The 141295-nt window shown below is 49.2% G+C and overlaps 3 protein-coding genes and 1 long non-coding RNA gene across 12 annotated transcripts; 2 read left to right on the plus strand and 2 right to left on the minus strand.

The window, feature by feature from the left end:
* The first annotated feature begins 8536 nt into the window (after positions 1-8536).
* RBM22 (RNA binding motif protein 22) lies at positions 8537-20022 on the plus strand. 3 transcript variants are annotated; one of them, XR_006553292.2, is made up of 12 exons: positions 8537-8692; positions 9122-9175; positions 10113-10142; positions 10896-11028; positions 12093-12193; positions 12298-12470; positions 13626-13826; positions 14795-14959; positions 15779-15867; positions 16073-16204; positions 17618-19592; positions 19693-20022. XR_006553292.2 is itself a non-coding variant. In XM_006042019.4 (11 exons), the coding sequence occupies exons 1-11, from the start codon at positions 8639-8641 to the stop codon at positions 17746-17748; spliced, it is 1263 nt and encodes a 420-aa protein (XP_006042081.1). In that variant the 5' UTR covers positions 8537-8638; the 3' UTR covers positions 17749-20022. The 3 variants fall into 3 exon arrangements, 1 of the variants encoding a protein (XP_006042081.1); XR_326131.4 differs by having other exon boundaries at positions 17618-17800; XM_006042019.4 differs by having other exon boundaries at positions 17618-20022.
* A 5287-nt stretch (positions 20023-25309) lies between these two features.
* Positions 25310-43191, minus strand: MYOZ3 (myozenin 3). Of its 3 annotated transcripts, none has more exons than XM_025292403.3 (7): positions 42061-43191; positions 40325-40403; positions 33226-33380; positions 32043-32096; positions 31815-31950; positions 31216-31378; positions 25310-28025 (listed from the first exon to the last, which is right to left on the minus strand). In XM_025292403.3, exons 2-7 carry the CDS (start codon positions 40383-40385, stop codon positions 27857-27859), a joined length of 738 nt encoding a protein of 245 aa, XP_025148188.2. In that variant the 5' UTR covers positions 40386-40403; positions 42061-43191; the 3' UTR covers positions 25310-27856. The 3 variants fall into 3 exon arrangements, with proteins under 3 accessions (XP_025148188.2, XP_006042085.2, XP_006042084.2); XM_006042023.4 differs by having other exon boundaries at positions 40325-40386; positions 41732-43190; XM_006042022.4 differs by having other exon boundaries at positions 40325-40386; positions 42061-43185.
* On the plus strand, positions 26578-46876 carry LOC123335036. Of its 2 annotated transcripts, XR_006553294.1 has the most exons (6): positions 26578-26715; positions 37871-38052; positions 41183-41238; positions 41422-41565; positions 43221-43325; positions 43484-43745. It is a non-coding gene; the product is annotated as an uncharacterized LOC123335036 (long non-coding RNA). The 2 variants fall into 2 exon arrangements; XR_006553293.1 differs by lacking the exons at positions 43221-43325; positions 43484-43745 and adding an exon at positions 46740-46876.
* Positions 43895-101047, minus strand: SYNPO (synaptopodin). Of its 4 annotated transcripts, XM_025292401.2 has the most exons (4): positions 100911-101047; positions 81979-82639; positions 51889-54236; positions 43895-46618 (listed from the first exon to the last, which is right to left on the minus strand). In XM_025292401.2, exons 2-4 carry the CDS (start codon positions 82373-82375, stop codon positions 45986-45988), a joined length of 3378 nt encoding a protein of 1125 aa, XP_025148186.2. In that variant the 5' UTR covers positions 82376-82639; positions 100911-101047; the 3' UTR covers positions 43895-45985. The 4 variants fall into 4 exon arrangements, with proteins under 4 accessions (XP_025148186.2, XP_025148187.2, XP_006042088.2 ...); XM_025292402.2 differs by lacking the exons at positions 81979-82639; positions 100911-101047 and adding an exon at positions 61166-61187; XM_006042026.3 differs by lacking the exons at positions 81979-82639; positions 100911-101047 and adding an exon at positions 60025-60196.
* Between the last annotated feature and the right edge of the window lie 40248 nt (positions 101048-141295).

Below are 141295 nucleotides of genomic sequence, written 5' to 3' on the forward strand. Positions count from 1 at the left end.
TTGATCTAACACCCCTCTTCAACCACCACTCCATTTTTCTATTCCCTTTTCAGCAAAGCTGCCAGGTTTACCTTCTAATTTCTCCTCCCATTTTCATCTGAACCCATTCCACTTAGGCTGCCACCACCACCACATCACCAAAGCAGTCCTTGTGAAGGTCCCCAGCAGTCCACACCGTTAAAGACAATGGTCAGTTGTCAGTTCTTAACCTCTTTAGGGCGTGGGTAGCATCTACCAGCGGATGCCTCCCTGCTTGAAAGAATTAGTTCTCTTGGTTTCTGGAACACAGCTCTCCCGGTTTTCCTTGTGCCCTTCTGGCAGCGTTGCTTCTGTGCCCTTTGCTAGTTGTGGCCCATCTTCCTAACCTTGGAGCATACGCCAGGTCTTATTTCTATACTCACTGTGAGTGACCTCACCCATTTTCCAAGCCATTCCCAGTTTATGTACCAGCCCTGGTCTGTGAAAGTCCAGAACCACAGTCTGGATGTTCTGTTGCCGCATCTGCCTCTCCAGCACATTCATCCCTAACTAGATGTCTTCCAGTAGGTGGCTCAGTAGTAAAGAATCTGCCTGCAAGGCAGGAGACACCGATTCAATCCCTGGATGGGGAAGATCCCCTGGAGGAGGAAATAGCAACCCACACCAGTATTCTTGCCAGGAAAATCCCATGGACAGAGGAGACTGGCAAGCTGCCGTCCATGGGGTCACAAAGAGTCGGACATGACTGAAGCGAATGAGCAGGTGGCAGTTGTATACCTTCAGTTGCTCACAACATCACACATCACCAGTGACTCCTCTTACATGCCACATCTGGTAAGTCAGCAAGAACCCCTCTCAGTTCTGTCTTCAAACTGTGACCACTCCACAGCCTCTCCAGTGTTACTCTTCTGGGCTAAGTCAGAGTCATCCACATAGACCCCTAGATGATTAATCCGGTAAGGTCTAAATTGATCTTGAAGCCATCCTGGTCCCTGCCCCACTCTTTAGTCAGTTCTCAGCATAGCAGCCAGAATCATTTTGCTGCTTAAAATCCTTAGGCTTCTTAGCTTGCTCAAGAGCAAAACAAAGTCCTTACAATAACTTAGGAGGACCTATAGGAACTGAACCCCACTGCCTCCCACTGCTTCCCTGAATTCATCAAGTACATCCCTGTGTTCACTGCATCCCAGCCACAGGGGTCTCCTGTTCCTGAGTCACCCCAGGAGGCACCCTCTCAGGGTCTTTGCACTGGCTGTTGCCTCTGCCTGGAGAACTCTTCTCCTAGACTTCTGTACGACCCAAACCCCCACCAGTCAGATCTATGTTTAATTGCTTCCTCCTTAGGCTTTCTATGACCTCTCTAGGTAATCATGTAAACTGCCCTCTGCTAATAGACACATATCCACCTTCTTTGCTGCTTTTTTCCCCAGTAGCATTAATCACCATCCAGCACTATATACTACTTTATTGATTCATTGTACTAGAACATAAGCTCCATAGTGTTTCTTTTTTTTAGCTGATAGATCTGCAGAGCATAGAGCTGCTGCTGCTGCTTCGCTTCAGTCGTGTCCGACTCTCTGTGACCCCATACATGGCAGCCCGCCAGGCTCCCCCGTCCCTGGGATTCTCCAGGCAAGAACACTGGAGTGGGTTGCCATTTCCTTCTCCAGTGCACGAAAGTGAAAAGTGAAAGTGAAGTCACTCAGTCGTGTCCAACTCTTAGCGACCCCATGGACTGCAGCCTACCAGGCTTCTCCATCCGTGGGATTGTCCAGGCAAGAGTACTGGAGTGGGGTGCCATTGCCTTCTCCGAGAGCATAGAGCAATGCCTGGCAAGTAGCAGGCAACTAGTATTTGTTAAATAATACCATCTGCCTTTTTCTTGCTTATATAGCTGTTGACCTTTTATCTTTAAAATATATATATAATATGTATCTTTTATAGATATATAATATGTATCATACATATATGCTTTTTTTGGTCATAAGCCAAATATCTTACTTGCTTTGACCTCTCTTGTGTTGGTGTCACCTCTGCCTAGGATACTTTTTCCTCTCTGTGCCTTCTCCAGAGTTAATTTCCTGCTCTCACCTCTCTCTCCATCCCATTTAGATGTGGTCTTAATCTTTAGTACCTAACCTTTCCAGGGCATTTGCTGCTTCCTAATACTGGGTTTTGTATGTGTATCACTCCTTTGCTGTATTGCAACATCCCTACAGAGCCAAATCCAGGCCCTTTTGTAATGTTTCTTCTACTGGATTGACCAAAAAGTTTGTTAGGGTTTTCCCATAAATTGTTAAGGAAAAACTCAAACGAACTTTTGAACCAACACAGTATATTCCAGTCAAAGGGTAGACTGGAGTAAATTAAAAAACTCAAGAGCTGAATCACTTGCTCAATTGCAATATAGTTGATACTTGAGTAGTGCACAGTGCACGGGTTAAGAACACTGACACTGGGGTAAAAACCTGTGTGTAAGTTTATAGTTGGGCTCTGTATCCATGGATTAAACCAAGTTGCAGATTGTGTAGTACTGTTTATTGGACAGGGGGCAGAGAGTGTGTATGAGTGGACCCATGCAGTTCAAACCTGTGTTGTTCAAGGGTCAACCTTTATTCCCATTTTCTAGTGGTCAGGGACATCTATAGTGAAATTTATTTTACAGTATTTATAAACTGCCTACACAAGACAGTGAAGCAAAAGTAACATTAAATAACATGGACTCAGTCAAAAAGTTGTTTCATTTTCATGCCCTGCTCCCCTCCCCACCCATTTTTCTGTTACATCAAAGGTAAAGTATCTGTTATTTTATGTAACACACACACACACATATATATATATTATTGTATTTATTCATGGCTGTGCTGAATCTTGATTGGTGCTCCAGGGCTTTCTCTAGTTGTGGAGAGTGGGGGCTACTCTTTGTTGAGGTCCCTAGAGCACACAGATTTCAGGAGTTGTGGCACACAGCTCCACAGCATGTGGAATCTTCCCGGACGAGGGACGGAACCCATGTTCTCTACATTGGCTTGCAGGTTCTTATCCACTGCACCCCCTGGGAAGTCCTATGTAACACTTTAAAAAAAAAAAAAAATAAAAAATAAACGGGCTTCTGGCTCAGCCTTTGGCAGACAACAGTAGCTTACTGAAAAGTACTGTTTCATTTTCATTGTATCTGTTCTTAAGGCTACATCTACACATGTGATACGATTTAACATTACCGAAGTGATTTCAAAAGTGTTCCTCTTAAAATATATTAAGTAAAAGGAGACTCAGAAGTTCCACTTATGCCTGTGATGTAGAGATCTGGAAAGGGTATCACCCTGACTCAAACAGAAAACTGGATAGATGACAAAATCATACATTTTATTGGGTCTGTCAGATGGCCGATGTGGCACGGCAGTCAACTAGCCTTAATTTCAAGGATGGACAAACCCCTCCAAGGAGACAGGACGTAGACTTGCTCACCTGTAGCAGAGCATGGGAGAAGTGTTGACCACCATATACGCAGATAAGAGAAAATCGACTAAAATATTAAAGAATTGCTAAAGACCAAACTGAAGCTAAGATGATAGTATAAAACCCCTGGGAGCCTGAGATATAGAGGGACCGTGGATGCATGGACCAGCTCTTTCCAAAAACTCCACCCCATGTTCATGAGAAAGACTTGGGAGGAGTAGGGGTGCTGGACCTCTGTAGAGCCTCCCTGGGTTTGGAGACGTGCAAAGGAAGGAGGCCTAGGAAAGTCGTGAAACCTTGCTTCTCCCTGCCTAGGTCCTTACCTCAATAAGAGCAAAAAGGCCTAAGCCACTGGGGAGAAGGGGGAGCAGAAAACCCTGTCTACATAGGGCACAGGTAAAGACTCATTGCTGCTGGGCCAAGGTAAGAAAAAAACCTCTGCTCTTGGAAGGGACAGGATTCAATCCTGAGCCCCAGGATTTTATACCAATACCATTAAAGGCCTGCAAATGCAAGAGGGGCAGGAAACTCCCCCTTCAAGACCAACCACAGATACAAGTCAGGGTTTGGCTGCCACAGAAAGGAGGGACAAGAATGCTGAGAAGAGACTCATTCCCAAGTCTGGGCACAAAGGACTTACTAAAGACTGAGGCTGAATTAGAACAAAGAACCCTGACTTCTCTCTGACTACCAACCCTGCAAGCAGTTGCTGGGGGCATGGGCAAAGGGCATAGGGACCTGTCGTTATGGTGCAGGTGTGCACAACAGCTGAAAGCTAAGGATGAAGTATGAACACTTGAGAAAAATTCTACAGTCCCAACCAAAAGACAAAATAACATTCACTTCAGTTCAGTTGCTCAGTCATGTCCGACTCTTTGCGACCCCATGAATCGCAGCACAGCCAGGCCTCCCTGTCCATCACCAACTCCCGGAGTTCACTCAGACTCACATCCATCGAGTCAGTGATGCCATCCAGCCATCTCATCCTCTGTCGTCCCCTTCTCCTCCTGCCCCCAATCCCTCCCAGCATCAGAGTCTTTTCCAATGAGTCAACTCTTCGCATGAGGTGGCCAAAGTACTGCAGTTTCAGCTTCAGCATCATTGCTTCCAAAGAAATCCCAGGGCTGATCTCCTTCAGAATGGACTGGTTGGATGTCCTTGCAGTCCAAGGGACTCTCAAGAGTCTTCTCCAACACCACAGTTCAAAAGCATCAATTCTTCAGCGCTCAGCGTTCTTCACAGTCCAACTCTCACATCCATACATGACCACAGGAAAAACCATAGCCTTGACTAGACAGGACCTTTGTTGGCAAAGTAATGTCTCTGCTTTTCAATATGCTATCTAGGTTGGTCATAACTTTCCTTCCAAGGAGTAAGCATCTTTTAATTTCATGGCTGCAGTCACCATCTGCCTGGATTTTGGAGCCCCAAAAAATAAAGTCTGACACTGTTTCCACTGTTTCTCCATCTATTTCCCATGAAGTGATGGGATCGGATGCTATGATCTTCGTTTTCTGAATGTTGAGCTTTAAGCCAATTTTTTCACTCTCCTCTTTCACTTTCATCAAGAGGCTTTTGAGTTCCTCTTCACTTTCTGCCATAAGGGGGTGTCATCTGCATATCTGAGGTTATTGATATTTCTCCCAGCAATCTTGATTCCAGCTTGTGCTTCTTCCAGACCAGCGTTTCTCATGATGTACTCTGCATATAAGTTAAATAAGCAAGGGTGACAATATACAGCCTTGATGTACTCCTTTCCTATTTGGAACCAGTCTGTTGTTCCATGTCCAGTTCTAACTGTTGCTTCCTGACCTGCATACAAATTTCTCAGGAGGCAGGTCAGGTGGTCTGGTATTCCCATCTCTTTCAGAATTTTCCACAGTTTATTGTGATCCACACAGTCAAAGGCTTTGGCATAGTCAGTAAAGCAGAAATAGATGGTTTTCTGGAACTCTCTTGCTTTTTCCATGATCCAGCGGATGTTGGCAATTTGATCTCTGGTTCCTCTGCCCCTCAACCAGCTTGAACATGAGGAAGTTCACAGTTCACATATTGCTGAAGCCTGGCTTGGAGAATTTTGAGCATTACTTTACTAGCATGTGAGATGAGTGCAATTGTGCGGTAGTTTGAGCATTCTTTGGCATTGCCTTTCTTTGGAATTGGAATGAAAACTTACCTTTTCCAGTCCTGTGGCCACTGCTGAGTTTTCCAAATTTGCTGGCATATTGAGTGCAGCACTTTCACAGCATCATCTTTCAGGATTTGAAATAGCTCAACTGGAATTCCATCACCTCCACTAGTTTTGTCCGTAGTGATGCTTTCTAAGGCCCACTTGACTTCACATTCCAGGATGTCTGGCTCTAGGTCAGTGATCACATCATCGTGATTATCTGGGTCATGAAGATCTTTTTTGTACAGTTCTTTTGTGTATTCTTGCCACCTCTTCTTAATATCTTCAAAATCTGTGGTACACTAAAGGCAAGCATAGCAACAACAAAGTGCAAACCTAGCCCAGTTCCTGCCTAGATTGACCAAACCCCATACAAATGGCCTGACAGAATAAGAGACTTGATTATTTCCAGACATTAATACTATTGACTTCAGTCTCTACTGATATATAAGTAACAACTGGCATTCAATAAAAATTTTGAAATACACAAGCAATAAAAATCCAACCCATTTGTGATAGACAATAAAACTATATTCACATATGATCTAGATACTGGAACTGTTGGTCAGGGACTTAATTCTGATTAACATGTTGAAGATCTAGTTGAAAATTGGGATAATATACATGAGCAGATTTCAGCAAACAGAAACTATAAGAAAGGGACAAACTGAAATGAAAAGCACAAGATCAGAGATGAGGAATATCTTCTCTGGGCTCATCAGAACACCTTATCATACCTGAGGAAATAATCAGGAAACTCAGAAACAGGTCAACAGAAATTATCCACACTGAAACTCCCAAAAAGAAAACAGTACTCAAGGTCTATGAAGAATAATAATATATAATAGTTGTTCAGTTGTTCCTGACTCTTTGTGAGCCCATGGACTGTAGCCCGCCAGGCTCCTCTGTTCATGAAATTATCTGGCAAGAATACTGGAGACGGTTATCATTCCCTTCTCCAGGGGATCTCTCCAATCTAGGGATTGAAGCTGGGTATCCTGCATTACAGGCAGATTCTTTACTGTCTGTGCTACCAGGGAAGCTCTCAAGGTCTGTGGGATGATATCATATAGTCTAATATGTCATTGGAGTCCCAGACAGAGAAGAAACTGAGCAGAATATTTAAATAACTGTTAAGAATTTTCAAAATACAATGAAGGAAAACAAATCACAAATGTGTTAAGCTCAGATAAACCCAAGCACTTTCCTATACAGGAAAAAATAGACCATATGATCAAGCAATCCCAATCCACATGCAAAATGAAAACTTATGTCTATACAACAACCTGTATGTGAATGTTTATAATCCCTTTATTTGTTTTCACTGAAATCTGGATAACTCAAGTGTTCATTAATTGGCAAATGTGTGTGTATTTTAACCCCAAATACATCCATACAGTGAAATTCTCAGCAATAAAAAGGTACAAATTACTGGTATATGTAACAATATGGATGAATTTCAAATACAGTATGCCAAGTTCAGTTCAGTTGCTCAGTCATGTACGACTCTTTGCCACCCCATGAACCACAGCACGCCAGGCCTCCCTGTCCAGCACCAACTCCCAGAGCTCACTCAGACTCACGTCCATTCAGTCAGTGATGCCATCCAACCATCTTGTCCTCTGCTGTCCCCTTCTCCTGCCCTCAATCTTTCCCAGCATCAGGGTCTTTTCAAATGAGTCAGCTCTTTGAATCAAGTTACCAAAGTACTGGAGTTTCAGCTTCAACATCAGTCCTTCCAGTGAACACCCAGGACTGATCTCCTTCAGAATGGACTGGTTGGATCTCCTTGCAGTCCAAGGGACTCTCAAGAGTCTTCTCCAACACCACAGTTCAAAAGCATCCATTCTTCTGCACTCAGCTTTCTTTATAGTCCAACTCTACATCCATACATGACTACTGGAAAAACCACAGCCTTGACTAGAGGGACCTTTGTTGACAAAGTAATGTCTCTGCTTTTTAATATGCTGTCTAGGTTGGTCATAAATTTCCTTCCAAGTTTAAAGTTGCTCAGTCGTGTCCAACTCTTTGTGACTCCATGGACTGTAGCCCACCAAGCTCCTCGGTCCATGGAATTTTCCAGGCAAGAGTACTGGAATGGGTTGCCATTTCCTTCTCCAGGGGATCTTCCTGACCCAGGGATGGAACCCGAGTCTCCCGCATTGCGAGGCAGATGCTTTACTGTCTGAGCCACAGAGAAGCCCTTCCAAGGAGTAAGTGTCTTTTAATTTCATGGCTGCAATCACCATCTGCAAGAGAAGTCAAACCCCAAAGGATAGTTGATCCAAAAATGATTTAACAATACATGTGTTGATCCATAAGGCTTTTCATTTAAGAAGTTGGAAAGAAGTACTATTGTCTCTGGATTTGTGGCTTCACCAGTTTTTAGCTACACGACCAGAAGCAAGTTAATCTCTCTAAACCTCGGTTTCCTTCTATAAACGAGGTACAGTCACACTTGCCTAGAGGGCAGTGATTGCCAGAAAAGTACAGGACATCCTCCTAAATTTCACTTTCAGAAAAACGAGTCATTATTTAGTGTAAGCATGTTTGGAACAAATTTATACTAAAATAACTTCCGTTGTTTGTCTGAAATTCAAATTTTACTAGACGTTATGCGTTTTTGCTAAATCTGGCCACCCTAAGGCGGGCTTACTGTGGGAATTAGATAGTCACCGCAAGACGTTCCCCCCATTTTTTTAGCATAATAAGCGCTCATTGGTGTCGACGCTGTTTTGATTCCAGGCCCTCGTTCATTATAGTTCCTTTATTCTTTCACTCAGTTTTTAAATAAACTAGTTGAACTTGTGACTCTTCACTCCTGGCTGTCACCACTGGAAGGAAGTAACTGGAGGCCAATTGTTAAGAAATTCCAAGCAAGCGATGCCATTACACAAGGTGTCGCCCTCAAGGGCGCGCAAGACGCGTAAATAAGACGTCGACGTGCCGAGAGGCAGCCGCGGGGCCTGACGGGATTGTGGCGGTCCTCTCCCAACTCGGAAGCTGCGGCTGCCTCCAGACGCTCTGAAGATGGCGACCTCTCTAGGTTCCAACACCTACAACAGGCAGAATTGGGAGGATGCGGTGAGTGAGCCTGCCGGAGGAGGACAGAAAGAGGCAGCGAAGTCAGGGCTCCAGCGGGCGGGCAGGGACGTGGCTGCGGTGCGGCCGAGGGAATTCCAAGAAGAAGCCAGCACCGCGGCCTAACTCGGCTACGGCTGAAGGCTGGAGGGAGGCCCTCCTGAGGGCTTGGATGGAGGGGGTTTAGCCAGGGTCTGGGACCAGCTCCCTTTCTGTGCCTACTCCCTCCACTCTTTTCGAGCGGGTCTTTACTCCCGCCGCCTCCCGGAAGTGCATACAGCGCCTCCTCCCGCGACCCGGCCCGTGCTGGACCACGGGTTCCCCCTGTTCCCCAGCCTCGCTCCTCGCCCCCTCCCCCCCGCCGCACGACAGTGGCTGAGACGGCAAGGCCTTTGGAGCTTGGCGTTCAACCAGCTTTCCCATTTTCACCAGGACTTCCCTATTCTGTGCCAGACGTGTCTTGGAGAAAACCCATATATCCGAATGGTGAGTGAGTGAGTGTAAAACGGGACCTACTGTATATGTTCTGTCAATGTTGTGGTACTCGCACACTGTCGGTCATGTAGTTCTCTTAGCCACGAAGAAGTAATGATGCTTCTTTACTAACCCTAAGCGTAGAAGAATTTGCAAAGGACTGTCATGCTCTCTCACTTTGGAACTCGGCGACGGTCTGTGATCTAGGAGTCATAATAATAGTTAATATCCATTGAACATTTACCTAGGAGTCAGATCTGTTAACCAGAGGCAAAGAAAGTTTATGTCTTTTCAATACAGCAAGTAAGGTGTGGAACTGGGATTTAAGTTCAGATAGTCTGACTCCAGGGACCTCAGCAAATTAGAAGGAGAGCCAGGACTGAACTCAAGTGCCTTTTAGCTTCCACACCTTATAATGTGTTTAGTGTAAGGTACTTTCTCTCCTTATAAATAAGAGTAAACTTAGCAGCAGTTTATATTTAATAATTAGGGCTGTGTTGTGATCAATCTCGGAGGTATTGATTCACTATATACAGAGTACCATCACAGGATGAGTCTAGAGTAGTTACCTCTGACTAAACTTTGAAAAATGGACTGGCCCTGGCTGCATCCTCTGTGCTTTAGGGACTGTGGAAACCATTAGGAAATTGTTCTTGGAAGAAAACTTGGGAGCCAGAGGTGAATCTAAGAATTGTGGTTGTGGAAAGGTACATACTTACTCCATGTTAGATCCATAAAATTCTTAAGAGGTCATAGTTTGTATGTGATTAGATTATATCCCAGCCCCTTCCTTGCCCTCCTCCCCAAAAAGGGTAGGATCCCATTTCTCTCTCCCACCCCTTAAGATGCCAGGGATTTCCAGATACTTTTCTTGGAAACTGTGTAGAGAAGGAGCAGGCATCAGCTTTTTCCCCCCATGTCTGTAACTCCTCTATTTTTTCTATTTCAGACCAAAGAAAAGTATGGGAAGGAATGCAAAGTAAGTGTGTTAAAGAGTAATGATTTAGTTTTATTTTCCTTTTTTCTTCGACTCCGTGAGGTTTGAAGTCCTTGATAAAAGTGAGTGTGACACATGCATTCATGTATCATTTATGTACTCTTTGGCTGTTAACTATTTAGGGTAGGGGTAAGAAAATGAGCCATTTAACACAAGGATTCTTAACTTGATGTCTGTGGTTGGTCTTTGAACCCCCTGGGATTGCATATACCAAATGTTCTGTGATTATCAGTTCAGTTCAGTTCAGTCGCTCAGTCGTGTCCGACTCTTTGCGACCCCATGAATTGCAGCACGCCAGGCCTCCCTGTCCATCACCAACTCCCAAAGTTCACCCAGACTCGCGTCCATCAAGTCAGTGATGCCATCCAGCCATCTCATCCTCTGTGATTATGCCTATGAACATTTTTAAGCTGAGGGGGAAGGTCATAGATATAAGATTCTTAAAGAAGTATAGGACACTCCCTACTTACCCCATAAAAGATTAAGAATTACATTGTTAATGCTGGTGACTTCTAGAATGGGAGGACTTTGATTTTTGAGTTTTTAAACTACTGAAGAAGAGTGTTGTAAAGGATTGAAACATCAGATCCTGTTTAGACTAGATGATTGCTAAGATCTCCTCTAAACCCTAGATTTGGGGATCCTTTCTTTGAATCTCCTGATGTTACTAAATCTCCTGGATTAATTGTCCAGATCAGGACCGTTAACACTCTGTGGCTTTATCTTGTGTTCCAGATCTGTGCCAGGCCATTCACAGTGTTTCGCTGGTGCCCTGGGGTCCGCATGCGTTTCAAGAAGACTGAAGTGTGCCAGACCTGCAGTAAATTGAAGAATGTCTGTCAGACCTGCCTCTTAGACCTAGAATATGGTATGTTTGACTTGCCCCATGGTTCTGAAAGTGTGCAGCTGCTCTAAACAACAGAGTGGTCTTCCTGTCTCCCTCTTCTCACCCTGTCTCTCGTTCTGATCCACTTTGAAATTTCTGTTGTGCTCTGCTTTTCCCAAGAAGAAAAGAACCATACTAGGTTATTCTAGAGTTGTGAACAACAATAGTGATTTTAAGAAAGGTTGGTAATTAATCAACACAACTATGCTAAATACTATTTATACAGAAGGGAGGTTTAAGGCCTTCTGTATACCTTTATAGCCAAGGTAAGTTAGAGGCATTGTTGCTATGACAGGTAATTTCTTTGCCTTAGACTCCTGTCTAGAGCCAGAACATTTCTTCCACAATCCCTACCAAAGTTCAGGCTAATTGTGCTTTGGGTTTTTGTATCAACTATGTTGTTAGGACTGATACACTGTATTGCTACTGTTTCAGAGTAACTTCTTTTGGCAGTGACTTTTTTACTGCAGGTGACTTTTTGTTTTTCAGAAAAACATCCTTTCAGCAAGTTTCTACTATACAATAAAATGAAAAAGGAAAATCTGGGTTTATTTATGTTAAGTTCAGAAAGTTAACTCTGCTAATCAGAGTCCTGGTCACATACTGTTTAATATTATTTGTATGTTTGTTAAGGGAGTGTTCTAGTTCTGCAGTACAGTGATCCTTACATGATTATGACTATTCAGAGGATCTGCAGGACAGGGCTAAAAATAATACACTTTTTACATTTGTTTTAAATCATGATATAGTAAAAGCTAGATGCGTTATTAATTGCAGGTCAGATCTGACTACAGTAAGAGCTTGTTCATCTAAAATATTTAAACATTCATTTCATGAAAACTTAGGAATTTGGATAATTTCTTAGAATGCTCTGTAGTAGTATTAGCTTGACAGTGCTACAGAATCTGAATTAAAATAAAGCTTCTATTACCAAATAAAGTGGAGAAAGGAAGAATGATGTTATATTATATTATTCTGTCTACGTACTCAGTTTGGATATGGTTTAAAATGTATCTTGAGTTTTTTCTTCCTTTCCTTTGTTCTAGGTTTGCCCATCCAGGTTCGTGATGCAGGATTGTCTTTTAAGGATGACATGCCAAAGTCCGACGTCAACAAAGAGTACTACACACAGAATATGGAGAGAGAGGTGTGCTGCCACTTGCCTGATATAGTTTTATATTTGATGAAAGAATCCTAGGGGATTGACATAGTCTGTGTAATTTACCTTTGGAATGTGTCATTCCTCTGTAGATTTCCAACTCTGATGGAACGCGGCCAGTTGGCATGTTGGGGAAAGCCACATCCACCAGTGACATGCTGCTCAAACTGGCCCGGACCACACCCTACTACAAAAGGAATCGACCGCACATTTGCTCCTTCTGGGTGAAAGGAGAATGTAAGAGAGGAGAGGAGTGTCCATACAGGCAAGAGCTGAAGTGCTTTTTCAGTGTTTGCTTTCAGATGGCTAGTTACCTATGAAGGGGGAAGTGCTAGACTAAATTATTTATGCTTCAAAATGTTAAAGTTTATTCAGCTAGTGTCATGTATCTTATATCTTAGGAGCAGAGATTGAATTGTTGTTTTTATGTATAATGGAACCTTTACCTATAAGCAAGCCTTGGGAGACTAAATTGCTCTGTCGTAAAATATCAGTGTTGACCTCAGGTTCCTACCTACGATGTCAATCTTGGCTCTCATGGTACAACTGGCTTAAATCTCAGTGTATAGTTGAAATCAGATTAAAGCCAGACTTCTAAAATGTGAGTATGTTTGAGTCAAGACTGCCAGGCATCTGGATTAGGAGGTTTTACCTTGGAGTTGGTAAACCCCACCCATGAGAAAAAATTAGCTCTCCCTATTTCTGGGGTTGGGTCCATAGATTAATCAAGCTCTTGAGTGCAATGCAAGACCTCAGATACATTAAGAACCGTTGCCCTAGAGAGGGGTAACCATGTTGTGGTTACCTTTGGTTTTGAAGTGAATTGTGCGAGAAGCATTTCTTTCACATTTATTTATTTGTTGCTTGCTCTGGGTCTTTGTTGCTGTGTGTGAACTTGTCTCTACTTGGAGTGAGTGGAGGCTGCTCTTTGCTATGGTGCACAGGCTTCTCATTGTGGTGGCTTCTCTTGCTGCAGAGCACAGGCGCTAGGTATTTGGGCCGCAGTAGCTGTGACACACAGGCTCATTAATTGTGGCTCAAGGGCCCTAGAGCGTGCGAGCTCCATAGTTGTGGTGCACCAGCTTAGCTGCTGCACGGCATGTGCAGTCTGAACCTGTGTCCCCTACATTGGCAGGCAGACTCCCATCCACTGTACCACCAGAGAAGCCCAAAAAGCATTTGTTGATAAGGAAATTTCCACCCTATGGCCATTTAAGTGACTTTTAGGAGGCTAGCATGTCCTTGTGTGATACAGTAAGTTCCTTGATATTAGCTCTGTTTTAATAATTATGTTTTGGTATGGCCATGGTATCTGGTTCAAAAAACATTTCAGGGGTCTTTATATAGCTGCTGTTGTTTGATACCTGTAAAATTTTTTCCTTTGTTTCACCTTTATGCATTGTTCTTTCTTGAACCATAGACATGAAAAACCAACAGATCCAGATGACCCCCTTGCTGATCAGAACATTAAAGACCGATATTATGGAATCAATGACCCTGTGGCAGATAAACTCTTGAAGCGGGCTTCAACAATGCCACGTCTAGACCCACCAGAGGACAAGACTATCACCACACTGTATGTTGGTGGTCTGGGCGATACTATTACTGAGACCGATCTAAGGTTTGTGAGTATAATTTTATGAGTTATCTTTACTTTCACCTGCCCTGGAATAATATTTTTTGGCAAAAACTTGAGAAAACATGATAATTCTGTACCGAGTACATTTTTTTTAGTTGCTCTATAGTATCGTACTGACTGGAATTTTTATAAAGTTCTTTATGATGACAGATAATAGTCTTCGACAGTGCTTATTCCATGCTTGCTTAGGATAATAATTACATGAGATTCTATTTGACCTAATAACCATTAGAATTTCTAAAGATGGCACATAACCAGGAATGATTAATTACATAGAAGAAAGAGAGATTTGCAGTTATAAAAAAATAGATGGTTTAACTTGTTGGTTTTTTTTTTAAAGAGGTTGGTATTTGGTAATTTTGTGTTATTCTTGTATTTTGCTTGGCTAGATAAGACATCTGGGCAGATAATGGTGGAAATTACTTCTTGCAAAGAGCATGGAGAAGAAACCTTTCCAGGTGTAGAACCTGTCCTTGTTAGCCTATCTACATTAAACTAAGTGAGCTAGACAGTTCCCCAGGGATGGCAGACTTTCTTCCACCGCCTCTTTCTCTTCTTTTTTGCAACCTTAAAACATTTTTTATTTAAACATTCTTGGCTCATCAGCCCTGGGCACAATACTTTGCTAACCTCTTATCTAGGATTTAACATCCTTAGGGAACCTACTGGAGCCCCCTTTCTTCCATAGGAAAGGCCCTGAGATGTTTGATAGCCTTTACTCATTTTTTTTCTTTCCCTTCCTCAGTACACAGTGCCCACAGTAGGGGCAACCACAGTAGGCTTAGGGGAGACCACCTACAGGTAATTAGGCAGATCACCGTGAGGCCACTTGCCTCGTGGTGAATCAGTGAAAGAGTATTAACTCTTTTTTCTTTTTTATTAAATCCACATTCTGACTCCTGGGAATGTCTGTTGTCAGCTCTCGTTTTTCTCTACCTGTGTCTCTTCAGGAATCACTTCTATCAGTTTGGAGAGATCCGGACCATCACTGTTGTGCAAAGACAGCAGTGTGCTTTCATCCAGTTTGCTACAAGGCAGGCTGCAGAAGTGGCTGCCGAGAAGTCCTTTAATAAGTTGATTGTCAATGGCCGCAGGCTCAACGTGAAATGGGGAAGGTGAGCATGAGACTGTATTAAAATATCATTGGGACTTCCCTGGCCGGCCAGTGGTTAAGACTCAGTGCTTCCACTGCAGGTGGTGTGGGTTCAATCCCTGGTCAGGGAATTAAGATCCCATATGCTGCATGGCACACCAAAAAAGAAAAAGCATTATTGAGATTTTCAAGAAACCTTTTCATTATCTGGGGGCTAGTAAGCTTTTGGTGAACAGCCTTAAATCAGTAGGACATTTAAAAAAAACTTTTCATTATGTCTGATGCTCGTTCCTGTGGCTATCAGGAAGATGCTACTTTGGAAATTTATTCAGGGTTTTCGTGTAGTAATCTGATGCTTTGAAGGTTCATGTGTTTTGTGACCAGATATTATAGGTCAAGGATAATCCTAGGGCATGCAAGTTTACACATGAATTAAATAGACCTGGATTCTGTCCTTAAAGGCCAATTGTTTAGTGAAGAAGAACAGCTAATTTAAGCCTGTAAGTGTTTACTGCATAAGAGAGAGACAGGTAAAATGCCCTGAACGTTCAAAAGTGGAACAAGTTTCTGGCTTGGAGCCAGTGTTCAGCCCCTGAACACTGGGCTCAACACAGTGTTGCTGCCTCCTGCATCCCCTAAAGCGATTCTAGCAAAATTTGAAACCAAGTATTTCTGTCTTCAAAACCTTTGCTCCTGTCCACTATGGCATTTATGAGGAAAAAGTGAGTGCTGAAGAGGAGGCAGGAGTGAAGGAGCTCTGCTGGACTAGGAAACGTGAGAAACAGAGGTGTGAGAGAAGGTGGAACCAAGTGCTGATAGCCTGAATGTTTGTGTCTCCCAGGTCCCAGGCAGCCAGAGGGAAAGAAAAGGAGAAGGACGGAACCACAGACTCTGGAATCAAGCTCGAGCCCGTTCCAGGGCTCCCAGGAGGTGAGTGCAGATTCTGCCTACCCAGCAGCTTGCTAACTTCAGATACTCCTACTGCCCAGACCTTCCTCGAATGTTAGAGGAGACCAGTCTCTGGCTCCCAGCAGCTGCGTTCTCCCAGCAGGACCCCTCAGGATTTCAGGGTAGTGGAAACACTCCACAGAAACACAGCGGTCTCTGCTCTAACTAGCTCTCTTCTCTTCTCTAGCTCTTCCTCCTCCTCCTGCCGCAGAAGAAGAAGCCTCTGCCAACTACTTCAACCTACCCCCTAGTGGTCCTCCGGCCGTGGTGAACATTGCCCTGCCACCCCCACCTGGTATTGCCCCGCCTCCACCCCCAGGTAACTTCTTAGGAAGTAGGGAAATGGGTTAGACTTAGGAAAATCCTCCTGAAGTCTGTCCAGACCCTGTACCGTCATGTCTAACATATCTAAGCCTTTGGGTCTGCTCCATAGATGTCTGCAAGTAAATCTGATTGTTGTCATTCTGGGTATTTTCATTTTTTACTGGCTTGCTAAGAAGGAAGTCACCAGTTTTCTAAAGATCTAAGTATATGTATCATCAGAATGGGAGTTACTGTGATTACAACGACCTGTCACCAGTTTAGGACTTCCCAGGTAGCACTAGTGGTAAAGAACCTGCCTGCCAATCCAAGAGACATAAAGAGGATCCCTGGGTTGGGAAGATCCTTGGAGGAGGAAATGGCAACCCACTCCAGTATTGTTGCCTGGGAAATCCCATGGACAGAAGAGGCTGGCAGGTTACAGTCCATAGTATAACAAAGAGTTGGACAAACTTAAGTTTAAACTTAAGTTGTAAAGCAACTTAACATCATCAGTTTGTTCTCTGTTCTATATCTTAACTGATGCCCTAGAGCATCATTGCTTAAAGGGTAGGCTGTAGGTGTCATCTGCTTGCAGCAAGATAAGGAGTTTGCACCAGAATGTAAATTCATTAAGGAAGTCTTTTTTTTCCTTAATCTTTTTATTTATTTATTTGGCTGCACCAGGTCTTAGTTGCCACATGCAGAACTGTAGGTTTCTGTTGCAGTATGAGGGATCTTTACTTGTGGCTTGCACGATCTTTAGTTGTGGCATGGAACTCTTAGTTGTGGCATGCAGGATCTAGTTCCCTGACCAGAGATGGAACCTGGGCCCCCTGCATTGGAAGTGTGGAGTCTTAGCCACTAAACCACCAGGGAAGCTCCTAAGGAAGTCGTGTTAACAAAAAAATTGTTAGATGAACTAAACTGTGCTTAATTGTGTAATGAAGTTACAATTTGACTCTAGCTCTTTATCTTGTTCGTGACAAGTAATAAACAGTTCAGGGATCAGCACTTTGTACAGCACTGTCAGTGCCAGCGTGAACTGTGTAAGTAAATCACAAGTAACTGGTTCGCCTGGGCAGAGTTCCCACACTTGCTGGAGTAAGTCCTGGTTTCTGAACAACCTTCATTCTAGTATAAAGCATTGAGATTAACGATGACAGGGTCTTACCTGATTTCTCCCTCACCTCCCAAATTCGGATCAAATCCTATCTGGTAGGATTGGCATGTTTGAGAGATAGCAAAGGCTCAGGTGACATACTAGCAATACTTTGAGACCTATGGAGTTGTTTTTAGCCGTCCTGAGGGGAAAGGTTTCTAAAACCAAAGAAGTCAATGTGTAGCTGGTTTGGACCTTAGAAAGATTCATGGTTTGAAAGTTTATCAAGAGAATTGCAAACCTAACAGATGTGTTCTCTCCCATCTGTAGGTTTTGGGCCACACATGTTCCACCCCATGGGACCACCCCCTCCTTTCATGAGGGCTCCAGGACCAATCCATTATCCTTCTCAGGACCCTCAGAGGATGGGAGCACATGCCGGGAAGCACAGCAGCCCCTAGCACTCATCACCGCTCTGGGGCTCTACAGAAGAGAGGGCGCTTAAAAATCCTAGTAAATGAATCCTGGAATAAATATATTTTTCCTTCCTTTGTAGTTTCCATGGTAGTGGAATGTATTCAGATGTGGGCAGTTGGAGAACAACAGCCATGATTTCCTCTGTGTGTTCTCAAAGGATTGATGGACCTGAAATAAGCTGCCATTAACACATCTGGTTACTGCTATAACATTACTAATAAAACTTAATGCCTCTTCCCCTCATCTGTATGGGGAACAAGTAACTGGGTGAATTGGAATGTCCAATGGAGTTGCCATCCCAACCATATGTTCATTTTGTATCTTCTTTTGGCGGGTGGGGGGTGGGAAATGACCTGCAGTAAGAAAAACAAGCAAACGATTTTTGACCATTTTTATGTCCATTGGACATTTTCCTTTTTATCATCTAAAAAAAGATTACTAGTACTAATCATTGTAGTGGCAAGAGTGTGATTTAATGCTTCTATAGTCACACTCTTGAAAGACAAATAGAAACAGCACCCAGCACAACCCAGATCTTATCTCTCCTTTCCTGATTTATTACTAAAGGAATCTGGCTGATAGTTTTACTTCTTCACACTACCAAAAAAGACAAAAATTACTTTTTATTCCTATCAATCAGATGGAGACACAGATTTCATGGAGCTGTGTATCATTGAAGAAACCTGGTATTTGAGATCAAATTATTTTAAAGAACTTCCTGTAAAACACTTTAACAAACTGTGAAAGGAAAAGAATTAAGAGTGTGTTTAAATGGAAGACTTGTGGCCTACGGCTGGAATGTTGATTTTCAGCATTCACCTTTGTGTGACTTCAGCGTCTCATTTTAATTCCCTGCTCTGGGCAGGGGATTCTGTTTGGTCTTAGAATATTTGGAAATAATTGAACTGTAGATGGCAAAAAAAAAAAAAAAGAAAAATTGATGTTGTGTTGTATTTTTGTTTTGAAAAATTAAAACGGGTCAATTTTCCAAATGTTGTCATAGGTTTATTTCTGTTTTCTTTATCCTTGGTAGCTGAAGTTGAGGTCAGTGGGAGTTAGAAACAAGTTATATATAAAGATATGTTTTTGCTTTAGATATGTTTTTGTTTTGATTCTGATCTTTATCTAGTCTAAAAGATCCAGGCCCTTTTAGTACTTATGTCAAAGGTTACTTTTGGGGTTGAAATGAGATAATACACAGAAGGCACTCAACACAGAGCCTGCCATGTGGTTATGGATATATGGTAGCTTTAAAATGTCATCTTAGTATTATATAAGTCGTTTTAAAAGGAATCAAGAAAAATTGATACAAGCCCATTTTTCTAGAAGCCAATTCCCATGTCGCTTTTATCTCAAAAGTACCTACTTATAGAATGAATATACCTCTTTTTACTGTTTTAGCTCAAGAATTTTTGTTTTCCTCTAGAGAACTTTATCTTGCCTCTTTTTTTTTAAGATTTAAAATTAATCTAGAAGCACTTAGACAATTTAGTTCTAGTAGTATCAGATGTGAAGCAATGTAGGGATACTTCCAAATATTCTGACACCCTTCGGGTAGGGTTTTTTGTGATGGTGGAGGGAGGGTTACTTTTGAGCATGTAAGAGATTTTTAGCCAGTCTGGTAATGTAAGCAGTGTTTTTTATCTCCGAATTCAACTATATCTGTGTATGTATGTATGTATATATATATATATATATATCTATATATATATGTAATCTTGACTATCCAATTGTGTATTCCTGCCTTTTTAAGAACATTCTAAATGTTTGTTTACTAGCTGGCTGTGGATAAGTGTTTTTTAAAAAGTATAAGCGAACAAAGTATAAAGTAAGTACTTGATTAGCCTTAAGTAAATCAGAATTATGAGCAATTAGATTTTGGCAAAAACTCAAAGGTGCTTACCAAACTCTATTTCTTTTTCCTCTAGAGAACATAGCCAGGGGTTCACTTGGCGAAAAGTAAACTTTGCCATTCCCAGACCTCGGCTGTAGAAACATCTCACCCACTCAGAGCTATGAACTCTTTCCCATCTGCTGGCTGAATGCACAGGAGGATGATCTCTGGAAGATGGCAGTCACACAATGGAAGGAGGCTGGGTTCCTCTATCACTGCTAAAAGGAGAGCATTCTGATAGGAATTTTTGTTAGAGTAAGCCATTGAGTCCTGAGGATCTATCTGTAACAACAGCTAGTGTTACTCTCATAAAAGATGTCAGATCTGATCACAAAAAATAAAGAAGAAACTCATTTTTTATTTACACTGAGTAATGGAGATTTTTACTTTTTAAAAAATTGAAGCATAGTTGATTTACATGTGTTAATTTCTAATGTACAGCAAAGTGACTCAGTTACACACATGTATACTACCCCACTTCAGTACTCTTGCCTGGAAAATCCCATGGACGGAGGAGCCTGGTAGGCTATATAGTCCATGGGGGGTCACTAAGAGTCGGACACGACTGAGCGACTTCACTTTCACTTTTCACTTTGATGCATTGGAGAAGGAAATGGCAACCCACTCCAGTGTTCTTTTCCCACGGACGGGGGAGCCTGGTGGGCTGCCGTCTAGGGGGTCACACAGAGTCGGACATGACTGAAGTGACTTAGCAGCAGCAGCATACATACTTTTTAATATTCTTTTCCATTATAGTTTATCCCAGGATGCTGACTATATTTCCCTGTGCTATACAGTAGGACCTTGTTGTTTATCCAGTCTGTATGTGATAGTTTACGTCTACCAATCCCAAACTCCCAGTCTATCCCTCTCCCTCCATTTGGTAACTACAAGTCTGTTCTTTATGTCTGTGAGTCTGTTTCGTAGACAGGTTGATTTGTGCCATATTTTAGATTCCACATATAAGTGATATCATGTGATGTTTGTCTTTCTGACTTACTTCACTTGGTATAATAACCTCTAGTGGCATTCATGTTGCTACAAATGGCATTGTTCCATTCTGTTTTGTGGGTGAGTAGTAGTCCATTGTATATATGTACCACATCTTTATCCGTTTATCTGTTGATAGACATTTAGGTTGTTTGCATGTCTTGGCTGCTATTAACATTGGTGCACATGTGTATTTTTGAATTACAGTTTTGTTCAGATATGTGCCCAGGAGTGGGATTGCTGGATCATATGGTAATTGTAGTTTTCTGAGGAACCTCCATACTGTTTCCAATAGTGGCTGCACCAACGTACATGCGCACTGGCAGTATAAGAGAGTTCCCTTTTCTCCACACCCTCCCCAGCATTTGCTATTTGCAGACTTTTTAGTGATGGTCGTGCTGACAGATGTGAGGTGGTACCCCATGGCAGTTTTGATGTGCACTTCTCCAATAATTAGTGATACTGAGCACCTTTTTATGTGCCTGTCAGCCTTCTGTATGTCCTCTTTGGAGAAAGGTCTATTTAGGTCTTCTAACCGTTTTTTCAATTGGATTTGTTTGTTGTCGAGTTGTGTGGGCTCCATATTGTTTTGGAAATTGAGCCCTTATCAGCCCCATCATTTGCAAATATTTTCCCCCATTCTGTTGTCTTTGTTTGTTTTTATAGTTTCCTTTGCTATGCAAAAGCTTGTAAGTTTGATTTGGTCCCATTTGCTTATTTCTATTTCTCTTACCTTGGGAGACTGACATTGGTACGATTTATGTCAGAATGTTTTGCCAATGATCTCATCTAGAAATTTTATGGTGTCTTTTCTTATATTTAAGTTATTAAGCCATTTTGAGTTTATTTTTGTGCTTTGTGTGAGAATGTATTCTAACTTCATTGATTTACATTCAACTGTCCAATTTTCCCAGCACCACTTGTTGAAGAGCCTTTTCCCCATTTTATACCTTGCCTCCTTTGTTGAAGGTCAATTGTTCGTAGGTGTATGGGTTTATTTCTGGTTTCTCTATTCTGTCCTGTTGATCTGTGTGTCTGTTTTTGTACCAATACCACAGTTTCGGTTACTGTAGCTTTGTAGTGTAGTGTCTGAATTCTGGGAGGGTTATACCTCCTGCTTTGTTCTTTTTCCTCAGGATTTGCCTAGACAATTCTGAGTCTTTTATGTTTCCATATAAATTTTAGGATTATTTGTTCTAGTTCTGTGAAAAATGTCATGGGTAATTTGATACAGATCACATTACTGTAGATTGTTTTGGGTAGTATGGCCATTTCACCAATATTCTTCTAATCCAAGAGCATGGGATGTCTTTCTGTTTATTTGAATCTTCTTTAATGTATTTTATTAATATTTTATTTGTTGTTGTTGTTCAGTCACTAAGTCATATCCCACTTTTGTGACCCCACAGACTGCAGCATGCAAGGCTCCCCTGTCCTTCACTATCTCACAGAATTTGCCCAAATTCATGTCCACTGAGTCAGTGATCCTGTCTAACCATCTCATCCTCTGCAGCCCCCTTTTCCTTTTGCCTTCAGTCTTTCTCAGCGTCAGGGTCTTTTCCACTGAGTTGGCTCTTTGCATCATGTGGTCAAATTATTGGAGCTTTGGCATCAGTCCTTCCAATAAATATTCAGGGTTGATTTCCTTAGGATTGACTGGTTTGATATCCTTGCAGACCACAGGACTCTCAAGAGTCTTCTTCCAATTCAAAAGCAGGTCCTCAGCATATAACTCTTCAGCCTCCTTGGTCAGATTTATTCCTAAATATTTTATTTGGCGTGATTTTAAAAGGTATTCTTTTTATATTCTCTTTCTGCTCTTTCATTGTTAGTGTAAAGAAATGCAACTGATTTCTGTATGTTAATCTTGTATCCTGCCACCTTGCTACAGCCATGTCACCTGAACGCATCAGATCTCATCTGATCTTGGAAGCTAAGCAGGGTAAGACCTGGTTAGTACTTGGGTGAGAGTAATGATGATTTAAACAGATTCTGGAGCCAGATTACCTGAGATCAAATCCTCACTTCAGCACTCCCAGCTCGCACACTACCTAACCTCTGTCTAGTTGTCATAGTGCCTTACCTCCTAACCATTCTCACTGCCTGTAGTGTTTTGAGCTCCTCCCCTCTTGGAGAAGGCTCAGAAGGTATAGCCTCAGGACAGCTGGATAAAGGCAGTAATGGCCCATGGGGCAAAGAGTGAATGTTGGAAAGCCGAATCAAAGGTCCATGGGGACCTGAAGAAAATAGAGGTGAAATCAGAGGAGTCTAGGGTGACCCTTCTTCCCTCACCACTAACCCGTCAAGTGTCTGGTTTAGTCAACTGGGTGGAAAGATGTCTTCTCCCGAATAGAGAATGCAGTGGCAATTTCTCAGTCTTTCCTTGTTTTTCATGATTTTGATAGATTCAAAGAGGACTAACTGGTCAGGTATTTTGTAGAATTTCTCTCAGTTTGTATTTGTTTAGACTGGGCTTATGAACTTGGGGGAAATATCACAAGGTGGGGGTGCCCTTCTCATCCGTTTACATCAGGAAGTTAAATTGATGATGTTAACCTTGATCACTTGGTTAAAGTAGTGTCTTTGTAAAGTTACTATTTTTCCTTCCTATGCCCTTTGGAAGCAAGTCAGTAAGTCCAGTCTGTAATGAGTAGGAGGGGAAATAAGTTCCACCTCCTGGAAGGGGTGGTACCCACATGTATTATTTGTAAGTCTTTTGTAGGGAAGGAAGATCTGTCCTTTCCCCTCGTGTATTTGTTTATTCAGTCACTTAATTATATCCCTGAATTCACGAATATTTACTTTATTCTTTCAGTTATAATCTATGGGTTGTCTTCACTCTCTTGACTGTTTTTTGATGCACAAAATTTTTATTTTGTGTATTCACTTTTTAAAATGTTTCATAGGTAGTTGAAAATAATTAGTATTGTCTAATTTGATGGGGCAGAATTCTACACTTTCATTTTATTGTTCAAAATTTTTATATCCATATCCATTATTTGTCTGCTAAGCAGTCAACAATTGTAAGAAATGTGTTAAACCTTCCACTGTGATTATGTGTTTTGTGTATTATATAACGGTATTTATCACAATAATCCTTTTTTTTTTTTTTGCCAGAAGTCTCTTTTGTCTGATGTTAATATGGCTAGAGCACATTTCTTAGGGATAATATTTAACTGGCTTATCCTTTTCCATTTATTTTATTTTTGTGTCATATTTTCAGGAGTGCTGCTTTGTGAACAGCATAGAGCTAGAATTACTTTTTGTCCAATTTGTGAGTTTCTGTCTTTAAACTGGTGAGTCTTATCTATGTGTATTTATTGTGATAATTGATACATTTAAATGTATTTATACCACTTTATGTGCCTTTGCTTTTTTTTTTTAACTCTTCCTGCTCTCTATTGAATTGATTTCTCTGCTCATCATTGCTCCTTACATTCTATGCTTTCTGTATGGATCTTGCCCCAAAAATGTTCTTTTATAGTTACCTTGGAGATTAATGAAAAGTCTCTTCCTATTTATTTCTCTGAAAGTTAACTTTTTTTTTTTTATTTGCTGTGGCACACAGCTTGCAGGATCTTAGTTTCCCACCAGGGATCGAACCCTTACCCCACGCAGTGGAAGCACAGAGTCCTAACCACTGAACCACCAGGGAAGTCTCTGCTCTCACTTCTTGAAGATGTTTTTCCATTATTGCTGTCGACCTTTTTTGTCTGGAGCCTCCAAAGTATCTTTGTGACTTTGGGGTTCTGTGAGTGTTCACTGCCATGGTTCCTAAGTGTGGCTTTAGTTTATCCTTCTCATGACGGGGTGAAGCTTATGTGAGTTTATGTCTCTGATCAAATCCAGAGAATCCCAAGTCATTCAAAACTCCTTCTGGAACTCTTGTTAGTAATGCTGGACAATCTACCCATTAACTTTTTAATTTATTTTATCATTTATTTATTTTGGCCACACTCCACAGTTGTAGGGTCTTAGTCCCCTGACCAGGGAGGGAACCTGGACCCTTAGCAGTGACAGCGCTGAGTCCTAACACTGGACCACCAGGGAATTCCTGTGTCCACTAACTTGTTTAAAAGGAGGGATTGTTTTGGTAAAATGTAACTCATGTACCAAAAAAGTGCATAAACAACAGATGCACAGCTAAATTAAATGTTTTAAGTGGATATCTGTATAACAATCACATATATCTGGAAATAGAAACTGTCCAGCTTTCCCCAGAAGGGACATTATGTCCCTTCACGATCACAAACCTTTCTTTCCTCCAAAGTCCTGATTTCATATTAAACCCCTCCCTGCGTCAGTAAACATGTTTTGTGCGCCTGCCTGTCTTTGCTCAGTTTTGCTGCTAAGACGCCTCAGTGTCGTGTCACCGTAGTTCATTCATGGCCACTGCTGCCATGTCTGCTGTCCGTTGTCCCAGTGTTTGGGTTACTCTCAGCCCCTTTCATTTCTATATCACTGTACGATTTCATTCATGTAAAGAACAAAAGCAGGCAAAAGTACAGAATTTATGGGAAGGGCATACTAGGCTCCCAAATTACATGAAAGGTTAATGGCCTGCTTTTTCAGGATCCAAATTTTACTTGTTGAATAAAGAAGCAAAATACAGAACAACAAATACTGTATGATCCCATTAAAAGAAAGACATGTCTCTGTACTTATGCATCTATATACATGTACATCTTTATTCAATTAAGTCTAGAATTCTAGGGGGACCAAACAATTAGCAGTGGTTACCTCTGGTGTATGTATGGGAATGGGGCAGAATGCAGGAAGGAGGGAAGGGCTCCGTTTGTGTATGGGAGGAGCTCTGTGGACCGATACCTTCACATTTTACTACTTCATTTATTTATTTACTTTTACAATAAGCATTCCTTTTTTTTTTTTTAAACACCTCAGAAAAAACAAGGAATGAGGATTTACTCTGGGGTGCAGCAAGCTTCTTTTCCATACCCGCTGGCTAACATTACCCTCAGAGCACAGCAGAACCAACCCAAGACAGTCCATATCCTCTCTTCCTTGTTTCAGACACTTTAACGGTTGGCTTTCAGTTCATAGAAACACAGCCTTAAATGGCAGCCCCCACATTCAAGACAGCACATCAATTGCAAGTAAATCTAAATCAGCTGTTGGCCCCTTAAGACTGGGTGGGGCATAGAGAAACTCCTCCAGAGCAAAAGGAAGATGCAGCCATTTTCTATTTCTGGAAACCAGCTAGATTTCCAGCGTGCACACCTGGGAATCAGCTAGATTTGTGGCCTTCTCCTCTCCCCAGGAGAGGGAGTCAGGGAGGAGGCAGAGGGAGGCAGCGGGGAAAGGAGTAAATCATGTCCAAAGGGAGCCCTATGGTCATCGGAGGCTCTCCTTCAGGTTTCAGCCTAACTGACCCCCAGTGACATTTCCATGAGCCTACTTCTCAAGGTGCATTCACTGCAGGAACATCGTATCCAGCCAAGAGCAGTAGTTGCCTAAAATCTGACTGCTTATTACCTGTGTGTCCATCACTATGCTCACAAAACCCTATGCAGGGTCTTGTACTCTTGTCCTCATCTTACAAGTGGAGAAACAGAGGCCCACAGGTGAGAAATGACTTGCTCGAGTTCCCACAGCTAGCAGTGGCACTAGAACCCACCCCATCCAGTCTGACCCCCAGCCTGCACTCTTAAGCTCTAAAAGCATGACACCAGGATTAGGTGATTCCAGACTGAACGGGCACTGACTTGGCCACCCAGTGGAGTGATATTCACTGGAATTGGACAGATCCCCACTTTGGCTTTGTCCCCAGACAAGTCACTTCCCCTTCTTAGGTCTGGATAGCCACATCTGTAAGGCAAGACCACGCCTTTGTCTCGAGGTTGTACTGAAAATTAGAAATGGGGGATCCAGAACACCTGCTACCAGCACGAGCACCGAGGCACCCAATAAAAATCAACCGCCATCAGCACCACCACCCACACCTGCAGGGAGGCGCTTCCTTCCCCGTCTTTCCAAGGAGCCTGCGCAGAGGCCGAACTACGCCTGGTGGGCACTACAACGAGATCTAGCCCGGGGTCTGCTCCAAATGGTGAGTGGAAGCGGGTGGAGGGGAGTCGTCCTTGTAAGCACCCCACTCTGCACCTGCCCCGGAGGGTGCCGAGGGGTGCTCCTTCCTTTGACCCCATGGCTGTCTCCCTAGTCCAGGCCTCGTTCCTTGAAGGGTTCCCGGCATGGGCCTTGCTCCTCTCCAGTCTGTGCCCCACACAGCAACCAGCGAGACCCCTCACTCCCCAGCTTAATAACTTCCCCATCTCCTTAGTGCAGCCCACCCCACTCCGCCCCGCTGAGGACTCACCGCCTTCTCTGACACTGCCGTCCCCCTTCTTCACACCGGTACCCGTGACAATTCTGCACCCTTGCACTCACCACCCACTTGCCAGAAATGCCTTCATCTCCACAATCTCCCTGTCACACCCCCTCCCTTCAGTCCTCCAAGGCCCTACTCAAATCCTCTGGGACACCTTCCAGAGTCCCCACCCCACACCCAGGGTTAGAGACCCCCCCTCTGCTTCACATGGTTCCTCAGTTGTCAGTGTGCTTTAGGGAGCATTAAGGTGATTTACCACTTTACAAATCTGTCTTCGCTACTGTCTTTTCCTCCCTCTTTCTAGGCTAGGGCCTGGGCTTACTCTCCACCTTCTCCCTATGGCTGGCACAGCAGCTAACACACAGTTGGTGCTTAGTAAATGTTAGCAGCGTGAATAGATAAAGACCATCTGTGTCTCAGTAAAAGGAAAAACTAATTATCAGAGTGCTTCACAGGTAAATAGGCAGCTAGTGGGCTCCCTGTCACTGGGGGAGACTACGCTAGAGTACAGGAACAGGAGAGAGTGGAGGCAGGATGTGAAGTCACTGGAGGCTTCGATTCCTAAAGACACAAACCAGGGACCAGTTTTCTTAGAATCAGCTCGGAGTGCGAGTTACTAATAGAGATCCTCTGCTCAGGGGATTCTGATGCTGCAGGTTTGGGCAGGTCAGAAACCTGTAGGAAAATACCCCCAGGTGATTTTGAAGCATGCCACATTGGGAACTGCTGAACTTTGTGACTTTGAGGCCATTTGCAGTAAGGTTTTGTGTGCGATGGCCCTTTGTAAACTGAAGTGCTGGCCACAAATCTTGGCTCCAGGTGTTATTCGAACTCTGAGATGAGGGAAGTGAAGGTGCTGGAGCTACAGCTCCTCAGACTCCGGGAGGTTGCGGACCCAGCCCTGGGCCACTCTGTTGAAGCTGGGCCTGAGGCGAAGGAGTTCCAAGCCACTGGTGAGCTCCGGAACGAAGGGAGTGCCTGCCCTCGGAAGGGTTTCTCCCACCAGGGGTCCTCCAAAGGGCACCGGGGTCCTGGGGAGAGAAGAGCGGCAGGAGAGGCAGGTTGGGTGGGAGTGGGGTGGCAGAACAGACATGGAGGTGACCGCGTGTGGCCCCCTCCCCGCCTCTCTGGGCCTCCGTTTCTCTGTTACTCAGCAAAAGATTTTGTACTATCTTTAACAGGTTTCTCCAGCTTTGCCCAGTCCCAAATCTGCCCCTAGTCAGGATGGCTCGTTGTTTGTAAATATTAATAAGAATGATGTTTTCAGAGTGAAAATTGGCCTGTCCTAGCAAAACTCTCAGCTCCCCTTAAATAAAGTCCAGAAGGGGGAAGAATTGGAATCTGGTTTTTCCTTCCTCTTGACATCTCCCCTTACAAAAATATATCACAAACTGGAGAGAGAAAGGAGAGTTAGAAAGAACATTCAGATTCAGAGAATACAGATTACAACCAAGACATGCCATTTCTCACCCACAATACTGACAAGAATAAGTGATTTGGTAACTGGCCAAAGTTAGTGAATGGTGGAGAGATTCTCACTCATATACTGCTGGCTGGAGGCTAAACTGGTGCTGCTACCTTGCAGGGCAATTTGGCAGGATCCTTTAAACCTGAGAATGTGCAAATTCTGTCAACCAGCAACTCTACCTGTAAGCATATGGCTTAGGAAGTGCATGCACATATGCACAAGGGAGCAGATATGAGCAGTGATTAGTGACAAACCAGAGACAAGCCACATGCCCACTGGCAGAACAATGGATAAGATCAATATATTCATGGCAGAGTACTATGTAACAGCTTAAAAGGAATGAACAGAGCTATAGATACTAAGAGATTTCAAAAGCATAATGTTGAGTGAAAAAAGCAAGTTATAGGATGAGATTCAGAATATCAAAAGACACACATACACATGCAAACCAAACAATGCTACATGCCCATAGGTATGTAGCTGCTTGTAGATGCTCTGAGAACACACTCCAACCTGACAACAGTGCTCCTTTTGGGAAGAGACCCGGGATTGGAGGATGGGGAACAAAGGGCCCTACTTTCATTTGTAGTTGCCTAGGGTTGTATGTGAGAACGCAATGGCACCCCACTCCAGTACTCTTGCCTGGAAAATCCCATGGACGGAGGAGGGCTGGTGGGCTGCAGTCCATGGGGCTGCTAAGAGTCGGACACGACCGAGTGACTTCACTTTCACGTTTCACTTTCGTGCACTGGAGAAGGAAATGGAAACCCACTCCAGTGTTGATGGGAGAATCCCAGGGTCGGCGGAGCCTGGTGGGCTGCCGTTTATGGGATCGCACAGAGTGAGTCGGACATGACTGAAGCGACTTAGCAGCAGCAGCAGGGTTGTGTTTTTTTTCCTAAGATAATATAAATACATGATTTTCAAACTATTTTTTACTTTTAAGAGAACAAAGAGCATTGCTCATGTAGTGTTTTCCCTGCAGCTTGGGACCGTTCCTGAGCCAGGAGCCAGGTTCCAGCCAGGACAGTGTTTCTGCCTGGACCACCCCAGCGGTGGTGGCAACAGCCGGGCCCCACAGGAGCAGGCCAGGCAGCTTCCAAGCTGCGCAGAGTTCACAGTCGGGCCGTGGATGCTGAGCACAGCTTGACTGCCAACACTGCTGTCCTTCCCTCTCTACCTCAGTTGCCTCTTCTGCGCCAGGAAGGGTCTGGCCTTGAGGCTCCTTAAGAACCCCCCTTCTTTTGGTGGGAACATGCCTCAGCCCGTCATAGCGTGAGATCGGTGGGGCCACAGCCTGCCCTGGCCAGCCTGGAAGCTGCCTGCTAGCACTGATGTCTGCTGAGGGTTTTAAATAGCTAGACAGGCAGGGCTGGAGGGCCCCGGGAGAAGAAGCAGCCCAGTCCTTCCTGGCAGGAAATCCCCAATCCTCTGCCAATGGCTTGTGATTCACACGATGCCTGTTGGACCCTGTTCTTCCCATCATGGTCCTCCCATGCTCTCAGCTGTTTGAGGGCAGTCACATCCCTCCAGAGCACTCTCTTCTCAAGGCCCATCACCCCGGCTCCTTCAACCCTTCCTTAGGGGACCTGGTCTCAAGGCCAAGCCAGGCAGATAGTCTCCACATGTGGTCTGAGCAGGTGCCAGAAGAGCTGGGCTGTGGCCTCCTCTCTGTGGACCCTCCACTTTCTCACTTAGTGCAGCCCAAGCCAGCAGAGAATTTCTCATAAATAGCAGCACAGTAAGGAAGCCAACTGCATTTGAAATGCATCCCCCAGCCCCACGCCTTCCTCCAGTGCCAGGCTCCCGTCCTGCCTGCTGCGACTTGTTTTCAGGCCCCTAGAGTGGAACATTAAATTTATCCCTTTCAAGTTCTCCCCTGAAAATAATAACCTGTAAATAGTAATAATAGAAGCTACCATTTTTTGAGAGATTCTCACTTGCCAGAAACTTTACCCATGGCCTCTCATGCAACCCTCACAACCATTTTATGAAGTAGATATTAATACTATAAGAGTCTCCTTTTATAAGTGGGAATTGGAGACCCAGAGAGGTTAAGCCATTCGCCCAAGGTCACACAGCCGGGGGTAGAGATTGCATTAAGCCCTTGATGAAGCCCCACGCTCTAAACACTATGAGCCACTTACTGTTGTTCTCACCTCTGGTGTCCAATATTTCACTGCCACTTCCCACAGTGGCGCAACCTCAAGGTCACTTTCTAGGCCTCTTCCAGACCACTGATGAAAGGGAAAGGCTGAAGTGGCCTAGGACTGGTGAGATCTGGGGCCCCCACCCAGGGAAGGACTCTCACGTCCACATCCATCAAGGAGGTGGCACACAGCAGTGATGAAGAACAAGAAACTGGACTCTGGAGTCCGACAAACCCGATGTGGATCCCAGCCCTGCCATTGCTTTCTTGCCATGTGACTTTGGGCAGATTGTTGATAATCCTCTTCTCCAGCAGAATGGGAAAAATTGTAGCACCTGCCCCACCCTGTTGTGAAGCAGGATCCAACAAGATGTGTGCCACACACACCCATTCATCCCCTGTGCATTTACTGAGCACCTGCTAAGTGCTAAGGCGCAAGAGTTCTATTGTGTTTTAGCAGGAACACAATAAATGCATACAAGGCGTTGGGGTAGAGCCTGGCATGTAGAAAGTGCTCAGGAAACGCAGCTGCTGCTGTGGTTGTGACTGGCTCCAGTGCGTCCTCCTCCCAGGTCTCTCCCCGAGCAGCCCCGCCTTGTCTTACTTGTTGAAATTTCGATACTCCGCCAGACTGGGGGTGTGACTTCTGCCCTCGCCCAGGTAGTCCCGGTAGCTGATGAACTCCTGCCACGGGCAGCGGTAGCCCTTGGGGATGGCTGTGTGGTTGAACTTCTCAGGTGGGATGCCCTTCAGTGGCTCAGCATAACCTAGGGGTGGAGTATGGCATGTGGGAGGCAGGCGAGTGGGCTGCCTGGGTTTCCTTCTCCTTTGGTCCCCACACCCAACCCATGGACACTGGGGATGGGAAGGAAGGACCTAGGAAAGGGAAGTCAAGGGAGGGAGTGGAATGTGATGCCAAACCCGCTGTAGCAAAGAGGACCCTTTCCCATCCCTGGAAATGGGGAGGATGGAGCAGGGGAAGTGCAAGTTGGGGCAGACACTCTAGTCTTGGCTCATCTCTGGCACGCTCTGTGGCCTGACACAGCTGTACCTCTCTGGGCTTGTGCTGTATCTGCAGAGAGGGGTGTGTGTGTGTAAGGAGATGGACTAGATACTCTCTGGGTGCTCTTCCTGCCCCATCAGGGAACACACCCATGTTATGATCCTCCAGTCCTGGTCCTGGGACGTGGGGAGGCCACTTACCTGGTGCCAGGGCGCTGGGGTTGTAGGTGCTCACTGGCCGGGAGGCCATGGACTCAGCATCCCCAGAGCCCCCTTGAGAGGCGGGATAGATGTGGAGCTCAGAGCGGTAGTTCTGCCCCTCATGGCTGTTGGCAACCTGGGCACGGGAGTGAAAGCTCAGAGAATCTGAGCTGCCTGGCCCCTTCCCCCGGGCTTTCCCTCCTTGGGGGAATCTCTGTCCACACTCACCATCCCAGGTTCTGCTGTTCCAGTCACCTTCTCCTTTGCACTTCCTGCCACGACCTGTGGGGTTGGGAGGTGGGTGGCAAGTAAACCACAGGTAGGCTTACCAGGGTTCTGCCTCCACTGAAAAAGGCAGGGGGTGGGGAGGGGCATAATCCTAGAGCCCACCTCCCAGGGATGTTGGGGGAATGAGTTCATAATGTAGAGCGCTAGACCCTGGAACAGAGAAGTGCTCTTATATATGTTAGCGGCTATTGTTGTATTGCCCCTGGACTTCCGTTAACCTCCCTGAGCCTCAGTTTCCTTCTCTGTAGAGAGGGCATGATGATGATACTATCACTCTCTGATCATTAAACGAGACGACACGTGCTCACGGCTTAGCTAGCACTGTCATAAGCACATAGCAAAGGTAGATGTTTTGTCATTTTTGTTATTCTGCCACATGGTGCCCCCTCCTGTTTTATCCAGAAATTGAGTGGAGCAGGATAGCAGGCCCTGAGTTCATCAGAAGTACTTGAGACTGCCTGCCACCTCTCTGAAGTCCAAGGGCAGGTCATTCTTGTTTCCTTTCTTTGCTGTTGTTTAGTCACTAAGTCATGTCTTAACTCTCTTGCGAGCCATGGACTGTAGCCCGCCAGGTTCCTCTGTCCATGCGATTTCTCAGGCAAGAATACTGGAGTGGGTTGCCATTTCCCTCTCCAAGGGATCTTCCTGACCCAGAGATCGAACTGTCACCTACATGGGCAGGTGGGCTCTTTACCACTGAGCCACCAGGGAAGCCCCATTCTTTAGATGACTTTACCTTCTTCCAGAGGGAAGAAGAGAGAGGTGTTCTGTATTTTCCATCTTAGATCAAGCTCAGGTCTAATCTAAATCCTGCTTGCTGCACATTCAGCCCAGAGCACCTGACTGTCCTTCGACACTTTTCACAGGAGCCAGGGTCCCTTCACTCCATGGCTCACCCTGTCCAACCCACTTTATGTTTCGTGTCTGGGGAGACATGCCTGAAGAGCTAACTCTTCTAAGATCACAGAGCCGGGCAGGCGTCAGTCTGATGGTGACGCCACAGTCATCCCCTAGTTGGACTTGAAGGGCCCCTGTAGGGGCCAGATGTTCTCACTTGGCTCGTTGTTTGGCTCTAGGCTAATGACTGGCCCTCAGTCTCCCTGTGAGTGCAGTGGGAGCTTACAGCACGAGGGCTGGCTGCAAACTCAAAGGTGAATTTCTGCACGCGGCGCTGTCTCTTCTGGAAGAGGAGGGACCCTCTGTTGTTACGCAGCGATAGCTCCTCCATCATCAAGTCCTGGGGCACGCTCAGTTTCTTGCCCAGGTCCAGCAAAGGAACTGCAGGAGAGGACAGAGAGAGCTCTTACCACCAAACCTTCAGGATACTCCGGCTGCTAACTCTAAGGGGACCTCTTCACAGCACCGTCCGTTATGTACAAGTATGTCAGTTTCTCCCTATGCTTGCTGACACTGGGTGTCATTCTGTGGATTCTTTGCCTAGCCAATGGGCTGAGATGACTCCTCTGAGTGTGATTTGCCTGTGTTTGATGAAAGTGAAAGTGGAGAGTGAAAAATTTGGCTTAAAGCTCAACATTTAGAAAACGAAGATCATGGCATCCAGTCCCATCACTTCATGGGAAATAGATGGGGAAACAGTGGAAACAGTGTCAGACTTTATTTTTTTGGGCTCCAAAATCACTGCAGATGGTGACTGCAGCCATGAAATTAAAAGACGCTTACTCCTTGGAAGGAAAGTTATGACCAACCTAGATAGCATATTCCAAAGCAGAGACATTACTTTGCCAACAAAGGTCCATCTAGTCAAGGCTGTGGTTTTTCCTGTGGTCATGTATGGATGTGAGAGTTGGACTGTGAAGAAGGCTGAGTGCCGAAGAATTGATGCTTTTGAACTGTGGTGTTGGAGAAGACTCTTGAGAGTCCCTTGGATTGCAAGGACATCCAACCAGTCCATTCTGAAGGAGATCAGCCCTGGGATTTCTTTGGAAGGAATGATGCTAAAGCTGAAACTCCAGTACTTTGGCCACCTCATGTGAAAAGCTGACTCATTGGAAAAGACTCTGATGCTGGGAGGGATTGGGGGCAGGAGGAGAAGGGGACGACAGAGGATGAGATGGCTGGATGGCATCACTGACTCGATGGACGTGAGTCTGAGTGAACTCCGGGAGTTGGTGATGGACAGGGAGGCCTGGCGTGCTGCGATTCGTGGGGTCGCAAAGAGTCACGACTGAGCGACTGAACTGAACTGATGCTGAAATCAAGCATCATTTCAGATATTCTTTTGTCAGGTGTATTTAGTCCCTGAATCTCCTGTGCAGCTCTGTGCCCATAATGGTGGAAGTGATGAGAAATTATCAGATTCTAGATATCTTCTGAAGGAAGGCCCTTGGGGTGGGATGTGAGAGAGAGACAGAGGAGTGGAGGTGATGGCAAAGTTTCTGGCCTGAGCCGCTGGGAGGATGCAGCGGCCACTCTCAAGCATTCAGGTCTAGACATGTCTTCTTTTCATTTTAAAATAGCCTTTTATCAGGATGTGCTGTGTGTGCATGCTACGTTGCTCAGTAGTGTCCAACTCTTTGCGACTGTATGGACTGTAGCCTGCTAGGCTCCTCTGTCCATGGGATTCTCCAGGCCAGAATACTGGAGTGGGGAGCCTTTCCCTTCTCCAGGGGATCTTCCCAACCCAGGGATTGAACCCAGATCTCCCACATTGCGGGCGAATTCTTTACCAACTGAACCACAAGGGAAGCCCCCCTGTCTTCTTAATTGACCATATATTTATGTGATTTTTTTAACCAAAATGAAATCATAACATAGCTTCTTTGGAACTTGCTTTTATTCAAAGCTCTCTTCCTTTTCAAGTGAATGAATTTTTGTTTTATATCAATGTAATGCCTAACACATATTCAAACTCCCCTAATGGTCTCCAAAACTGAGAATAAGGTTTGAAGAGTCTTGTAGGCATCCCAGTGGAGATGCTGAGGAGGGAGCTGGATATATGAGTCTAATGTTTGTGGGAGAAAACTGACTTGGATGTAAAAAGTGGGACATTGGGAGTATACAAATGGTATTTGCTATCGTTGTTTTTCAGTGAAGAGTTTTCTGTTGATTTCTCTCCTCATGGTTAGGACCAGTCATTACAGCCATGTAGAAGGATTTCGGGGCTGATGACTGTCAGTAATTTGGGGGACTATCCATATCCTTTGTGCTTCCCCACCAGCAAAATGCACATTTCACACTGGCCCAACAAAGGGAGACTTGTTGGGAAGAGAGGAGTGTCGGAGGTGATGAGGACGCTGGTAGGAGCGGGATGCGTGTGGACAGTGCAGGCAGTGTCATCTCTAAAACCAGATCCACGTGGGTTCATGTTCCAGCTCTCTAAATGACATTCTGAGCCTGGAGGCTGGCTGAGATCACCAAGGTTATGAGGATGCATAAGAGCTCTACAGACTGCGCCCCGGGGCCTCCAACATCTACAGACTGAGCCTCAGGGCCTCCAACATTTAGATCGAGGAGATGAAAACAGTCTGAGCCTGGGGAGAAGCAGGAGGAAATCTAAAGACTGTGGTGTCCTAGGACCAAAGGCTGAAAGCGTTTCAGGGACAATGAACTGATCAACAGAGTCAAATGTTGCTGACATGTCGAGTCAGAGGAGGGCTGAAAATTGACCATTATATTTAGTAACACGGGGTTATTATTGGTAATCTCCACAAAAGCAGTCCCTGTGGTGTACTTGGGTGTGAAAGCCTTATTGGAAAAGGTTCAAGAGAAAAGGGACTGAGGAACAGTTTAACCATACCACGAGGAAGCAATGAGCCAAATCTAGGATGTGGGACTTGTACAGAGCATCTGGCCCAGTTTCTTCAAAGGAGTGAATGACATGGAAAAAAAAGGAGGGGGTAACGGTGATTTAGATTAAGGGAGATTTAAGAGACATAGCTACCAAATAAAAACAAGGGCCCTTGAAGGTGCTGTGCTAAGTGAAATAAGTCAGATAAAGACAACCATATGATTTCACTCACATGCAGAATATAAAAACAAACATAAACAAAAGCCAACATGAATGATCAAACCAAACATCAACAAACATGCAGATACAGAGAACAGAGTAGTGGTTACTAGAAGGGAATGGGGCCAAGAGGGAGGGCGAGATGAGTAAAGGGGTCAACTGTGGTGAAAGGTAGAAACCATACTTTTGGTGGTGAGCATGCTATAGTGTATGGGCTTCCCTGGTGGCTTAGATGGTAAAGAATCTACCTGTAATAAAGGAGACCAGAGTTTGATTCATGGGTTGGGGTGATCCCTTGGAGATGGGAATGGCTATCAACTTCAGTATTCTTGCCTGGAGAATTCTGTGGACAGAGGAGTCTGGTGGGCTACAGCCCACAGGGTCTCAAATAGTTGGACAGGACTAACACTTTCACTTTTCATGCTCTAATGTGTACAGAAGTAGAAATATAATGTTGTACACATGAAACTAGATAATGTTAGAATCCAAAGTGGCTCTTATTTAGATATCCGTGAACAAACAAGAAAACTGGGGAAAGTTGACTACAGGACTGGTTATTAGATAGTATTAAATCAGTGTTGCTCATTTTGGTCAGTGTGTTAATACCTTTACATGTAAGGAAATGTGCTTTTTATTACTTTTGATGCATAGTGAAGTGTTTGGGGCGGGGTGGTGGAATGACATGTTTCTTGGGATTTGTTCTGGACTCCAGAAATAAAAGGGGGACCTCGGGGGTCTGAACTCTCTACTTTGGTTTGTGTGTATGTATAAGTTGGTTAAATAAAATGTTGAAAAGAGAGAGAGGAGGGAAGTAAAGACAGCAGCTTTGAGGAGCTGTGCTCTGAAGGACCACGGCTGGATGCAGCTATGGAAACAAGAGGGGTTTGTTTGCTTGCTTGTTTTTAAAGAGGAGAATTACTGAAGGAATGTCCTAGAGCTGGGGAGAGAGCAGGGAGGGTGTCTGGCGCCCAGCTAGAAGCGTTGGCTTCGGACAGGTGCACGGAGAGTTCATCTCTCACGCTAGGAAAACCGAGAACAGGGACACAGAGGCAAACAAGCGGACAGATGTGGAGGCGGGAGCCTGCAGAAGTCTCCTTTGGCTCCTTTTCTCAGTGAAATAAGAAGCAAGGTCACTAGCTGAGAATGGAAGTGGGGGAGGAGGTACTTTAGGTTTGAGAAGAGCGGTTGCTGAAATTGTCCCAGAGAACAGTAGAGAGAGTGACTGGGGGAGGAAGACGGACGTGGTCAGCAGTCAGCTCTGAGGGCCGTGCAAGTGCGGCGCTTCATCCCACTCAGCGGAACCCTAAATGGCCTTTGAAAAAAGAGGCTGATGGTTTTTTCATTCTTTCAGCAAATGTAGAGAAAGAAACTTCTACACATTAGAATCAGAAAGAAATCCACTATAGATTAAGAGGGGGGAAAAAAAGCAAATTTCTGAAGAATTTGTATTCTAAGATCCCACTCATATGTTTAAAAAAATAAGTATATGCTTATGCATGTATTGAATCTGCAAGGAGACATGCCAAATATGAGCAGTGACTATTTATGGGATATACAAAGGAGGAGGGCTGGAAATTGTTTGCACTGTTTTTGTTTTTTTTCAAACGAGACAATGCACTCTGTCTTAAACAGATGAAAGACCTAAATATGTAATACCTAAATACATACCTAAATATGTAATAAAAGTCCCCTGGCATATATTCTCAACTGCTGTTCAGATGAACTGAGCTCAATATTTAAAGACAAAAAAAAAAAAAAGCTATAGATGAAACCTATTTTGACTAAGCAATTCTAATTCTAGGCATTCATCCTTGGGGAGAAAAGTTGAATAAATACACCCAAGGATATACGTACGAGGATGTTTGCTGCAGTGAGGTGTCAGATTATGAAAACGGGGAATCAGTCTTACAAGGGATGCCGCCTGGACACCCTTTATCAGTGACTAACAGCTCACAACGGCCACCTCTGCAGAGAACTGCCCCGGTGAGAAGAAGCTGCAACAGCCCCCCTGCTAAAGCTGAGATGATTTCTTTCTTTTCTTTTTTTTTTTTAGCTGAGATGATTTCTATAGGGCAGTTAATTTATGCTCTGGAACCCACTTCCTTCCTTAGCTATTTCCTCTGCCCAGTTCTGCTTTTGTCACTTCCCGTCTCCTAGGAGTGCAATCTCAACAAGTCACTTGTTCAGGAATCCTCAGGCTCTACCCCTAACCTTAGTCAAGCCTTCATGGCCTCCTTGTCAGGGGAGGGTGTATAAATATATATAATATCTTATATGCTGGGGGAGAGGAGGGGTGAGATAAATTATACTAAGATGGGAAGTCTGTGGTATGCTGCTAAGTGAAAAAAATTTAAGATGTGGTATGTAGCTGAGTGAAAAAAATTTAAGATGTGGTGTGCTGCAAAGTGAAAAAAAATTTAAGATGACGAACACAGTGTATAGTATTCAGCCCACGTGTATATGTGCTTATATAAATGTTTATATATGAACAGAAGAAGGATTTACACAAATCTGTTAACAATGGTTATCTCCAGATGGTTTCATTATGAGGAACTTCCGCTTTCAAAGTCATTCATATCTGTTTTGTCTGAATATTTTATAAAATGAAATGTTTTATTTATGTAACCATGTGGTAAAGGAGCAGTTTTGGAGACAAAGAGATCTGGGGTCAAATCTGTTCTGCATCTACTGAGGATGTGATTTCCTGGCTTTCCTGAGTCTCTGTTTTCTCATCTAAAAAATGGGCATAATTGTATCTAATTTACAGAGTTGTTGTGAGGGTTATATATATAACAAAAAGTTCAAATGCTCTTAGCACCATATCTGAGACACAGTAAGCGCACAAGAACAGTGTTTTTTTTATTATTTTACAATGGCTGTCTTTTGGTGATGAGCTCATGCAATTTTTTTTCCCTTTCTACTTTTCTTTAGTTTAAAAATTGTCTTTAATTAATACTCTAGCAATAATCAACAACAACAACAACAAAAAACTTATTTCCAGTCTGGCATAAATGATGTGCGTCAACATTGGGGGGTCTGTAACTAATTAGACAAGAAAAGAAAATGCTTTGCCTGGTTCTTCTATTTAGAGCCTCGATATCTCACAAAGCTTACATATTTCAGCATGAAAATCATGGAATGAAAAAAAATGAAACCATCAAAAGGAGGCAAGAACACACAAAATGGATTAAAAGTATGCCTCACAGATAAAGCTGTACACATGATGAAACAGTTCTTAGAACACCTCACCTAAGGAGGCAAAACTGCAGCAAAGTCCTTAGGCAGGGATTTATCAGAGCTTGGTTCACTGCTCTCCTGCATGGGAACCATCCGGGTACTTGTCTAAGTGGCTAATGCTTGGCCTCCTCCCTAGGTCCCCTGGATCAGAACTCCTGGGTAGGGATATTGGGATGAGCCTCCTGACAGCCTTACCCACTTCCGTGCCCCTCTGCTTTGCCACCAGGTTTCTCTATAGTCCTTCTTTTAGATAAATAACCTGCTCCCATCTGTACCTCCCATACCCGGCCCCAGGTCGGTGGGCACTGAGCTGGGCAACCTGGATTCTGATCGGCCCCCTGAGTCCCTCAGTAACTGTGCGCTCCCTCAGTAATCTGTACTTTTAAGCAACAGCGCCATGTCACTATGATTCACAGAAAAGTGTGAGACTTCTGACTTAGCTGAATTTATTTTTAAAATACATAAAATGCTCTGAAGTAGGCCAAATAAAGACTCCAAAATTTTGCCAAGAGTTCTGGAAGAGGTCTTATAAAATTGATAAATATGTATTTTAGATGATTTATCCATTGGCTGAATCAGCTTTTACGTGAAATGGTTTGACTCAGATTGGGCAGCCTGCTCTTGCCCCGCTGCCCCACTCTCCCCTGACCCCTTGTCTCGTGCTGTGGCTGCTCAGTGAGACCCCCAGTTAAAGCACAAGCAATTATGTGGGAAGCTTGGGCCATTGGTAGGGTTCGATCTGGGACCCTCAGAGCTCAATCTTGGGCTGAGGCAATGACTCAGGTGGGGCCAGGGCCTAGTCTATGGCACTCAACCTCAGCTCTCGTGTGCCCCGAAATCAGGGCCAGGCCCCTCCCAATGCTTCGGGAAACTTCCCAGCCCAGGCGGCAGATTCCACAGGCTGGCCTGGAACTCACACCTGTTTGCCCAGGCCTGGGGCCAGCAGGCTGAGTGGCTATAGCCTGGGACCAAGAAAGGATGGGATCTGAGGGATGCCCAGGGGCTGGGTTAGCCTTACCTGGTTCAGTGAGGTCCCCCGTGGTAGTCATCACCGGTCCCTTCTGCTCCTTGGGGATCATCCTGTGGAGGAGACACCCCTACAGATGGGTCCAGCTGCCTCCGTTCCTCCCAGTCCTTGATCCACCCAGCCTCAGCCCCACACAGCCATATCTCACCCCAGTCTCAAGCAAGGGCTGTCCAAGTGGGAAAGAGGAGGCTGAGGTCCATGCAGGGCAAGGGAGATGCTCAAAGTCATGCAGATCTGCTTCCAGGTTGCTAAGGAAGCACAAGGCTCATCGAGAGTAGTTTCTGGGACATTAGAAGGGGAGGTGGGGGTGTCTGACTGTTGTTGTCCACTGACTTGAGTGAGCTCTACTCAGAGGCTTAAAGAGGTTGAAGGTTGAAGTCTGGGGGAGAGGAGCATGGCCGGTTAGGCTGGGGCTGCACTGGGGTCTTCAAGGTGTGCCCCTCATGTCCCAAGTATTCAGCTCTGAAGCTTGAGGGCACAGGCTGGTGCAAGGAAGCTGAAAGAGCCATCAGCCCCTTCGTAGCCCCCATCCTTCGGCGCCCTTCCATGGTGCTCTGCTTCTCTCCTTCCTCCACCAGTCCCCCATTTGCATCTATGATGTGTCCCAGGAATCTTGGAGGTGATTTAAAATAAAATGAGGCCCAAAGCCCCAGAGAAGCCCTGCAGGCCCCAAGTCTAGAGTCCCCATCTTGCCCTCAGGAGAGAAGGCAGAGCCCTTGAGCCACCTGACAGCCTTACCCACTTCTATGCCCCTCTGCTTTGCTGCCAGGTTTTTCTATATTCCTTCTTTTAGAAAAACAATCTGCCTCCATCCATTTTCTCCCCTCCCGTACCCATACCCGGCCCCAGGTCATTGGTGCTGAGCTTGGCAACCTGGATTCTAATCGGTCTCTCTGACTCCCTCGGTAAGTGTGAGCAAGCAGCTCTCCAGCTCCGTGTCTCTCTGTGCCACCTAAAACTGCATGCAAGCATGAGCACATGTGCATGCATTTGGGGTGAGGCCCATGGGCTTGTGAAGCATGCTCCACTGTGACCACTTAGGATCCCACAGTTCCAAATCTGTTTCTTGACAAATACTCTCCTTACAGAAATTTACAGACATCGGGAAGGACCCCTCATTTGACAGACAGGGACCCTGTTCCCTCCGTTGCTGAAAGATCTTGAAGTCTGAGCAGAGTCATAACCTACCCTCCAGCTGGAATCCTAGCCACCCCTCCCCGTTTAACTGAGAGGTTAGGATCCCTCCCTTCCCAATTCAGGATCCAGGCTTCCACAAGGCCCCACACTCCCGGCCCTTCTGCAGGGTCCTTGCTTTGCTGTGGGGGGAAGGGGCTCTGGAATTACTCTTCTCCACCACCCACTCCCCACAGCCCTCAAGCTCCCCTTGGATCCTGGTACCTGAGAGATGGAAGCACAGTGGGCAGGAGGGGGTGTCAGACCCTCAGATTAACACCTCTTTCGGGAAGCTGAGAGTCGAGTGGTCAGTGTCTGTGCAGGGGGTCGGCGAGCTGGGTGTGCCTTGCAGCCAGCTCCGGCCTCAGCTGACGAGAGTCGCCCCTGCCTTGTGGTGGCTCACAGCCTTATTTCGGGCTGCAATAGGATCCAGGGACAGATGCTAAAAGCACCAGGCCCCAGAGAAGACAGGTGCCCCGGCAGCAAGCCCTCGCACACAGAAGGCCTTGCATGCACATGTACAACACACATACACACGCACACACCAAAGTCACCTGGAAATGCCGAGAGTGAGTCACCGGTCTCCTGAGCTTGCTAACGATATCCTTAGTGCCTAGAGTGGGGCCTGGTAGGAACTTGGTGGATATTTGTTGAATGAGTGATGGAATGGGTGGGTAGGTGAATGAAAGAATTATCCCCCAATGTCTTTGCTTGACGTGTTCTTTCCTTTCCTTTCCTTCTTTCCTGCCTTCCTTTCTTCCTTCTGCTTCCTTCTTCCCTTCTTCTCTCTCTCCCTCTACCTTCTCACATTCTCTGAGCTTCTCTCTATGGACTGAAAATAAATAAGGCAGGGCTCTGTCCTCAAGGAGCTCAGCCAGGCCCCTGTCAGCCCCGTAAACAGCTTCTGCAGCGCATCATGGGAAATGCTCTGGGAGGGCCCCAGGGGAGGGTGCCACTCGCTCAGCCTGGGGGTGGGGAAGGCCTCCCAGAGGAGGAGACATTTGAGCTGGGCCTCGAGGCATGAGTGGGAGTTCACGGGGCAGAGAGGGGCACGAGTAATTGCAGGCCGAGGCTGCGTCATGTATAAGGATATTAGGGGCCAGCTAGGACTGGGGGCTGGGGTGGTGCTGAGAGATGAGGCCAGACAGGTGGGCAGGGGCTGGATCACAGCAGGCTTTTCAAAAGCAAAGTTTTATAAGGGGCTGTTGGAGTTTAAAGCAGTGGAATGGAGCAGTCAGATGGCATTTTCCAAAGATATCTCTGGCTGCTCTGTGGAAAGTGGGTTGGCGGGAGCGAGACTGGAGGCAGGAGGATTTCACTGTGGTCAAGCGAGAGCCAGGGGGTGGCTGGACCAGGGCGGTGACAGAGGGCATGGAGAGGAGGAGAGGGGCTTGAGGGGTTCGGGGAATTACCAGGTCGTGGTGACAGACTGGCTGCAGGAGATGAGGAAAGAGCCACTCCCACTTCTGGCTTGAGTCGTTCAAGGAAAACAACAGTGGTCGGGGGGCAGATACTTAGTTAAGTTTGGAATGAAATTGGTTTGAGGTGTCTGGGCACCAGGATCACCAGTAGGCATGGGGACACTGCTCAGGAGAGGATTCTGCTGAAGATAAAGATTGTGTCAGAGGTGCATTAATGCTGCCAGGGAAAGGTGGGACGGGCAGGGATGTGCTGGGTCCAGGGAAGTGATCTCCTGTACCTGTGTGCCAGATAGATTGTCCAAGGGCATCTCTCTCAAGAAGCCTGGACTCTGCTGTGGATCACCTGAACTCAGCTTCCTGACCCTCAGAGTCCTTTGCTCTGTCTCTGCTAGAAGAAGGTGAGGGATGTTCCTAGGGCAGGCTTGGCCTCACCTGTGAGTAGAGCCATGATACCCTTCTCTGGGCAAAGGACGCCCCCATCAGAAGAGGAGCACTGCTAATGGTGTGGGTCCTGAGCTCTCTAGGGTTGCCTGGACTCTGATGTTACCTCTTGTAGGAGCTCCTCCTCCTGCCTGAAGCCCGTCGTCAGGAAGCAGCCCTGGAGTGCTGGGCCCTGATGCAGCCTGGCCCTGACCACTGCAGTGAGTGTCTGGTCAGGGCCCAGGCAATACCACCTTGAGACATCCCCTCAACCGACTCATTCATTATACAGATAGGGATGCTGGGGCCTGGAGAAGGAGTGGGTTTACCCAGGGTCACCCAGCTAGTAGGTGATAAGATGAGAACTTCAACCCAGGGACTTCGTCTGTGGCCCAGAGTGTTATCTTTGTCCCCCATCTCTCCTCAGGGTTGCGACTTTCCAAGCACCCATCCCTTGTGTATCATTCTCATCCACCCCACAGCCCATGGACTGTTCCATGGTTGGGGAAAGAGAAGAGCTTTAGACATAGCTGAAAACGACACAAGGGACAGAAGAATGCAAGAAGCATTTATTGAGGGCCAGAGCTGAATTCTACAGGAGGCAAAAGGCAGGACCAGGCAATTTCTAGCGGGTTAGAGAAGAGGACTAGGGAAGAAGGCGGTGACAGGGAGAGAACAGCCAGACAGAACTGCAGCTTCCCAAGGCTGCCTCCTGCTGGCTATTTGTGGGAAATGCAGGCAGAAGTGGCTTTTTCTGTGCCATTGCATTAACCGTAACCTGATGGTGTCTTTTCTCTGAAAAAGGCCCTTAGCCCCAGTCTCCCATGCTACAAGGGTCCCTGAAGCAGGAGGGGACTTCAGTAATGTGATCGCTCATCACTGACAAGCTGGAGCACCCTCTCAACTTCCTACCACCAGAGCCTATGTTCCCAGTCTTTAGGCCTGAGGAATCCTCTGGGATCAGTCCTTTATTCCAAAGCACCTCACCCTGATTCTCTCTCCCATCCTGACCCCAGATTGCCCTAGCCTCACTAAGGGGTTCCAGGTCTAATATCAACCTGAGGGGTGGGGCAAGTCTACCCCTAACCCCCAAAATCACCCTCTGTCCCTCACCTTTGGCAACATCCTGGTAACCTTTCACTTACATACATACCTCTGATCCTCAGCCAGTTCCAGCCCCCACACCCACCCCCACACTTAGGATCCTGAAACTGATATTTTAAACCTCTAGAGGGCACCACGAGCCAGCTCTGGAAACTATAGGACTGAAGCACATTCCTCCCTGTGTCCCTTCCAGGCTTCCCAACCAGAGTCACTACAGCTTAAGGGGCAGGCTAGGGCCTGCAGCCAGGCTCCCCAGTGTTACTGGGCACCAGACACTGGCTAGCCCAGAGTGTGACAGGAAAGAGATGAGGCAGAACAGTGCCTACTCATCTGGGCACAATACAGATGCTGAGCCTGAAACTGAAGAGTGGGGGTAATTCCTAAGGAACCAGAAACACAGGCAGACTCTGGTCTAACCCCCCACTCACCCACCCAGACTCATCTGCCCAGCCAGTCCTCCAGTACTACTTACTCTCCCTTCCTTCCAAATACTATGGAATGCATTTCAGGACTGGAAGAGCCCTCAGAGGTCATCTGAGCCAAATCATTCCCTACTAGAATCTCCTCTATGCATCCTTGCCATGGCTTGCATACTGCCCATAACAACTCTTTGCCTCCCTCTTTCCAAGTGGGCAACCTCAAACTCAGGGCTATCAAGTAAAGCCAGAGGATAACAGATAGCTCCAGGTCAAACTGTTTTCTCCCTAGCTCAGCTCTGAGCCCAGAGTCTGCCATGAAAGGGCCCAGAAGGGACAGATGAGTTGCAGACACCTATAGCATTCCTGGAAGCCCAAGTCCTGGGCCTGGGGGAAATATCACCTTACAACTCTCTTCTCTGGCTACAGATGTCCCAGGCAGTCTGAACTGGGACGGGAACAACATGAGAGGGATCTGAGAGGAGGAATCTTCCTGTTTCTTCTCTCCAGAGAGGCCAGCCGGACACCTTGAGCTGGCCTGGGAGACCCTCTCTAAAGGTCATCATGGTAAAAATAGAGCCTGTCTGGGAAGGGATGGAAAACAGCTGCTCCCTAGGACTTGGTGCCAGGGAGGCGGATGGTCAAGCCAGGACTTGGACAGGCAACTCAGGCATAAGATCCTCGGAACACACCCCCTCATTTGCCAGACTCCAGAGGTCAGAGCCAGAAAGGTGGGAGAGGAGTATGGAATTCTGCAGAGCAGCAAGTTTAGGGGGCCATACATACAATGCCCTGCCTTGTGTGTGTATTAATAGAAGGGGTAATTTAGAGGTTTGAGATCGCCTTGGCCAAAGCTCTGTTAAACAGATGGGAAAGCTGAGGAGCATTGGAAAGGTCTTTCCACAATGACTGAATGATAGAGCAAGGGCTAGAACCCAAATTTGGATCATCACCCCACCCCCAAGCCCAGAGCTCTCCCCCGCTGACCCCTGATCTCTGGGGCTGTCAAAGTAGCCAGACCCCTTGGGGACATGGTGCTGGGATCTCCCAAGCCCGATGACACTTTTTCCCGCTCGGCCCTCCCAGGGCAGGGATAGGGTGCGGGCGGGGAAGGCTTATTAGGTGGTGCAGGAGGCCTCGGTGGGGAGGTTGCCACGCTTGAGCCTCAGGCTGCCGTTCCACCCGCGGGGACAGATGTTGTAGCCGAGGATGCCGGGTGATTTAGCCCCGGAGTCCTCGGAGTCGAGGGACACATCGGAGTCTGTGGGCGAGCGGCGGTAGGGGAAGGGCCTAGGCGGTGCAGGCAACGGGCTCCGGGGGATGGGAGCGAATGTGGCCCCGGGGGCCGCGGCTGGACCGGGACGGGAAGGCTGCGGCGAGCGCATGCGCGGCGGCGGCGGTGGCGGTGGCGGCGGCGCCCTCGGTGGGGAGAAGGGCCGGAGGCTCTCGGCGCCCGCTGGCCGCGGGGAGGCGCTCTTGCGCCGGGCCGCGTTGATGATGTTTCGAGCCAGAAGCGCCTGCAGCTGGCGGCTGGGGGGCCGCACTTCCGTCTCGGATCGCAGCGGGGATACCGAGCGCTCGCTCCACGAGGGGGACATGGGCGGCGGCGGTGGCAGCGGTGGGGGGCTGCTCATGCTGCTCCCACGGCCCGGCTCCCAGGGCCCCGGGCTCACCCAGCCATCCAGACTACTGGGGGGCCGGGATGCGCCGGGCGTCCAGGGCGGAGAGGTGGGCAAGCTCTCCCGGCGGTCCTGGAGAGAGAGCAGAGAGGTTGGGGGCAGGCGTTAGTGCTGGGCTCCTCTATACCGGGGTTTTGGACTGAAGTTAGTAGTGCCTGCAGTAAAATGCAGGTGCCCAACTTTCATCTTTCAGGTGCTTGAAAGAGCCCACGCTTCTTGCCCCTGTGCGTCACAGAGAGCCGGGTGGTTTAAGATCGCTCACTTTGGAGATAGACCCCTTTGTTTAATGAATGAACTTGGTCAAATTGCTTCAGCAACAGAACCAACTGGAAGCCTCTGGGCTTCAGTTTCCTCCTCTGTGAAATGGGAGTATAATGTCAGCCTGTACCATAGAGGGTTGTTGTGAGCAGTAAATAGGTAACTTATGTAAAAGAATATCACAGTATGAGAAGATTTGCTAGAAGAGGTTAAGTGTGCAACAGATGTTAGTTACCATAAAGACACACTGAAAATCCTTTCAGAGTGCGTCTCTGTTGGGAAGTAGGGTGAACTGGGCAGGGTACACAGCCACAGGGGTGGGAATAAGACTTTTAATGTATTACTTTTTATATAAGTTTAAGGTTTTGAACAGTATGGATATACTATTAAAAAAATTAAAACCAAAATTATTGATCATTATTACTAAGCCTGGACTTAGGGAAAGGCCTTCTCAGTCCCAATCCCCCTGTTGTGTTGCCATGGTCACCTCCTAGTAGCTCCTTGGATACTTGATCACGTAAGTTCCTACTGACAGATAAAACATAAAAGGAAGTTGGGTCTTTGCTCCCTCCCTTCCCTGGACCTCTTGCCAGCGTGGGGTAGGGGAGAGCGGATTTGGTGAGGCCAAGTTGGTGACCCTCTTTGAGGTTATAAAGCACTGGTCTGCTCTGCACAATCATACCTGCTTCCTACCTCCTTAGGGACTTTCTAGCCTACAAAGTTTGTTCTCGTCCTTCCTCTCTCATCAGATCCTCACAACAGCCTGGTGAGGTAGCCAGGATTATCACAAGCCATTTTACAGTGATGAAAATGAAGTTCAGAGGTGTAAATAGCTTTGTTCTGCCCCACCAGGAAATGTGTGTGTGACTGACTGCTGCTCAAAGGCTGCAGGCGGGCTTAAGTAGTTTGAACTGGTTTGAGAGTACAGATCTTGGGGACCCATGTCCAGCATGTATTTGCTAAATTAGGGGTCCCCGACCTCCGAGCCATGGACTGGTACTGGTCTGTGGCCTGTTAGGAACTAGGCCACACAGCAGGAGATAAGTGGCCAGCGAGCCAGCCTCATCCGTATTTACAGTCACCCCCCGCCCCCCATTGCTCGCATTACCCCCTGAGATCTGCCTCCTCTCAGATCAGCAGAAGCATTAGATTCTCATAAGAGTATGAACCTTACTGCCCTTGAATCATCCCAAAGCCATATCCCACTCCCACCCCTTCCTACCTGGTGGAAAAATTGTCATCCACAAAACTAGCCCTTGGTACCAAAAAGGTTGAGGACTACTGTACTAAACCATCCATCTGTTTAGCCAATCAGATTCCAGCAAAAGTCAGTCCAATCAGTCTGCAATCCAATCCAAAATAACCAGCAGTCATCTCTGAGTCCAGAACTAGCTGGTCTGTTCAGTGTCTCCTACCCAATCAAAATCTAGAACCACTCATAAGCTCCATTCTCTCATCCAATCAGTAAACTTTCACAGCCTAACCAGTCAACCTCTCAGCTAGTCAGAATCTCATTTCTCTCAATCAAAAAGAAACGATAAATTATTTGTCTTCTCCAAACAATGCAACAGCCACTAGATGGGCCCAGACTCAGAAATGGAGACTTTTAACCTAAAGAGGAATGTATCACAGTCTAAAGAGTTTTCATGGGATTGGTAATATTAGGGACCTCCTGGGGACATCCAAGGCTCCAATCATCAAGTAGGAAAGTTAAAGCTCAGCATGGGCTCCACCCCTTTTATTCCAGGGTCACAGTTGTGTATATATGAGCCAGAGACAGTGCAAGCTGCTGTCTGTGAGCCATCTCAGGAATCTTTCAATCAGCTGGGCTGTGGGAAGTGGGGCCAAGAGTTCATGATCCAAGCTATCAACAAGCACTAAGGCAGAGGAACCAGGGCTGTCAGCCAGGAGAAGAGCAGGCTGAGGCAGGAGGAGCTATGATAACTGTCTGACATCTCTAAGGACTGCCTTTGCCTTTGGTGGCTTCAAGAGAAAGGCTAGGGCCAGTAAGTGGAAGGAGTAACAGAACTTACTTCTCAGAATGTGTGGGTTGGAATGTTGGGGGCAGTGGCGAGCAAGTCCTCATCTTTTGGTTTTGGGCCAAGGCCTGACCTCATCAGGACTGCCCTGTCTGGGTACTGACTGTGTGTGTGTGTGTGTGTGTGTGTGTGTGTCCGTGTGTCCGTGTGCATGTGCACCCTGGGTGGGGGGAGTGCATAATACAAAAATGCTGCAGGGAATCAGAATTATTCACTTTCTGAAAAAGATCTCAATTCATCATATACCTCAGAGCTTCCTGGAAATGCACATGGGTGAAAATTCAGAAAGGAGCACCCACTTAACCCAGCACCAGCCCCAAAGCAGGGCATGTGTGTGAGGTGGGCATGAGTAGAGCAAAGAGGAATATCAGAGACCAAAGACAGCCAGCTAGCCCACAGCTTCTGTAATCCTCTCTTTGTGTGGAAGGGGAGACTGGGGCCTAGGGGTTGTCTAAGGTCACACAAGGAGTCAGGTGCAGATATGAGGCTGGAACTCATTTTTTCTGGCTCCCGATGGCAGTTTGTTTGGCTCCATGAGGGGAAGAAACTTATTGTATGCAGTGATGACTGGGAAGCTCCCAGATTTAGATAATGGGAGAGTGGGATGCTGAGGGAAACTAAGGGGGAAAAAAAGTGTACATGCTCTGGCTAAAGGCACTTATAAAGAATTCAAATAAATCTGGACCATAAGGAGTGTGGGTTTTTCCCATCTACAGACTTTTTGGCCAAACTCCAAAGGAAGGAGAAAACAGAACGTGTCTTCCAAGGGATTTTGGTTCCCTGAGTGCTAACCTGGGGAAGAGAGAAGGGAGCCCTTACTTCCAAGCCAGCACACATCTGTACCCACAGCAGATCCAGACACTCAGCAGATGCAGGCAGTATGCGGACTCTCACCACAGGCTCACACACAGTAACTGGACAGTCCCACCCCACTTCCCAGGCCAGAATCGGGGAGGAGGGAGAGGGCCCAGACCACCAGCCAGTGAGCATGGAAGAAAAGAAGAAGCGAGACAGATTTGAGGCAGAGTGTATTGAGAACAGGAGAGAGAACAAAGTTGAGGGCAGAGCTCAGACAGCCTGGCTGAAGGAACTGCAGGATGGAGGGTGGGCTCTTCCATTGCTGGCCCTCGGGGGTCGAAGGGAGCAGGGGTCCGGAGCACGGCCTTCACTGTCCTGGGAGGGGCTTGGCATGAAGGAGCTGAGCTCACTCATGACTCCCCCACACATGCCCCCACGTTCCGGGCAGAATGAACTCACTGGGAAGGCACCCCCGGTTCCCATGGCGACGAGCGGAGAGCTCACGAAAACTGCAGGCTCAGCCCAGCACAGGCACCGCCTCCACCACCCCTTGATCCGCTGGGGAGCCCAGAAATAGGGCTAGGAAAGAGAGGGTGGGTGGCGCTCAGCCCCCGGTCTTGGGAGGCTTCCATCTGAATTCTGCCTCTTGCGTCTATATTTTCTCGCCCCCACAAAATGTGGTTTTGGGGGGCCGCAGCACATCAAAGGTGTCAGAGATGGGAAGGATCTCAGGCTACCTGACTCAAAGCCCTCACAGTATCAAGGGGGAAACTGAGACCCAAAGATACACATGGAGGCCATATTTTAGAATCCAGATCTCCTAAGTCCCAGCCTTTTCCTCCAGACCTCAAGGTCTCCTCGGTCTCCTCCCTGGGCTGCCGTGCTCCTGCCCCAGCCCTTGCTGTGCTCCCACAGTCTGTCTCCAGGCAATCCTGAACCTGAGCCTAAACTTCTGATTTCCTGGCCTCCCAGCCACACCCTCCCCGGATGCCCTTACAGACATCTACTTCCCATCTAGGACATCTCTGGACACCTAGGACTTCCCATCATAGGACACCTTTGTCCTAATTTCCTTCCCCTCTCTTCCCAGAGGACTCTCTTGTCACTTACAGGACCTTTCTCCCAAAGTACCAGCCTGTCCTGCCCTCTCATTCCTCACAGACTGTCACAGCTAGGAGGGCCCTCACTGTATTTATGAGAAAGCTGAGGCCCAGGAAGATAAAGTGACTTGACCAAAGTCACACAGCAAATGGGGGGCCGAGATGCCTCTCTCCTTGGGGCCCCTTTCTGTGGCATGTAGATGGTTTCTTTCAGCCATGCAAATCTGGGCTGAGGGTGAAACCAAAATAGCCAATGGATCTATTTCTAGGGACCTCTCTCCCAGCTGCACACCCACCTCTGCAGAGCCTCCTCCTGGGCTCTCTCTCGGGGATCCCTGGGGACCTCCCACACCCCAGAACAGTGGGGGCAAGCCAGGTGGAACCAGGACTGAGGTCTGGGATGAACTGCATAAGCTGTCTAGAAAGCAGAGCCAGGTGTTCGAAGAGGGTGTGAAGGCAGCTGAGGAGAGGGGCAGGAAGAAAAGCGTCAGCCAGCAGTGGCGGGCTGAGTCCTCATCCAGCAGAACCCAGGAGAGGAGATAGTGTGGAGGCTGAGGCAGAGGTCTCTGAAGCAGCGGAGAGGAAACAGTATCCGGAAGGCAGAGGTGGAAGAGACAGACCCGTGCAGGTGAGAATCCAGCAACAGGCAGAAAGAGGCAGGAGCCAGGGCCACGGCGAGGACAGCCCACTGGGGCGGCAGGCCCTGGGCTGGACCGTCTCACCGCAAGGGCAAGCTCTGTGTGCTGCAGAAGCCCCTGTTAGGGCCCCTCTAGGCCTTTCCTCAGCAAGACGCTGGCAGCCCTACAGCTCACAAAGGCCAGGTGAAGAAGCCCCCAGTCTCACTAGGGCCAGCCAAGTGGTCCTCTCTCTGTGACCCTTCTCCCCACTGGTAGCAGACTTCAGATCTCTCAGACGTGGAGTCCAGCCACCTCGCGGGAGGGAAGGGGCTGTGATAGCTCGGAGAGGGGAGGTGACTTGCCCAAACGGCACAAACCTAGCTGGTGGCAGTGTCAGCCCTGAGTCCCCGTACTCCTGACTCAGCCCCGTGCCACTTCCTGCTCTCCATCCGGTCCCCGGACAGGGGCTCGGACAGGCAGTGGGATCCCTGCGGGGTCCGTTACTTGAAGCAGAAGGATGGCTTCCACACCTGAGCCTCGATCCCCGCATTCCGGGTGGAGAAGGAGGGCCTGGGGGCTTGCTTGGCTCGGGGAGACCATGCCCTGGAGGGTGACACGGGCGAGATATCACTGCTGTAGGTGGGGCTCACTGCGGTGGGCTGGAGGCCGTCCTGGCCAGTGGTGGCGTAGGAGCGGGAGGGCCGAGGCAGGGCAGGTGACGGTGGAAGAGCCGCCTTGGGCAGGCTGGGCACCAGGTCCAGGGAGCTGGGCTTGGCAGGCGAGGGGGCTCTAGGCGAAGCCTTGGCAGGTTCTTTGATGGGTGAGAGGACGAAGAGGGAGGGCCGCAGTTGGTAGGGCGGCTGCTTGGTGGGCTCTGGACGCAGGACCCCATTCTCGGGCAGGTATCCGTGGAAGAGCGAGGCAGGTGGGGTCCGAGCCGGGCTCCGGGAGGCTACTCGGAAGGTGCCGCCAGGTGCGTTGGTGGAGTACTTCCAGGATGAAGGCAGGGACATGGTGGGTGACGGGCAGCGGGCCAGCTCAGCGTGGCCTGAAGACTCGATGACGTACTTCTCCATCCGGGACTGGCGGCGGGCGTAGAGCTCAGCCCCCTTCCCCGAGGCCTCCGAGAGGTTCTGGTTGGGTTTGGGCTTCGGCTTGGCCTGGATGCGCGGTGACTTGAGGCAGGAGGCCCACTCGGGGACGGTCTCCTCGGCGTCAGCAGGGCTAGCCCTGTCCCGGGGTGCCGGCTCCTGCTGGAAGTTGGAGGCCTCGGCCCCAAGGGCGAAGGGCTCCTCCTCCAGGCCCGCCTCCCCCTGGTCCCTCTGCCTGCGCTTCTCATCAGCCGTCTGTACCAGGTCCAGCAGGTCTGGATTCGGGGTCACCTTGGGCTTCTCCACGAAGGTGAACATGGATTTCCGGCTGCCCCTGCGGGCCATCGACTCCTCCAAAATGCCCGTCTTGCTGGCAGGGACTGCCTGGCCCTTTAGATGAGAAGGCCTGGAGTCGGAGCTGGGGTACAGGGCAGAATAAGATGGGGGAGACCTAACCCCGGAAGTCAGAGGGGCTGTGGACAAGGTCTCAGCATAGGTGGGTGGTGGGGTGAAGTTTCCCAGGGGGCGTCTCTCCAAGGCGGGGCTTCGCTGTGCCACGGGCCTCCTCTCCAGCATGGGGCTATGGGATATTACGTGTCTCTGTGGCCGGGGGCTCCTGTCTGCCACACTGGGGGGCTGGGGGATGGGGGTCTTCTCCCCACGATGTCGTCTCTCTACCATAGGGCTTCGCTCCATCTGACCGGTGCTGCCCGGCGCCTGGATCCCAAAGGGCCTGGCCGTCCTATTGACCACGGATGGAGGCTTGGCCAGCGTGAGGTGGACCTCGCTGTACAGTTTGGTGGGCGTGGTGGCGGTTGTCCGCCCGGACATCTCTTGCTCTGTGGACACCACTGGGGCTCCAAGCTGGACATCAATGAGCAGGGAGCTGGACATGAAATCTGGGCCCAGGGGCCTGGAGCTGGAGATGGGAGTAACTTCTCTAGAGAAGGTGCTGGTGGCGGTAGGTGGAGCTGATACCTTATCAATTAGGAGCGTGCTGGATCTCACCTCTACGGCTGGCTCCTGGGGTTGCCCGCCAGCACACGGGGTGCTGGGTTTGAAATCTGGCGCCACGTCATTCGGAGGGAGCTGCACCTCGGAAGAATTCTGTTGGACGCTGGAGAGCGGCAGGCTCTGTGGGGTGACGGCTGCCGATAGGTTCTGATTGACATCTGTGGCTGGCAGGTTGTGGTTGCCATTAGAAGCTGGCGTGACAAGTGTGGTGCCGGTTGAGGGAAGGTTTTGGTTGGCATCTGCAGCCGGGCTGTGGACCTCCTCCGGAGGTGGGGTTGGGGGACTCTGCTGGGCTTCTCTGTTCTGGGACAGGTGGAGCCCGTTGGCCGTCAGCAGGGCTGCATTCTCCTTTAGATAAACCACCAGTGGTACCTCCTCCTCCTCACTGGCCATCTTCTCCAGGTGCCGGAGCAGGCTGGCTTCCTCCGAGCAGCCCTCCATGCTGTGACTGGGGACCCCTGTGTCAGCGCTCTGGCAGGCGGGGTTTCTCGGAGGGCCTGGCTCAGGGAGCGAGGTGGGACTCAGGCTGAGCCCTGGGGCATGGCCTGTGGGGCTGGTGGGGGGCACTCTGAGGGGCTCCTGGCTAGACTTCGGTCCCCTCTGGCCGTGGCTCTCCAAGGTGAACTCGTTCACCCTCTGCCGGCGCCTATTGAAGAGCTGGACTCCACGGGAGTTGGAGCTGGGAGGGGTGGTCAGCTGGGCAGCGATCTGCTGGCTCCTCGCCTTGGCCTCTTTTAGATCCTTCTCGGTGAGGCTAGTACTCCGGCCCAGTGCTGTGGGAGGGACAGAAGCCCAGTTAGCATATGGGATTGCAGAGCCACAGCGGTACACAGACAGACAGATGGTCACCCGTGCTGCCCAACTACAGGTGGCCTTTTCCTCTGGAATTTGATCTTTACTCACCGTTTCCTAGAACCTCCTCTCCTCATAAAGATCCCTGACCCAACCACTATGGCCCAACTCAAATGCCACCGTGTAAAACCTTCCTGGATTGCCCTTTCAGTATTCACCGACCCCTTGTTTGGATTCCCCCTGAAGGTTGTTGACAAGGCACTTTCCCAGACTCAGCAAGTACGCCTCACCCCAGCAGTCAAGGCCCTACTACATCCTGGATGTGTCTTATGCCACCCTTCTCTCTCATTGGGCTCTGGCCAGGTTGACGTTCTGGTCCTTGAAAATGACAGGTTTGTTCCTGCTCCAGGGCCTTTGCACTTGCGGTTCCCTCTACTTGGAATGATCTTTTCCCAGGGGGCATTCCATGTTCCTTCTTATCACTCAGGACTCACCTCTCTGGGGTGGGGGGGTCTTCCTCTATAATCAGCCCTACCCTTTCCTAACCCATCTCTTTGTTTTCTTCATAGCATTCAACACAATTCAGTATTATCTTCTTTATAAGTTTCCTTGTCTATTATCCACCTCCCTGCCTAGAACATAAGCTCTAAGGGGGAAATGACCTTTCTTGACTTGTTCATCCCCTAACCCTGGGCCCTAGAATAGTGCCTGGCAAAAAGTGAGCACCCAGTAAGCATTACTATCTGCATGAATGAACTGGCAGGACATCTCTGCATCTCTTAGGGCCATTTATACTTTCAAACTCAGAGTATAGCCATCTGTTAATACTAATGCTTTCCCTTTTTAGAATAGGTGATGCATTTACATGGACTAAAAAAAATTAAACACATAAAAAGGTATACAGTGAAAAAAAAGTTCCTCTCCCTCCGAGTGCTCCACATCACAAATCAGGTAGCAATCGTTAATGGTTTCTTATAAGTCCTTGAAAAATTTCTTCCCATTTTCATTTAAACAATCATTTAAAAATTCTCACACTTTAATGTTATAAAAGTAATAAATTGAGCTAATTTCAGCAGTGACTATACTAGAACAGCACATTACCTCATCTTATCCTCACAAGAACCCTAGAAACCCCTATTTTACAGAAATGGAAAATGAGGTCCAGAGACTTGTAAGTAACTCACCCAAGATCACACAGCAAAGGGTGGCAAGGCTGGAGTCAGAACCAGCTCTGTGTGGGCCACAGCACAGGCTCAAGCTGCCTGCTTGTCCCAGAGGTCCCTTTTGGGAATTACAGGGGACAGAGTCAGTGGAAGTCAGGGTTCAGTCTGGGGCCTGAGGTCAGGGATCAGGTGGGGTCAGGCCCTAGTAATCTGTAAATTCACCACAGGCCACCATTCCTCTTTCTATCGCCAGTGCCCAGCTGGCACAAAGTCAGTGTTCACTTTGTGTTTCTTGAGTAAGGAATGAAGAAATGGACACATGAACAAATGGACCCGTGCACAGATGGATGGCACAGGCTCTGGCCAGGGCTAGCAGCTCAGTCGGTGGCTGGGAAAGTTGCTCCCTTTGTCACCCTCCCCACCGAGGAAGCTAATTAGTTCTTGAGGAATCTGACCTTGCCCTCCCTCCTACCTTGCCCTCATTAGCACTGGCCGTGACATGCTGAGTGGGTCTCCCGGGACAGTTTTCCTAGGCATCTTGCCAGCAAGGCTCAGAATTCATGGACTCTCAGAGCTGGAAGGGCCCTTACAAAGGAGCTTTTTCACTATCAGCCCCATTTTATAGATGAAAAAATCAAGGTCTGGAGATGACTCAAGGTGGAGCTCACTCCAGGCGAGGCCCACACAGAGCACAGTGACTGCCAACAGCCAGTTCAAGGGGCCACAGGCTCTCTGGCCCCAACCTCCTCCTTCCCTCCTCCCATCACCACCTGGCTCCCCACCACACACACCTGTGCTCACCTGTGCAGAACAGCTATAACACAGCCTGCCCCATGTGCCCCTGGTACCTGTTTTGCTCGTGGTAGGGCTCCTCTCCTGCCTGGATCACCCCATCGATAAAAGGTGATAGCTTTGAAGGTTGAGCCAGGCTGCTTCCCGGGGGGGAACTTGGGTAGGGGCAGGCCAGCCACACAGGAGGAGTTGTTCAGCTCATGCCATGTCCCTCTCCTCTGCTCTGCTTAGAAACCAGGCCTCCAGGGCCAAATCCAGGCTCTGCTATTTGCTAGCTGTGTGACCTTAGCAAGTGACTGCTCCTCTCGGAGCCAGTTTCCTTAATTGAGAAGAAGGCAATAAAAGCACTGACATTAGGGTTTGGAAGTTACGATGAGGTCACAGATGCCAGGGAGGTCATTGTCTTTCAGCCCAAGTAGACAGGACAGAGGCCTCATGCTTCCCTGGAATGGAGCTGGCAGTTGGTGACCCCACGTGACTCCCTGGAAGGGGTCAGAGCTGCTTCTAGCAAAAGAGATTCATTCCACAGATTATAGTCCTGAGGGGATATGACTCTCTAATGGTCACACAGCAGGGGATTCCAGAGTGATCGGCAGGCAGGGATCACTGCCCCAAGTCACAGAACCTCAGAATCTCAGGGATGGCTGTCACCGTGTCCACCGCCCCACACAATTCCTGCACCCCTGAAACCACGTCCCTGAGTGTCTAAGCCTTACACACTCAACTAGCAGGGTGCTCACTACCCTAAGGATGCGCCTTCTACTAATTAATATTCTTCAGCTCTAAAGTCACTCCTTATGTTAACTCCCACCTCTTGACATGACTCTGCCCCCCACCGCCACACAGATAAAGAGCTTTCTCTTTCCAACTTACAGCCCTGCAGAGACTTCAGCCACAAGTCCCATCCCACAGGGCACGGTAAGGGTAAACATCCCTGGGCCCACCAGCGGCTCTTACAACACAGCTGCAGCCATCGTAGCGCGTACTGATTGGGCTCTTACTGTGTACCCAGACATGGGCTTCACACATACTATCTTATTTAATTTCTGAAACGATTCTATGAAGCACACATTACTATCATTCACTTAAAAAAAACAAAACCTTTTTATTTATTTTTGGCTGTGCTGAATCTTTGTTGCTGCGTGTGCTTTTCTCTAGTTGTGGGGAGTGGGGGCTACTCTCTAGCTGTGGCATTTGGGCTCACAAGTTGCGGCTCCCAGGCTCTAGAGCACAGACTCGGTAGTTGTAGCGTATGAGATCAGTTGCTCCTCGGCATGTGGGATCTTCCCAGATCAGGGATCAAACCTGTGTCTCCTACACTGGCAGGCGGATTCTTTACCACTGAGCCACCAGGGAAGCCCCTATGATACACTTTTTAGTGACGAGAAAACCAAGGCTCAGAGATAATGTCCAAGGTCATAGAGCCGGAAAGCAGGGGCAGGGTGGACTCACCCCTGGCTCTCAGGACTGTAGGAAGCACCAGGCTTTCCAGCCAGCAGCTTCCACAGTGCCAAGCTCCTAGACAGGGCCTCAGTGTGTGTATAATTCAGACCTTCCAAAGCCTCTGTGCTTCTGTTTTGTTTTTCTCTTCGCTTCTCTGTTTCAGTCCTATCCCAAGGCTGGTTCTCAGGGTCACAGGGCTAGAAAATGCTCCAGTGTCAGAGCATGAAGGGCCCTCAGGGAGAAGTTGGCCTGGGAGGCTTTAGAGAGGGAGAGGGTCAAAGAAAAGGCCATGGGCCAGGACCTGGTCTGCTGACCTCCAGCCAGCCTGGGACCCTCCCCCCCGCTACTGTTCCCAGACCAGAGGAACCCAGCAGAAAAGGCCAGGGGGTGAGACAGCCCTGCCTCCGAGGGAGCTCCCGTACCCCCATCCCAGCCCGCAGTGACTCCATGGAAAAGGAATTTGGCAGGAGGCTTGGACCAGACCCAGCCAGCAATCCAGACGACTTTTGCCACCCTGCACAAACAAAGCTGAGAGAATGGGGGGCTGGGCCAACTATAGGCACTGCAGGGCATCAGGGGCGGCAGCTCCACCCCAAATTCCCCAGATTAGGGAACTGCCACCCCTGGTGATGCCCCAGCCAGCTGGGTTCAAGATTGTGGTCCTCAGTGTCAGAGACACAAGAGATGGCTGTAGCCCACAGGGGGCAGTCCCCTTGCTGAGCCCCCGATCTTCTTGCACCCGTAAAAGCCGTAACACCTCCCTTCTCCCAGCCTCTTCAGTGGTGGTCCATGAAAGACCCACCCTGGACAGTGGATGAGGGGGTTCTGAAGACAGGCCTTCAGGAGATACAGGGATGAGGGCAGACTCAAGGACGAGCTGCCCCGGGGTCAGGAGACCTGGGTCTGACAGGGTTGAATCCCTAAGTGGGGAAGGGGAATAAGAAGCCCTGAGTACGCCCATAGAGTGAAGCTCGCAGAGGCTGCTGCAATGACTGAGCCCTCGGCGGCCCGCTGTAATGTGCTGCGCCATGCACTTTATACCCATCGTCTCCTTCGATCCGTCCAACAATCACGAGGAATAAGTACTGTTATTCTTCTCAGTTTGCAAATGAAACTAGAGCTCAGAGAAACCTGCCCAGGGTCATATGACTTGTAAATAGCAGAGCTGAGATTCAAAACTCCCAAGCCTGGTTGCTGAATCTCATTTCTTAACCACCTTGCCTTCCGGACCCTGACTCTGGTGGGAGGGGTATGGATAGAGGCTCTAGTGCTCTCCGACGCTGATCTGCGGGCCCCTCTGTTCCCACATCTGACAATCGGCACCCACCATGGTGTTCTCTCTGCATATGCAGCTGATCTGCGGGCCCCTCTGTTCCCACATCTGACAATCGGCACCCACCATGGTGTTCTCTCCTCTGCATATGCAGCTGCCTAAAGTGGCTGATGCTTTCTTTCCCATCTTCCTCTCAGGAGAAGAGCTGATAAACTCATTGTTACTAAGGGGGAAATGACTGCTAGGACATAAAAAACTAGTGGAGTGGAAAGAGCGCTGTGGGGAGTCAGGAGACCTGAATTCGAGCTGTGCCCAGGCGGCGATCAGCCCTTTCTGTCACCCCATCGCTTCTGTTGGCAGCTGTCTGTTCTGCTGACCATCAGACCTCTTGACCGAGGATCCAAAGGAGGGAGGCGGGGCAGGGGAACGGAGGCCAGAGCAGAAGGTCAGGACAGGGAGAGAATTCAAGGAAATGCTTCTTCACACGGCTGCCGTCAATGGGAGTGCCTGGGCCCCGAGCAGGGTGGAGAGGGTCGGGGAGCCAGAGGTAGGAAGAGAGACTGGCTGGAGACAGCCCATTGTGGCTGCCTGGAAGTCTTGGCAATGGGACAGGTAAACAGGCTGGGTAAACTGCCCCCCTGTGGGATCAGGAAGGAACCAATGGCTGGCCGCTGCACAACTTCAGCCTCAGCTGGGGGCAGGAAGATGAACTGGGCCTGAGTAATGGCCTGGCTACCTTGCCAGCCCCTGCCCCACATCCTCCCTACTGAAAGGAGGAAATGACACAGGCTCCTTTCCCTGGGGAGTTCTCCATCCACGCCAAAGTCCTGGTGAGCACAACCTGACTGAGTCCCGGCAGACTGCCAGGTCTCTTCTCAGAGGCGAATAATTCATACTAAGGTGAGAAGGACTGCCAGAATGGGAGTCGATAGGAATGAAAGTGGAGAGCCCCAGACCTAGCTCCAGCCTTGCCATCAACAGGCTGGCAGAAGTCATTGCATGCCTCTCCCTTAATGCCCCGGGGGGACCTGAGACCAGAGAAGGATGCCCTATGCCCTGAGTCACACACCCCAAACCACCGAGGCTCGCTTTACTCACTCTGCCAGGGTCCTCCCTGCTGTCCTGCACCCCCCTGGATGCCGAGCCGGCCTTGGTTCTGAAAGCCTCCTGGAAAGGCAGCCCATCGACTAGCTGACAGAGAGGAAAATCCTACATCGACGGCAACGCAGAGGAGCTGGATCTGACTTCTCTCCTCCACAGATGACTCAGCTTAGCTCTTTATCAGGAAAACTGATTTTGCAACAGCCTTTTAAATGGCCTCTCCGCCTCCAGTCTCTCCCCCGCCAATCTACCCGCCCCAAGCTGCCAGATTCATCTTTCTCCCTCCTGACTCCACTTGTGTCGGGCCTCTCTCCTCCTCTCCAGGACGTGGGGCATCAAGCAGCCAGGCCTCATCCTGGCAGTCAGGGCTTGCCCAAGAGCTTGCTCACTGCTCCCTGCATCCTCAGCAAGGGTCACAGGGGGTCCAAAGGCGCGTGTTTCCCTCACCTGCCCTGTGAGTTCCAGCCTCTGCTATGGGTCTGCACAGACGCCTCCACCCAGAACACTGCTCTGTCTCCTGTCCTTTCTATAGGTTCAGTCCTCAGATCATCCAGGTTTTATCTGCACCACTAAACAACCTCATCACTTTGCATATTATTCGTTTGAGTGAGAGTTCTCCTCCAGGGCATGCTCACCACATGCCCCATGACAGGCCTTTCCTTCATTTACAGCAGCCAGGAGGACAGTGGTCCCCTCAGCTCTGCATTAGAGAAGAAATGGACTTGGAGGGGTGAAGTGACTTGCTCAAGGTGGCATGGCTAGTCAGAGGCAGAGGTGGGATTCGAACCTAGGGTTGCCCAGCACCAGCCCAGGACCCATCACATGGGCCATGCTGCCTCCTCCCAACGTCTTGCTTTGCAGCAGTCAGGGTCTGGGTCTGATTTCCCCCAGAGAGCGCAAGAGCCTAGGGGCAAGGGTCTCAGCTGCTTCTGCCTTGTCCCCTGCACCTTTCCTGGGGGCTTGCAGAAATGATGACGTCAATGAGGATGCCACAGCCAAGGGAGTTGCTCCAGACACTGCCAAGCCAAAAGTGTAGCCTGTGTGCTCTCATTGAATCCTCACGGCAACTCATAAAGGAGGCCCCCTTACTGCTGTTCTAGGGATGAACAAAACAAGACCAGAGAATCGGCAAACTCACCCCAGGTCTCCCATCCAGCCAGGGACAGGCAGAGTGGAGCTGGAGCCGGGAGTCGGACTGATTCCACGCCCAGGCCCCTCCTTCTGAAGAGCTCTGCCCACAAAGCACAGTCTCCCCACCTATTGTCCCAGGCCCAGCCCAATTGCTGCTTCCTCCAGGAAGCTCCCATCAACCCATTCAGACTCTTAGATCAATGCTCCTGCCCTGCTCCACCTGGCCCAGGGGCTTCCAAGAGGAGGGGGTTTAGAGGAAACAGACAGACTGAGAAAGCCAAGGAACCAAGGCCCAAAGAGAAGGAGGCTGGGACTGGTCCAGCTCCTGTATCTCCTGCTGGCAGGGGGTTGGGATCAGGCAGCACAGGGTGGGTGGGCCAAGTCAAGGGCCCCCAGGTCAGATTGGCATGGGCCTTGGTGAGTAGCTAACCCTGTAGTCCACAGGCACTGATCACTGCTGGCTGATGCTGTGCGGTCCTCCTCTGCTGAAGGCCAGGAGCCACCACCTTCTTCCACCTACTCTACTAGCTAGTAGAGGCAAGCTCAGCCCCAGATGCACAGCAAACTGGAAAGGGTTGGTTCCCAGGGAGCCAAGCTCAGACCCAGGCTCCCCCTCCCAGTCGAGCCTTGCTGAGCCAGGCCTGCCCCCACCCCCAAGCCCTCTCCTTGCAGCAGCCTCCATCTTCCCTGCTCAGGGAGCCTTGAGTGTACAGAAAGGATTACCGCACCCTACCCTTCCAGAGAAAACACTTGATCCAGGAGACAAACAAGTGGTGAGAGAGGGCAGAGGAGAGAGAATTTCCCCCAACCTGTGCCTCTCCCACGAGTAGAGCGGGGTCTAGTCTATCTCAGGGTCCCCAGCACCCAGCACAGGTGTACCAAGTCGCTTCAGTCGTGTCCAACTCTGTGTGACCCCATGGACTGTAGCCCTCCAGGCTCCTCTGTCCATGGATTCTCCAGGCAAGAATACTGGAGTGGGTTGCCATGCCCTCTTCCAAGGGATCTTCTCAACCCAGGGATCGAACCCACATCTCTTGCATCTGCCTGCATTGGCAGGAGGGTTCTTTACCACTAATGCCACCTGGAAAGCCCAAAGCCTTTCTTCTTGGTTCTGTGGCAGCCTGTAGCCATAGCTGTTCCCATCCTCTCCAGACTCAGCAGAGGTCATCACCCAGGAGGGCTCCCACAATCCAAATCCACCTCACATTTTACTCCACCAGGCATCCCAGGAGATGAATTCTAGATTTGTCTAGGCCTCAGATTCCTTGAGATCCTAGATCCCAGATCTAGAGAATGGTTTCTGGAGGAAGCAGGGAAAGGAAAGAGAGAGGTAGTAACAAGCCTGTAGGTGAAAAGGGAGATGAAACTCAAATGGCAGTGTTAGATCCAAGAGGCAAAATATTCCATTGAGTGCCAGGAGAACATAGAGCCTAAAAGAGAGATGAATGAGGATGAAGCAACCTGGGAAGTCTTCCTGTAGGAGGTGGGCATATGCCCTCCTTCTGAAAAGATTGAGTTGTGGAAGCATTCCAAGCAATGGGGCAGCCTCATGGAGGCTGGAAAGCTCAAGACAATCCCCACCTGACTCCCCTACCCCACCTCTACTCATACCCCCAGTCAAGACAGCTGGAGAGGAAAGCACCTCTGACGGGGGGATACACCCCACTCATTAGGCTTGCCCAGAGGCTGATGGTGACTGGGATGGTCCAGGTTGAGTTCCAGGGAGCTATGTACATGAGCAGGCTCATGCTTAGAGCCCAGAAGCACCATGGTATCTTCCCTGGGCCTCCGGGTGGGTTACATAACTGCCCCACTGCTGGGGCCACAGATTCAGCGGGGACCCTCCTCCGCCTCCACCTCCCCAGCCATCTGTCTGTGCTGCTTCCCTCTCATAGAGGAGGCCGCCGCCGAAAGCAAGGCCAGCACCCTGTGGTAAATTCCCCACATTCCTTCCTCACAGAAAAATAAATAACGAGGAGAAAAAACTCTGGAGGAATGATAATGACGGCCCCAGCACGCAGCAGTCCCAGCTCGCTGCCCTGCCAGCCCTGTAGAGCAGAGCCTGTCCTGGGGATGAGGGTGGGCACGCTGCTGCCTCTCCCTAGGAGGCATCCTCACTGCAGGCCCTGGGATAGACAGCTCACCTGCCTGCAGCTCCCCTAGCCCTGTCAACTCACTTTTGGTCTCAGGTTCACTCATATCTGCTGAGGAAGGCGCTAGGAATCTTAAGTGGTCTACCCTCTCACTGCTGTATCTATTCAGCCTGCCCGCCCTCCCTTAGACAGCCCTCCTTTACCAAATCCAACCAGAGGTGCAGCCCGTTCCCTTCCCATGTCCTGCTCAACAGAGCATCCTGTGAGGGTTGCCTTTAGTACGTCACTTCACCTCTGGGTCTCAGCTTCCTTATCAGGAAACTAGAGCTGATTATATCTGCTTTGCAGAGTCACTGCTGAGCAAATGAAATGCAGAAATTATTTCTATAGCATAAAACACTGTGCACACCTGAGGGGGATTTAAATTCAGCCCTTGCACAAACCTACCTCTGTATAATTCTCCCAGGCTAGGCTGCTGGATGTCTCCTTCCCCCTTCCAGCTATCTCTGGGTCTGGTCTCCCTCTTCTGTTCACAATCAGGCACAGTGCAACCTTTCCCTCCCCCTGACACCTCCCACTCCAGCATCCTCTCAGCAAGGGTGCTCTAGTGTCAACCTCTAGCTAACATGCTGTGGCAGGGGAGAATCAGGTTTGAATCCCAGGTCTGTTTCTCGCTGGGTTTGAGTGCCCAGGCCCCCTTGGAATGGCCCCCAGACCCAAGACTCCTGGGAGGGAAGGTGTGGTCGAGGCTCCCACCACTCAGTATGTAGTCCTGCAGCCCTGAGTGGGCAGAAGGCTACCAATACCTCCCATGCCATTCGCCAGTTACTGGGCGTATCTGGCTCCCCTCCAGCCAGAGGAGAGGCTGAACCATCCAGCCCCACCCTCCCCTTGTCCTTCACACTGCAAAAGGAAAGCAGACTGGAGATCAGAAAATTTGGTTCTAGTGTCTGTTCTGCTCCAGTATGGACTAGATGTTGGACTAGTTCCTGATCCTCTTTGAGCTTCATTTTGTCCATGCGTTTCAGAGAAGACATCAGACTTCTCTGATTCGCAGTGGTTACCCCCTTCACTGGGAAAGCAGTGATCCCCAGAGTGTAGTACCGCCATACCTTGAGTGGGAGCAAAAGGAAAAGTTATGACCAACCTAGATAGCATATTGAAAAGCAGAGACATTACTTTGCCAACAAAGGTCCGTCTAGTCAAGGCTGTGGTTTTTCCAGTGGTCATGTATGGATGTGAGAGTTGGACTGTGAAGAAAGCTGAGTGCCGAAGAATTGATGCTTTTGAACTGTGGTGTTGGAGAAGACTCTTGAGAGTCCTTTGGACTGCAAGGAGATCCAACCAGTCCATTCTGAAGGACATCAGCCCTGTGATTTCTTTGGAAGGATTGATGCTAAAGCTGAAACTCCAGTACTTTGGCCACCTCATGCGAAGAGTTGACTCATTGGAAAAGACTGTGATGCTGGGAGAGATTGGGGGCAGGAGGAGAAGGGGACGACAGAGGATGAGATGGCTGGATGGCATCACTGACTCGATGGACGTGAGTCTGAGTGAACTCCGGGAGTTGGTGATAGACAGGGAGGCCTGGCGTGCTACGATTCATGGGGTCGCAGAGTCGGACACGACTGAGCTACTAAACTGCGCTGAACTGAACTGATACTTAACATCTTACTAGTTATGTAAATTTCATGTGTATATTGGAAAAGGAGTATAATAAACACATCAAAGGTATATTACTGCTTGCCGCTGCTGCTAAGTCGCTTCAGTCGTGCGACCCCATAGACAGCAGCCTACCAAGTTCCCCATCCCTGGGATTCTCCAGGCAAGAACACTGGAGTGGGTTGCCATTTCCTTCTCCAATGCATGAAAGTGAAAAGTGAAAGTGAAGTCGCTCAGTCGTGTCCGACTCTTCATGACCCCATGGACTGCAGCCTACCAGACTCCTCCGCACATGGGATTTTCCAGGCAAGAGTACTTAAGGGGAGGTAAAAGTGGATATCTCAGTAACAAAAGTTAGACAATTTAAAGGAAACAAGTAAGTACAGGTGGTACATGAACTCATTCATTCAACTGATATTTATTGCTCACCAGCTAAGGGTCAGGTACTGTTCATAGCTATGAAGAGAAACAGACAAATCCCTGCTTGCATTCTAGCAGGGGAGCCAAATAATAAACGTATGAGTAACTGTACAACTAAGTCACATGGTAACTTCTATAGAGAAGAATAAAGCAGGGGAAGAAGATACACAGATGGCATGGGGTGGGGAGTGGTGTGCAAAGGTACATAAGGTAATCGAAGTGGATGTCACTGGGAGTCACGTCTGAGCGAAGAAGCGAAGAAGGTGAGGGAGTGAGGCTTGTGCATGTTGGGGGAGACCAGGCAGAGGGAACTGCTAGGGCTAAGGTCTGGAGGCAGGCTCACACCCTGCAGGTTTGAGGATGGTGCACGAAATGTGGAGGTGGGACATGAATAAGGAAAACATTTTCTCAAGTGGCCTTTCTACCTCTGCCGTACAGGGTCTCGGGGACCCCCCTGCATTGCAACTATTTGCGTGCACACACACACACACACACACCCTGCAACACTCACGTTCTCAATACCTCCTTAATGCTGGCGAGAGCCTAGCCGGCAACAGCATATCCTCCTCCACACACATGCGTGCACCCACAGAGGTGGCAGAGCCTACATACCAGTGTGTGCACACAGAACAACCATACGCATGCATGTGGAGACACACAGGCACTCAGGTGACAGATTGACACAGACACAACAGGTACACACCTTGTGGGAGACACACGTGTCTCCCTCTTGCCAGCCTGCCCTGTCTCCAGGTAACCAAGTCACCAGACCACCTTTGTCTGGAGGGCACATGACCTGATGTGTGGTTTCAAATTCCCTTCTCCTCATCTCTGCACCTCAGTCACAGTTTCCCATTTCCAGGTCAACATTAAAATCGGCCACATGATGCGCAAATGTCCTAAGGGATCGTGTTGCTGTGGAAAAGGTCCCCCTTTCTATCCCTTCAGCAATTAAATGGAAAAGCCATGTAAAATGCCTAGCACAGCACTGTAAACGGTACCAGCAGCTCTGGCTTCATTGCACATCAAAGTCATCTGCATCCCTGGCTTCATCCCTTTAAGGTGCTCAGGGGTAGCTGATGAGTAGGAGGAAGGGCCAGACCAGGAACTTCAGGCCTCGGTTTTAGTCTCAATCTGGTCTCCAACTCACTGTGAAGCCTCAGGCAAGTCCCTTCACCTCTCTGGCCCAGATCAGAAACCTACAGGTGCTGCAGAATTTCTTGGGGTCGGGGGGGGGGGGGTGTCCAAAATGCTGATTCCTGGGCTGTGCCCCAGAGCCAGGACCACAGAATATTCATGCTAACAGTCTCCCTGAGGGGTTCTGAAGTACTGCCAGGTTGGGGACTCAATGGGCTTTAGAGCTAATGATTTTATCTTATTTTTTAATTAAAGAAAAAATTTGGCTGTGGCATGAGGGATCTTAATTTCCCAACCAGGGATTGAGCCCGAACCCCCTTCAGTGGAAGTGTGAAGTCTTAATCAGTGGACTACTAGGGAAGTCCCTAGAGCTCCTGATTTTATAAACATGTTTTTAAGTAAATTAACAAATAGGAAAATGCTTGGAACAGAGTCTGGCAAATAGACCCCATGTCAACAGAAAATACATTTAAGAAAATATATTTATATAAATAATTCTATGCAGTAATTATCATTGAACATGCACACACTTTTATAGCTTTCCTAGCAGCTTCACATTGGCAGAGAAAGAAGTAGAGCAGAGATTGTGATGCTATTTTACAGACCAGAAAACTGAGGCAGAGAAAGTTTGGAACCTCACAGGACACAGGTCTTTGGCTCCCAGCCAGGGTCCTTGGCTTAGCTTCTCTCAGATGTGCCAGCTGGGGCCTTGTCACCTCATCCCATAAGGCGTTGCCTTCCAGCCCACAGTGGGTATTGTGTACACAGCAAACACAATCCTTTAACCCCAGGTGCTTCTCCTGTCGCTCAGGATTCACTGACAATGGGACAACCTCAGCCAGTTAATCCCCTTCCAGCTGAAATGCCCTTCTCACCAGGTAGTGCAGGGGCTTCCCAAAGCCCTAATGCTCCGTGCTACCATTTGATCTGGAATGGTCTTTCTGCTCCAGCCAACCTGAGTTCAGATCCCAGCTGAGCAACCACTACCTGATATATGCTAAGCCTCAGTTTCCTCCTTGGTGTAGGGGTCTCATAATTCCTATCCTGCCGGGTGATTGGGAAGGTAAGGTCTTCCATGCGAAGTTTGCAGCATCTGGCCTGGCACACAGGCTCTTGCGATGACAAAGCACCATCAACTCGCAGGCTAAGTGTGAGCTCCTGGAAGGCAGGAACCCACGCCTACCACGTGCCGTATGCTTGGTTAATATGTGCCGAATGGGTGAGAAATGAGATGATACCGTGAACTTCTTTCTGATTCCCAGCTCGCCGTTGTCTTTCATGCCCAGTGTGGGAGCTGGAGGCATGGAGCAGGGATGGTCAGGGCCAGTGGGGGAGGGGTCCTGGGAAGGCAGTGATGAAGGCCGCCGGGGAGGGCCGTGTTCTGGGAGACCTGAATGCAATCCTGTTGACTCAGAGGCATAAATAATGCACCAGCGTGTTCTCTCCTCACCATCCTGTCACGCTAAGAATAGCACCGGCTACCCTTTCAGGGATTTCTCAGGGAACAGAGTAGGACACCAAGATGGGGACAAGCGGGGAAAGGCATTGCTGGACTGTGGACTGTCAAGCGTCCTTTCTTCAAGCCCACTTTTCGAAACCCATAAGTCTGGAGACCCTGGAGGTCAGAGCTGGCCTGGGCAGTCAGGCACCACCCACCCTCTCCCACCAGAATTGCTCCTCTTCCTCCCCACTTCTGGTGCCGTCTCAATAAAGCCCGTGCCCCAGGCCCAGCCCCCACGATCCCGATCCCCCCCTCATTCATGTGATGAATAAGTACAGAGTGGGTGGTTCCCTTCTTATGTATTTCATCTGTAAGACTTTGGAGAGGGAGGAAGATCCTATAGCTTTTAATTAAAACATTTTTTAAGTTTAAAAATGACTGACTTAGAACAGTGATTCTCATACTTTAATGTGCATAGTAATTACTCAGGGATGTGGTTAAGTTGCAGATTCTGATTCAGGAGGTCTGGAGTGGGGCCTCAGAGTCTGCATTTCTAAGAAGCTTCTGGGTGATGCTGATATTGCATCCATGATGGCCATACACTGAGTGCAGGAAAACTCAAGTATTTCTCTATAAAATAGATGGAGAAACCAAGGTCCAGAAATGAATACAGATATGCCCAAAAGCATACAGCAGAGCTCAGCTCACAACGCAGGCCTCCTAACTCCTCCTAGGGCTGGGTCTTAGCAAGGCTTTGGGGTTGAATGAACGTGCCTGGAGTGGAACAGGGGACAGGCCACAGTTTCAGGCAGTGGGCTTCGGTCCAGGGGCAGGCCTTCCTTCAGCCAAAAGCTGAACCTCCTGGTCCACAGGCTCCCACCAGAACAGAGGCATTCAGCTGGAGTGACAGTAGCCTCTAGCCCAAGATCTGGCCCTCATCAGCTTGCATTCAAGGCCGCAGGGACTGGAAACCTCCTGGGAGGCAGGATGAAAATACCGGCTATTAGAATGCAAACAAGATCCAGGCAGAGGAAGGTCAGGTGTGAGCACTCTGCATTGTCATCCTGTGAAGTGGTTGGGGGAGCGTGCAGGGGTCTGCTGCACAGTCAGGATGGGAATGGGAGGGAAAACAGAAAAGAAAGGAGGCAAGACCAGACTCTAAGACCAGCACTAGGAACAGCTCCTCCCTTCTAGGCTCGGCCTCAAGCCCCTTTGCTGGCTCCAGGCCCTGAAAGACGAGCCTTACTGCCCCTCCAGGCTGCACTGCAGCTCCCCTCATGGTGTCTGTCCTCCCTACACTCCAGCCATGCTGGCCTTCCTTCAAGGACTCAGACAGGCGTCAAGCACTTTGCACTCAGGGCCTTTGCACTGGCTGCTACTCCTCCCTAGAACCCTTTCTCCCCATGTCCCTCAGTTGTCCCTTTCTGGTTATGCCTCTCCTTGAGGTCTGTTGACAGGTCTCAGGGAGGACGCACCTTCCCTAGGAGGTCACATTCCTCCCACAGAGAAATTCTCATGAGATTTGTAATTCCATCAATATTTGTTTTAATGTCAGTCTGTCCTACCCCATGGTCAGGAGCCCCTTCAGGGCAGGGACCTCGACTGTCTTGTCTCTGCTGTATCCCTGCCCCCATGCCTAGGCCATTTTTATTGGTATTTAGTCACTAAGTCGTGTTCCACTCTTTGTGACCCCACGGACTGCAGCATGCCAGGCTTCCCTGACCTTCCCTGACCTACTGCCCAGAGTTTGCTCAAACTCATGTCCATGGAGTTGGTGATGCCATCCAACCAACTCATCCTCTGTCACCCCCTTCTCCCCCTGTCCTCAATCCTTCCCAGCATCAGGGTCTTTTCCAGTGAGTTGGCTCATTGCATCAGGTGGCCAAAGTATTGGAGCTTCAGCATCAGTCCTACCAGTAAATATTCAGGGTTGATTTCCTTTAGGATTAACTGGTTTGATCTCCTTGCTGTCCAAGGGACTTTCAAGAATCTTCTTCAGCACCATAGTTTGAAAGCATCAGTTCTTCAGTGCTCAGCCTTCTTTATGTACAACTCTCACATCCGTATGTGACTACTGGAAAAACCATAGCTTTGACTATATGGACTTTGGTTGGCAAAGTGATGTCTCTGCTTTTTAATATGCTGTCTAGGTTTGTCATAGCTTTTCTTCCAAGGAGCAAATGTCTCTTAATTTCATGGCTGCAGTCACCGTCTACAGTGATTTTGGAGCCCAGGAAGATAAAATCTGTTGCTGTTTCCTCTTTCCCTCCATCTATTTGCCATGAAGTGATGGTACTGGATACCATGATCTTAGCTTTTGAATGTTGAGTTTTAAACCAGCTTCTTCACTCTCCTCTTTCACCTTCATGAAGAGTCTCTTTAATTCCTCTTTGCTTTCTGCTATTAGAGTGGTATCATCTGCATATCTGAAGTAATTAATATTTCTTCCGGCAATCTTGATTCCAGCTTGTGCTTCATCCAGTCCAACATTTTGCATGATGTACTCTGCATATAAGTTAAATAAGCAGGGTGACAACATACAGTCTTGACGTACTCCTTTCCCAATTTTAAGCCAGTCCATTGTTCCACGTCTGGTTCTAACTGTTGTCCTTGACCCGCACACAGGTTTCTCAGGAGGTAGGTAAGGTGGTCTGGCATTCCCATCTCTTTCAGAATTTTCCACAGTTTGTTGTGATCCACACAGTCAAAGGCTTTAGCATAGTCAATGAAACAGAAGTAGGTATATTTTTTGGAATTATATTGCTTTTTCTATGATCCAATGGATGCTGGCAATTTGGTCTCTAGTTCTTTGGCCTCTTCTAAATCCAGCTTGTACATCTGGAAGTTCTTGGTTCACATACTGCTGAAGCCTAGCTTGAGGGATTTTGAGCATTACCTTGCTAAGCATGTGAAATGAGTGCAATTGTACAGTAGCTTGAATATTCTTTGGCATTGCCTTTCTTTGGGATTGGAATGAAAATCGACCTTTTCCAGTCTTAAGGCCTAGGCCATAGTTGGGCTGAATAAACATTTGCTGACTGAATGAGGGAATAAATGAATAAAAACAGTGCTCACATCTACCTCCGTGGTTCTTCAGTGACTTTTCTTACCCTGGAGAAGCTGTAAGGGACTAGGACTTGGAAGATGATGTGGTTCTAACCCTCTGCTGAGTGGGCTTCACACCTGAGTGGGCACATCACCTCTCTGAATGGGGAGTGCTGGTGGTCAGGTCTAAATGAGCAGGGGAATCTGAGACAGGTTCTGAAAGCAGGAAAGACCTTTAGCTGGTAACACTGCTCCTCCGTGTTTGAGGCCAGAGTGGCAAAGGGCCACATTCAAGGCCACAGCCAGTGTGTGGGGATGCCAGACCCCCACCCCACTACCCGATGCACAGCTTAAAGCCAACAGGCCCACCCAGGCCCAGTGAGGGCACCATCCGCCTGGAGGTGGGGCAGAGTGGAGGAGGAGAGGCGAGGTGGCTGGGAGCATCCAGCCTCAGGCCCAGAGCCAGTGCTGGGGTAGGCGGGGCCTCCTGCAGGAGCCCTGAGTGGGGCCTGGCAGCTGGGCGTTGGGAGCCAACTGGCGAGAGCTGGTGGTGGCAGCCTGTTCCTCATGCGCATGACAGTCTATTTTTTAATCAGCACCCTCTCCATCCCCCAGCTTCATGTGCCGTCCTCAAAGGTGCCATATCAGGAATCACGTCTTGGCTGAGACCAGGGGCCACCTTGGCCATCGGTGGGAGGGTCCCCAAGTCCCACATCCTCATGAAGCCCACGAGTCCTGAGCAGCCTGGAAAGCATGAGAGGAGACTCAGGGAGCCTGTGTGCCTGTCCCTGGACTCTCTGACCTCAGTTTCCCCTGTCCATCCAGTGATGGGAGTCGTGCCAGACTCCGTGGGGGGGGGTGTATTACAGCTCCAGCTTGGGGATCCACTCAGGCGTCACGAGCGACACTAAGGATGCCCACTCGTCAGGCCCTGGCAGAGCCTCCCGTGCCCACAGCACTCCCAGTGCACTCGATCCTCCCCAACCTGCTCCCAGAGGAGGGGAGAGGGGAAGACAAGAGGCTGAGCTGGCTCAAGGGTGCACCTCAGAACCCCAGACCCAGGGAGGCTCCTCCTTCCAGCACCTAGGGGGCAGGGATGATGAGGGTCAGAGGGGAATGACTTATGTTCTCAAGCACATGGCTTGGCCCCTCTGAGCCTCTGGCACTCCATAAGGCAGGAGAGAGCATGCTGTACTGGAGTTAAGCACAAAGGCTTTGGGGCCAAAGGCCTGATTTGAACCTGGCCGGTCACCAGCTGTGTGACCTTGGGAAGCTCACTTAACCTCTCTGTGCCTCTGTTTCACATCTGTAAACTGTTGATATAGTAATAGTACTTGTAACAGTACTTACTTCATCGAGTTGCTGACATGTAAAGAACTTAAAACACTCTGGCACATAGTAACCCTAAAAGATAACTATTTCCCAAGAACTTTGGCTTTTTATCTGTCAAACACTTAGTCTCCAAGAGATTTTATTCCAGAGGATTACGTGCAGCCTCACGTAATTCAGTCTCACGTCAGCCGCCTCTCCTATCTCTGGGGCGCGTTCAGCCTGCCCCCATCTCCCCAACCCTGGTGGCTGCCCCTCCTGCCAGCCCAGTGGTTTTTGTGTCTGTCAAGCTCTTTCCCACTCACAATCCCCTTCCATCCTTCCTAGTCCTTTCCATAGTAGCTCAGAACCAAAGCCTGCGGCCCCAAGGGAGCAAATGATTTGTCCAAGACCACCAGCCTGTTAGCTGAGGCAGGGTGTTCAAGTATCTATTCCTGAAGCTTGATCCAGGCCCTATCCACTATACTGTGCCCATCCTCCCACTATCAAAACCTGTTCCTGGCTAAACGTCAAAAAGTAACATACACTGAGATACGAGTCTTGAGCGAGTGTCTGTCTTCTCCAGGGCTTGCTATTTTAACAGCGATCAAAACATGATAATACTATTTAAGAGGTAATAGTTATTTTTATCTTTGCATTAAATTTTTAGAACAACAGTACAGGATAGGGTCTGCTATTGTTTCTGTTTTATAGACAAGGAAACACAAGCCGAGAGAGGTTATGTAACATGCTCAAGATCTCCCAGAAAGCCAGAGAGAGTCCAGGGGTCCAACCCCAGGGTCTGTGTATCAGGCATGCAGGAAGTGGCTAGCACAGGAGTAGACAGAATTTTGCTTCACCTGCAGCAGCCCTGGGAGGCTGGGCAGGGTAGGGTCGGGTCAACACAGCCCTTCGCTATACTGCCTCCCTGAGTGGAAAAGATGAAGCTAGGATGGTGGAATTTCAGGCAGCAGCCAGTTGGTGAAGATTTCATTCCGGAGAGAGGGATTTTGTGCACCTCTGGAGTTACAGGGCCTGGAGGCTGTCCCCATGCTGACTCCTCCTCTGGCCGCACTGGGTAGCAATTGAGCCACAGTGTCCAATGACGGTTCACAAAAGACTCTGAGCTCACACTCACACTCACAGGCCTTACTCAGCAGAGCCCAGCCACCCCATGACCCTCACGAGCCTGGGTTCCTTTGGGTCCACAGCCCAAAGCGCTGAGGGATGAAGGCATTTTCATAACCCATAGCCCATGCCAACCCTACTCCGCACCCCCAGCTCTTAGTTTAGAGTATTTACCATTCTCTGAAACATCTTTCCTCCCAACCAAATTCTTACCATTCTTCTAGATCCAAGTTCTGGACAAGCCAAATCCACAAAGCCTGCCATGACCACACCCTCAAATACCATTCAGGTTTCCGATCAGGTGTCACCTCTGGTGAGAGGCCTTCCCTACCCACCAACACGAAGAAATTTGCAACATGGCTTTTTGTTGTTTTTCATATGACTTTTATCTATCTGAAACTGTCCTGCTGATTTCTTTGCTTTCCTTTTTCTTCTCTCTCTCCAGTTAAAATGCAATTTGAAGGCAGGAACTTGTCTATCATCGCTATTGTAACCCCAGTGCCTAAGGACCCGTGCACCCCCTAATTAGACAGGGACCCTGAGGTCCATACAGGGATTCACCCAAGGTCACGTGGCAGGCAAGTGGCAGAGGTCAGCCTAGCACCTGCACCTCTGCACTGGACCCCCTGCAGCATGTAGCCCGCCCCCATCCCCACCCCAGCTGACCCTCTGCTGACCTGCCTTTTCCTTGCCTTCACACTACAGTGGGGCCAGAGCCTGCCAGGCCTGGGCCGCTGTGCCTCTCCACTGCCCCAGGGGCCTTCAGTGCCCCAGTCTGGGCAGTGTGGCCTGCTTCCCCCTCAGTCCCTCCCTTTCTGGCACCAGCAGCTCCGATGAGCTCATGTCTGGGAGCCTGGGAGCTGCCCTGAAGGAGAAGGTGCCTCCCAGGCCAGGCCCCTAGGCCGGGAGGTGTGTTCACCCTGGCCCATGGCTGTCCTGGCAGGTGGAGAAAGTGGGCTGACCCCTGCCCAGCCCAGCGCCCAAGGCTGTGGGGTGGGCTCAGGGAAACGCATGTCACCCAGGGAGATGGGGCATGACTAGGGCTGGAGAGGAGACATGGAGGAGCCTCCTTTTGCACTTCTCCCATCTCTCCAGAGGCTCCTCGGCTACATTGGCCCTCCTGCTTGTCAAGGAGCTGCTCTGTCCCAAGGAAAGGGGGCTCTGCGGTCTTCTCCTCACAGAACCCTCCGAGCCAATCTCTTCTGCTCCCTGGTCTCAGTCTCCCCAGCTCTAAAATGGAGAGATTAGATAAAATGCTGACTGAAGAGGCTGGGGATTAGTTGGCAACCAGGCCAGGCTAGAAATGCCACAGGGTTTTTTGTCTTTATTTATTTAGGTTTTTTTTTTTTTTTTTTTTTTTCACCTTAGGAGAAAAGTAACAGATAACAAGCGAAGGAAGGAGTTAAAGACATTATTTTAACCATGTAAATCCTGATTTCAACCACAGTTTCATTTAGGCACTAGACTGGAGAGAAGGGGGGTGGTCCCAAGGGCCAGCCTGCAAAATGGCGATTGGGAGCCAAGGTTGGCATAGCAACAAACAATTCACTTTTGGGAAGTTTTCTGAATATCAGACTAGGGTGATTTGAGTCCATTGCCCTCATTGCACAGATAAGGAAGAGAGGAGGAACCAATGCAAGATCCCACTGGGAGACAGAGGCAGGGGTTCCCGCCCCGCGCACAGTGTTTTCATCTCCCTCAAGGTGCCATCCCACTGTCTGACATAACACAACAGGTCTGGGAGGAGGATGAGGCCATCAGTCTGTCTCTGGTGCTGTCCCCCAAGGCAGGATGGGGCCCAGGCTTGGGGTTGGGGACAGGCAGGCTGGCACCTGCAAGGCTTCCAGTCCCTTACCTAGCCTACCCTAGTCCCTCTGAACAGCATCCTATCTCATCCTAATCCTTGCACCATGGCAAGGGTGGGGATTTGTATGGCCACAAGGGCGATACTGACTGCAGTAGCGGGGTAACCTCTGACTGCCCCTAAAGCCTCTACCAGTGCTTCAGTGCAGGCAGCCCCTCAGGGGCCACCTGCCCACCCTCTCACTGGGAGTCAGAGAGGGCAGGGGGCTTGCCCCAAGATCACAGAGCAAAATGGTGTATTCCCGTGCCACCTACCACTTGGAGTAGGGTGGGGACCGGTTCGCATGATGCTTCCCCACTGTCTCTTGTCCTTTGTGAACAACCCAGACCCATGGAACACAGAAAGTCCTGTCCCCATCCAGAATTAGCTTATAACCTGGAGTGGAGGTGGGGAGGGAGGGAGAAGTTCTCTTCCGAGTTCTCAAAAAGGTCCTGTCAGGGCTCTGGACAGAGCCCGCTGAGGCGGCGGTGCAGTGGTTAGTTAGATAGGAGCCCCACCCTTCAGCTGTCGGGCCTCAGCAATCACCTTGGCACACAGGGCGAATTGTGAGAATGTGATGTAGAGCCTGGAGGGCAGTTCCACCTCGCCCCCGTAGGCACTCAGGAGAGGCCTCGATTTCCCTAGGTGGAGCTTGCGCAGGTCCTCCCCACCCCCCCGCGCGGTTTGCGGTTTGCGGGGCCCAGATCCCGCGCGCCTAGCGGGCACAGCGTGGTGGGCGCCCCGCCCGCGGGAAGGGGGGGGCGCGGGCCCAGCACACGCCGTTCCCTCTGCCCCACAGGCGCCCATGTTGGTCAACCCAGCAAGGAGCCCAACCCAACCCGCCGCTTTCAGCTTTCACGAGTCCAGCCGTTCCCCCCTTCCCCAGAACTGGTACGGGTGCGCACACCTCCGGCTGTCGCCCGCCTGCGAGCCCGGGGCTGTCCCAGCCGTGATCTGCTGGTGGCTTGGGGCTCGAGGGCTGGATCTCCCACGCAGCCGCGGGGAGTAGCTGCCCGGCGTCGGGGGTGTTCCCCCCCGCCCCCCACCCCCTCCTCCGCCGCTGAGCTGCTTCGAGGCTTCGAGATTTCCCCAGACCCCCTCCTCTGCCTCCCCACTGTACAGGTGGGGAAACTGAGGCCCAGCGTGTAGCAGCCACTTGGCCAAGGTCACCCTGCCTGTGGGGACTGAAGCCCAGATTGCACCTCCACCTGGGCGGCGCCGGACCGACACAGGTGGGAAGGGGAGAGGCTTGCTGGACGCCGGCACCCCTGCCCGGCCGGCGCCCCTCACTCACCTCCAGCCTCCGCGCCTGGTCCCAGATCTCACCAGCGCCGCCACCTCCGCGCACCTGGCCGCGTCCATCAGCGCGCCCCACCCTGAGCGAGACCCCCCGCCGCCGCCCCCACCCCACACCGGTCGGCCCCTCGGAGCCTCCGCCACGGCCCCCTCCACCACCGCCGGCTGCGTGGGGACCCGGAGCCGGGAGGGCTGGGCGGGCTGGCGAGCCGAGCTCCAGCCGCCCGCTCCCCGGGGCCCTAGCGCCGCCCCTCCCGCCCCGCCCAGCCCTCGGAGGTGCGATTCCCTCCCCCTGGGGCTCGGCCTGCAGTCTCCCCGCGGGTCTCCTCCTCTCTTTCCTCTCCCTGGCCTCACTCTCTGCTGCTTGAGTGTCTTTCTGTTTCCTCAATTTCTCTCTCTCTTGGTCGGTCCCTAAATTCTGCTGCTATTTCGCTCAGTTTCTTCTTGTCTCTGGCATCTATTCACCCCCACCCACTTTCCTCTGTCCTTCCCATTAACTCCATTTTAAATCTGTCTTTGTGATCCTGTCCCCCCATAACTGACAGCACCACCAACCCCTTAGGCAAAGGGGGATTGAGGAAGGTGGTCACCTCCCAGGCTGTCTGGGGCCATCCGCTGACTTAACTGGTGGGCCAGCAACAACAGAGGCAGTGATGCTCAGAGGCCCATGGCAGGGGTCATCGTGCATCAGAATCAAGTAGGGATGCCGTGGAAAGTTGAGATCTCACTATCAGGTGCCTCCTCCCAGTGGTGGAAGGGCTGGCGGTGGACTTGGAATAATAAGCACCCTTCATTCCCCCAGCAATTCTGAAACAAAACCACACTTGGAAAAACGCTGTCCTGGGTTTTCACCAAAGTTTCCCTGGGTTCCAAGTACCCCACCCCCTTACCCAGGATGATTCCACTTGCATGTTTTTTCTATCAGGGTTCCGTGTTTAGATTTCTGCTAGAGGAAGTTGGAAATGTGCTGACGTAAGCCCACCCACCTGAGGTTCTGTGAAATGCAGAGCCGCAAGTGGCCTGGTTTGAGATGTCCCCTGTCCTTAGCGGATGGACTTAGAGTGCATGGGGTCAGTTGACAGACAGGACAAGCCTTCCCCAGCTTCTCCTGACCCTCTGCTTGGCTTCTTGGCCACAGAGAGTTCCTCTGACCCAGTGGCTGCTCTTGTGCCAGGGTTGCCCCAGGTGGCATGGTGGGGGGAGCGGGCACTGACGGGGTTGGGGGATTGGCATCAGGCAGGATATTGCCTGCTCTGTGAGTGCATGCGCTACAGCCCAGCCTGTGAGAAACCAGGAAACAAACTGTGTGGGAGACAGAGAGAGAGAGGGAGGGAGGCTAGGATTACTGCGTGGGTGGGTATGAAAGTGAAAAAGATGGAGAAAAGGAAGGACAGAAAGTGGTTCGGTCTGTATGTGGGCATGTGACAGTGGGTGTGCAGAGTGGGTATGCCTGCAGAAAAAACGTGTGTGCCTGCAAGAGAGATTGCACAGTGTAGGTGTGTGAGCAAAGGAAAATGGAGAGAAGAACATGCTTTTAACCTGTATCTAAGGGAAGGAATGTGTGTGGTTGTATGTTTGCTGATGGGACTGCTATGTATACAAATTTGATGAATGTATCCACATGTGAAAGTTAGACCTGCATGAGTGAGGCAGGGGTCTGTGGGAGGGTATGTTCCAATGCCTACCCTATGCACGGGTGTGTTGGTATCTGAGAGCAAGTACGTGTATGCACATGTGTGCAGACGTGAATATATACCCATGAGTATTTGCATAAGAACATGGTGTGTAGACATCATTTGCTTGTACCTATGTTTTCAGGGGGTGTGAGCGTGTATGTGTGGGTACATGTGTGAAGTATATGTGAACCTGTGACCCCTGCCTCTATACCATCACCCCCTATTATGGGCACCTTGGTGAAGTGAGGGAAGGGGAGTAGGTGGGGCCTTGCCTCTGGCCTCTCTTCCACGGGCCTGAGGAGCAAGGGCCTTGTCCCTGGCCCAGTGACCACTGTCAGCTCTCATCGTAGACACTGACTCCTCTACCTCAACAGGATAGACGTGGCCAGGGGCAGGGCTACCCTGACCACCCAGATCCATACCCCCATCTCCACCCCAGAGGCTCAGAGCTGTGTCCAGTAGAGTTGGGAAGGTCTCCAAATCCTCCCGATACCCCAGGCCCCCAAAAACAATGCCTGGAGAGGAGGGAAGGTGGGTCTCCCAAAGCCCTGGGCAGAGGAGGGGTTGGACTGGCAGTGGATCCCTGGTCTCCCTGGGAGGAGAGGATATGGCTTGGCAGAATCCCCCACCATCCCTCAGAGCCCAACCTTCCCCAGCCCCGTGGGTGAAAAACAGCCTGCTGCCTTGTCTCCATGGAGACAACGCAGCACAGAGGGTGGTTGAAAGCATGGGCCAGACCTCCCGGGGTTCAAATGTCAGCTCCTCCACCCACCAGCCTAAGACTTTGACTTGTCACTTAAACTTGCTATGCCTTAGTTTCCTCATCTGTGAAACAGTTAAGAAAAGCGTGCACTTCTTAGGGTTGTTTAGAAGTTGAGAAGAAATAGCCCACACAAAGCATTTAGCCCAGGGCCTGGCAGCTGAACTGGAAGGTAGAAACCCTGGGTTCCAGCTCTAGCTTTGCCACCAGCTTACTGAGTAACCTTGGACAAGCTACTTGCCATCTCTGGACTTTAGAATCTCCACAAGATTATCTATAGAATAATTTCAATAAGCCCTGCCAGTTATGATCAGCTGAGACTTTGTGGAGAGGACAGCAGGGGGCTCTCTGGTGAGCTATAGACTAACCAGCGCTGATGAGGAGCCCTAGGTAACTTTCCTTCCCACGTTTCTTCTCTCAAGTTGGCAGCAGTTGATGGCAAGAAAGTTGAGCTGCAGTCTGCTGCCCACTTCATCTCTTTGCATCCCCTGACCCTCCAGCCTGCTAAGGACCCCATCCTACCCTGCTCAGTTGGTACCCAGGCCTTAGAGAAATGGCACTGGATCCCACCTACCCCAAGTGCTGGATGCCCAATGCAGAAGATGCCTTGGCCCATGCTTAAAACTTTCAGGGAGCACTCAAGAGAGGCAGGTATAATTGTGGAAGGATGGATGCAATTGTCTGAAGATGCTTATAATCCTTTGGCGATAATGGGAGGAAGCTTTTAAAGGAAGCCCTAATCCACTAATAACCTGGCAGCTCCACAGGCCTCTTCCCTCTGGATCTCCAGGCAGAGAGAAGGGACTGTGGCCACTCCCTTTTCCAAGGGAGCAGAAAGGCTAGTGTAGGCTCCAACCCAAGACCACCCGGGTTTCTGCTCTCTTGCAAGACCCAGCTTCCTTTCTGCCTCTACTTCTGAGAAGTCTTCCCTGCCCACTGCATCCTCCTGAGGTCACTCCTGCCTCTTCTGTCATAGGAAATGTTCAGGACAGAACTAGATAACCATCTGGCTAGATGTTAAAGAGAAGAATGAACCAGATTGTGAGCAAGAAGAATAAGATCATAGTCTCAGCTCCAGTGCTGACTAGAACCTTGGGCTTAAGCCTCTGAGCCTCAATTACCTCACCTGTACAATGGGGATAATAAAACCTACCATGAAAGGCCAGAGTAAGATCAACAAGAATGAGATACCATGAAATGGACCAGCTCCATGTGAGAAGCCATCAGGACCCATTAATGGTTGTCTCTCCATACACGGTCTCTTCCCCTCCAAGGTGTTAGCAGACAACTCTTTCCCCAGCACTCTCCCATATAGATTCAGAACGCAGTGGTAGCCAAGAGCAAAGCCCACATGCAGAACACTGTGACTGAATTATGGCCTTAGAGCTTGCTAGCTGGGAGTCTTGGACAAGTCACTTATAGTCTCTGGGCCTCAGTCTTCTCATCTGTATAATGGAGATAGTAGCAGTATGTCCCTCAGGGAATTGTTATGTGATTAAATGAAGTGATGCATGTGAAGCTCTTAGCACAGTGGAATTGGCACATAGGGCTCAACAAATAATAGCTATTGTGTTGTTGAGCTGATGGTGATTGTTTTAGTTGCTATCAACATCCCTTACATGCTTATCTAAATTACCCTGCAACCTCATGATAGTTCTGTGAGGTAGATGGGGCTAATGTTCTTATTTTCATGGATGAAGAAACTGGGAAAGGATTTGGGGGGGTCCAGAACTGCCACCCTTGTCTCCTGACCCTAGCCATGGTCTATGAGAGGGGAGGGAGCAGAGCCTGGGGCTCCCAGCTCTAGGGGACCTGGAGGCCTGTCTCCAAGTTCAAGGCTGCTGGATCCTCCTGGGACCCTCCGTCCTTCCTGTGCTAGATGCATCAAAGTCCCCTCCTTGGTTTTAAGTCCCCTCCTCCCTGCTCCCTGTTGGAAGGGAATAGGAAATGGTGGCCGTGGGGGTTGGTCAGACCCTGGAGAGAATTATTTCAGAAAAGAGAGTGGGCAGGAGGCTGGTGAGATGCCAGGTTGGGTGTCAGCAACGCCTGCACAGAAATGAAGTGCTCCTTCAGTTTCCTGACGCACAAGCCCTCCCAGGCCTGGGTCCCCCACATGCCCTGCGCCCCAGCATCTGTTGGCAGCATCTCATGCCTGAGTGAGCATGGCCCGGCTCACGTCCTCCCCATCTGGACCCACTTCAGCGTTTCCATGGACCTGGCAGTGGAGGTGATTCAGTGTGGGTTTCCCTGTCCCGCCCTGCTCAGCTGTCTCCTGCCGCCATAGGAAATTGATCATCCTTCCTTCCTTCCTTCCTTCCTTCATGCCACGTTCACCAAGCTCTCCCCTACACACTGTCATTGGGTCCTCACTGCAGTCCAAGTGACGTGCCTCTGTCATCTCTAACAGATGGAAAACTGAAGCCTGGATGAGGAATATGGGCTCAACTCAACCACCCACAGGCTGACCAGGAGCTGTCTCTTCCTCACTTTGGGCCTCAGTTTCCCACCTGTAAGATCAGGAGGTCTGTTTAGACCAGAGGCTCAGTCTCTACCTCAAAAGCCCCATGAGGGCAGGGACCACACCTGTGTGACCCAGTACTGCGTCCCCAGCACCCTCAACTAGCTGGCACTCAGTGTGTTCAGCGAGATGGTCCCATCCCATCAGCTGTTCCCACTCCAAGGTCCTTTGTTACCATGAACGATTAACAGGCAGACAAGAGTGAGCGATGGGCTTTTTTTAACTAAGCATGATAACGTGGCTTTCTCTCACAGCCTTCTCACGTGCTGTCTTTGGCAGAGCCAAGAGTGTGCTTAGATGTGGTCCAGCTGGAATGACACGGATGGCACAGCCTCCCCTGTGTCTCCACAGCTGTTAGTCTGTGCAGGCCCACAGGACTCGGATGGACTCTTGTGTACCATGGGAAAATATGGCCAGAGGTGTGTGTACATTTGAGCACCTATGGGGTCCTCCATGACTCTGGCAGTTCAGGGGAAAAGGGCCATGAGCTTACCTGGTTTCTGGGCAAGCCTGGGCCCTGGGCTGGGGCTGAGGCTGGCTGTCATCACCTGCCGGACCTTCACGGGGTCCCCGGCCTGACTGGCTCTGTTGTCAAGCTGGGAAACCCCTCGTGCCTCCCTGGAGCAGCTGGGTGGCCGGGTGCCCAGGGCTCTGGGAAGCTGTGGTGGCCCTTGGGTGGCTCTGCAGGCCTTGTCCCCACTCCTGCTGGCCACTTGGTCTTCCTCCAAGTCTGTGAGCCCTGCCTCTCCCTGCAGGCCCTCCTCACCGCCGCTCTCCTCGGCCTCCAAGGCCAGACACCTGTAGCTGCCATCAGGGATCCCAAAGGCGCAGGGGGTAGATCCACCTTCGCTGGGTGCCGGGGGTAGGGGTGGGAGGTGGGGGCCCAGCATGGTTCAGCCTCTCCTCACAGACACAAAGAAGCTGGCGCCCGCACTGGGGTTGGGGCCAGAGGCGCCTGAGTGATTGTTGGTCTCTGCTCTTCTTGGGGCCTTCTCTGGCTCTTGGCTGCCCTTCCTTCCTCAGCCAATTCACAGAGCTGGAAGGGGGTCCAATTGCAAGCCTTCCTGGCTGGGAGGGGGGGTGGTGGTGGACCCCCAAGGCTTCCTTCTTAACCTGTCTCTTGTCTGTGAGGCCTCCCCTTCAAGACGATCTATCTGCAAAGGGAGAAAAGAAACAGTGCATGAGATGGTTCACTGGGTGTTACAGGCGGAATTTCTGAGTCCACTTTAGGGGGACCCTGAGAACTGACTGGGATTTGGGTCTCACGTGTCTGCAGGAAAGTCCCAAGCTTTAGTCATTCGACATCCCCAATTTCTGCTATACCCTTATGCCACCTGACACTTTATTTGCTTATTATCTTCCCATAAATCAACTTTAAATAACTTCTACTATTTTAGGCTTATCTTAAGCAATAATTGCAGAAAACCACAAGTATGTTGTGCTAAGTCATTTCCCCCCTTAAATAAATATCTAGTTATTTAAAAATATTTATTTGGGCACCTCCTAGAAAAATTTCTCTCATGTGGCCCAAAGGTACATGTGGCACAGGAATGCTGGTGCAGAGGGTACAGACCAGGGGCACAACCCCCTGAGGAGGCTCTGCACCAAGGGATGTGGTGCAGTGATTTGCCCAGGCTTTGAGCTAGAATCCCACCTGTGTGGTGGGCAACAAGCCACATGACCTTGTGAACCTCAGCATCCCCATCTGTAAAACAGGAACTGTAATATTTCCATCTCAGTGTTGCAATGAGGATTAAGTGAGAAAATGTGTTGCAGAGACTTTAAGACTGTTTCAGAGTCATAACTTAATACATATCAACTATTCTTTTCATTCCACACACACAAAAATTTGAGCTCCTATTTACATTTCAGACACCACAAAAAGTCCTGACAACCCAATGGGGATAAAGAAGATATGGTACTCTGACTCATGGAGCTGTGGATGGGGGAGCTGTGGATGACAACAGGGCCAATAATAATAACAGTATGATCATTTAGAAATGTTAAAAATGAGAATAATCCAGGAGAGAGGGGATGGAGGCTTCCTATAGGGATGCAAGGAGGAGATAGATGGGAGAGAAACTTGGGCGGAAGAATTGGCTGGGCTGGGAGGCAGATGGAGAGTGGGTGTGGAGGAAGAGGGAGGAGGCTAGGATGCAGCCCAGTTCGTCACTCTGGTGACAGCGTGATTTAGTTAATAGAGATCAGGAATAAATGGGAAGGAGCAGGTGTTCAGGGGAGTAGGGAGATGAATTCAGTTTGGGATTTCCGGGGAAGATGCACACGGTCAGCTCCACACAGAGGCCTGAAGAGCAGGGGATAGTTCCAGTTTGGAGACAAGAATTTGAAAATCACTTGTGGAGACCCCGGGTAGGGATGGGCCGGATGGCCCAGGACAGGCAGGTAGAGCTTACGACAGGGTCGATGACCAGTTGCATTGGGAGGAAACCTTGAAGTTTATAGATATTGGTTACCAGATCTCGTATTCCACCACTGCTTAGCTGTGTGAACTTGGGAGAACCTGAACTCTCTATAACTCTCTTATCCTACTGCAAAACAGGGAGGGGAGAATCCTTGCAGCCCCATGGATGGTGAGAATCCTGAGAATCGTGAAAGACTGTGGACATCGGCAACCTCAGAGCCTGGGCTGACCTCTGCTGCTGCAGTGCCTGGAGGCCAGGCCTTTGTCCACAGGCAGGGCCAGGCATCCCCCACCTCAGCAGGCTAGGTCAAGGCCTTGGCTTCTGGCTGGAACTGTGCTGGCAGAGTGTGGTAGACCAGAGGAAAGATAAGCATGTTCCCAGGTGCCACAGCATATCAGTGCCAACCAGGGAGAGGCCAACAGGCACCTTGGTCAGAAAGATAAGAGACACCTGTTATAGCAGCCTCAGTGGCAGGGAAATCAGTACAGAGAAGCCAACCTTCTGCTCGGAGGAGAATGGGCACTCAGGATATTAAACACCTATCCCACACTGGGTTATTCACTTAGGTTATCGAAAGAGATCCTCAGAACAACCCTGTGAGGGAGGTACTGTTTTTATTATCCCATTTCAGAGGTGAGGAAATTGAGGATTAGAGAGGCCAAGTGACTTCCAGCCTAAGTCACACACCTAGCAACTGGTAAGGCTGATCTCTGAACCTGGATCTGGCACCTTGACCCTGATGGACCCAGAGAATAGAGGCTCCAGAGTCTCATTCATCTCCAAATTCCTTCTCACTCACCAGCTGCTGCCAGATTTATGCCACTACAGTTTCAAAGATTCTAGAATCTCATGCAGGGCCAGGAGAATTCTGAGACCTGACTGGCTGTGTGACCTTGGGCAGGTGCTTTCTGCCCTCTGGAGTCATTTTGCCCAAAGGCACCATGGCGGGCTTAAGCCAGATGATGCTGGAGAGCCCATCCAACACTGGCATTGTGGGATGCCATGATTCTAAGCCTTTGGCTCTCCCCACCAGCACTGCCACCGCCCCACCAGAGAGCCAGATGGCAGGAGGCGGGAGTGGGTGTCGGGGGGCAGGGCTCCCTCTGACGCCCCGCAGGGCCTCGCCTCACTCTACGCCTGCTTCTGTTTTGCTCTATTTGACGGTGGCCACGGTTTCCAGGAAAGAAAAGAGAGGCGGAAAAGTTAACTTTCCGCCACCCACACAAATATTTTTGGCCGGCGTTGTCTTCACACTGCCAAGCTGGGGGGGAGGAGTTGGCAGGAGCACTCCAATTCAAGTCTCCCTCCCAAGGAGGGAAGACTCCCAACCCAGCTGGGGGGTCTGGGCAGGCCCCATGTGGGCCCAAGCCCTGGAACACCCACCCTACTCTGGAGCCTGGGGCTGGGGCAGGGTGTTAGGACCCAGAACAATAATGGCAGCCACCACTTACTGAGCATCTGCTGGTGCTTGGCCAGGGCTTTGACCTGACGCTCCCGTGAGTCAGCTGCATGAGTGCTGTCTACAGAGGGGGAAACTGAGGCACATAGAGGTACCTTCAGCATAAAGAGTCACAGGGCAGTGAGTGGCAGAGCTGCTGGGCCCCTGTCCTCTTACTCACATATTCAGACTCGTTTGCAACACCCCACAGGGCCCCTGAGGCTGCGCTCAGACATAGCACACTGTTGGTATGGGCTCCACCACGGGCAGGAGAGAGCCCGCTCCAGTATCAGCAGACAGGAGAGGAGGTCCTCTAATATCAGCTTCGCTAAAAGCCACAGCCCTGCTCTGGACACAGGCCGAGGTTCTAGGCCATCCAGCCTTAGCACAGAGCTGACAGTCCAGCATACCCACAGTGCTTACCTCGGAGAGGGGGGCTCTGAGCCCAGAACAGGGAAGGGATCACCCAGGTTGTAGAGAAAGTTTAGATGCAGACCTGGTGCTAGAACCCAGGTGTCAAGTCACCTGCTTCTGTTCCCTCACATAACCCCTGCTGCCTCCCGAGTGGTCCCGTCCTCCTTCCCCTGACCTCCCATGAGGGCGAGCAGGGCCCCCAGGACCGGAAGCCTAGCTGAGCATCAGATCTCTACAGCCCCTGTCCAAGGCTGTAGAGGGTCTGCTGCTGGGATCTCCCTGGGCTCCTTGTGTGGCTGGCTTCTGCCATGAGTGGGCTCAAGAAACCTGCCCTTGGAGCCTCATAGTCCCTTCTGCTGTTCCTTGTGTCATGGGGGAAGGGCACTGGCTTTGGAATCAGATCTGGGTTTGAATTCTGTCTCCTCCATTCGTTGGCTGCCCGACTCTTTGTGAGCTTTGGTTTCCCCTTCTGTAAAACAGATTAAAACACAGCCAGCTTCCCAGGGTTGTTGAGAGAAATACAGGCTCCTTCTTCACTCGGCAGTGGATGAGGGACCAGGGCTGTGTCCTGCTCACCTGTGGGGCTCTAGGGATGCTTGGCTCACAGGCTGGGTAAATGGAAAGCCCAGTCTGGCCTCCCCTGACTCTCTATCATCTGCAGGGCCCCCAGCCTGCTTTTGCAGCTGCAGAGGAAGTAAACGGAGTGAGGGGATCCAGAGGGTCAGGGCTTAAGTGGATGCATTGCAGGCTCAGGCCTGGGGTTCTACTTTTGACTTTTCCTCTGACTTACTGAGTCAATGCTGGGGAAATCACAGGATCTGGTTTTATAAGGAAGAGACTAGAGTAGGCAGAAAAGGGAGAAGGAGTCTAGGAAGATTAAACTCTTATTCCTCTGAAAGACCATCCCTGGCCTCCCCATCTGCAAACTCTCCCTGTCTCCATCCATCCTCTGTAGGATCTGGTCCATTCTTCTAAAGTGCATCTCTGAGTGTGCTGCTCACCCACTCAGGAAACTTCTGTGGCTCCCCATTGATCATGGGATAAAGAAAACTTGCAAACAAAAGGAAATGCAGATTCAAAGGCAGGTCTCATGATTCTTGGCTGAGGGGAAGGAAGGAGGGCTTCCTGGGGATGAAGGATGATGTTTCAGTTGAATTTGACGGACTTTGGCAGGAAGTGCTTGGCATTCTGATGAGTCGAGAGTACTCCGTCCATCAAGACCCAGTGAAGGCCAGAAAGCAGGACCATTTGAGGATGAACCTGGAGAACCACAAGGGCCTGCATAGGTAGAGGCTAAGGCGTGTGTGGCAGGGCCAAGGGAGGTGACAGAACATGGTCAAACTGTGACAGACTTCAGCTGCCTGGACCCTTTCCTGCTGTCTTGAAAGGTGATGGAGAGGGTAGCCCTGTCGGGCTGGGGGAGCCAGTGGAAGACCCTGTTCTGGGGGTGGAACTGGAGGCAGCAAGGCCAGAGCAGAAGGTGGAGGCTGGAACTAGAGTTGGCGTGCAGGCATCCCTGTGAGAGCAGCATTTTGGAAGAATTTCCTCCGCACCTGGCACAGGGCCAGGCACATAATAACAATGACAAGGATGATAGCTGCAGTTTATGAAGTGTTTACTACGTCAGGTGCTATTCCAGACACTTAGTGTGCGTTAACTCATGTTACCCTCATCACAGCCCTGTAAGGAAGATGCTATTATTATCCCCATTTTGCAGATAAGGAAATTGAACTTACGTGACTGGCCAAGCTCACGCAGCTAGTGAGTGACTGAGTCAGGGGTCATATCCTGAGAGTCTAGCTCCAAATATCACTCATATCCATAGAATGTGCTGCCTTAATGGTTAAAGTAATTACAAAACAAATGGATGAATGAGAAGGAAGGATGGAAGGATGGGAAGGGGAGAAGGGAAAGACTATCTCTAATGCCTGGTACATAACCTGGTACACAGGAATCACTCAATAAATATTTATCAAGTGGAATAATGAGTGTGACTGAGGTACTAACTGTACAGCCTAGGGATGAAAATGGAGTCACCTTGGGGAAAGGGGTAATCCAGTACTGATCCAGATGGCTCAGGGTGCACCTACCTGCCCCACCCATCTGGCAGCACCTCACATCGGGGCTGAGGTGGGGGTTATTGTCTGGACTGTCCAGAGCTGAGTTCTCTCTGCCACTAGGAGGAGAACTGTTGTGGTCCGCAGGTGTCTGAGCTGAGAGTATGTTCCTGCCTTAGTGCTTCTGTCTCCAGGAGAGGGTGGGAGCCAAGGTTGGAGTGAGTTCTCTTCCCCATTGACTCCAAAGGGAGAATCTCAAACCCCTCCAACCTCCAGAACTGGTGAAGTTGAGGAAGCCCACCAATTGAAGTTATCTTGCTCTGTGTTCTGGAAGAATAACTTCCTTTCAATGAGCCTCAGTTTTCCAAAAGAAAAAGGCAGAGTGGTTGGTGGGGATGGTAGTATGCAAGGTTGAAGGTGTCCCCAAATCCTCACTGGATGTGCCCTCTCCAGGCATTTTCCAGTGGGCAGAGTCAGTCCCCAAAGATGTGCAAATGTGACCCCACGTTACTGACCTGTCCCTCCAGACCTGTGGGACAGACTGACCAATCAGGGCCTCCTGTCTTCCTGTCTGACCTGCAGCGCTCACCACTCTGGCTGCCCAGCCTGCTCCGACTGCTCTTCCTTCTTCCCCATTTCCCTCCTCCCCGGGTTCCCATCCTACTCCTGGGACATGAGGAGCCGGTGTTGGATGAGCATCCTGTGGGAGAGCTCCAGAAGCATCAGGAAACCGTCCCTTGACAAGGGGTGGCTGTGAGGAGCTGGGAAGAACTCCTGAGCCGGATGCACTGGCTGGTCTCAGGAGAGAGGAGTGTCAGCCAGGCCCCAGTGAAGCCCCATGATAGCTGGGCCACTCTGAACTGGAACTGAATTCCAGTCGCTCTCTTGTAGGATGGAGACGCACAGTGTCGCTTACTCATTCATTCTTTTGACACATATTTACTGAACGCCTGCTCTGCACCATCCACTATTTTAAGTCCTGGCAGTACACGGTGAGTGAGAGAGAGAGAGAGAGAAAAGCACCCTGCCCACGTGAAGCTCACATGTTAGTTGAGATTGACGAAAAATAAATAAATATGTCAGAGGCTGATAAGTGTGATGGAAAAATAATTAAGCAGAAAAGGGAACTGGAGAGTGTGTGTATCATTAGGACAGAAAAAACAGGGGCATTAATATGATGCTATCTTGGAACTTCCCTGGCGGCCCAGTGGTCAAGACTCTGCGGTACCATCGCAGAGTGCATGGCTTCGATCCCTAGTTGGGAAACTAAGATCCCACATACCATGGCAGTGTGGCAAAAACATATATATGTAGTGCTATCATATATATGTGTATACACACACACAAACACGTGTAGAGCTGTCTTCTGTTTATATGGCATATGTATTTCAAGTTTACTATGTTTTGAACTGGACTGCCAGGGAAGTCCCTCAAGTTCCCTATTATGTTGAATTCTCATATGCAATTAAAAATACATACAATCCATATTAGATGGAAAACTCAGGAACACAAATCCTGCAAGCCCCTGAGATATGTCTTATGCTAACATTCTGATTATTCAATCATTTACCACTTTAGAACCTTCATGTCCTGCTAAGAACCTATCTACCATTTAGGATTAAGTATTTTTATGGTTCAGTATATAAAAATGCAATTTCACATATTAGCTTTATTTCTTTGAGAAAATTCTTTCCCAAGTTCATTAAGTGGATAGAGGGTCTCCTGTATGTGAAACACATGTTATCCCATGATTTTGAGGATAATAATAATGATATCCTATGGCTGTGGTGAGGATTAAATAAGTTAATGTGTGTAGATGCTTGTGAAGAGGCAGCTGCTGTTGTTATAATTGTTAAGTTTGTTAAGGGGTGACTGAGGATATAATTAGAACAAGGGCCATATTTAACTGAACACTGTGTGCTGGGCACCATCCAGGTATATGATATCAAGTATGATCTTGTTTATTTCCCATAACAACTTTATAAAATAGGTACCTACTACTATTCCCATTTGACAGATGGGGAAACAGAGGCTGAGAGAGGATAATCTCTTTTCATGGTCCCAGAGCAGGAAAAAAACCAAGCTGGTACCTGAAAGTTACCTGGCATGCTCATTGATGGGGGAAGGTCCCCCAGGGTTTGAGGAGAGCCATTTTGCACAAAGCCAAAATCTCTTCATAATGTGCCTGGTTCTGCCATGCCCTCTGCACCCCTGGACACATCCCTTCACTCCTTGGCTTTGGTGACCCCCAGCCATACACACACAGGGCTTGGCTTGGCGTCTCCAAGCGCCCTTCCAGCTCTGAATTTTCCGTGCATCCTGGTACCCGGGATACTGGGGGCTTGAGTCCATTCCATCGGACACACCAAATCCAGCCTGCTCACCAAGTCAGCCAAGTTCTCTGTGCGTCACGTCTATTTCTGCCCTGCTGGGTTTATAAATATGTGGCCTGGGAACTAGCTTCAGTGGAACTGGAGAGACTGAAGTCATGGCTATAAATACAGGGCAAGGCTGGCTGGGGTTGGGCAGGGGGTGCGACAGAGCCAATGCCAGCCTGGAAAGCCACACCCCAGGGGTCCTGTGAGCAGTCCAGTCTCCCCCAGGACACACAAGAAGATGGAGGCCCAGAGGGGCAAGGATGTGCCCATGGCCACACAGACAGTGGGCCTGGCCCACAAGGCTCCTGATTCTGAGAAGAGGCTGCTCTTTACACCTTCTACTCTGCCCAGGATCACAAGTCCTCACCTTACCCTGGGACTCACCTAGTTTAACAAAAGCAAGATATTATCATTTAAGTTCATAAAATAAACCTCTACTTTTGATAACATATGCTTTTTATGTGTTGGAAATATTGGGGCTTTCAAATGTTTCATTTGAGGAAGTGTTCCATGACTAAAAATTCAGCCAATTGCTACCATATCTGCCTCCCACTCAACAGGACTTCCATTTCACCATGTGCCTGGGCCCAGCCATGTGCTGGACCCCATTACTGACACAAAAGTCAGTTGTGTGAAGCACTTCCCAACTCTGTGCTCAGTGACATCGCTTTGGTAGCTTGAAGTGAGCTGTGGTGGGAGTCATTACACCATGGATATAGGCAAATGCTAAGAATCAGGGCTTTTTTCCCTCTAGAGTAGTTGTTGTTCAGTCTCTAAGTTGTGTCCCACTCTTTGTGACACCATGGACCGCAGCACGCCCGGCTTCCTTGTCCTTCACTGTCTCCCTGAGTTTGATCAAACTCATGCCCATTGAGTCAGTGATGCCATCCAACCATCTCATCCTCTGTCGGCCCTTCTCCTGCTGCCTTCCATCTTTCCCAGCAACAGGGTCTTTTCCAGCGAGTCGGCTCTTCAGGTGGCCAAAGTATTGGAGCTTCAGCATCAGTCCTTCCAATGAGTATTCAGGGTTAATTTCCTTTAGGATTGACTGGATTGATCTCCTTGCTGTCCAAGAGACTCTCAAGAGTCTCTTCCAACACCATAGTTCAAAAGCATCAGTTCTTTAGCACTCAGCCTTCTTTATGATCCAACTTTCACATCCATACATGATTACTGGAAAAACCGTAGTTTTGACTATATGGACCTTTGTAGGCAAAGTAATGTCTCTGCTTTTTAATACACTGTCTAGGTTTGTCATAACTTTTCTTTCAAGGAGGCGAGGGTCTTTTAGTTTCATGGCTGCAGTCACTGTCCACAGTAATTTTGTTAAACATTTAACTGCACACCACTGGCTAAGACCATTGCTAGTAAACCCCTAGACAGCCTGTTTGCTGGCTGTCTGAACTGGGATTGGTTATTTTACCTCTGTGAGCCTCTTTCCATCTGTAAAGTGGGAACTATAACCACACCTGCACCCTAGCTACTGTGAGAATTAGATGAGCTGGTGCCCCAAAGGGTTAGCACAACAGTTTCCAAACTTGTCTGCCTGATAGATCAGGCAGATAGGATCTTTTACACATCCCAGAGCCCTGGCCACACCCTAGGCCAATTTGATGACAACCTTTGAGGCTTGGTAGGTTTTGAAATTTAGGTTTGGGAACCACTCTGCCAGTGCTCAGCAACTATCCAGGGACCTCAGAGGAATGGGGACCATGCTGACCCCTTATCCTTGTTCCATTTAACTCATGGGGTCTCATGGAAAAACAACTTTAAAAATGGTGGGGATGTGTTTGATTGTTTGTTCCATATAAAGGCCTAGTCTGTCTAAGACACACAGGAGGTGCTACAGAAGGTGTGGTCCTTCCAAGGACCAGAAGGAGGGGCCTTTGCACTCTCCCTTCCAGATGTGAGCCTGGCCACCCCACACACCACGGCAGACGGACCACAGGCTTACAAACCCCAAGGAGGCCTCACTTCATGTGGTTCTCAGCTGGGGAGATGGAGACCTCAGCCTGGTTCTTCCCTCCCATCCTAGAGAGAATGAGGCTGCTTCTTCTCGACCTACAGGCCAAGGGCTCACACAGCTTGGCTTAGCCTGGGAGACATCAAGCTGCTGGCTGGAAGGACTCACATTAAGAATAGAAACAGCAGTGCTTATGCCAAGGGCTTGGGGCCTCAGCCCAGCTTCCCCCTGGACCATCACCAACAACAAGCAATGATAAAAATAATCATCATAGTGCCTGACATTTATTGGCTGCTTCCTATGCTCTAGGATATAGCACAGCAAGCACCTTGAAAGGCAGTCTAGTATTCGGCTGTGAGGTCCAGTATGGTGGCCGCTAGCCACAAGGGCTGCTTAGCTTTGGAAATGTGATGAGTTCAAATTAAGCTGTACTCTAGTATTCACCAAATTTGCAAGACTTAGAACCCAATGAAGAATGTAAAGTGTCTCATGAATGACTTTTTTAGATTAATGACATGCTAAAATGATACTATTTTGGATTCAAGTGGGTGTATTATTAAGATAAATTTCTCAGGTTCCTTTTTTCCCACCCTTTTTTTTTTTTTTTTTTTTTTTACTTTTTTAGTGTGGCTTTTAGAAAATATTATGTATGAGCTTGCATTTATTTCAATGGACAGCACTGGTATCAGCTTGGGAGGGCAGGCTCTCTAGGGCCACACTCCTGGGCTTTGAATTGTGTTCTGTGTTCTACCACTTACCAACTGTGAGAACTTGGCAAGTTATACAACTCCCCATGCCTCGGTTTCCTTATCTGTCAAACTAGGATAATAATAGTACCTGCCTCTTGTGGATTTAATATGCCTGGCACAGAGAAAGTACTCAGTAAAAATGAGCTATCGGGGGACTACCTGACCCTGGGCTGAGTGATACCCTTGGGTCATCCCTTACCTCATAGGTGCTGAGCTCCCTGTCACTGGTGGTAAACGAGCAGAGCCTGGAAACTCCTTGGCAGGCTGCTCTTGAGGGAGTCCCCAAGCTGAATGTGGGTAGGAGAGACACTGGTGAAAAGATCTTTGAAGATGATTCCCAGCATGACACTGCATTATGCTGCTCTCTGCCCCTTGCTTCCCTGGAGGAGGAAATGGCAACCCACTCCAGTATCCTTGCCTGCAAAATCTCATGGACAGAGGAGCCTGGTGGGCTACAGAGTCGCAAAGAGTTGGAGGCGACTGAACGCACTCATGCCCCTTGCTTGATGCTCTCTGTTCACCCTCTCTTACTCTCCATGTCTTCCTTTCCTTTCACAAATCTTCACTCAACCCAACTGAATGTAATAAATGCTTTTAAGTGCCATGAAAAGCCAGCCCTGTGCAGGACACTGGGGATATCAGAGGGAGAGCAGATGTGGTTCCTGCCACTCAGGAGTCTAGCGTGGGCAGAAGGGCATGAGACAGGGGCGTGAACAGCTATAATACAAGGTGGCAGGTGACAAGGGTCACAAGGGCCTCAATCTCTCTGAGCCTCAGCTTCCCCATCTGTAAAATGGAGCCAATGATAGCACGACCTTCTAGGCACTGTTGTGAGGACGAAATGAGATGATGCAAGAGAAGCACTTTGCCCTGTGCCTGGCACATGGACAGGCTTGGGAAGTGTTGGTTGTCACTCTGGCTCCACAGGGGCTGGCATCATGCGAGTTTTACTCTCCATTCATTTATTCAGCAAGCAGGGTTTTTTGTTTTTTAATTTTTGGCCACACCACAAGGCATAGGGAATCCTAGTTCTTTGATCAGGGATTGAATCCGCTCCCCTGAAGTAGAATTGCAGAGTCCTAAGCACTGGAACTGACAGAAAACCCCTGGCAAGCAGTTTTTAAACACACCCTGTGAGCCTGGACCTCTGTTGAATCTGGGAGTACAGTGGGGGCTTGGATAGGTCAAGAGCAGGGCAGGGTGGCGCAGGGAAGACAGACAGTAAGCTATCAGATGAATAAATAAACCAAGTATTTTCAAAAACGAGCAGTGATCTGTAGAGGACAGAGGGAGGAAGTTCACCCCCTGCTCTAGCGCAGCTGCTCTCGCACCCCTAGGTGCCTGTGTAACGCCTGAACCCAGGGGGTGCTCAATAAACGCATGTTGAGCAGACCTCAAGTCTGAGGCACTGTGGAGTGAGGAAAAGAGTGGACTGGTTCTGCTTGGGAGCCTTCCCTGGGGAGAACCAGACTGTCGGTCCACCAATGACCTCGCAGGCTGGGGAGGCAGGAACCAGGGCTGGAGGTCTGGGTTCAAGCTGGGGTTATGATCTGCCGTCTTGTCCAAGCCACTGACTTCAGGCAAACCCTTTCTCCTCCGTTGCCTCCATTCACCCACCCCTCCTTAAAGGGTGCTGCCCAGGGGTTCCTCCCTCCCTGTGGATTACCCTGTTGGAGACTCTGTCCTCATCCTGGGGGACCATGGGGCGGGGGCAGGAGTTGAGGCCCTGGAGAGACCAGGGGAAAGGGTGTGCTCAGGACTCCTGGGGATCCCTTCCCTTCAGCACAACCTGTTGAAAGAGCTGGAGTCAGGAGACACTGATCTTGGCCTCTTTCACTCAGGCCTCCCACTTTGGCCTGTACATCTTCAGTGTCAGAGGCCTCACTTTCCAGAGGGGCGGCTCATTCATTCCATCTTTAGTGTCCCTTTTCTAGAGAGGTGAAATCTCCTCACACTCTATCCTACTGAGCTTAACCCCATCCTCAGTATTTTCTGTTCTCTCCCTCAAGCTAAACTTCAGTCCCTTCAACTATTTCATACAGAAAAGAATTTCTGACCCCTTCCAGCCTGTTGACCCTCCTCTACTGTCAGCCTATCTGTCAGATTCTCAGAACTAACATGACCACAATAAACCAGGACAATCAAACCAGCACAGATTATGGCAAGACCATTACCTTCTTCATTCTGGGCATTCTATCCTTATTAATGCAGCCTAACAGGAGAAAGGAACGGTAGAGAATGAGATGGTTAGAGAGCATCACTGACTCTATAGACATGAATTTGAGCAAACTCCAAGAGATACTGGAGGACAGAGGAGCCTGGCAGGCTATCGTTCATAGGGTCGCAGAGCCAGACATAAATTAGCAACTGAACAACATCAGATTAACTTCCCCCCTTCAACAGTTATATCTCTGCTGGATTATATTGTCCATACGGTTCACAAAGACGTCACTAAGCTGCTGCTATTTTTCTGCCACATCTCCCACACCCTGGACCTGTGCAGTTGGCATTTTGAGCCCAGTGGAGGACTCTGATATATGTATATATATATATCTTAGTTTGATTGTCGACTGAAAGGATTCTCAGTGAGTGGTGGAGCCAAGGTGAAAGAAAATAATAAGCCCCCCATCACACACACACACACACGAAAAATGAAATAAAATAATGGAAGGGAAACATGTTTTGTCAACAGGCATCCAGAGCTATCATTAAAGGAGCTCAGGACACACTTGTTGAGGCAGTGGCTGGCTGGCTGAACCATGTGAGGGTGAGAGATGCGGGATGGTAAGGTCTAGGAGGCAGACTGAGTGTCAGGGGTCAGGCAGGTGACTGCACGGAGCTGTGGCAGGGATGCTGGAAGAAGAGGCCTGAAGGCACTGAGTGTGATGTGAGAGTCTGTGTTGCCCCCACCCCCTGCCTCTCCTCCCGCTAAGCCTTGCTCCGCATACAGACATCCAGCCCCGAGCCTCCACTCTTCTGTGCCCTCTCTTCCCAGGGCCTGAGAAAAGGGCAGCAGCACATTGCCAGTCACGTGGTGTGGACCATGGGGGTGAGTGTGCTGGTCTCAGGGCCTGGCACAGAGCCAGGGCTTTAATGCCCTCAGAGTCAGTGAGGGGCACCATGTTCCGGGCCCTGCTGCTCCGAGACCACTTTCCCATCTGCACCCCAGGGCTAATTACAGTGCCCGCCTTGTGGAGTGGCTGTGAGGCTTAAACAAGTTTATCCAAGTAAGGAGCTTAGAGCTCAGGGTAAGTGCATGGGAGGTGTTACTGTAATTGCAGAGAGGGGCTGAGCTGTGCATGTTGTGGGGTGAGAGGAGCGAGGTGGTCAAGCTGGAAGATGCTATGGAAACCCTCCGTCCCCAGCACCCGCCCTCACCCTCAGACCTTCTGTGCCCTGTATCTGTGCATGTGTCTATGTGCCTTGTGTGTGTTTGTGAATATGTGTGTGTGTCTGTATGTATGCGTGTGTGTGAGTGTGTGTGTGTGTCTGCACACACAAATATGTCTGTGTGTGTGCGTGTCTATATGCCTGGATATCCGTATCTGTGTATGTGTGTGTTTGTGCGTGAGTGTGCACACACCCCGTGTGGCGGGGGTTGTTGGAGTCTGTCTGCAGAACGGCTGGGAGTGGCCCGGGAGGTGGCTCCGCCAGACCAAACAACCCCAGCGCTCGGAGCTCCAGGCTTTTCTCTGAGTCTGTTTGCTTTCTTTCTCTCCTTTCCGGTTCTCCTTCGACCGGTTCCCACTTCCAGGCAGCAGAGCTGGAAGGAGGCCCTGGCAGGGTCGGCACGGGGCCTCCCCAGCTCCCTCTCCCCGCAGGGTTCCCACCCTCTCGCCTCCACCCCTCCGGTCCCTGCCTCGGCCCCACTTGGACCCCACACAGGCCCCTTTCCTTCTCGAAGCCTCACTTTTCCATTTCCTCCTTTCTCTAGAGACCCTTCAGGTGGGAAGCCTGCCCCACAGCCCTGCTGGCAGGGACAGGAGCCCTGTTGCCGCCCACCCTCCGCCCGGGGACGAGCCAGAGCTCCAGAAGGTGGTGTGCATGGCAGGTTCTGAAACCATCTAGGGGGATGCCTTCCCCGGGCTGTGGAGCCTCTGGCCACCTGGCTTTCCTACTCCCGGCTCCTTGGCCCTGACCGGGCATGAGTGGGACAATTTGAAGTGAAGATTTTGAGGGCCTGGCCTCAGGCCTCCAGGTTCCTACTCGGCTAGAGCAGTGTTCTCTGGGCACCTGCTACTCACTGGGAGTTCTAGGTTGGCCTGTTTCATCGCCACGGCTGTCCCACAAGGTTGGTAGGTGTTATCCGTGGCCCAGCTTTACAGAGCGTGAAGGAAGGTGCTGGAAGGTTCAGAGCCAGGGAGCCAGGCCTGGGGGAGCCCGTGCTCTTCCCTCGTCTCGCTGCTCGTGCCCTGTGTCCCCTGCCCTCCGTGGAGTGGCAGTGCCATGCCCTCCCTAGGTCAGACCTGATACCTTGGAGATGCTATTTATTGAGTGCTGGATACAGTGTGTGCCAGGCCTTCTGTGCCATCACCCCCTGACTCCTTGTGACAGTCCATGTTACAGATCAGGAAAGTCGAGCTGAGAGAGATGCAGGGACCTGGTAAGGTCCCACTGCTGTGGTAGAAGAAGAGCTCAGGGTCACCTGATCCCTTTCTTTTTTTCCTCACCCAAGAACAAACTTCAGCTTTCTTTTGCCTTCTGTCAATATTATCAGTAGATCTGGGTTTGACTGCTTTGTCACTGCTTCATACCCTGTGTGCAGCAAACCCAGGAAAAACAAGATGAAATCTAAGGAAGCAGAGCTCTCAGGCATCCCTGTGGGTAGATAAGCTACAACAAGTTTAACTACAATTCTCTCCCTCCATCCGAACCCATGGCTGAGTCCACCATGGGAATATATTTAAGCACAAGGTGGTCATATAAACAGTTTCATTTTCCAGATGAGAATGTTTCCTTAGGAAGAAGTTGCTCTTTAAGCCCATGTCCTCCCTGCTAATCAGGGCCACCTCCCACTCCCAGGCCGGGCTGATCTCTCTGTAACGATGCCCATAAAACTGTCCAGGTTTCCGTTTGCCCTTGGTCTTGGGCGTAGCTGCTGGTCATTCTCAAGGCCACTGAAAGTCACTTAGAATGTGATAAGGTCTGCAAGCAGGAACTTTGGCCATGACCTCGGCCAGCTGCTTCCCCAGGGTTTGAGATAGCTAGTCCAGCCCCCAAGGGAACCTGGGCCCAAGGAGTGTGGATGACTACATGTGGTCCATCCTTGCTCAGGGAGCTCCTCCCCAAACTTGCATGATTTGTCCCCCACTTTCCCTGGGAAAGCACTTTTGTAGAGGAACAAGAGGGCTTCTTCAGTGGCTCAGCAGTAAAGAATCCACCTGCATTGCAGGAGACACAGGAGATGTGGCTTCAGTCCCTGGGTTGGGAAGATCCTCTGAAAGAGGGCATGGTAACCCACTCCAGGATTCTTGCCTAGAAAAATCCCATGGACAGAGGAGCCTGGTGGGCTATAGTCCATGGGGTTGCAAAGAGTCAGACATTACTGAAGTGACTAAGCACACACGCATGCAGGCGTGCATGCAGAGGAACAAGAACCCTCTAGAGGTAGATGGATGTTGGTCCATCCCAGGGCAGAACTAGAAAATTACTTCAGCCTCTTGAGGTCAGTAGGAACATTAAGGCCCCAGATGGTCAGGGTGCTTGCCCTGGGCTCCTTCCTCCACACCTGCTGCCTCCCCAAGAAGGGGCCATACATTCATCCCCACAAGGATGCCATCCACATCCGTGAGCCCTCTGAATGCCCTCCTCCCACTGCAGGATGACACAAGTCAGGCAGTCTGGGGAAGTGAACTTCCTACATCAGGGTGATGTGCGCTAGCCTGGAGGGCTGGTGATGAGACAAATCACCAGTGAAAATCCATGGAAAAGGAGGCATCATCATGAGTAACAATAGCAGCAACAGGGAGCCTTCCAGGGGCTGGGGGTGGAGATGAGGGAGTACATCCTCAGTGATACCAGCTCCAACCAGCCCAGACTGGAGAGGTGACGGTGCCCTGCCACGGGAAGGGCTGCCCACACCCCCACACCCTCCCAGGGCACCTCTCCTGGGCCAGCCCTGGGTTGGCACATAAAATGCAGCCAAATGGCTGGGGAGCTGGGGCTGAATGGCAGGAAAGGCTGAAGCTAGGGTGGCCCCTCGCCTACCCACCCATCCTGATGATTCAGTGCAAGGCTGAGGCCAGACAAAGCACTTGAAAATGTCAGTCAGGGAACAATCTCTTTCCCCAACTCCCTGCCTCTGACCTTGGGCACGCAGCCTCAACCTCAGATGGACTGATCTTCTTTCCAGATCTGCCAATTCCATTTGCAGTCCCTTCCTACACAACACAACACAACACTACACGACACACACACACACACTCTCTCTCTCTCTCTCTCCTCCCCACCCTCCCCGCAAGGTGACAACTGAAATTTTTACTCCAATCACGGAATTTCAGGGCTGCTAATTTGTGGAGGCCAAAAAATGATCTACTTGGCAGATCACATTTTAGATCCTGGATAACCAGAATCCACACTCTCGTGAACATTAAAAATGGTAGAAACATAGAGTCTGTTGCCAAAATGGACAGGACCCCAGGGATCTCCTAGCAATCCTCAGTCTTCATTCATTTGGGTGGTTTATATTTTTCTTTAAATCCACTCCCTGGTTTGGATTTTATATATTTTCCCCTAATGTGGGGGGTGGGGGTGGGGTATAAATAACACACAACCTTTGTTAAAATGAAAACTGGCAGTCCCCATGGCACCATCTCTGAGTGGCCAATGCTGTGCACACCACACTCTGGGAAATACTACTTTGGTCTACACTTGCTGTTGGGAGGATGGGGAACTGAAGCCCAGAGTTAGGAGGAAGCGCATCTAACATCCAGAGCAGGGCAGTGGCAGGGTCACCCCCAGAACCCAGAGCCCAGCTCCCACCAAGGCTTGCTCTTTTGGAAGAGAAGACTCAGTTCACAGGGCCCCCAGCAGGGGGTTGCCCCTATTTGCCACAGAATCTAGGTGTAGCCGTTCTCCGAGGAGCCCTTGTCCCAGTCATCCCCTGACCCCTGCAGGTTGGGGCAGCCCCATTCTGTCCTCCTGGTGCCATGAGCAAGCTCTCCCCTATCTTGGGCTTGGTTTCCTCACTTCCCAGGGCTACAGCAAAGGTGCCACATTCCTGGAGGCAAGCTCTGAAAAAGATGAAGGTGGACGAGGGAGAAGGGACTGTTGTCAGCCCCTTGCTCTATGCCTCAGCCTTTCTCCCTGGGAAATGGGCAGAAGTGGTGCAGGTGTGAGGGGACTGAGCTGGGCTGGAGGCAAAAGGAAGGAGGATGGTGGCTACAGAGTACAGCGGAGAAGGACCGCCACCAGCTCGGCCGGGCTGTCTCCTCATCCCCTGAGGACCCTCCTAGGGGGCAGCCAGCAGGGTCCCAGGCGCTGAGTGTTAGGTAGGAGTCTGCCCAGGACTCAGGCCACAGGAGGCCACGGGGAGACTCATTTGGTCCTGCGAGCAGACACCCCACCAACCTGCAGATATGCTTATACACAGACACAGACACACACACACACACACACTGCCCACCCGCCCATGCATTGTGAACACACACACAACTCATGCATCGCGCACACTCTTGTACACATGCAAATGACCCCGAGCCTCCCTACCCCCAGCCATCCCTGGGCACACAGTAGGGGCCAGCCTGCATCTCTCCTCCCCCCAGTCCCCAGCCCTAGGCCTGGCGGCTTCTCTGTCCCGCTGCCTGGGAGACACATGTGGTTTCAGTTAGCAGCAGAGCGGGCATTTCCGTCCCAGACATCAGGGCCCTGCCAGGCCCTGGCCCCAAGGGCGCCCACAAGAGGGGCCACCTTGGCCCCCATCCCTCCACTGGCCATCCCAGCAGCCCCAGAGGCCCCTCTCCCCAGGAAGACCCTGCTCTCATCCTCCATGGTCTCCACCTCACCTGGAGCCGAATCCGTACCCTCTCTCATGGGGACCGCTGTGCCCAGGCTCCAGCCACGGCTGCCCGCCTGCCTCCTCACTCCCGCTCTGTCTCGAGCAGGCTGAGCGGGATGGGAGGAGGGCAGGGTGTCAGGGGGGCGGGCGGGAGGGAGGGGAGGGGGCGTGTGGAAATGAAACTTTAATAACAGAGCCCCTTTTGTTTCCGAGCATATGGGATATTTCATACATACTGAAGACATTAGCCGTCTATATTTTTAAGGGCTCGGGCTAAAGGATGAATAAATACAGCCCATATTCTGCTCGGCAAACACGCACAAGAAGAGTGCTGACTTCTGGAGCATTTCAAAACCCAAAGAAAAAACCCCCAGTGACACCGGACACTTAAAAGTAAATATGTTTCCCAAACCCCAGGCTCTCCTTGCCCCCTCTCACAGCCACCTGGGGGCCTTCCACTGCCCTCCTTCCACCGTCCACTCTGCAGCAAGAAGAGCAAGGCCCTGGGGTCCAGCTCCCATCTCAAGTCTCTTTCCCAGCACCCCCAGCCCCCAGCAGAATCCCAGAGTGTCAGCGTCCCCACAGAGCTTGGAAATCTTTGCCCTCCTCATGGCCCCCAGAAAGGGGCAGGGACTTGCCTGAGGTCACACAGCAAATCAGGAGCTTGAGCCAAGGGGCAGTGCCTTCTTCTTTCATCAGGAGGGATCCCCTACTTCCCCAAGTCGGGCTGGGGGTGGGGAGACCCCAGAGGGAGGGCTGAGGTGTGGGCTGGGAGAATGCCCGCCTGCCTTTTCCACTAGAGAGCTGTTCTGGGCACCCATCCAGGGGAGACGTCAGTTGGGCTGGAAACTGGGCCGGCCCCAGGAAATCCCCTTCAGGCTGGCAGATCCCAACAGGCCTGGAGACCTCAGGTGAGGGAGCCTCCCTCCCTGATAGCTTGGCTCCCAGCTCCCTTGTGCCTTCCATCTGTCCCCTTTGAGGAAAAAAACAGAGGCCCAGAGAGGGTCAGTCCCTGACCAAGGTCACACAGCAAGATGACGACAGAGCGAGAAATTGAACCTGCGTCTTCAAACTCTGTGCTTGCTGGCATGTTTTGCTGGTAAGCTCTTCCCCAGCTCCCTCCAGACAGGGCCCCTTCCTCCTGGTCTGCACTTTCCCCTACTGATGTGTATTCACCCCTTAACCCCCACCATTCTTCTTAGAGTCCAAACTCTTCTTACCAACTATCTAACCATCCATTTAGTTGAGTAATTAATGTAATGCTTGACACAGGAAAAAAATTCCCCTGGTAAATGTGAACAATTTATTAGGATGGTATTGACTGCATTTCTACCCTGCCCCAAGCCCCACGACGGGCACAGGGGACAAGCCCATACCCTCCCAGGGCTCGTGGAAGAGAAAGAGCCTCCTTTACAGACATCTTCTCCCCAGTTGGGAGAAAGTGAGACTCAGTGAGGTTCAGATGTTTCCCCAGGCCACACTGGTGGTAGGTAATGGGGCTGGGCCTCCAACCAGGATTTCCTGACTCCAGAATCAATGCTTGTTACCCTCTAGGGGCTCACTCATCACTTGCCGTGCCCTGGTTCCAAGACTGTCCATCACTGTGTTATTATTAAATATCTCTATAGGTAATAAGAGCAGGCAGGCAGAGCACCCCCAAAACTTCCATAAAAGAGGAGCATTGATGCAGGAGCTGGAGCCCCAGGTTCCTGGCCTCGCCCTGCCATTAACAGCTGTGTGAGGTCCCATTGCTAAGGACACGGTTTCTTTCCTGGTTTCAGGGAAGATGAATCATGAAGATCATGTGATATAAAGGATGTGAGGGGGGATTTACCATGTACATGGTGATTTCCCTGTCTGGAATTTTACATCATGGATGGATCCTGGCATTCAGTCCTGTCTAGGTTCCAACATGCCCCAACTGGCATCCTTACCAGTAGGTACCCCTTGCTGGAACCCACATCAGCTCCCAGAATCAGCTTCCTAAAGAAGCCCCTTCATCTTGTCACCCCCACAGTGACCCCACAGCAGTCAATGAGTTAAAGAGGCAATCATGACCTCTAGGAACCTGGTCCGAACCTGATCCTCCCCTCTCCTTCCCAACCCAGACCCTCTACCCACATCGGCTTGGCATCCTTGGGCCTCCAGAAAGCTTTCCCTTCTCCAAGTGATCAGCACCCCCATCACCTGCTTATCACTCCTGCTTCTGCCATCAGTTTACTGCTGTGAAGGTCCATGAGCTTCAGGGCACAAGCTTGCTACTCTTTATTGGTGACGGCTCAGAGGTGTTTTTAGAAGGGGAGCTTCCAACAAGTTCTTGGCTGGGTTCTTTTAGGTAGGAAGGTTTCCAGGCAAGTGAGAGGTGGTTGCCTCGATGCTCATTATTTCATAAGATGGACAATAAGATGGTATTTCATGGGGGACTTACTCTGTGGGACCGGTACTCGCTAGTGTTTCAGATGCATTAACTGCTCGCTCCTGACACCAATGGCAAGAGGAAGGTAGGGAGGCTAACCTGTTGGCCTGAAGCCCTCTGCCTGCACGGGGCATAGTCGTACTCATGCAGGGCCTGCTGGCGCCGGCCTGGGCTCCTCACTGCCTTTTGGGTCAGTGTTTTCCATCCCACTGACAGTTTGGGCCTCCAGAGGAGTGAGATTTGGCCTCAGACACTTCAGCCTCCCCGCAGCAGCACTGAGCTCGGTGCTTTGCTTTTAACCAGTGTGAGTCAACTGGCTGGGCTGATGCTGTTGATTTTCTGATGGAAGGAGGTGGCGTATCTGTGCATATGTACCCTGCTTCTCCAGCCTGGCGAGGGCTGCCCAGCCCACATGGAGGGTGGTGGGGCCATGTCACCTGGAAGGCAGTGGGCACTCACATGTGATCCTCAGGCTGCTGAGCACAAGGGTCTTGACCCACTGGACTTTCAACCCAGGCCTGTTCAACCTGGTGCTCCCTGCTCCTGGGAGGTCACTATACTGATGGGCACAGAGCACCAGTGCCTGGAGCGCAGGAGGGCTCAGTGACCCTCCTTCATACGTGGATACTGAGCGGCTGGGAGCCCTCATGTCCAGGAAAACATTTCTTGAGCAATGAGCTCAGAATAAGGGGTTTTGAAGGCAGACCTGAAGAAATAGGAAACCTCCAAGTCCACTGCCCCTCATTCACCCATTTAGCAGAAGCCACAGGAAGACAGCAGGGATCGTCTTTTCTGTTTTTTTCTGGTTGCTCAAGCCAGAAGTTTTTTATTTATTTTATTTGGGCTGTGCTGGGTCCTCGTTGCGACAAGGATTCTTCATTATGGTATGCAGGCTTTCTCTAATTGCAGCACATGGCATGTGGGATCTTAGTTCCCCTGCTAGGGAGTGAACCCGCTTCCCTTGCATCAGAAAGTGGATTCTTAACGACTGGACGCTGGACCACCAGTGAAATCCCTGCTTTTTTTTTTTTTTTTTAATTTTTGAGTATCGTTGCTTTACAATATTGTGTTACTTTCTGTTGCACAGCAAAGTGAATCAGCTATATGTACATACATATCCCCTCTTTTTTTGGATTTTCTTCCCATTTAGGTCACCACAGAGCATTGAGTCCCTTGCGCTATACAGGGGTTCTCCCAAACAGGCTATGCCAAGACCCAGGACTGGGTTCCCAGGCCTTGCTGTTGCAGCTCTGCATGTGAGCTGCAGGCATCCTTTACCTTCCAGGGTGCCCTGTTAGGGATCAGAGTATAAAGAGAAGGCACAAGGTTTGCTACCCTCACAAACACCACTGAGTGGACACTTGGCTGAATCAACAATGTAAAATTCATACAGCACCTTCCTTCCCCTTTAAGCTTTTATGCACTGATTTGGTCTTAACTGAATAGGGGGCCTAGGACAGAGAAGAGGGTGGCAGCCCCTTCTGAGTCTCCTGCTCAGCAGAACACTGCCCACCTGGCCCAGTGTCTTCAGGGCCCCAGGAAGGGCCCTTGGGCTGTTTGAGGGGTAGATCACAGGCCCAGGAACCCTCATCTCTGGCAGAGCAGCATTCACCAGGGCCTCCTCTGACACATGATCCGTCCTGATCAGATCACCGGTAATTGAGTTGCTTTGGGGGGTAAATTCCATCCAGATGTGGAGGGCGGGGTGGACTTCCTGAGCAAAGCAGAGGCGGGGTACTGATACACGGGGGCATGCAGCCAACTTGCCAAGCACCCGGGAGGCCTGGGATACAACTCCATCTTCTGAAAAGGCCAGAAGGAGAATTTCAGGGCCAGGACATCTGAATCCAGCCCCCTGTAGCCGGCAGTTGGGGAAACTGAGGCCTGGAGAGCATAGAGAACAGAAGGGACTGGTTCAGCCATGACTGGTGGGTCCCAGATCTCCTAAATCTGGGGGGTTTTGCATAGAAGTAGGCAGGGTAGCCCCTTCCCCAGAAATTCCCATCAACCCTGAGTTAGGAGGTCAGAAATGGGGGTCAGGAGGTAAAGCATCTGGGGATCATCTCCAGCTCAAACCCCCAAACCAGGGAGAGCTCTGTGTTCCATCTGTGGGGATTGGGGCAGGCAGAGGCTCCAGGGGAAGCCCTCCCCTCACCACCCACCCCTGCACATGGCTGGAGAGCCTGTGATCTGGGCCTCCTCTCCCAGGGGAGACCCCTCCTGTCTCTCCTTTGACCTCCTCGGGCCACATACCTTCCTGGCTCCTTCGTGCTGACTTACTGGAAGGCAGGAAGAGGCCAGCCAGCCGTGGGGGTGGGGGTGGGGATTGGGGGGGTGGCACGAGAACTTGGAGAGAATTAGAGGAAATGGGGGGGGGTTGGGCTATGGTGGTGGGGGTGGGGGGTAGATTAAGAAGGGAATTTTTTTCCTCCTGCCTCATGTTTTGGCTGCCTCAGTGTGAACATGTCTGGGCGCCTTATCGCGAAGGCCAGCGTGGTCTGCAAGAAAGAAAATAGTGTCTGCGGTGAGAAAAATTACATCTTGATAAAATATCCCTTTGGAAAGGCATTGTGGGTCTCTTATCAGCAGGCGGCTGGGTCCCACATACCTCTCGTCTGACGGTCCCAGGGCTGCAGCCCCCTCGGCTTCTTCCCCTTCCCCTGCCCCAGAAAGTGGTTTGTGCCGAAAATCTCTGGGCAGTCAGGGTACCCACATCCTGTCTCTGTCTCTGATGCTGTGTGACCTGGGCCAAACCCCTTTCTTTCTTTGCCTCAGTTTCCCCTCAGTAAAGGGTAGGGAGGGATGCATGAGCCAGATGTTTTCTAAAGATCCTTCCAGCATTAACACTTTGTGATACTGACATTTTCATACCGCAGGGTTCTCTACGTTGTGAAAACTTCCAGCTTTCACCCAAACGCCATCACATACTAAAAACTGCACGGATCCCTTTCACTTCCATTAAACACATGAAGTTCTCAGCTAAACCCCAGACGAAGCTACCCAACCCAGAGTCTGTGCACCTGAGAAATGGGTCCTTCCCAGCTCCTACCTGAGAAATCCCGGAAGAGCACAAGGCTTTCATTTCTTTTTAGACACAAATATTTGCTACTCAAAATATTTCTTACATGGAAAACAGACAGGTGAAGCCACCGTGGCTTTTCTGGCCCAGGCCCCATCTGTCCCACTCTGGGAGCCTGCAAACCAGTGTTACAAGTGAACTAAGGTCTGGACACGGCCATGGAAGTCCTGGTTCAGCCACCACATTGTTGTATGAACTTGGAAGGCCCTTATTTATTTATTTTACTTATTTATTTGGCTGTGCCCGATATTTGTTGTGACATGTGGGATCTAGTTGCCTGAACAGGGATTGACCCCAGGTCCCCTGCATTGGGAGCGTGGTGTCTTACCCATTGGACCAACAGAGAAGTCCCTGGAAGACACTTTTGCCCTCTCTGAGCCTGAGCTTTGTCATCTTAAAAAAGTTAGGGGACTAATACTTCCCATGCTCACTGCACTAACCACCTCACTGTTAGGAGGTAAACTGATGGGAAGTAGGGAGTGCTCTGTAAACCCTGGAGCTCTTCATCCCCATCACCGTCATTCCTGAGAAACTGGAGTCTGTAAATGTGAGACCTGGCAGGCCTTTTAAAGACCATCTCTCCTTTCTCATACAACTGGGAAGCCAGACCCAGAGAAATGGGAAGGAACTTGACAAAGTTGTTCATAACAGGGGTAAGAGGAGAGAGACAGGGAGATGGAGGAACCCCCTTCTTCTACCACCTTTGGAGTAAGAGTTGCCGTCTGTCCGGAAAGCCTGTTCATAGACTGGAGTGAAGACTTGTTGATCTGTAGAGATTTTGCCCACCAGACAGTTGCACTCATTGGGCAAACTCCAGGAGATGGTGAGGAATAGGGAAGCCTGGAGTGCTGCAGTCCATAGGGTCATGAAGAGTCGGACCATGACTTGGCAATTGAAGAACAAAAAAGAGATTTTACCCAGCTTGGAAATTCAATTTGAGCCCTCTGAGATACTCAGAGTCTGGGCTTTGCCCTCTTCCAGCCTCCCAGCCCTGCAGGGCAGGGATGGGCAGAAAGCCCCTTTGTGTAGAAACCAAGCCCCAGCTCTGACCCATGTTTCTGTTCCCTAAAGAGCTGCCCCTGGCAGAGAAGCCCCATCTGCACTCCCTGAGCCCCACCCTGCCAGCCTCCCCTGTCACCTTCCACACGGCCCTCCAGCCATGAGTCTTGGCCTGCTCACAGGATTCTACAGAGAAACTCTGTCCTCTGGTCCTCTGGGTGGCAGGGTGTGGACCAGCACACGTGTGAGAGTCCACAGTAGGCTGGGCAAAGACAGGGCCAAGGCCACCAACACCGCGCAGGGTTCCTCCCTGCTCCCCACAGGCACAGCCCCTGCCCCATACCTGAGTTCACCAAGCACCTCGGCTTGGCCTGCTTCGTCATTTCAGAGTCGTGCCCTGCCAGACCTGGCAGCCCCCTCAAGGCTGCGACTGGCCATATGCAGCTCCTGGGCCACTATTGCACTGTCTGTACATGGCTTGACTTCCCTCTGGCCCCAGACACTGCCTCAGAATCCTTCTTATCACAGAAATCCAAGCCAGCACAGCACCAGTCAATCAGAACAGACACAGATATTTTCACCTGTAAGAACAGGCCAGTGCATTCACAGGGCATGAGGCAGAGATCTAAGGCCCAGGAAGGAGAGGACACTTGCCTGAAGGCACACAGCAAGTCGGGGGCTGAACAGGGCACAAAGCCCAGGGCTCTCGGGCAGCTCCCGAAGGCTGAGAATCTGCAGAAAAGGAACTCCCCTCCGTGTGCTGGTGCATCCTTGCCTCAGTTCCCAGCATTGCCCACGCACAACCTTTCCTGCTCCTTGTCCAGGCAGTGTCTCCAGTCCCAGGCCCTAAGCCTGTTTCCCTGCAAATGAGGACGTCAGAAACCAAGCCGTAAGGGGCGCAGACTGTCACAGGACAGAGGGAGTCTACAGGAAGGCAGATTGCTGTTCGGGCTAAGGAAGAGCTTTCTTGCAATCAACCCTGCCCAATGATGAGAGAATCCTTACAAGGTAGCGAGCGCCCCATCACTGGAGAAATGCAAGCAAGTTTCAGATTTCCACATAGGGCAGGCGGGGGTTGGGGGTGGTGTGAGAAGAGAGGCCCTCAAAAGCCCTTTTGTGCCCCAAGAGGGTGTGATTTGGGCAAACACACACAGTCACTCATACTCACAAGCCACAGTCACACCAACACAAGCCCCTCTGTCCTCTGAGAGCAGAGGCAAGGCTTTATTCCTAAGGAGTGTCCTCTGTCGCTCAAGCCCTGGGCCGGTGTGGGGGAGGGTGCTCAGAACCCCGAGATCGCTGCCATGCCCTCGCTGGCCCCTAGAGTCCTGCCCAAATGTCCCCCTCTCCTCGGGGAGACTTTCAGAATTTCTCCCAACCGCAACTCTCTCCCCCACCTCCAAGTTCCCACACCAGTATGTTTTGTTACTGCAATTCCACCTTGAATCAGAACAGTTCTTCTTGAGATTGTTTTTGGTGGCATAGAAACACCGTGTGCAAACATCTAATCCCTCAGCAGTGAGAAAGTTATTCTTTTAGAAGAATATCTTACGCTCATTGAGGATAGGGTTGCCAGATTTAGCAAATAAAAATACATAATGCCCAGTTGAATGTGAATTGCAGTTAAATAGCAAATAATTTTTTTAGTCTAAGTGTGACCAAGTCACTTCAGTCATGTCCGACTCTGTGCGACCCCATAGACGGCAGCCCACCAGGCTCCCCCGTCCCTGGGATTCTCCAGGCAAGAACACTGGAGTGGGTTGCCATTTCCTTCTCCAATGCAGGAAAGTGAAAAGTGAAAGTGAAGTTGCTCAGTCGCGTCCGACTCTTAGCGACCCCATGGACTGCAGCCTACCAGGCTCCGCCGTCCATGGGATTTTCCAGGCAAGAGTACTGGAGTGGGGTGCCATTGCCTTCTCCGATAAAATATTTAAGATATACTAAAAATTCTAGTGATTGTTTGTCTGAAATTTAAATGTAACTGGGCATCTTGCATTTTATCTGGCAGTGCTAGTCTAGGAAAAGGTCTTAGTTGGGTGTTAGCCCGTTTTTAACACAATTCTCATACTTGCTAATCTTCCCTTTTATTTTTTAATCAAAGAAAGAACAAGTCTCGGGCGCTAGCTAGAATTTAACATTGTTTATTGTACTCTATTTATATGGTTATTGTGTACAACAAGTGATACAGGTCTTCCACTTATGGTAGCATATATAAAATTCCTTTTAAAAGAAATATATTCAAGTTTTTTAAAGGTGAGTCAATTTAAAGGAAAAAACGTGAGTCAATTTAAAGGAAAAAAGGAAATAAGTAAAATCGCAGGCTAAACTTAGATATGGCCAAAACAGGAAGGTGGCAGCTCAGGGATAAGTCCTGGGGCTGCCTGAGAAGGTGCTTCCCTCTTCCCCCATCTGTGGGCTCCCAGGGGCAGGACCCTCCTTCCCCGGCTTAGTCCTCAGCCCCCTGTTGGCACAGGCTTGAGGATGGAATTCTCCCAACCCCAGGGCAGGCCCTCGGGAAGTGCAGAGGTTTGGTCTGCCTGTGTCGAAACTCTGGGGTAGAGGTTTCAGCCCATCTTCCATCACTGAGGTTCCCGGAGCCCCTTTATACAAAACAGCCTCCCCAGTCCGGGCTCCACTTCAGAGAGGCTGTTTCTGTGGAGGCAGCCTCCAGGGACTTCTCAATGTGTTTCCAAGTCAAATCCAAACCTTTTCAGCTGTGCCAGGAAACTACCCCTCCTTCCCCACTCTGGCTGTCTCCTGGAGTCGGGGCTGGGAGTTGGGGCTGTAGGGCCGTGTCCTCCCACACACCCCTTCCACAGACCTCCCACCCTGGGCCTTGCTTGCACCCTGTCCCCATCCATCCCCCACACCCCCAGCTGAAGTTCAGAAGAGAGCCTTGAATTGGAGCTGGGGAGTTGGGAGAGGAGCACGGAAGGACTTAATTCCCTGGATGTCACTGATGGCCCCAGCTCTTCCTCAGAGCACGACTGGGCAGGACTGGGGACCTGTATTAGCAAGTCAGCTTCACACTAGCCCCCTCTCCTTAGAAAACCCTTCCCCAATCTTTTTCTCATCAAGTGATAAGAGGTTTTGTGTGTGTGTGTTTTGGAGACTGTGTCAGGCATCTGAGCGAAGTACTTTCATAAATCTCATTTTACCCTCACAAGGACCCTCTGAGATAGGAAACGTCTTTATCCCATTTTACAGAAGAGAAAGTTGAGGCTCACAGGAGTTAAGTAACTTGACCAAGGTAACACAGCAGAAAGGAATGAGCCCAGGATTTGAACCAAGGCAGGGTGACTATAGACACCTTCACTGAACCACCTCCCTCAGCTGCAGAGTATCAGTACCAGAAAGTGTCTAGGAAGCAAAGTGGGGAACTGAGAGACCAACAACCGAGGGGTCGCCTGGCTCCCCTGATCCAATAGGAATCCCCTCTACCAGCATCTGATCCACCTTCGCCAAATGGCTATATGGCCTGGGGTAGCCCCTTGCTCTCTCTGGGCCTCTGGGTCCCCTCTGGGCTCAGTGACAGGGGCCTCAGTCAGGCTGTGATGGTCCCTCCGCCCTCCCCCAGGAGCCTTCGGTCTCCGTGTCCGTGGATCCAGGGGACCACGTTGGCCAGGGACGGCCGGGGACTGTCTCAGCTTGACTCCCCTCTTGATCCTCAGCAGAGATGCTTCTCCCAAAGGCGGAGGCAGGCTGGGCCCAGACATCAAAGGGCCTGCACCGCGGGTGCTTTGATGCAGAGCCTTGTAAAGTAATAGGAAACATGAGGATGACAGTGTGCCCAGCCCAAAGTGCAGGCTTGGAAAAATGAAAAGAAAAGGCTTTTGGCAGCCCTCTGCTCGGGCTTTGGCTGAACTCGCACCCCTCACAGCTGCCGGCAGCCTGTCCTCTCCGCGCTAGGCTGTTTGCAGCCATCCCACGGGGTGGGGGGTGTGGATCCTGTGCACAACCTCCAGGCTGGAGGCCTCCCCCCACAGCAAAGGGACATGTCATCAGGGGCCCCTTTCTCTCAGCCTCCAGAAGGCACGGCAGATAGCAGAGAGCTGGGAGCTCGCAAGTGGACCCTCATTTGACGATCCTTTAGCCCATCCCAGACCTCGAGATTGTGTGGCTCATAATCCAATACCTTGCTATTTCCATCCCTGTCAAATGTGTCGGGAGCAACTGACCAGACCGTGGAGGGCTGTCATCCCTCCGCTTGAGACCTTTCAAGCAGACAGCTTGGGGATGTGTCCTGAGTGTTGAATGCATGTATCCTTTGACCCAGCAGTACCATGGCTTGGAATTCATCCAACATAAACCAGCCCATGTGCTCAAAGGGGGAGGCACAAGGATATAATCATTGCGGGACTATTCGTGTAAGTGAAAGGTTAGCAAACATGTCACTGTCCATCTGTAGGGACTAGGTACCGAAGTACAGAGTGTCCATGTAGCCAGGTGGCACGTGGTGCTCAGATCTGTATTAAGAAATGATGTGTAAAACATACAACCCAGCAGAATGGGTAGGATAGGTTTCCACTGTGTAAAAAGGAGAGACGGATACATTGGACAAATGTCACCTAGAATCTCTCTTCAAGGATATGAAAGACCTGGCAGTAAGGGAGAGAACTGGTGTCAGAGAAGAGAAATTTATTTTTATTTTTTACTTAACATTTAATTGTACTATTTGCTTTTTTTTTTTTTTTTTTACGATGAACGTGCAACTTAAACTTTTTTAGTATCAAAAAAAAACATGAAAGCCTTTAAAAAAAAAAGAGATTCCTTACTCTAGGGGATAAAGTCCAAAGGCCTCAACCTGACTTTATGGCCCCGGGAGCCCCTGTGACCCACTCCAGCCTCCTCTTCTCTCCTCAGACCCTTTCAGCTCTGCATCCCACCCCACACCTCTGCCACGAGGCCTGTGGCTGTCTCCTCTCTCTTTTTCTCTCTTACACACACACACACACACATGATCCCCTCCTCCCCTTACTCCTACAGTCCTGTGTCTGGGGCCTCTGAGTCCACAAAGCCCCTTTGCCTTCTAGGGAGGGAACTGGAGACAGAGAAGAAAAGTTTATTTTTTACTAAACATTCAGTTGTACAATTTCCCAGGGCTGTACCTTGGCCTGGGCCTGGGCCAGGCAGCCCAAGGCTGGCTCTAGGGGTGTTCGCCTCCACAAAACACACTCCCCGCTCCCCAGCTTCATGGCTGCAAGTGCAGGTGCCCATGAATATGAGGAAGTTCCAGGCAGGATATGTGGAGCCAGAAACTCATGGCGGGGGGCGCCTTCCACAACCTGCAGCCCCCCGGGGGCACACCTGAGAGTAGAAAATCATGCGCTGAGATACGGCTGATGGCCAGGCCGACTCAAGAGGGAGAGGCTGGCTGGTCCTCCCACCCAAGACCTGGGGCCTCATGCACCACGCTCCCAGGGCCTTGGAGTCCACCCTGACAGCCCCACCGGGCTTTGAGGAAGGTGTGGGAAGGCATCTGTACCAGGCCTGACAAAACCCAGTGGTGAGACTGGCCTTCCCAAGAATGCAAAGGAATCCTTAGATTTTGCAACCTCTTCTTTTAAAGGGAAAAATGGAGGCCCAGTGACTTGTCTCAGATCACACAGAACCCAGAGAAGAGACAGGACTGAAACAAGCAATTTTAACCCCATTTTTGGAGGCTGTTTTTGTATGATAGAAAACAGACTTAGGGTCACCAGATTTCCTGTGTGATCTTGGACAAAACTTCACCTTTCTGAGCCTGTCCATCTCTTGTAAGAGGGGATTGAGTTCTGTAATTGCACCTTCTAATTATGATGCTGAGCTGTTTTATTCTAATGATACAATAAATAAAAAGCATCTGAGTTTAGCAGTCTACAATTTTATAGTTCTACCCAACCATCCTTCTCCTCGTGCTTCTGTCTACCTACCAATTCATCTAACTTCCAATCCAGGACACATCCATCCACCTATCCATCCATCTACCTACCCATCCATCCATCTATCCCTCCAATCATCCATCCATCCACCCATCTACCCATCCATCCATATAAACATACAGACATTCATCTACCCCTCCACCCACCCATTCACTCAACAAATTAAGGTTTTTACTATTTTCCAGGGCTGGTGGGTACACCAATGAACACAACAGACACATCTCCTGCCCTCCCAGAGCTTGCAGCTAGAAGGTAAACAGTATCAACCAAATAATCCCACAGATGAGAGTTTAATTACCAACCATTCTGGAAGAAGCCCAGTTCTGTAAGTGCTATTCTGGAGGAATTTGGCTGTACTCCAGTGTGTGGTGGGGTTTGGAGGCAGGTATCTGGGCAGGCTTCCCCCAGGAGAGGTCGCTTGAGCTGAGACCTGAAAAAGGAGGAGGTGCTAACTAGAAGACAGGAAACAGGAGTGGAGTGTGACCCCACAAGCTGTGGTTTAGGGGGTTTCTGCCTGAATCATTCACTGCTTCTGCAGTGTGATCCATTCTAACCCCTGTGACTTGGGGATCTGGCTGAGCACATCGCAGTGCTGGTCTCAGCTGCCCCGCCCTAGGGGCAGCACCCTAATTTCCTGCAGGGTTCACATGGAAGCAACTGGCGAGGTGCCATTCGCCTTTTCCCTCCTCCATCTCCAGCCTCTGCCTGGCACTCAGCTGTGTTGCCTGGAACACTGGTCTGTGCCAGGGACTTGATGCTGATGTGTCCCAAGGCCCTTCAGGACCCGGTACCTGTGCTGCCCCATAGCAGCCCTCTCTGGGGGTGGCAGAGTCATGAGGGGCCTCCTGGGTCTTCCCTCTGTGAGTCCTGGTAAGTGACACCAGGGACACCTCTGCCCAGCTCAGGGCCAACCCTGGCAGGGTCCCCAAGAGCACTCCAGATAGGATGCCAGGGCCAGGCTTGCCTCTCACCCCTCGTGTGTGTCTCCCTTAGCCACGAGCCCCCCTCGGGCTGGTCTGTCCCCTCGTTTGTGCGGGGCTCATGGGGACATTCCATCCCCATGCCTTGGTTCAAGCCACACTCACTTCCTAGAATGCGCCCCTCTCCCCTCCCATCCTTTCCCCTATCCTCTGAAAAGCCTGCTCAAATCCCAGCTTCCCAAAGCTTTCACCTGGTTGGTGCCCTGGTCTCTTCCTCATTCAAGCCTGTGAGTGCAGCCTAGTGAGAACTTGGAGACTGGAGCAACACTCCTAGGTCTGAGTCCTGTCTGGCTGTAAGCCTTGCTTTTCTTATCTGTAAGAGGGGGGCGAGATGGTAATGTTAGTTTCCATGGTGGTGGGTTTTTAGGGGAGTAAAGAAGAGAAGGCATAAAAAGAATGGCAGCCCGGCATCACCCAACACACTGGAGCTACAGTCAGTGTTAGCGCCGCTCTGACTCCCGCAGGGTTCACACACCCTTCAGATCTCCTGGCAGGAGAGGCTGTGTCTCTGCAAACAAAAGCCCTAGCCCGAGCCTGCCCCCGCCGCCGCTCCCTCCTTGTGTGATGAGCAAGCCCATCCTCTGGGCCTCATGACTGGAGGAGCTGTCAGTCTCTTGAGGAGGGGAACCAGAGCTCCCCACCCCACTGCAGCCCAGCCCCACTGCCAGGCGCACAGGAATCAGGTCCCCAAGACTGGCTTGAGAGAGCAGAGGAGGGGAAAAAAGAGGGGAGAGGAGGGAAGGAGGGAAAAGGAGAAGGGGGGAGGGGAGAGCGGCAAGGTAAAGGGCTCAGGGACCTGCTGGGGCCCGGGGTGGTGCTGCCTCTTTCCAGTTTCGCAGCTCAGGGCTGAGGACACACAAGATGCCAATAAGGGGGTTACAGCCTGGATTTACTGCATCTCCAGCTGCCTGAATCCGAACAAACCGAGTCTGTTCACTGTGTACCAAGGGCTGGGAGAGGCTTTGCGGAGAGGTTTGTGTGGCCAGGACCCAGCCTGGGCAGGAAGACAGCAGGCAGGGAGCGGGAGTGGGCTGGGTGTGTCTAAGCTGGTGGAGAGGGGCTGTGTGTGTGTGTGTCTCTGTGTGTGTGTGCATGTGTATGTATGCGCATGTGTACGTGCCAAGGGCAGGGTTCCTCTGCCTACCAGCTCTGTGACCTCAGGCAGGTGAAGTCACCTCAGCCATGTGGAACCAGTGATGGTGCCTGGGAGGTGCCTGGCACACAGTAAATGCTCAATCACTGTGTTAGCAAAAATGCTATTGTATATTATTATCATTATTGTATGTCTAAGCATGATCAAGAGTGTGGGAAACAATGAAAGTGTAGGCTCCAGTGCACATGTGTATGCACACTCACACGTACACATGTGAAGGAAAGCGAAGCCTGGAATGCTGTTGGGAGTAACTGATGTTGAATGTGCGTGGGAATGTCATGAAGGGCACAGGTTTCACACCGTTCATGGAGTTCTTGGGTTCCTGGAATCCTTGAGAAGTCACCTCCAAAGCCACCCCCTCATCTGGTGCTTCTCTGAGAGGTCACGGCTCCTCTGAGTTGTAACACACCCCTCTCCCTGATGACCTGGGAGACAGTGGAGTCTGCCTCGGCAGCTTACTGAGGACTGGGCTGCTCACCCAGCCTGGTCTTCGTGTCTGTCAGGGGTGAGCAGGCCCTTGTGGCTGCCATAGTCCCCGCCTGAGTCGCAGACATCCCTGCCAGCTGGGCAGCTTTGCAGTGATATTGTGGGTTCACAGACCCTGTGAGCTGGAAGAGAACTCTGACATTGGCTCCTCCAGTCTGCAGACGGGCAAAGTGAGGACCAGACAGGACTTATCCAAGGTCCCCTCAGTTCCCATCCAGGACTCCCCAGCCCCTGCTGCCTTCCTGAGAACAACAGGGAAGGATGTATTTCTGGGCCCGCAGACAGACCCTGGCTGGCCACTGTGGGCCCTGCCCACCACCTTCCTGCAAAGTGGGGGGCCAAGCTCGGTGGACATGGGGGGCAGGTGTGGGAACAAGCAGGTGAGCCGAGTTGGGGGAACCAGGACCTGTGTGTGTGAGTGAGACTGACTCAAGCTTCAGGAAGTCAGTTTCATCAGGTGTCCCCCAAACCCCATGTATCATGTACTCTTCAACTGACCAATTTTACTTCTTGGAATTTATCCTAAGGAAGTCATCCATGTGTGTACAAAGGTACTGGTACAAAGCAATTCAGGGCTGCATTGTCCAGACTGGGGAGATTTTGGATATCACCCAAAAGCCAAGAACATGGGGTATCTACACAAGGGAAAGGCATCAACAAGGCTGTGGGGGTCTCCAGTCCTGGAAGAGGGCAGGTGGTCACTACATGCTGCTGGGGAGGAAGGCAGGTTACAAAGCTGGACGTGTATGATGATCCCACTTTTTGGAAAAAATGTGCATAGTGAAAGTGACAGTCACTCAGCCGTGTCCGACTCTTTGTGACCCCATGGACTGTAGCCCCCCAGGCTCCTCTGTCCATGGAATTCTCCAGGCAAGAATACTGGAGTGGGTTGTCATTCCCTGTTCCAGGGGATCTTCCCGATCCAGGGATCGAACCCAGGTCTCCTGCATTGCAGGCAGATTCTTTACAGTCTAAACTACCAGGGAAGCCCCCAAATGTGCATACCTAACTAAATATTTTTATCAATAGGTCCAGAATATAAGTAAAAGAAGAATTTATATGAACATCTTAGCAGTTAATTATCTGCATGGTGAATCTTGGAATGATGATCTCTTTTTTTGTTGTTGTTCCTTATGTTTTTTCCCGTTCTCCTCTAATTATTGTATTTTTAATACTACAAATCATTAGCAGATTGGAAATGATGCTGTATAAGTCTTAGCTATAGTCACAGGGCTTGACAGGAGCACGAGGCAATAAGTCTTGGGTCTTATCTTAGTGCTGGTGGAACCACCTTCTTGCCCAGAATCTGCCTTGAGACCCACTCACTAAATCACAAATTCAGGGCCCTCACTGGGATCTTCCAACCTCACGGAGGGCTCAGGTCCCAGTCACACCTCTGTCAGTGGCTCTGAGCAGAGTAACACAAAAGCTTTGGGCAGGTTCTTGGGACATTTTCCTCTTCGGAGCTTAAAGCCCTTTCCTAGGTGGTTATGTGCCTCTCCCAGCAGAACAGGGCAGGGGAGGACCACCATCCCCAATTCTGAACAGAGTCAGGTCCCAAGGAGACATGGCCACTGGCCAAAGGTCAACAGCAGAACCAACACCACCTGCGTCCAACTGCCAAAGAGAAGGAGGCAGAAGCTGGACATCTGGGTGGCTGCCCCCTGGCCGGCCTTCCCTGCCCCCATCCCAGCTCCCCAAAGTCCAGGAACATCTGGCTGCTGGCCTTGCTCCAGGAGGGGTGAGTGGCTGCGGGGCCTCCTTCCGCCAGGCCCCATCGCTGCTGTGATGCAAGGCACATCAATCAAGGCTGCAGGGCTGGCTGATGCTGGGAAGGGAGCCGGCTCCTTCCCCACCCCCTCCCCAGACATTCCTGCGTAATGGAATCTCCTTTCCTGTCCATTTATTACCAACCCGCAGAGCTCTGCCAAGCACAGTCTGCACATTCAGACCTCACCAGCCCTGCCTTTTCCTGGGGAAAGAGGTTCCCTAGGGGGGCCTAGGAGGAGTGCCAGACCCTAACCCTCACCAGCGTGTCCCACCCTGGTCCTCCACCCTGTCCGCGGGTTTGCTCAAGGAGCCAGATCTAAGCTATGCACTTCACATAAGGTTATCTTGCATGTCTGTAGCTATGAGAAGGGCACTCTCTCACTATCTTCATGTTAACAGATGAAAAAACTCAGGCTCTGAGAGATTAACTCACTTGCTCAGTCACACAGCAAGACAATGGCGGAGGCTGCCTGATCCCCAAACCAAGCTTTTTCTTTTCTTGTTCTTTCAAGTTGTCTTTCCTCATTGAATGGTCTTGGCACCCTTGTCAAAATCGGTTGAACTTAGACGTATGGATTTATTTCTAGAAGAGACTCTGACTTCTATTCCAGTGTTCTGAATGTCTAGCCTTGGGCTGATACCACACCATCTAGATTACCATTGCTCTGTAGTAAGTTTTGAAATCTGGAAGTGTGAGTCCTCCTGCTTTATTCTTCTTTTTCAGGGTTGTTTTGGTTATTCTGGATCCCTTGAACTTTAGCATCAGCTTATTAATTCACGCAAAGAAGTCAGCTGGGATTCAGATAGGCATTGCATTAAATCTGTAGATGAATTTGAGGAGTATTGCCATCTTCTTAAAAGTATTTTTATTTATGTATTTATTTGCCTGAGCTAGGTCTTAGTTTAGCATGTGGGATCTAGTTACCTGATGAGGGATCAAACCGGAGCCCCCTGTGTTGGGAGCACAGAGTCTTAGCCACTGGACCACCAGGGAAGTCCCAGTATTGCCCTCTTAATAATGCTAATGGAGTCTTCCAACCCATAAATACGTGATGTTTTTCCATTTCTTGAAATCTTGAGTTTATTTCAGCAATGTTTTATTTCAGACATAAATTTTACATTTCTTTTGTTAAATTTATTCATATGTATTTTACTCTTTTAGATGCTATTGTGAATGGAATTGTTTTCTTAATTTCATTTTCAGGTTGTTCATTGCAAATGTATAGAAGTACAGTTGATTTTGGTAGATTGATTTGTGTCCTGCAAACTTGCTGAACTCGTTCATTAGTTCTAATGGTTTTTTAGTAGATTCCTGGGGCTAGTCTAGGTACAAGATCATGTCATTTGCATGACATGTTTTACATCTTCCTTCCCAATCTGGATGCCTTTGATTTCTTTTTCTTGTGTGGTTGTCCTGTTAGAATCTCCAGTACAACGCTGAGAGAAGAGGCCAGAGCAGACGTTCCGGCCTTGACCCCTCTCTTCTCTGTGTGCCGCATCTCCCCTTCCTTTTCAGGCTGCCTTTCCCTCTGTTCCCCGCCCCCCACCAATCAGCAGTGAGGGTAGGGGTATCAGGAGAGGAGAGTGTATGTGTAAGTAGGTTGTTGTTCTTATTTAGTTGCTCAGTTGTGTCTGACTCTTTGTGACCCCTTGGACTGCAGCATGCCAAGCTTCCCCGTCCTTCACTTAAATTCATGTCCCGGAGTTTGCTTACATTCATGTCCATTGAGTTGGTGATGCCATCTAACCATCTCATCCTCTGCTGCCCCCTTCTCCTTTTGCCTTCAGTCTTTCCCAGCATCAAGGTCTTTTCCAGTGAGTTGGCTTTTCACATCAGGTGGCATAATGCGGTATAAGTAAGTGACAAATGTAAAATGAGAAAGAGGGAAATCAGTTGGACACCTAAAAGCTCAAGGAATGTATCAGGAACCTCACTGTATAACTGAGAAAACTGAGGTCCAGAAAAAAGAAGTAATAATTAATATTTATTGGACACCTGTATACGCGTGCTACATTGCTTCAAGTCATGTCCAGCTCTTTGCGACCCCATGGACTGTAGCCCGCCAGGCTCCTCTGTCCATAGAATTTCCTAGGCAAGAATACTTGAGTGGGTTGCCATTTCCTTGTGCCAAATACTCAGGATCCAAAGATGAATCAAGCATTGAAGGGTCAAAGCTGGGATTCAAACAGAGATCAAAGTTCAAGCAGACCCACGTTAGCATCTTGTAAAGAGGGAAAACATAAAAGTAACCTGACACTGTCGCTCCAAAACCTCTCTTAGTTTCTAGAGGTGGCAGGTCCTGTGCTGTCCTGAAAGCAGCGGGGGAAGAGTGTGGTCTAGGTTGGGCCTCTGATCCTTTACTTCCTGGCTTTGGGATCTTGTGTATACCATGAGCTTCCCTGTGACTTAGTTTTCCCTTCTGTAAAATGGGGAGAATTACAGTGGCTGCTTCACAGGGCTGTTATGAGGATTAAATTAGTTAATAAGTGAAGTGTTTGGTAGAGGTCCTGGTGGAGCTATGTATGTGGCCTTGGCATCCATAGATGCCAGCCTGGTCATGGTATGAGGCTGTGAAGCTGCTCATTGCTGGGGGCTTGGGAAGGGACTTGTCCTTGCTGCTTGGGCTCCTTTCAAGTCATGAAAGAAACTGACATGACTTATGCTCCCTTTAAGACAGGGCTCCATGACATTTGCCAAGAGCCTACAATATGCAAGCCCATGGCTAGGGAATTCTCAAAGATGTTGATGATAATGACTACTATTCTTATTTTAATTTACTATTTGCTAGAGTCAGGGTTCAACCAGAGAAACAGAACCAGTAGGAGGGACATATTAAGAGATTTACTGCAAGGAACTGGCTTACACAACTGTAGAAGCTGGCTAGGCAACCATGAAATCCATAGGTGATGGTTAATTTCATGTCAACTTGATCTGGTGTCTAGATATTTTGCCAAACGTTAGTCTGAGCATTTCTCTGAGGATGGTTTTGGATGAAATTGATATTTTTATCAGTAGACCAAGTAAAGCAGACGGCCCTCCCTAATGTGGGTGGGCTTCATCTAATCAGTTCAAAGTCTGAATAAAAAGACTGATGCTCTAGTGAGTCAGGGAGAATTCTTTCTGCCTGACAGTCTTTGAACTAAGATGTTAGCTTTTTCCTGCCTTTCGGCTCAAACTGAAACATTGGCTCTCCTGGTTCTCAGGCTTTTAGACTCAAGGTGGAACTATACCATCACCTCTCCTGAGTTTACCAACACTACTTGTGGGTATCCATATGTGTACATTCTATTGGCTCTGTTTCTCTGGAGAACCCTTTGTAATACAGGTTGTCTGTCAGGAAGGGCAAGGTAGAACTCTCAGGCACAAGTAGAATATATTCTTCAAGGAAGCCTTAGCTCTGCTACTAAGGCTTACCAACTGATCCAGTCAGGACCACCCAGATTATCTAAAATAATCTCCCTTGCCTGCGTGCTAAATTGCTTCAATCCGACTCTTTGCAAAGCTATGGCCTGTAGCCCACCAAGCTCCTCTGTCCATGCATTCTCCAAGCACGAATACTGGAGTGGGTTGCCATGCCCTCCTCCAGGAGATCTTTCTGACCCAGGGATCAAACCCACATCTCTTATGTCTCCTGCATTGCCAGGTGGGTTCTTTACCACTAATGCCTGGGAATCCCCCTGATCTCCCTTACCTAAACTCAACTGATTATGTACTTTAATCGCATTTACAAGATACCCTTTCAGAAACACGTAGTATTTGACTGAATAACGGGGGACTGCAGCCAGCCTAGTTGACACATAAAGCTGACCATTAGGGCCAGATGTAATGCCAAGTCCAAGTCAGCTGGTTTGCTTCTCTAACAAACCAATTTGGAAGATTTTTCAAACTCTTTTATTCTAGAAGAAAATGACTTGCCCAAGCTCACGCAGCTGAGGAGGAGGAGCTGGGAGCTTGAACCCAGGCTCCCTCCAGCACATGGTGCCGCCACTCTCAGGTTCTGCATCAGAAAAGTACTCATCCAGCCCTGTGCGGTGGATCCTGTTCTCTGCTGTAGAAGCAACTGGAGCTTTAAGGAGGGTATGTGGCTGCGCCAGACTTTCAGCTGGGAAGTGGAGGGATGTTCCATATCAGCTCAGGTCCTCCTCCTCACAACAGCCATCTGCTCACTCCCCCTCACCGCAGCCCCCACCCCAGAGGAAAATGCTGGGCGTCCACCCCTGAGGGCCATGTGATATGGGCACCCCTCCTCCCTGGCCTCGGCATTGTCCTGTGTCGGTGGGGACAGGGCTCTTCCAGGTTTGTCCTTGGAGGAGAGGGTGGAGTCTGGAGCCCCCTATCTCTGGGTGCTGTATTCCAGGCCAAGTCTAATCCTTGGGGATGTCTCAAGGGTATCCACGAGAGACGCTCAGCCAGGACCAAGTGCCCTCAAAGTGTCTGTCTCCCCCGACCTCAGGCGGGATGAGGCCTGAGGCGCCCAGTAGAACATGCATTCCTTGCGAAACCAGGGTGCCTTCTGGGACACCAAGGCCCTGAAGGGTCCCAGCTCAGCCAAGCCTGTGGTCAGTGCTGGCCGTGGCCTAGCCCTCCCACCCCTTCCTGTGGGGGCCTCAGTGCCAAGGAGGAGGCCCTGTGAACAATGCCCCGCTCTGTTCTTGGCCCAGGAGGGGGTGGCTAGTTTAGCCGCACCTCACATTGGCTGGCGATCCAATGCTCCCCACTCACCCTCACTATCTGGCACCTTGGGCCTCAGAAGAGACCCAGACACCCACACTTAGCACCCTCCCAGTTCCCAGAAAGGTCAGGTCAGGAGTCAGGGCTAAAATGATTTCAGGGGCCCTGGGGCTGGGGGCTAGGGCCCAGGACCAACCCCAACCCCACACCACCCGCCCCCTCCCCAGTGTGTCTTTGCTCCGGCCCTCTGACCAGGCCCCAGGCCTCCTTTGGCGAATGAGGAGCAGAGATCAGAGAGGCTGGGCAGCTTGTCTCAGGTCACACAGCCAGGAAGCAGCAGAGGTGGAATTCAGACCCAAGCCTGTGAGCTTTCAGAGCCCATGGTCTTAACCACTGCACCAATGTGCTTTATGGAAACCCTGATGTGTTCATGGGCCCAAGGGCTCAGGACACCCTCCTTGGGTGTCAGCACACACACAGCCACACACGAGCACACCGTCCTCAGTAACAGAACCCTGCCCAGTTGGAAGGGCCCCAAGGTGCTCCCCATCTGCACCTGGAGGGGGCCTCTCTGCCCCCCACATCCCCAGTCGGGGTGCAGGAGTCAGGGCCCCAGCTCAGAGTCCCTTTGGTGTGTGCCTAGGAGGGGGAGGTCAGTCCTGCCTGGAGCTCCCTGCAGCCCGACAGCCTGTGGGTCAGCTGGACCTCCTCCCCCAACCCTCCCAGGGCCCCCAGGCCCCCGGCCAGGTCCGGCTTCCGGAGCTGCCGCCACCTTGGCCGGCCGCACCACACATGGTTTCCATCAGCAGCCTGCCTGGATGAATGGCGCCTTGTGAGAGCCCGGCAGGGCTCACCTCCGCACAGGCCAGGCCAGGTGGGCAGCCTCGGGGAGGGAGGCATGTGAGGGGACCTCGGGGGTGGGGGGCTGGGCTGGGGGGACAGGCTGCACCTCTGTTAAGAGCCAGGGCCTGTGGTCAGACAGAGATGGGAGGCATCCTGGCCCTGCCACCCACAGGCTCAGTCTGAGCAATGCACAGAAGCTCTCTGGGCCGGGCGCCACCCTCCATGTAGAGGGGAGTAACGGAGTCTCTTCCCGGACCTGCGGGGTTTCAGTGAGATGAAGCTTAGCATGGAGAAACGGCCTGGAACAGGGTGTGCACTTTGCTCCTAGAGTCCAGCCTGTCAGGGGGCCAGGGGGCCCACACACTCAATTTAATGGGGAAGGGAAAGGGCCCCGGCTTGGAGCAAGGGAACTGGTCTCCATCATGACTTTCTTTGTGAACAGGGGAGGGCTACAGCCACCTCTGTGGTTCCATCCGCTCCCCTCACACTTGAAAAGGCCTCACCAAGCAAGCTAGAGAAGCAGACCTCAGCTTCATGAAGGAGGCAGGCAAGCAGGGGGTGGCCGGCCTCCTTCCTCTATGGCAGACAGGATGGGAATAATGAATGTAGTGCTTCCCAGGTGGCTCAGATGATTAAGAATCTGCCTGCAATGCAGGAGACCTGGGTTCGATCCCTGGGTCGGGAAGATCCCCTGGAGAAGGAAATGGCAGCCCATTGCAGTATTCTTGCCTGGAGAATCCCATGGACAGTGGAGCCATGGACAGGGTTGCAAAGAGTTGGACACGACTGAACGACTAACACATATTGAGCACTTTCTGGGTGCTGCGCTCTGTGCATTACATGCAGCATCTTACTTGATTCTCCTCCTCCTCCTATTAATGTTTCCATTATACATGCAGCAAAACTCATCCAGAAAGGTAAACAGCCAGGCTGCAGCCACACTGCTGGGAGAGGCAGAGCTGGACACGAGGCTCCAGGGACCAGGCTCCTGCTGCCACACCACCTGCGGCAGGGCGGCCGGTGTGTGGTGACCTGCCATGGGAGCTGAGAGCGCCTTCCCTGAGGGTCTCTGGCCCTGTCTAGAGGCTCCAGGACCTATGTCCTCCTCCATACCCCCTCCCAGCACCTGGCACGGTGGAGCAGCTCCTGGACATTTGACAACAGAGGGGAGGTGGGAGTATCGGGGGGAGGCACAAACCTGTGTCTTTGTACCAAACCAGGATGGCAGTCCTGCCACCGTCGGGATAAAGTGCAGACTCCTTATACCTTAGATGAGGCCCCAAGGACCTACCTGCCAAAAGTCTCCAGCTTCATCACCCCTCTTCCCTTACCCCTGCCCCAACTCCCACTCTCCAGACTAAGGCCTTCAGCTCCTTGGCAGCTCTTGGCCCTCTGTCCTTCTCCTCCAGTCTTCGTTCCTGTTTTCACCTGCCTGGAACCTCTCCTTTTCCCACCCGGGTTGACCAGTCCTTCAAGACTCAGCCAAGCACCCAGGTAGACCAGATGCCCCATCTGCCCCACTGGGCTCTGAGACACACCTTCCCTACTTTCCAGAGGGTTGGGAACAGAGCTTTGGGGCCTTGTGAGCTGTTCTATGGGCCAGGCTCCAAACTCCAAATCAGTCTCCCCAGAGAAACGAGAGCTTCCTTTCCCCTCTGTTGAAGATGCCCACCCCCTCCCTTAGATCGGTTTTCTTTGTTCCTCTTCTGACTCAACCATCTGGGAAATTGAGGGGGCTGTATTGATGTGGCTACAGGGGAGTCATTTCTAGCTCTTAGCCTTTCAGTGGTTCTCTGAGCTGTGCTGAGAACCCACTTCTAGAGGACAGTTTTAAGATGAGCTGTCCCTTTTGTCTGCTCCGTAGAGTAGGACGTCTCCCTCCAGGTGAGCTGACAGAGCCAATAGCTGGTGCTCACATATCACTAGTGTCCCCCCTCACCCTCACCCCCATGCCCATTGCTGTGATTGGTCAGCGAGGGCAGTTGGAGAAAACAGCTCTGTGGTCATAACTGCAGATGTCTTTGAGGGTTAAGCTCCAAAAATGCTCAAGTGGCTTTGTTTATGATACTAAAGATTTAACACAGTCAACAATTAAAGACTGGGACATTCACAAAACTGAATTCCAAGAATATTTAATGATACAGGAGATGGTCAGAAAAATAAAGCAGAAGAAGAAAACCTTCAGGCAGACATGTAGAGGAAGCAGGAGGTATGGTGTAAGAGTGTAGATTCAGAAGCTACAAGGCCTGATCCGAAGGCAGACACTGCCACCCTGTAGCCAGGGGATGATGGACTAGGCACCAAACCTCAAAGCCAGGCTGCCTCCTCTGTAAGATGAACGACACCGCCTCTGTGATGTGTGCAGGCCCTTAGCACAGTGAGACTAGCACAGAGCAAGCGTCCAATAAACATTAGCTTTTATGATTAAAGACAACAAAGTGCATTATGAGTCATTTCAATTTTCTTAGGTTGGCATGCTTGTATTTACATTTTTTTTCCTGCAATTGAATGTGTATTATTTGCATTAATTTGAAAAATAAAAGCAAACATGAATTCTCAAGGAAACAGAGCGTGGAACTTGTTCCTGTGGTTCCTGCCAGCATGGTGTGGAGGACATTATTAATTATGATACGCTGATGGGATTTTCTGAGAGAAACTCATCTGTTTTTGGTCCTAGGAAGATTCCCTGACCATACTGGCTGCCCATGGGCTTCAAGCCACAGTCGGGTACCTAACCTCAGTGTTCAACGCAAGGGGATCATTTATAGGAGAGCTTGTGAAGGAAGCCCACCAAAGAGTTAGAAGTGTTAGCCTAGGGACCCAGAAAAGAGAGACTCTTACGCTTTAGATTTTGTGCACTTCACTGATGACTGCTATTCTTTTGCCAACAATCATGTATCTCGATGAAAATGGAAATGAGACAATTTGATATGTTAATAGGAAAATATTTAATAACATGTAAAGATGTTGATGAGGTTTGCCTGATGGCTCAGTGGTAAAGAATCCACCTGTCAATTCAGGAGACATGAGTTCAATCCCTGAGTCTGGGAAGATCCTCTAAAAAAGAGAATGGCAACCCACTCCAGTATTCTTGCCTGGGAAATCCCACAGACAGAGAAGCCTGGCAGGCTACAGTCCATGGGGTAGCAAAGAGTTGGACACAACTGAGAGACTAAACAACAACAAAAAGATGTTGACTATTATGATTGAAAAGCAAAATAGAATGTTGGTATATTCTCATTTCTACAAAACGAATTTATACATCAGAAAGGATAAGTCCTAAAATGTTAACAGTGATTATTCCAGAGTCATAGGTATAGACATCTTTGTTTTCTTCTGATTTGTCTATATGTTCTCAATTTTCCACAATGGACATCTATAACTTCTGTGATTAAAAAATATATTTTCTTAAAAGGAAAGATTTGGCCCAAGGCTTTGCCTGTGTGAAGCGCCGGAGTTGTGGTAGCCTGCATCTTTAGCCTTTTTCTTTCCTCTCCTTTCTCCTCCTCCTCTGTGCTTGCTTTTGTCCACTTTTAATTGGCGCCATCTTGCTGTCCTTCCTGCGTCCTTGAAAGAGGCCCGAAGACCTTGTTAAATGGATGCTAGGCAGAAGCCAGGGCTCAGGTCCAGCCCACGGCTCCCCATCCAGTGGTTCCCCCCTCTTACCGCCTTCTGGGGTATTGTTCTAATTAGAGCGGGATGCAAAGCAGACCCAAAGGCGGAACTATAAACACCAGAGGCAAAGACCCATAAACATCTGGATAACTGACTCCAGCTGTGTAGATGGCCCTGGCCCTCATGTAAAGGCTGGAAGCTGGATGGGGGCTGGGCAAACCATTGAGGGCTGGCCTCAGCCTCCCCTACTTAGACCACAGGCTGCTACGAGTCAGGCAGTTAGAGAACTGGGTGGGTGAGTCCTGGGTGAGCTTACAGCCAAGTGAGCAAGGGATGCGGGAACCAAGGGTCCTTAAAGTCATTTGAGCCCTGTTATCTATGCCCCTTGGCCTCAATTTCCCCTTCTGAAAAATGGAGAAGAGAGGAACTAAGAGACTAGATGGGCCTTCTCAGCTCTACCACATCATGCTTAACTCATATATCTATACACTGGGACTGCTGCTGCTGCTGCTGCTGCTGCTAAGTTGCTGCAGTTGTGTCCGACTCTGTGCGACCCCATAGATGGCAGCCCACCAGGCTCCCCTGTCCTTGGGATTCTCCAGGCAAGAACACTGGAGTGGGTTGCCATTTCCTTCTCCAGTGCATGAAAGTGAAAAGTGAAAGTGAAGTCGCTCAGTCGTGTCCGACTCTAGCAACCCCATGGACTGCAGCCCACCAGGCTCCTCCGTCCATGGGATTTTCCAGGCAAAAGTACTGGAGTGGGGTGCCATTGCCTTCTCCAATGCACTGGGACTAAATACCTGCAATTAAAGGTCATAATATGATAAAAAATATGTATATGATAATATAAACATATACTATAACAATATTACCTCTAATGTAACCCATACATTATAAATTATAGTATCATACTCTTTTTTATAAAAGTGGTTTTTTAAAGTTTTTATATATTTTTTTGGCTGCACTGGGTCTTCGTTGCTACGCACAGGAGTGGTGGCTGCTCTGCATTGAGGTATGCAGGCTTTTCATTGCAGAGGCTTCTCTTGTTGCAGAGAACAGGCTCTAGGGCTTCAATAGCTGCAACACACGAGCTCTAGAGTGTGGGCTCATTAGTTGTGGGGCACGGGCTTGGCTGCTCCGTGGCATGTGGAATCTTCCAGAACCAGGGATTGAACCCTTGTCCCCTGCATTAGCAGACAGATTCTTACCCACTGTACCACCAGGGAAGTCCTGTATCATACTGTTTATAATTTATAGAAATTCTATTTCTATAATTTCAAAATGACTATGAATATCTGTGATCAAAGAGTAAGTAGAGGCTAGCCAGGAAGACTTCCTATAAGAAGAGAGATTTAAGAGCTATAAATATGGCAGGCAGAGGGAAGGAGGGAAGAGATGAAAGAAAGAGACTTGAAAGAGAGGGGATTTTATGAGTCTTTTGGGATGGGTCATCTGGAACAGGGATCCATGTCTGTACGCCACCCTGGAAACACACAGCCTGGTACAGCAGAGGGCAGGAAGAAAGCGCACTGGGTTAAAGTGATCAAGACTTGCCAGCCCCAGCAGCTCCCAGCCCTGGATGCGCAGCAGAACCCCTGGGGAACCTGGTAAAACACAGATTCTTGGGCCCTTCCTAGAGTTCCTGAATCAGAATTTGGAGCGTTTGAATATTTGAATTTTGGAAGTTGCCCAATTGATTTTGAGGCTGTAAGTATCTGTGACTGGCACAGGTGGGTGTTTGGGAACCTCTGGCCCAGAGTTCTCAGTGTCTGTGGAGAGAACATGGGGTGGGGTGACATTCATGAGTCTTAATCCTCCTCTTTGCCTGGCTAGCCTTACGCCAAGGAACACAATGTACAAAAATCAACTCAAAATGGATCAAAGACCTAAATGACCTGAGAAGGGACCATTTATCCAGAATGTATCAAGAACTCTTACAACTCAAGAAGTAAAAAAAAAAAAGACAATTCAAACATGAACAGGACTTCCCTGGTGGTCAAGTGGTTAAAAATCCACCCCACCAACGCAGGAGACATGGGTTCAATGCTTGGTCCGGAAGATTCCACATGCTGTGGAGTGGCTGGGCCTGTGCACCACAGTTTTTGAGCCTGTGCCCTGGAGCCCAGGAGCTGCAAGTACTGAGCCTTTGTGCTGCAACTGCTGAAGCCCACGTGCCCGCGAGCCAGTGCCCCACAAGAGAGGTCACCACAATGTGAAATCTGAGCACTGCACCTAGAGAGTGGGCCCTGCTCCCCACAACCAGAAGAAGCCCTCAAGCAGCAACGACGACCCAGCGCAGCCAAACATGAAGATAAATCATACATTTTAAAACATTTTTTTAAATGGGCAAAAGGTCTTAAATAGACATCTCCCCAAAGACATGCAAATGGCCAACAAACACATGAAAAGATGCTCAAGATCATTAATTATCAGAGAAACGCAAATTAAAAACCAGTTTGCACCCACTCAGATAGATACAATTTTTTTAAATGGAAAATAATAAGTTTTGGCAAGGATGTGGAAAACCTGGAACCCTTGTACATTGCTGGCAGGAATGCAAACTGGTTTGGTCACTGTGGAAAACAGTTTGAAGTACTGATTCATGCTTCAACGTGGATGAACTTTGAAAACATTATGTTTTAGTGAAAGAAACCAGACACAAAAGGCCATATATTGTAGGATTCTGTTTATGTGAAATCTTCAGAATAAGTGACCCATAGAAACAAAGTAATTGAGTGTGTGCCAGAGACTGGGAAGAAGGAAGAATGAGGAACAGCTGCTAATGGATATGAACCTTTTTTTTTTTTTTTTGAGGTGATTAAATGTTCTAGAATTAGAGAGTGGTGATGACTGAAAATACACCAATTTAGTATATTTTTGTGAATATACTAAAACCCACTGGTTGTACACTTTAAAGCATTATTTTATGGAATGTGAATTTTAATCTCAATTTTTTAGAGTTCCCTTTAATGCCATGTATGTATTTTAATTGTGCTAAAAAATATATAGTGTAAAATTTGCAATTTTAACCACTTTTTTTTTTTTTTTTTTTTTGCCACGCCACATGGGATTTTAGTTCCCTGACCAGGGATGGAGCCCATGCCCCCTGCAGTGGAAGCATGAAGTCCTAACCACTGGACCTCCAGGGATGTCCCCATTCTAACCACTTTTAGGCATTAATTACCTTCCCAGTGTTGTGCAAACATCTCTCTATTTCTAATATTTTCTGTCACCCCAAGCGGAAACCCTGGACCATTAAACTCCCCATTCCCTCTTCTTTCAACCTCTGATAACCTCTAGTTTACTTTCCCTGTGAATTTTCCCATTCTAGATGTTTCGAGGAATCATAACGATATTTGGCCTTTTGTGTGTCTGCTTATATGGTCAGGCCGCTCGAGCTGGCTGTTCTCCTGTTTCTGTACATCCGCTGCCCCACCAGTCCTGCTTGTACCCTGCTCACATGAGCGTGCTGTTCCCTGCCCCAGCCAGTGACTGTTCTAATCCTCAGGCTAGAGTGTCTCCAACCGCTAGGTTATTAAAGGGAAACATCTGCCCTTGTGATGGTCCTGAACCTGAGGTGCCCCAGCTCCTGGTTTCCATGGTAACTGATGAACCACCCTGAAGTCAATTCCCCCTATAAAGGTGGCCTCCATTTCCTCATAGTAGCTCAGATTACTTGCCATGTCCTGCCTGCTGGCTGCCACTCACAATGAGGGTGTTGCTCCAGACCCATTTGTTTTGGACGTTTTAAATCCCCTGTCCAATAAACCATTGATGTCTCTGTCGCTACTTCCAGACCCTTTCTTTAGTCTTCAAGCTGGGCAACTACAACACTTGCTGGGGTGCAGCCCAGCAATTGACGAGCCAGCCCGAGAAACTCCTGGGAGCACTGGGTTGTCAGGAAATAAGGACAGGGAATGGAAAATTGTGGGAGTAAGGGTGACTGCCACTTGAATGGAGCACTGTGCAGCTGACTACCACAAAAATGTCTTTCTCTTCCATAAAGCTGATGCTATCCTGTTAACCTCAGAGCCTTTTCAGTTTAAAAGTAGCAGCTCGTGGCTCATCTGACTGCATGAGGACAGCTAGTGGGTACAGACAGAATGTAAGGACCTGGATTATCTATCAAATACTTGAATGTTAGCTGGTCAGAAAAGACAAGCATACCCCTGACACTATTAAATAGTTACAGACATAAGTCTTAGGGATATTAACTCAGGGACAGGATTGTGTATTGGTTACCTGGAACGATTTGGATGCAGTCAGTGGCAGTGGCAAAATGATATGAGTACTCTCGGTCTTCTGGTCCCAGCTCAGGAAAGGGGCAGAGCAATGATATAGTGTGATGAAACAGCCACATGTGATCAACAGTGCTACAAAAGTTGAATAATGGGAAAAGGGCACTATTCAGGGGTCTAGAACAGCTGTGCATGACATAAGGCCCTCCATGGAAATCGATAGCAACCAAGGAACCCATTTTACCAACCATGAAGTTTAAGAATGGGCTGATACAAACGGCAGTTCACTGCTGCTGGGCTCTGAATGGACTTAAACAACTACAGAGACAGGAAACTTGCTTTCTCAACTCATGGACACATCCCAGTGCTTCTGCCCTGTTACCAAGCAGCAACACAATCCAAGTTCAACTCTTGACCACCAGAGGACCACTGCCAACTATTTGTCAGGACAATAACTCACTTCCCCAAGGGAACACACTGTAAAATGGCCTTGGAGCTTGCAGGTTACTGGTGGTTTGAGTTTGCTACCTCATGGGGAATAGGATCAGAAAGGGACTTACAGATTTCACCTGTCTTCTACCTGGCCCCACCTGAGACTACTAAAGTAATTAATCTGGGCCCCCCACTGGAGAAAAACATATTCTATTCTATTCTATTTATTATATTATATTCAGTCAGTTCAGTTCAGTCACTCAGTCGTGTTCTACTCTTTGTGACCCCATGGGCTACAGCACACCAGGCTTCCCTGTCCTTCACCAACTCCCAGAGTTTACTCAACCTCATGTCCATCGAGTCAGTGATGCCATCTAACCATCTCATCCTCTGTTGTCCCCTTCTCTTCCTCCCTTCAATCTTTCCCAGCATCAGGGTCTTTTCCAATGAGTCAGTTCTTTACATCAGATGGCCCAAATATTGAATTTCCAGCTTCAGCATCAGTCCTTCCAATGAATATTTAGGACCAATTTCCTTAAGGATGGGATAGTTTGATCTCCTTGCAATCCAGGGGACTCTCAAGAGTCTTCTCCAACACCACAGTTTAGAAGCATCAATTCTTCGGTGCTCAGCTTTCTTTATATTATATTAAATTATATTTTAGGCTTACCTGGTGGCTCAAATGGTAAAGAATCTGCCTGCTATGCAGGAGACCTGGGTTCAATCCCTTGGTCGAGTAGGTCGCCTGGAGAAGGGAAGGGCTACTCACTCCAGTGTTCTTGCCTGGAGAATTCTGTGTTCATAGGAGCCTGGTGGGCTACAGTCCATGGGATCCCAAAGAGTCAGACATGACTGAGCAACTAACACTTTCACATTATATTAACCCATTGTCTGTTATTATACTGCCTCTCCAGTACTGGGCACTGGCTGTGGGGACAGAGTGGACAGAGGGTGTGGTGCTGCAGGCCAGGACAAAACCTCAGGCAGAGGTGCTATTATCTCTGAATGCTCTTACTACTTGTATTTTGCTTAACGGTTATGACCTTCCCTGTACTGTATCTCTTAAACATCTTACGTTTCATCTGTTTCAATATCTGCAAACAGCTCAAAGGATTTGGTTCAGAATATTATCTATAATCCTTGAGGATGAACTAAAGGTCCTTGATTTTGTTTAATGGTTGAATTATTATTTTGTCTTGCTTGACTGTTTTGGTTTCTACATCTTCTTGGGTTAAATTTATTCTTTGGAACTCAGGAAAGGCCTCTGAGGCTCAAGTTTTTCTACAAAGGGATAGGAAGTAGACATGGAGGAATCTCTGTCCCAGGAAGGCCCCATTGGTCCTGCTCAGTTGGTTACAGTCATAGTCCAAGGCCAGGGGGAATCTGTTTGGGGTCTGGGGGACAATGGAGGCCTCACTGTGAAATGAGTTTCATTGTTGGGTCTGCAGTGAGATGCCATTGTTGTCCTCAAATTCCAAGAAAAACTGACCTGATAAGTGCCTGGCTCCAAAGTTTGCCCACCTCTTGAACTCTGCTGCTGCTGCTGCTAAGTCGCTTCAGTCGTGTCCGACTCTGTGCAACCCCATAGATGGCAGCCTACCAGGCTCCCCGTCCCTGGGATTCTCCAGGCAAGAACACTGGAGTGGGTTGCCATTTCCTTCTCCAATGCATGAAAGGGAAAAGTGAAAGTGAAGTTGCTCAGTTGTGTCTGACTCTTCGCGACCCCATGGACTGCACCCTACCAGGCTCCTCTGCCCATGGGATTTTCCAGGCAAGAGTACTGGAGTGGGGTGCCATTGCCTTCTCCGTCTTGAACTCTAGACACTCTCTATCTGCAGTTACCTGTGTTACATTTGTGTTGTTTGGTTGCAGTGCCCCTCTACATACCTGACCTCAGGCACAGAGCACAAGAGAGGCAGACTAAGATGGTAAAGGTCGTGCATGGTAAAGAGGGGAGGAGTGTACAGTCAAACCACTCAAGATGGCTGTTCTCCTGCTCTTGTACCTGCTGCCCCCCGCCACCCCAGCTAGTGATTCCTCTCATCTTCAGGCCAGTGTGGCTCCAACTGCTAGGTTATTAAAGGGAAACATCTGCCCTGGTGATGGTCATGAACCATTAAATTAGTTATATACATGTATATATATATGTAACCACTCTGCTTTAGATTCTTTTCACATAGGGGTTAATGCATAATACTTAACAGGGTTGCTTGTGCTATATAGTAGGTCCTTACTAGTTAATCTCTTATATATATAGTACTGTGTATGTGTTGATGCCAATCTTCTAATTTATCCCTCCTGGCCACCCCTTACTTTCCTGTCTGGTAACTATAGGTTTGTTTTCTACATCTCTGACTGTATTTTGGTTTTGTAAATAAGTTCATTTGTACCAACTTTTTAGATTTTGCATATAAGCGATATCACAGGATATTTGTCATTTTCTGTCTGACTTACATCACTTGCTATGAGGATCTGTAGGTCCATTCAAGTTGCTGCAAATGGCAGTATTTTGTTCATTTTTATGGCTGGAAAACATTCCGTTAGTATATATGTACCACTTCTTCTTTACCCATTTGTCTATTGATACACTTAGGTGGCTTCCCTGTCTTGGCTATTATAAACAGCGCTGCAGTGAAACCTGGCATGCATGTATCTTTTGGAATAATGGGTTTTTCCAGATGTATGATTTAGAATGGGATTGCTAGCTCATATGGTATTTCTATATATAGTTTTTTAAAGACCCTCCATATTTTATCCATCATGCTTGTACCCATCAGAGCTTTGCTGGTGGCTCAGATAGTAAAGACTCTGCCTGTGATGTGGGAGACCTGGGTTTGATCCCTGTTTTGGGAAGATCCTCTGGAGAAAGGAATGGCAGCCATTCCAGTATTCTTGCTTGGAGAATTCCGTGGGCTATAGTCCATGTGGTCGCAAAGAATTGGACACGACTAAGGGGCTAAAGACTAGAGATATCTTCAAGAAAATTACAGATAACAAGGGAACGTTTCATGCAAAGATGGGCTTGATAAAGGACAGAAATGGTATGGACCTAACAGAAGCAGATGATATTAAGAAGAGGTGGCAAGAATACACAGAAGAACTGTACAAAAAAGAGCTTCACGACCCAGATAATCACGATGGTGTGATCACTCACCTAGAGCCAGACATCCTGGAATGTGAAGTCAAGTGGGCCTTAGAAAGCATCACTACAAACAAAGCTAGTGGAGGTGATGGATTTCCAGTTGAGCTATTTCAAATCCTGAAAGATGATGCTGTGAAAATGCTGTACTCAATATGCCAGCAAATTTGGAAAACTCAGCAGTGGCCACAGGAATGGAAAAGGTCAGTTTTCATTCCAATCCCAAAGAAAGGCAATGCCAAAGAATGCTCAAACTACCGCACAATTGCACTCATCTCACATGCTAGTAAAGTAATGCTTAAAATTCTCCAAGCCAGGCTTCAGCAATATGTGAACCGTAAACTTCCAGATGTTCAAGCTGGTTTTAGAAAAGGCAGAGGAACCAGAGATCAAATTGCCAACATCCGCTGGATCATGGAAAAAGCAAGAGAGTTCCAGAAAAACATCTATTTCTGCTTTATTGACTATGCCAAAGCCTTTGACTGTGTGGATCACAATAAACTGTGGAAAATTCTGAAAGAGATGGGAATACCAGACTACCTGACCTGCCTCTTGAGAAACCTATATACAGGTCAGGAAGCAACAGATGGAACTGGACATGGAACAACAGACTGGTTCCAAATAGGAAAAGGAGTATGTCAAGGCTGTATATTGTCACCCTGCTTATTTAACTTCTGTGCAGAGTACATCATGAGAAACGCTGGGCTGGAAGAAGCACAAGCTGGAATCAAGATTGCTGGAAGAAATATTAATAACCTCAGATATGCAGATGACACCACCCTTATGGCAGAAAGTGAAGAACTAAAGAGCCTCTTGATGAAAGTGAAAGAGGAGAGTGAAAAAGTTGGCTTAAAGCTCAACATTCAGAAAACGAAGATCATGGCATCTGGTCCCATCACTTCATGGGAAATAGATGGGGAAACAGTGGAAACAGTGGCTGACTTTATTTTTGGGGCTCCAAAATCACTGCAGATGGTGATTGCAGCCATGAAATTAAAAGACGCTTACTCGTTGGAAGGAAGTTATGACCAACCTAGACAGCATATTAAAAAGCAGAGACGTTACTTTGCCAACAAAGATCCATCTAGTCAAGGCTATGGTTTTTCCAGTAGTCACATATGGATGTGAGAGTTGGACTATAAAGAAAGCTGAGTGCCAAAGAATTGATGCTTTTGAACTGTGGTGTTGGAGAAGACTCTTGAGAGTCCCTTGGACTGCAAGGAGATCCAACCAGTCCATCCTAAAGGAGATCAGTCCTGGGTGTTCATTGGAAGGACTGACGCTGAAGCTGAAACTCCAATACTGTGGCCACCTCATGTGAAGAGCTGACTCATTGGAAAAGACTTTGATGCTGGGAGGGATTGGGGGCAGGAGGAGAAGGGGACAACAGAGGATGAGATGGCTGGATGGCCTCACTGACTTGATGGACATGAGTTTGAGTGAACTCCGGGAGTTGGTGATGGACAGGGAGGCCTGGCGTGCTGTGATTCATGGGGTCGCAAGGAATTGCACATGACTGAGCAACTGAACTGAAGGGGCTAACATTTCACTTTTAATAATGAATAATGTTGAGCATGTTGTCATGTGCCATTGGCCATTTGTATGTCTTCTTAGGAGAAATGTCTGTTCAGGCTTTTGGACCACTTTTGAATGGTGGTGTTGGCATCCTTTACATATTGCAGATCTTAAACCCATAGCAGGCCTATGGTTTGCAAACATTTTCTACCATTCTCTAGGTTGTCTTTTCACTCTTCAGAGAATGTCCTGTGACCCATGGAAGTTTTTCATTTTTCTGTGGACCAGTGTATCTAATTTTCATTTTTTTCTGTGCCTTTGATGTCATATTTAAGGAATCATAAGCAGCAGCAGCAGCAGCAGCAAGCAAAGCCAAGGTCATGGCGATCTGCGTCTGCTTTTGTCTGTAGTTCTTAGCTTGAGCGTTTGTTTCTGGGTTCCAAGTCTGTTCCATGGTCTGTATATCTATGCTAATGCAGTAACACACTTTTGCAAGATTGTCTGTTCAGCATCTCTTGAAGTTTCATATGAATATTAGATTTTTTTCTCAACTCGAAAAACAAAAAAGTGAAACTCTGAATTGAATGGGGATCAAACTGAATCTGCGTTGTTCTGGATAGTATTGCTATTTGAACACTGCTAAGTGCTCTAATCTTTAAACATGGGTTGTTTTCCATTTATTTAGGTCCTCTTTAATTTAGGCAATGTTTTAGAGTTTTCAGGGTAGAAGCCTTTCACTTCTGTGATTGAATTCTGAGATTTTAAAAATTATTTTTAAATTATTATTGGGCTGTAGTTGCTTAACAACATTGTATCAGTTTCATGTGTACAGCACCTGAAGTGAGTGTATAAGGACTGATAAGTGAATCAGTTATACATATACATACATCCACTCTGTTTTAGATTCTTTTCGGTATAGGTTAATACAGAATATTGAGTAGAGGCCCCTGTGCTGTATAGTAGGTCCTTATTAGAAGCAGCAGCAGTGTATATAAGTTGATTCCAATCTCCTAGTTCATTCCTCCCTGCCACCCTCTCAGTTCAGTTCAGTCACTCAGTTGTGTCCAACTCTTTGCGACCCCGTGAACCACAGCACACCAGGCCTCCCTGTCCATCACCAACTCCAGGAGTTTACCCAAACTCATGTCCATTGAGTTGGTGATGCCATCTAACCATCTCATCTTCTGTCGTCCCCTTCTCCTCTTGCTTTCAATCTTTCCCAACATCAGGGTCTTTTCCAATGAGTCAGCTCTTCGCATCTGGTGGCCAAAATATTGGAATTTCAGCTTCAACATCAGTCCTTCCAATGAATACCCAGGAGTGATTTCCTTTAGGATGGACTGGTTGGATCTCCTTGCAGTCCAAGGGACTCTCAAGAGCCTTCTCCAACACCACAGTTCAAAAGCATCAATTCTTTGGCACTCAGCTTTCTTTATAGTCCAACTCTCACATCCATATGTGACTATTGGAAAAACCATAGCCTTGACTAGACGGACCTTTGTCGGCAAAGTAATGTCTCTGCTTTTTAATATGCTGTCTAGGTTGGTCATAACTTCCTTTCCAAGGAGTAAGCGTCTTTTAATTTCATGGCTGCAATCACCATCTGCAGTGATTTTGGAGCCCCAAAAAATAAAGTCAGCCACTGTTTCCCCATCTACTTCCCATGAAGTGATGGGACCAGATGCCATGATCTTCGTTTTCTGAATGTTGAGCTTTAAGCCAACTTTTTCACTCTCCTCTTTCACTTTCATCAAGAGGCTCTTTAGTTCTTCACTTTCTGCCATAGGGGTGGTATCATCTTTTCCCTTTAGTAACCATTGGTTTGTTTTCTATATCTAGTCTCTGTTTCTTTTGTGAAAAAGTACATTTGTATCATCATTTTAGATTCTGCATATAAGGGATACAAATGATATTTCTCTTTTGTATCTGACTTAATGTTCCTTTGTATGAGAATCTCTCAGTGCATCCATGTTGCTGCAAATAGCAGTATTCATTTACTTGTTTTTACTTTTAAACTATTTATTTTATATTGGAGTATAGCCAGTTAACAATGTTTTGACAGTTTCAGGTGGATAGCAAAGGGACTCAGCCATACATACACATGTATTGATTCTCCCCCTGCCCCAAATTCCCTCCCATCCAGGCTGCCACACAATATGGAACAGAGTTCCCCATGCTATATAGTAAGACCTTTTAGGTTATCCATTTTGAATATAGCACTATGTACATGTCCATCCCAGCCTCCTTGACAATCTCTTCTTCCTGTCCTTCCCCTCTGGCAACCATAAGTTCTTTCTCTAAGTTTATAAGTCTGTTTCTGTTTTGTGAATAAATTCATTTGTATTCTTTCTTTTTAGATTCTGCACGCAGGAAATGTCATTCAAGATTTTTCCTTCTGTGTCTGACTTACTACATTCAGTATGAAAATCTCCAGGTTCATCCATGTTGCTACAAATTGCATTATTTCTTTCTATTTAATGGCTAAGTAATATTCCATTGTATGGATGTACCACTTTTTCTTTATCCATTTCTCTGTTGTTGGACATATAGGTGGCTTCCATTATTTGGCTATTGTAAACAGTGCTAAAATGAACCCTGGGGTGCATATAGTTCCATATATGGTTTTTTAATATTCCTCCATATTCTTCTCCATAGTGGTTATGCCCATTTACATTCTCACCAATAGTTCAGGAGGATTCCCCTTTCTCTTCACTGTCTCCAGCACTGACTAGATGTTTTAAATGATGGCCATTCTGACCTGTGTGACATGATCTCTCACTGTAGCTCTAATTTCCATTTCTCTAATAATGAGTGATGTTGAGCATGTTGTCATGTGCCATTGGCCTTTTGTATGTTTTCTTGAGAGAAAGGCCTGTTCAGGTTTTTGGACCACTTTGAATGGTGGTGTTGGCATCCTTTAGATATTCCAGATCTTAAACCCATTGCAGGCATATGGTTTGCAAACATTTTCTGCCATTCTCTAGGTTGTCTCTTCACTCTCGTGAGAATATCCTATGATGCATGGACTTCTTCCATTTTCTTGAGGACCAGTGTATCTAGTTTTCATTGTTTTCGATGCCTTTGGTGTCATATTTAAGGAATCATTAGCAAAGCCAAGAGCATGAAGATGTGTGTCTGTGTTTTCATCTATAGTTCTTAGCTTAGCCTGAGGGTTTGTTTCTGGGTTCCAGGTCTGTTCCATGATCTATGTGTCTATGTGAATGAAGTAGCACGCTTCTGTAAGATTATTTCAGCATCTCTTGGAATTTCATATGAATATTAGATTTTTTTTTCCCAATTCAAAAAAGAACAACAAAGCAGGAAACTCTGGGATTGAATTGACTCTGTATTTTTCTTGATACCATTGTTATTTGAACACTGTTTAGTGTTCTAATCTTCAAATATGGACTGTTTTCCATTTATTTAGGTCCTCTGTAAGCAATGTTTTAGAGTTTTCAGGGTAGAAGCCTCTCACCTCCTTGATTGAACTCTGAAATGCTGTACTTTATTTGTAAACCATTTATTTATGGTTGCACTAGGTCTTTGTTTCTGAGCAGGTTTCCTCTTGTTGCAGCAGGGGGGCTACCCTTCACTGTGGGGAGCAGGCTTCTCTCTGAGGGGCTTCGCTTGTTGCAGAGCACAGGTTCTAGGCTCACAGGCTCCAGCAGCTGTTGTACGTGGGCTCAGTAATTGTGCGGCACAGGACTAATTGCTCCACGGCCTGTGGAATCTTCCCAGACCAGGGATCTAACCCGTGTCCCCTACATTGGCAGGCAGATTCTTACCCACTGCACCACCAGAGAAGTGCCCTTGTATTATTTTTTAATTTTTCTGGAGAATAGTTGATTAACAATGTTATATCGGTTGGTATATGGCACCTGAAGAGAATCAGCGAATAAGCACTGATACGTGAATCAGTTATGTGTTTAGTCACTTCAGTCGTGTCTGACTCTTTGCACCCCTACGGACTGTAGCCCGCCAGGCTCCTCTGTCCATGGGATTCTCCAGGCAAGAATACTGGAGTGGGTTGCCAAGCCCTTCTCCAGGGGATCTTCCTGAGCCAGGGATGGAACCTGTGTCTCTTGTGTCTCCTGCACTGCAGACAGATTCTTCACCCACTGAGCTATACATATACATAGATCTATTCTGTCTAAGATTCTTTTCCCATATAGGTTAATACAGAATATTGAGTAGAGTTCTCTGGGCTGTAAGGTAAGTCCCTATTAGTTATCTATTATATGTATAGTAGTATATTTATGTTGATCCCAACCTCATAATTTATTCCTCTCCACCACCCTCTCACTTTCCCCTTTAGTAACTATAGTTTCTCAAGAAGTTCATTTGAATCATCTTTTTAGATTCTTCACATAAGTGATATCAAATGATTCTCTTTTTATCTGACCTAACATTCCTTTGTATGACAATCTCTAGTCCATCCATTTTATAGCAAATAGCATTTCAGTGATTTATTCATTTGTATTTACTTTTAAACTTTTTATTTTATATTGGAGTCATAGTTTCAGGTAGACAACAAAGGGACTCATTCATACATATACATGTATCCATCTCTCCCAAGCTCCCCTCCCATCCAGGCTGCTGCATAACATTGAGCAGAGTTCCCTATGCTATACAGTAGGACCTTGCTGGTTATCCATTTTAAGTATAGCAGTGTGTACATGTTGATCCCAAACTCCCTGACTATCTCTTCTCCCTGTCCTTTGCCCCTGGCAACCATAAGTTCATTCTCTAAGTCCGTTTTCTGTGTTGTAAGTAAGTTTACTTGTATCCTTTCTTTTTAGATTGCACATACAGGGGATGTCATATGAGATTTCTCCTTCTCTGACTTTCTTCACTCAGTATGCAAAACTCTAGGTTCATCCATTTTGCTGCCAATTGCATTATTTCATTCTTTTCAATGGCCAAGCAGTATTCGATTGTATAGATGCACCAGATTTTCTTTATCCAGTCCTCTGTTGATGGACATTTAGGTGGCTTCCCTGCCTTAGCTATTGTAAACTCTTCCGCAGTGAACCCTGGGGTGAATGTATCTTTTTGAATACTGGTTTTTACAGATGTATGCCTTGGAGTGGGTTTGTGGGATCATATGGTAGTTCTATATACAGTTTTTTTTTTA

This window comes from Bubalus bubalis, chromosome 9, assembly GCF_019923935.1.
Source record: "Bubalus bubalis isolate 160015118507 breed Murrah chromosome 9, NDDB_SH_1, whole genome shotgun sequence".
NCBI lineage: Eukaryota > Metazoa > Chordata > Mammalia > Artiodactyla > Bovidae > Bubalus > Bubalus bubalis.

Coding starts and splice junctions, on each gene's coding strand:
- RBM22 (XM_006042019.4), top strand. CDS start 8,639: ATGGCGACCTCTCTAGGTTCCAACACCTACAACAGGCAGAATTGGGAG. Junction 14,960..15,778: donor CTCAACGTGAAATGGGGAAG/GTGAGCATGAGA, acceptor TGTGTCTCCCAG/GTCCCAGGCAGCCAGAGGGA. Junction 16,205..17,617: donor TGCCCCGCCTCCACCCCCAG/GTAACTTCTTAG, acceptor TCCCATCTGTAG/GTTTTGGGCCACACATGTTC.
- MYOZ3 (XM_025292403.3), bottom strand. CDS start 40,385: ATGATCCCCAAGGAGCAGAAGGGACCGGTGATGACTACCACGGGGGAC. Junction 31,951..32,042: donor GAACAGCAGAACCTGGGATG/GTGAGTGTGGAC, acceptor TCCCGTGCCCAG/GTTGCCAACAGCCATGAGGG. Junction 31,379..31,814: donor CCCCAGCGCCCTGGCACCAG/GTAAGTGGCCTC, acceptor CTCCACCCCTAG/GTTATGCTGAGCCACTGAAG.
- SYNPO (XM_025292401.2), bottom strand. CDS start 82,375: ATGCTGGGCCCCCACCTCCCACCCCTACCCCCGGCACCCAGCGAAGGT. Junction 54,237..81,978: donor CAGGCTTGCCCAGAAACCAG/GTAAGCTCATGG, acceptor TCCCTCCCACAG/CACTGGGCCGGAGTACTAGC. Junction 46,619..51,888: donor ATGCGGGGATCGAGGCTCAG/GTGTGGAAGCCA, acceptor CTCTCTCTCCAG/GACCGCCGGGAGAGCTTGCC.